Source organism: Peromyscus eremicus, chromosome 2 (genome assembly GCF_949786415.1).
Source record: "Peromyscus eremicus chromosome 2, PerEre_H2_v1, whole genome shotgun sequence".
Classification (NCBI taxonomy): Eukaryota; Metazoa; Chordata; class Mammalia; order Rodentia; family Cricetidae; genus Peromyscus; species Peromyscus eremicus.
This window is the reverse complement of record NC_081417.1, coordinates 154,440,476-154,584,654: the sequence shown is the minus strand read 5'-3', so window position 1 is coordinate 154,584,654 and position 144,179 is coordinate 154,440,476. Positions and strand designations below refer to the sequence as shown.

Below are 144,179 nucleotides of genomic sequence, written 5' to 3'. Positions count from 1 at the left end.
TAAGAAAAAGCCAAGGTGTTATGAAAAGTGGTCCTTATACATGGCTACCTGGCACTAGTTAAACGTATTTTAACCTTGGTCCCTAGTTTCATTCTGTTTATTATATAGACAACTTTGATCTCAAAACTGAAATGATAAAACAGAATGTGTGTGGTGGATTGAGTGAAAATGGCCCCCTATAGGCACATAGGGAGTGGCGGTATTAGGGGGTGTGGCCTTTTTAGAGAAGTATGTCACCGGGGGTGGGACTTTGAGGTTTCAGATGCTCAAGCCAGGCCCAGTGTCTCTCTCTCTTCCTTCTCCCTGCAGATCCAGATGTAGAACTCTCAGCTACCTCTCCAGCACCCAGTCTGCCTGCATGCTACTATGTTTCCTCCCATGACAATAATGGACCAAACTTCTGAACTGTAAGTCAGCCCAATGAAATGTTTTCCTCTAGAAGAGTAGTTGTGCCCAAGCACTGAGGGACTCTGTGAATTCAAGACCAGCCTGGTCTAGAGTTCCAGAACAGCCAGGGCTACACAGAGAAACCCTGTCTCAAAACAAAACAAAAAACCAAAATAACCAGAGATAGTTGTCATGTCTTGGTGTCTCTTCACAGCAATGGGACTTTGACTAAGACAAAGAGTATGTGTGACAGGGCTTGCAGAAATGAAATATTCTAAAGACACTTGTGTCTCCCAATCTTACAACTTGAATATCAGACTACTGAAGCAATGGACCCCAGAGAAATGGGAATTTTCCTAGGAATCTCATGCTGGGAAAAAGAAAAGATGCCAGCCAGAGAGGGAACATGTCTCCTGAAAAGAGATCTCACGCAGTTCTAAGAACCCGTCAGACCATTTAGCAAAGACTTTTAAAAAGATTTAGTTTAATTTTTTATTTATGTGTATGTGTGTATATCTGTATGAGTATATTTCACGTATGTGTGGTGCCTGTAGGGGCCAGAAGAAGGTGCCAGATCTCCCGGAGCTGAAGTTATAGGTAACTGTGAGCCACCTGGTGGGTGCTGGGAATTGAATCCCACTTAAGAGAGCAGCAAGTGTTCTTACCCACCAAGCCATCTCTTCAGCCCAAGAAAACAAAGGCTTTTAATATTTGCCTACCATTATTCCATAGCATGTAAGTATCAAGTTAGTGTATGTTTGGATTATAATATTCCAAACAAGCTTATCTATCTCATTAATAACAAAATTTGCTTTGTTTTTAACGAATGGTAAAATGATGTGTATACAAAAGAATTGTGTTAAAATAACTTTCTTGGGGGCTGGAGAGATAGGTCACCATTTAAGAGCACTTGCTGTTCTTGCAGAGGACCCAGGCTTTGTTCCCAGCGACCACATGGCAGCTCACAACCATCTGTAAATCCAGTTCCAGGTACTCTGATAAACCTTCTGATAAACCTCCTCACATGTGGTACACACACAAATACATGCAGGCAAACCATTCATACATGTGAAGTATAATCATAAAATTTTTAAATAAATGAAACAAGTTTTTTTTTACAATTATTTATCAGGAAATATTTGATTTGTATGCTATTTTGGACTATGCACCCTGGTCACATAAAAAATTATTCAGGTATAAAGAAGCCACAAGTGTGCCGGGTGGTGGTGGCGCACGCCTTTAATCCCAGCACTTGGGAGGCAGAGGCAGGGGGATCTCTGTGAGTTCGAGGCCAGTCTGGGCTACCAAGCGAGTTCCAGGAAAGGCACAAAGCTACACAGAGAAACCCTGTCTCGAAAAACCAAAACCAAAACCAAAAAAAGAAGCCACAAGTGCAAATTCTTTAGAATATCTGAAGGATGGAGAGAGAGAGAGAGAGAGAGAGAGAGAGAGAGAGAGAGAGAGAGAGAGAGAGAGAGAGAGAGAGAAACAAGACTGGAAATAAAGCAGGGCTGTCACAGCAGGAGCCACCATCATAAGATAAGATGAATGACTCTGACAATGACTTGAATAGAATGGACAAATCCTTCAGGAGAAAATTAGCTGGCAAAATCAATTTGAGAAGAGACAGAATAACTGACAATTTCTGCCACTATCAAAGAAACCGAATTGGTAATAAAAATAAAATATATCCAGGCTCCATTGATTTTACTGGAGATTGTCATCAAATATTCTCTTTCACACACACTGTCACAGAAAATGACGACCATCCAGCTGTTTCCTGGAGGCATAACCTTGATCTGTAGCCAAAGAAATTAGAAAGAAAGAAAATTCTGGGCTGATGACGTGGTTGACCAGGTAGAGTGCTTGCCTAACTGCACTAATTCTAGATTAGATTCCCAGAACCCAGACTGGGAATAGTGGCGCACACTTGTAATTTCAGCATTAGGAGATGGAAGCAGCATGATCAGAAGTTCAAGATCATCCTTGGCTGTAGTGAGTTAAAGGCCAGCTTGAGCATAACACCTTGACTAAAAATATATAAGAGAGAAGAGAGGGAAGGAGGGAGAGAAGGAAGGAGAGAGGGAGGGAAGGACAGGGAAATGAAATGAAAGGAAGGGAAGGGAGGAGAGAGGAGATGAGAGGGGAGGGGAGGGGAGGGGAGGAGAGGAGAGGAGAAACAACCAGCCAATCTCATTTGGGAACATGAAGGCAAAAATCCTAAAAAAACAAACAAACAAACAAACAAAAAATCCAAATTCAATGTCACATAAAATGGATATAATATGATAGTCACACTATATTTATACTAGGGATACAAAAGTTGGTTTATGATTTTTAACGATTCATTAACACCATCCACAGCATTAAGAAATTAAATGAGAGGGGCAATGTGGTGGTGTATGCCTTTAATCTTAGCACTTGTGAGTCAGAGACAGGTGGAACTCTGTGAGTTCAAGGCCAACCTGATCTACAGATCGAGTTCCAGGACAGCCAGTGCTACAAACTGAGACCCTGTCTCAGAAAAACAAACCAAACAAAAATAACATAAAAATCAGAAAGAAAGGAAGAAAAGTTAAGATGGTTCAATGGATAAGGGTGCTTGCTGCCAAGGCTGACGACCTGAGTTCAATTCCCAGAATTCACACGATGGAAGGAAAGAATCAACTCCCACAAGTTGTCCTCTGACCTCCACACACACATCAAGCACACATGTGTGTACACAGTCAATCATTCAATAAATAAATGAAAAAAACATAAATTAAGTGAAAGGCTTCATTATTTAGTTCAATAGCTGCAGAAAAGTATTTGCTAAAGCACCATGCATTTATGATAAACCTCAGAAAACAGATAAACAACATCCCAGCAAATCCATCAAAGGCAAAGGTACTTCCTTTGCACTTAGTAGCAAAATAAAGACAGCTACTGCCATCACTGTTGAGCATCGTAAGAGAGCCCAGGAGAATACTGTGAGGTATGGAAACAGGACGGGAGAGTGAATTAGGAAAACTGAATCTGCAACGGAACAAGAGAAGAAGGTTCTAGGGGCTGGAGAGACAGCCGAGAGGGTAGGAGCACTCACTGCTCTTCCAGAGGATCCTGGTTTGATTCCCAGCACCCACAAGACTGCTCACAACCATCTGTAATTTGTTTCAGAATGTTTGTTTAACTATGCAAAGATGTGTTGCATTTGTTTAGTTATGTATAGATGTGTTGCTGTTGTACTTTGCCTGCCTAAGGCAACTGATCTGTCTAAGAAAAAGCTGAACAGCCAATAACAAGGGAGGAGGTATGGGCGGAACTTTCAGGCAGAGAGAGTAAGTAGGAGGAGGAATTTAGGCTCTGAGAAAAAAGAAAAGAAGCTGACAGAGAGATACCAGGGGCCATCTAGCAGACACAGTAGAAGCAGGAAAATAGAACATACAGAATGAAGAAAGATAAAAAGCCTTGAGGCAAAATGTAGATGAAGAGAACAGGTTAAATTAAGTTAAAAAGAGCTAGTGGTACAAGCCTAAGCTAAGGCCAATCATTTATTGATAAGTCTCCAAAGAAAATTCCAACTCCAATAACTCCCATCCCATGATCAGGCACTCTTTTCTGGCCACTGTGGGCACTGCACACACACAATGCATATACACACATGCAGGTAAAATACATACATCAAATAAAATGAAATAAATCTATTTTAAAAAAGAAGAACCGTGTTTTTTGAGTTGAGGATATACTAATAAATTCATAGGAAAACATACATGCTACAATTCAGCACATGCAGATGTTAGGATGTAAAATGGTCAAACAGTTCTGGCCAACTAGCTCCGTTGCTTTGTTTGGGGGGAGGCTTTCACAGCACAAATATGGAAACTGGTGTTTTTATCTGTATACATATTTTTTTGGGGCATTGAGGCAGGGTTTCTTTGTGTATCGGCCCTAGCTATCCTGGAACTAGCTCTGTAGATCAGGCTGGCCTCAAATTCACATAGATCCACCTGCTTCTGCCTCCCAAGTGCTGGGATTGAAGGCATGCACCACCATGCCCAGCTTTATCTTTATCTTTAAAATTTCTAGACAAATATAAAATCTTTGGAAGGAGTCAAGGAAACTATAAAAATAAACTATGCGCCAGGAATGGACGTGCTGATGAAGTCAGAAAATCCTAGCGTTGGAGAGACTCAAGAAGTCATCTCATTCAAACAGAAATCACCAATGTTAATGTACATCAGCTCTGACGTAACAAACACTCCCAGAAGGAAGGACAGAAGGTGATGCCCCTGTAGTGAACAGTGGACTAGACATAAGGGCATTTCATCAAACACAGGGAACAGCCAACTTCGGGTGACTGGTCATGGTTAGTGTAGTGTCCCTGTGTGCTTGCTACATGGAAGCCTAGCACCAGCTAGTGGCAAAAAGTAATGAGGGCATCATTTGCCAGGAGGAAAAGAAGAAAGAAAAAAACAAAATAAAACAAACAAACAAAAAAAACACCAAAAAACAAGAGAAGGCACTTGGCACAAGGGAATCTTAGATTTCTCAACCTCTTTTCAGGCATGGAATTTTTGCCCACAAGTCTAAGTACACACATCTTTGTTTAAAACATTGAAGGAGAGATGTGAAATGGCTCAGTGGGTAAAGGTGCTTGCTGCCAAGCCTGGTGACCCGAGTTCTAATCCCTGGGACTCACATAATGGAAGGGAAGAATGGACTCTTGGAAGCTGTCCTCTGAGTCCCACATGCATCCTTATTATGCTGAAGGATGTTAGCAGCTAAAGAGCCAGCCAGCAGCTCTGACGGTTTTCCGAATCCTGGGAGGATGTCTGGTTAGGGGTGGGGCCAGTAGAGAAAGGAATATAGAAACTTTTTAAAGATTCTTTTATTTTAGGGGCTGGAGAGGTGGTTCAGTCATTAAGAGCACTCACTATTCTTTCAGAGGTCCAAGGTTCAGTTCCCAACACCCACATGGTAATTCACAACCATCTGTAACTCCAGTTCTAGGGAATTCAACACCCTCTTCTGAACTAGCACGCAGGCAAAACACTAATGTGCATAAAATATAAATAATTTTATTTATTTATTTATTTATTTATTTATTTATTTATTTATTTATTTGGGTTTTTTGAGACAGGGTTTCTCTGTGTAGCCCCAACTGTCCTGGAACTAGCTCTGTAGACTAGGCTGGCCTTGAACTCACAAAGATCCACCTGCCTCTGCCTCCCAAGTCGTGGGACTAAGGGCATGAGCCACCACACCCAGCTTAATTTTTAATTTTAAATTATGTATGTGCATGTATGTACAGTGCCCATAGAGGCCAGAAGAAGTCATCCAGTCCATGGGTGCTGGAATTACAGGAAGTTGTGAACAACCCAGTGTGGGGGTGGTGGGAAGCCAACCGGGATCCTCTGCAAAAGCTGTATGTTCTTTTAATCACTGGACCATCTCTCTAGCTCTGGAAAAACTTTGTATTGGATGTGTACAGCCTTCAAGGAGGGTGTGTATGTATAGGAATGTCTTGATATTCCACCCTCTTTAGCCTGAAGAATTCCCCACCTGGCTCTCCCTGCCTCCCCGCCCAGCCCCCAACGCCCCGTCCTACCCCAGGTCTTTCATCTGTAGCTCCCCCAAACCTGCCCCCTACCCATAACCCATGCTAAATCCTATCAGGAAATTGCACCACCTTTCAGCCTTTTCTCAATTCTTCCTTGCATCTAAAGCACCAGCCCCGTGCTTCCCTCTCAAAATACCTGGTCTCTGCACACAGTGCCATAGCCGAGTAATAAACCCAGACGGACCAGCTCATCCCTACTTGTCCTGGAATCGTCTGACTTTAGTACTAAAAGTCGCTGTCCCAGGTAATCCTTCAGCTCTCCGCAGACGGACAGATATCTCACCTCTTTAAAGGCAACCTCCGTATCCTCTCTCCCGTCACCTTAACTCTAACACACGTCAGCATCTTAAAAAAAACACACACCAAAAAACCAAATTAACTGTAATTATCCCACGTGACCACGAGGGGGCTCAATCTTCTACATAGACAGCATGGCTCTTAGAAAGGAACAGAATGTTCCAGATTAGCAACGATCAAGTTAAAAAAAAAAAAAAAAAAAAAAAAAAAAGGCTGTCAGTGACTGTTTATGCCTAGAAGGAGGAAGAAAGGCAGAGGGTGTAGGGGGAGAAGAGGGGGAGAGGTGATTAAATGAATGTTATTTCTGCTGCTAAAACCCGAAAACAAAACAAGGCAGTGCTGACACTGGCCGTCCTTTCTGGGATCCATCACATCCTACCCAGTTGGTGACCTTATTCTTGGTCCTCACAGAGACCTTATGAAGTGAGACCACTGGTACGGAGCCCGAGGTCACAAAACGTGTCAGACTTGGAAGGTCCAGAACTTTCCGCAAGTTTTAAAGGGCTATATGCTGCTGACCAGTAAGGGAAATGGATTGGAACCAACAGTGCATAAATAAAAGAGAATTTGGGGGAGTCCTCAATGGAGAGGAGGGGCGTAAAGATATCACCAAGAGAAGGCAGGTGAGGCCGGGAAGAATCGCCCGCTGGGACTGACCTCACGTGTTCCAGATTCCAAGTCACCTGCCTTAGTAACTTTTCTACTGCTGTGACAAAATACCTACCGTGACCAAGGCGACAGATGACTTACGAAAGAAAGCATTTAGCAGGGTGTGGTGCCTCAGGCCTTTCATTCCAGCACTTGGGAGGCAGAGGCAGGTGGACCTTTGTGACTTTGAGGCCAGCTTTGCTTACACAATGAATTCCAGATCGGACAGGAAAAAAAAAAAAAGGGTGGACACATGCCCCTACCCCTAACCCAGAAGCTGTCTCCAATTGATAACCACTCACAAATGAGAAACTGGTTTTCTCCAAGGGAGTCTCCCTGGGGAAACAAACTACTCCTAAGGACAGGCCTCCTGCCCAGCAGTGGACCGCAACAGACAGCAAACTCCACAGTGTTTTTGGAGGCATCTTGTCTCATAATGTCGTATCAGGGCTTTAAAATTTTTTTCACTTTTATCTTATTTATGTATTTATTTTGTTTGTTTTCACACTACTGTTTTTACATATATATGGGCTCTTTCCCTTCTATATGTTTGTTTTGTCCTTGTTTGTTTGTTTTTTAATCTTGTTTTGTTTTTACCCCTTAGATGCCTGTTCGTTTTGTTTTGTTTTTCTTTTTTCTTTTTTCTTTTTTTTGTTTGTTTGTTTGTTTTGAGACAGGGTTTCTCTGTGTAGTAGTTTTGGTGCTTGTCCTGGAGCTCGCTCTGTAGACCAGGCTGGCCTCGAACTCACAGAGGTCCACCTGGGCTCTGCCTCCCGAGTGCTGGGATTAAAGGTGTGTGCCACCACCTCCCCAGCCACCTGTATCTAATGAGACAAAAAGGGGTGGATCCAGATGGGTAGGAAGGTGGGGAGGAACTGGGAGGAGTACAGAATAGGGGAGACCATAATCAGAATATATGGTATGAAAAATAACCTAATTTTAATAAAAGAAAAGAAGTTAAAAATAGAAAGGAAAAGAAAAGCAAAGAAGGAAAGAAAGCATTTAATGTGGGGCTCATAGTTGCAGAGGACAGTGGAGTCCATGACCATCATGGCAGGGAGTAGTAGTGGAGAGCTTACATGTTAAGAGAACAACCACTAGGCAGAGAGAGAAAGACAGACAGAGACAGAGATAGAGAGACAGACAGAGACTAACAGAAAGGCTTGGGTTTTTGAAAGCTCAAAGCATGTGCACGTCCCCGTCCCCCGTCCCCGTCCCCCGTCCCCCCCCCCCCCCCCCCCCCCCCCCCCCCCGCCCCAGTATCCTACCTCCTCCAACAAGGCCATGCCCTGTAATCTTTCCCAAACAATTCCACTAACTGGGGACCAGGCACTCAAATATCCGAGACTATGGGAGCCATTCTCATTCAAACCACTACACTACCTGTCACGGCCATGGGTCAAAAGAAGCAGACAGAGCCAACCCAGCCTAGATGGAGGGCTGAAATATCCAGAGGGTCCACAGGAAGAGCCTATCTGCTCACCATTAAGACACAGAAAAGGAAGTTGTAAAAGGTTGTCTGTTACCTGAGGTCAGGGTGAAAAGTGTCAGGAAGGCAAAGGTGGGGTGTCTCTTGGAAACTAAGCCTTTAGTTCAGTTAGATTTAGGTTCTTTTGCTTTTTTTTTTTTGTTTGTTTTTGTTTTTGTTTTTGGAGACAGCATTTCTCTGTGTAGCTTTCCGCCTTTCCTGGGACTCACTTGGTAGCCCAGGCTGGCCTCAAACTCACAGAGATCCTCCTGACTCTGCCTCCCAAGTGCTGGGATTAAAGGCGTGCGCCACCACCGCCCGGCTTGCTTTTTTTCATACTCATAAATTTATATTTTTTTAAAAAGCGGGTTTTACTTACTCTTACCTCTTCCTCCTTTTAAAAGAAAAACCTACAATAGGTTTTACTGTGACATGGAGTTGATTCTTTCCCAATTTCTACCTTCTTGACATCCATAGTCTGAGAGAGATGCTGAGCTGACAGGAGGATGAATCGGCTTCACAATTACAGCATTATGACTGTACATTAGTTGACTGTCTCTGTCCTAACTTACTTGCCCACCGTGGTTAGAACGAGGTTACCTTTTGTTTTTGGGGGTTTTTTTTTTTTGCATTGCAAATCCTCCTTTTCCTACCCTCCAGGTATATTTTTATCCAAGGCAGCATTCTCCTAATTCAAGGCTTGAAAACAGAAGGTCATTTGATGTCAAAAAGATGAGCACTTTCCAGCTGTGAGGCATGTTGTAGCCTAAAAAAAAAAGGAAAATGTCCTCTTTCTGATGAATCTTCTCTCCAGGAAGCAAAAAAGAAAACAATTTTCCTTGACTGACAGCCCTTTTCCAGCACTGTTGAGAATGCCAGGAGATGCCGTTTCTCAAATCCTGGTTAAGTAGGATGGCACGTTTGTTCTTTCGCTGTCAATATTGATGTGTAATTTGGTTTCCCATCTTTGAAAAACCCTCATGCATACTCTCCAAACTTAATACAGATAGTCTCCGTTCCTTTCTTATGTCCTGATTCATTTCTTCATGACGCTGCTTCATGGAGGTTCACAGGGTGCATGCAGAAGCTAAGTTCAAGATGGCAGCAATGATGAGCACCCCCCAAAAAAAACGCTCCTAAAGTAGACAAAGAGCCAAAGTGGACTGGAGAGATGGCTGTCCGTAAAGCGATTGCTACATAAGCTTAAGGGCATAAGTTCAATTCCCCAGAGCCTTCATGAAAAGCTGGGTGATGCAGCCTCCACCTGTAATCCTTGGGTAGGGGAGGCAGAGACAGGAAGGCCCTTGGGGCTTTCTGGCCAGACAGTCTGGTTGAATTGGCAAGCTCCAAACTAATGAGAAACTCTGCCTTAAAAAAAAAAAAAAAAAAAAAAAAAAAAAAAAAAAAAAAAAGGCTTGAGTGATTGAGAAACACACTTGAACTAAACCTCTGGCCTCCACAAAAACATACATGTGTTTGCATGTATATAAACACATGCCAAAAAAAAACCCCAGTATATTTGCAAAAGTGATGACTTCATTGTTTCCCTGTCCAATTGCGGGGCTTTCGCTTTGGACTAGGTCTTTTGGAAAATGACCTGCAGATACTGATGTTCAGAACACGTGTTATTATACAGAGTTGGGGTGATGTGGGTCCACAGTGGAAAGTAAGAGAAAAACCACAGAAGGAAGCCCCGGGCAATGTGCTCACACTAGCTACATTGGGTGGGGGTGGGGCTTTGATGGGGCTTAGTATAGAGGCATGTCTCCATATTAATATCTACATATTTTAAATTTTGTCACAATTCTTTGTGACTTAAATGAAATAAAAGCATTTTAAAATTAAGAAGAGTCATTGTTTGTTTGTGTGAACAGTATAATACCGTCCCTTCTCTTTTAAGAAGGTATCTACTGGACAGATTGAGAACAGAAATCTGGTTCCAAATTCAATGATATGTTTGTTTTGAGATAGGTTTTGGCTATTGTGGTGTCCTGAGAATGGACTGCATAGGCTCAGGTGTTCGAATGCTTGGTCCCAAGTTAGTGGAACTGTTTGGGAAGGATTAGGAGGTGTGACCTTGTTGGAGGAAGTGTGAGCTTGTTGGAAGACATGTGTGACTAAAGGGGAGGGGTGGGGTGGCTTTAAGGTTTCCAAAACCCACACCAGCTCAGTGTCTCTCTTTTTCTGCCAGTTGCAAGAAGAACAGGATATAAAGCTCTCAGCTACTTCACCATGTGGTCTATTTCCTGTCTGCTTCCTGCCGTGATGATCATGAACTAAGCCTCTAAAACTGTCAGCAAGCCCCTAGTTAAATGCTTTCTTTTATAAGGGTTGCAGTGGTTATGGTGCCTCGTGACAGTAATCGAACAGTAACTAAGGTAGCTGTGTCCCATGTTGGCCTGGAACTCTAATTTTTCTTTTCATTATGTGTGTGGGTGTTTTGCCTCCATAAATGTATGTGTATCATGTGCGTGCCTGGTGCCATAAGGGGCCAGAAGAGGGCGTCATCTCTTGGAACTGAAGTTACAAATGGTTGTAAGTCACACTGTGGGTGCTGGGAACTGAAACTATGACCTCTGCCAGCTCTTAACCACTGAGCAACCTCTCCAGCCCTAGCCTGGAGTCATAATCCTATACCTCAGCCTCTGAGTACGAGGATGGCACTCTACCCAGCTTCTAACTGTGGCTTGTTTGTTTGTTGTTTGTTTTTTAATTTGCTGCTATATTGACCAGTGTTTTGTACTTCAAGTGATAAACCTTAACGAGCTTAATTTGGGGGGCAAGTAAATGTCCATGCGTGTGTGTGTGTGTGTGTGTGTGTGTGTGTGTGTGTGTGTGTGTGTATGTATGTGTATGATGTATGTGTATAAATATATGTGTGTATGTATGATGCATATGTATGTGTATAAACATATATACATTTGTATGTGCATGTATAAAAGGTATGATGACACATGCATTCAATCCAAGCACTCTGGAGGTAGAGGCAGGTGGATCTCTGTGAGTTCCAGGCCAGGCTGGTCTACTGAGTGAGTTACAGGGCAGCTAGGGCTATATAGTGAGACCCTGCCACACATATATACACACAAAAACCAAACGAACAAGAAAAAAATGAAAAAGGTAGGAGAGAGACAGAGGAAGACACCTCACATTGACATCTGGTGTCCACATCTGCACACATGAGTGCAAGCACCTGCACCCCGCCACACACCACTCAGCTACTTCATGTAATAACCTAGACATTCCTAATTCACACCCTATGTCAGCAAGATTGGTGGCGGCAGGGCAGGCGTAGTGGTGGACGCCTTCAATCCCAGCACTTGGGAGGCAGGAGGATCTGTTTGAGTCTGCAGCCAGGCTGGTCTACATAGTGAGCTCCAGCGCAGTCAGAGTTACATAGTGAGACCCTGTCTCTCAAACACACAAACAGCACAGCATCAAGAGTTCAAGGCCAAGCTGGGCAATTTGGGGGAGAGACAGAGGGAGCCAACTCCCCTTCAACTTCAGCATTTAAAACCACGTGACTCCATCCCTGACTCTGCCTTGGCATGGAAGCCCATGGGGCACAATGCTGGTCCCATGCAAGGGGCCCCTGCTGGGTTCTCAGCAGCACAGGCGAGTGTACACATTATCACCACACCCTAAGACCGTCTTCATTTTCCTTTGGGTCTCCCTCGAAACACATGGCTTTTCGCTCAGGACGCTTTGGGGTGCCTGGTGTCTGGTGTTTTTTGGGCTCTGCCTTTGTTATTAAACTCTAATTTTATTGCATTTGAGTTGAGGAACAAGGTCTGCGTGGCTATGATCCTGCACCTTTGGAATTTACTGAGACTTATTTTATGACCCAATTCATGGTTTAATTTTAAAGAATTTTTTCCACATGTTCTCAAAAATGTGCAAGAAAGATGATGAACTCTGTTTTTTGTTAGCATTCTCTCTCTCTTTCCCCTCTCTCTCAATACACACACATACATAATGCATATACACATTATAATAGACTATATATAAATGTGCATGCATATGTTTGTGGCCACATATTCATGTTTATTAAATTATTTAATAAGTTTATTAATTACATTGTTGAAATCTTTGTTACCTAGTTTTCTGGGTTTTGTTTTTAAAAATGTATTTATTGTTTTTATTTTAAGTGTATGGGTATTTTGCCTGCACGTATGTTTGTATGCTGTGTGTGTGCCTGGAGCCTTGGGAAGTCAGAGGCGGCCATTAGATTCCCAAGAACTGGAGTTACAGATTGTTGTGAGCTGCCATGTGGGTGCTGGGAATTGAAGCCAGGTTCTCCGGAAGAGCAACCAGTGTGCTTAACCACTGAGCCTTCTCTCCTGCCCCATTCCCGGGGTGTTCTCTCTCCAACATACCCTTCTTTATTTTGAGACTCTCTAAGCACGTCTCTTGATTCCTGAGGAGGCCTTAGAGTCCACCACAGAGGCGGTTATCTGTGCCTGGAGAGGAGGCAGGAGACCCAGGCACAGCGCAGGTAGGAGGGACCAGAGGCAGCCCAGACTCCCAGTATATTCCAATCAGTCCCCAAGTCCCGCGAGGATTTGCCGTACCTTTAGAAGGCAGTGGTCCGGGATTTTCAAAGCAAAATGAGTGACAATAGTGGCACAAGGCCACCAGGGAAAAAGAAGCAGGAGCAGAGAGGCTGGTCTCCCTCCTGCAGCCTGGCTCTCCACAGTGGCATCCAGTTCCTTCTTAGGATGGCTCGTGACTATTCCCACGTTCCCCTTGTGCCTCCCCAGAGGACATCTACCTTTGCGGCTGTGGTTTTATTTATGGAAAGCCCTCCTCCCTCTTCTTCTCTCTTCCTCTCTCCCACCTGCCTCTCCTTGTCTGTCTTTCTTCCCCACTATCCTGTCTCCCTCTCCCCTCTCCTCCCTTTGTGCTAAGGATGAACCCCAGCCATGTGCCAGGCCATGTCCATGCTGGACTAGTTCTCTATCACTGAGCTACATGTCATCCCCCTTTCATTGATTTTTATTTCATTTTATTTGTGTGTGTGTGGTGTGTATATATATGTAGACGTGCACACCTCTCTGTGCATCTGCAGAGGCTACAATCAATGAGCTCCATCCAAGGACCATGGTTACAGAAGCATGCTGTGCACAGTGTTTACATGAGAGCTGGGGATCTGAACTCAGACGCCCATGTATTTTGTTGACAGAGCCATCTCCCAGTATTTTTTGGGGAAAGGAAAATAAATGTGTGCTGACTTTGGCAGAAATATCCAGCCGTCCTTCAGCCCCCAACCCCCTTCTCATGTCTCTCTTTCCTCAGTCACCGGTTGCCCTCCACTGAGGGTGGGTGTGTTTTCTCACTTGTTTGACATGCTCCCATAGAAGACTTCAGTCACTGGTATTGTCTTGGCATTTTTTAAAATCTAAGGTATAATCCACCTTATAATGCCCTAAAACCGCTCCTTCTAAGTACGCAATTCAGCCATGTTCTGCTTAATTACAAAGTCTCAGCCATTGCCCAAGTGGGGAACATTTGTATCCACCCCAAGAGAAACCCCATCTACAGATGTTCTCGTTCTGTGCCCCCAGCCAAGGCAGCCACAAACCCCCTTTGTGCACCTGTATATCTGTTTTGCTGATTACCAATGTTTCATCACACAATCTGGGGCCTGGCTTCCCTCACCAAGGACAGTGTCTTCAAGCCTCATTCTCAATGAAGTTCTTATGGAAGTTCCACCTGTTTTAGTCCATTTGTATGAACACAGCATGTGAGTTGTTTGCATTTGGGGCTCATAAATGATGCTGCCTTGGATTTGAGCATGGATGTCTATATGGACATGTTTTCTCAGTACTCTTGCATGTGTATCTAGGCACGGACTGCTGGGCCATGTGATAACTATGCATGACTCTTCCAGGATTTGTCAAGCAGTTGTCCAAGCTGCTGCTCCACTTCACATCCCTGTCAGTAGCATATAAACAACCCAGTCATCTCAAGGCCTGGCCGACATTTGTCATTGTTGCCTACTGATAGCAGCCTCCCCAGTTGGTGTGAAGTGGTGTCTCGTGGTGGTTTTGCTCTGCATTTCCCCCAAAACGATTCTGAATAGTCAGGATCTTTTTATGTGCTTACTGGTTATTTGTATGTCTTTTTGGGGAAAATGTATATTCAAGTATTTTCCCTTAAAAACAACAACAACAAACAACAATAACAAGAAACGGGGCTGGAGAGATGGCTCAGTGGTTAAGACCGACCATTTATTGCTCTTGCAGAGGACCTGGGTTCAATTCCTAGCACCCATGTGGTAACTCACAACCTTCCATAACTTCAGTTACAGAGGATCTGACACCCTCTTCTGACCTCCATGGCATGTATGTGGTACACATGCATGTATTGCAGGGAAAACACCCACATATATAAAATATAAAATTAAAAAAATGACAAATTAAAATTTATAAAAGGCAATTTTTCTTTGTATTATTGAATTGTGAAAGTTCTTCACATAATCTGGATAGGAGATGCTTATCAGAGATGCAGTTTAAATTTTCTTTTTAGATTTATTATTTTGTGTATACGAGTATTTTTTTGTTTTTGTTTTTCGAGACAGGGTTTCTCTGTGTAGCTTTGCACCTTTCCTGGAACTCACTCTATAGCCCAGGCTGGCCTCGAACTCACAGAGATCCGCCTGGCTCTGCCTCTCGAGTGCTGGGATTAAAGGTGTGCGCCACCACCGCCCGGCGTATATGAGTATTTTGTTGAATGCGTGTATGTGCACCACATATGTGCTAGTGCCTGTGGAGGTCAGAAGAGGGCACCGTGTCCTCTGGAACTGAAGTTACGGATGGTTGTGAGCTGCCATGTAAATGCTGCAAACTGAGCCTGGGTTCTCTGGAAGAGCAGCCAGAGCTCTTAAGTGCTGAGCAATCTCTCCTGCCCCATAGAGACACAGTTTATAAATATTTCTGTCATTGGACAGCCTTGTACTTTCTTGATGGTTTATTTGTTACTGGGTTTTTACCTTGATAAGATCCAAGTCATTTTTTCCCCCTAACTGCTTCTGAGCTTATCACATTGGAAAGTCCCTGCCTACCCAAGGTCATAAGAACTTATTCCTGTGACTTGTATTATCCTTGTACTCCCTAGTGACTGAATGTCAAGGTTGATGACTCTAGAATGCCTTGACCTCCAGGTGAGATAAACTATGACTTCAAACACGAACTGTAAATCCCAGTCACGTGAGGGCCCAGGTCTGTCACCTCCCATGTACTCTCCCATCCCCTGCACGGTGCTCAGTAAATCTATGATGACTGAATAAACAAGTCTGGACAGGATAAACTTCATGTTGACACATCACTCATTTAGTGACATGAAATCTTTTTTCCTACACAATTCTGGCACGTTCATCTAATGAACAACTCAGTAAAGAGAAATGAAGAGGACCAGTGAGAAGGCTCAATGGATAAAGTAGCCTGCCACCAAGCCTGATGACCTGAGTTCAGTCCCTGGAACCCATAGCTGAAGGATAGGACACTCACTGTGTAGCCCAGACTGGCCTTGTATTTATAACAATTCTCCTGCCTTAACCTCCTTAGCACTGGGACTTTATAGGCGTGCACCATCATGACACCTCGTCAGAATAGTGACTTTTATGTACAATAGCACACACATTTCTTATTAAGTACATTTTCCTATTTCAGGCTGTTTTATATGTTTGTATCATGTAATTTCTATAATATAATCATATGCATATGTTTATATATTCTATATTTCATACAGTATTGAGTCTGGGGTTTGTTAATTAGAAAAAAATTCCCCTTTTAGCTACAAATATCCAAATTTCATAGTGATGTTAGAGAATAAGTATCAAGTTATGGAAAGGTGTGCTTTTTATTTGTTTTGTATGCTGTGTGTAATGGAAGATGACTTGCATATTTTCTTTTTTGCTTAAATAGTTGTTATTGCCAAAAAGTTTCATAAAAAGAGTGTTTATAATTTGGGAAATTTGGATTGTTTTGTTTTGTTTTGTTTTAAAGATGGAGATCTGTTATGTGGCCCAGGCTGGACTTGAAATCATGGTCTTCCTGCTTCTGTTTCCAGAGTGCTGGAGTTACAGGTGTACACTGCAGTTAGAACATTTATAATTTTAGAAAATGTTGATTTAATTTTATTTTATATTCATGAGTGTTTGCCTGAATTATGTATATGCACCACATGAAAGCAGTGCCTGCAGTGGCCAGTAGAGGGCGTCCGATCCCCTGGAGCAGGCTGTGAACCTGGGTCCTTTCCAAGGGGAGCAAAAGATCTAACCTGCTGGCCCATCTCTCTAGTCCATACTATTTATTGTTCTAAGAGCATTTCTCATAATCTAAGAGATCAACTACTTGTATTTCAAAATACCTCTCATCAATTATGGCTGGTTTTAATGCTGAGTTGTGAAATTGCCCTGGAGAAATGTGTATAAATGCAACCAGAACCATAAATTTTTAGAACTAGAGGGAGCCTTAGTGGCTTAGTTTAACTCCTTTATTTTACAGATGTAATATAAAGCCGACCCAGGGATATTAGGCATCACCACTAAGGCTGTACACATGCCTAAACCACCAACACTCAAAAACAAAGAACAAAGCACCCAAGTTTGTGACAGTTAAAATCAATATTTTGCAAAGAGAAGCAGGAGTCCATTTTACACTTAAGCACTGTTTGTGAATCTCACACAAAAGAGGACTTTCCTGACAAATGTTTGTTTGCCCTCCTGTGAGGACAGGCGTGATACTTCATCACAGTCAATTATAAGAAGCTGTTGAGGATCTGTGACTTGTGATGACAACCCCATGTGACTAAAAACCCAGTCCGTAAGCATGCCTGTTGTTAATGTGAATCATGTCAGAAGAAGTGGAGCTGGAGCCTCATGGCCGAGGGCAGCTGCTTCCTCTCCTTTGCTCTGGCTGCTGGAAAGCAGTCTGCACCCTGGTTGGCTAAGGGATGCTAATGAGTTGTCAGTCTTGCCTGTAATTGTTTTGACAGCTGCTCCTGGAGAAGAACACGTAGAGGGTGTTCGGTGCATCTGGCTTTTGCTGGGCCGTGTCTGCCATGCCATTTTTTTTTGCGTGAGACACCCCTGGATAGGGGCTGTCCCTCTCCAGTCCTAGTGAAGCTTTATTGAGTGGATATTTTTAGATCCAGTCTCCACAGTGCTGGGCTGTGAAGCTTCAGTCTTCTTGTTGTTGAGAGGCACATTTGGCATGCTACCTCTTTGGGTTTGCTCAGCACAATCCTTACAGATCTTTGAACAGACAACTATTTCACGTAAATGTACTCAGCCTTAAAAATAACCAAAGGACACAATTTAGATAAACAAAATGGCAACACTGTCATGTGACCAACTCATTTATGTTTTTGTTTTGTTTTGTTTTTGCAACAAGGGCCTAACAGTAGCCCTGGCTGACTCAGAATTGGCTGTGTAGACTAGGCTGGCTTCCAGACTCACAGAGATCCACCTGCCTCTGCTTCCTGAATGCTGGGATGACAGATGTGCACCTCCCCAACACACACACACACACACACACTATTTATCCTTGCTTGTCCATTTGATGTGGTTGGGAAGCCTATAAAGCACAGTTCTGGGAGTGTGGGAGGGTAGTTCCAGAGGACCCACCGCAATAGGCTGGGGCTAGGCTTGGATAGAATAAAAGAAGGAGGGGAAGGTCTGCGATGTGGTGTTCTTCCTCTCAGCTGGACACCATGAGGTGAACTGCTTTGTTGGACACTCCTTGTCATGATGGATTGAAACCTCTGAAACTGGCAGGAGACAGAATCAGTCTCGACTTCTCTGCATTGCATTGGTTCTTTTGTCGAGGATAAGGAAAAACACCATTAGAATCATTCCAGGGACTCAAGTCACACCACAAGGAGATACCACCTCACGCCAGGTAGTAAGGCCCTGTAAGAAAACACAACACCGGAACAGATAGAAAAATGAGCGGTGCTGAGGATATAGGGAAACTAGACCATCTGTATAGCATCAGCGGCAACCCCAGAAAGAGTGCAGCAGCCCCTCAAAAACTTAATAGAATTAGCACACGATCCAGCAATTCCTCTTCTGTATATAGACCCCAAAGAATTCGGAGCAGGGGCTGGAGAGATGGCTCAGTGGTTAAGAGCACTGGCTGACTTTCCAGAGCATCCAGGTTCAGTTCCTAGCACCCACATGGCAGCTCACAACCACCTATTACTCATTTCAGGCTATCCAATGCCCTGTTCTGTCCTCCAAGGGCACTGCATACACATGGTGCACTTTCACACATGCAGTCAAAACACTCACACACATAAAAATTAAAAGCAATCTTAAAGAGAACATATTTTAAAAATTGAAAACAGAATGTGGAAGAGTTTTATATACATGTTGGTAACAGGATTATTTTTAACAGTTAAAAAGTTTGTAGCCAGAGAGAAACGGAAGAACAAGATACAGTATGTGCATACACTAGAATATTATTCAGCTTTCAAAATGAAAGAGGGCTAGCAAGATGGCTCAGTGCATAAAGTCCCCCAAGACTGATGACCTGAGACTGATCCTAGAGCCCACAAGGTAGAAGGAGAAAATCAACTCTCGCAAGTTGTCCTTTGATCTCCACATATGCCATGGCATGCGTGCACTCACACACATACACACAGCATATAAATAAATGTAAAAAATTTAAATGCAAGACATTTTGACACATGCTGCTGTGGTGATATTTTTATTGTGCTGAAATGTGATTTTATTTGTATGTTAATAAATAAAGTTTGCCTGGAGATCAGAGGTCATTAGCGAGCCAGGAATAGAAGTCAGGTGGTGGTAGCCCACGCCCTTAATCCGATCACATGGCGGGCAGAGTCTCCGTGTGGTCAAGGACAGCCAAGCGTGGTGACCTGAGTCTTTAATCCCAGTACCAGCCATAGAGACCAGGAAGTCTGTATAGACAGGCAGTGACGAGGAAGTCATGTGGCTGGGCTTAGAGCCAATGAGAGGGCAGAATGAACAGGAAAGCAATAAAACACAAGACACACAGGAAGAAGGTCTCCCCCCCTTCCCCCCCCCAGTGGGGGGAGCCATGGTGTCGAGGTTGTCAGTTAAGGCAGTTGTGGCTCTTGCTCTGATCTCTTGGCTTTAACTCTGTATTTGGCTCTGTGTTTCCTATTTAATAAGACAGTTTAGAATTTCATCTACATGCTGCAACATGGATGAAGCTTGGAGATATACAGTAGCAGATATTAAATAATCTCCAAAAGATAGATGCTTGGAGATACCTAGAACGCTCGGACTCACAGAGGCAGAAAGCAGAATTGTAGTTGCCATGGACTGGCAGAGGGAACAGGGAACTGTCCCTTCATGAGTGCTGGGCAGCAGTTTTATAAGATAAAAACACTTCTGGAGTTGGATGGCTATAAGTGTTAAACATCAAGTGTCCTGAATGTCACTGGATTGCCCACTTAAAAATGCCTTAGATAGTAAATTTTTTTTTAATTTAGTTTTTTGAGACAGTGTTTCTCTGTGTAGCTTTGCGCCTTACATTAAATGTATTTTGCCACATTTTTGGATTTTACTTTTTTGTTGTTGTTGTTGTTGTTGTCCAAGACAAGATTTTTATACATAACAGCCCTGGATGTCCTGGAACTCACTCTGTTGACCAAGCTGGCCTCAAACTCACAGAGATCCACCTGCCTCCGCCTCCCAAGTGCTGGGATTAAAGGCATGCGCCCCCACTGCCCAGTGGATTTTACAATTTTTAAAATTGTAATGTCTTCATTCATTCAGATCCTTTCATACACACGTACTACGTATTTTGATCATATTTACCCCCTACTCCTTCCTCCAACTCCTCCCAGGTATACCCCATGCCTCCTTCAAACTTCGTGTCCCTTAAAAGAACCCACAGATTTCAATTTATGCCACCCATATACTCGTGTGTGAGGCCATCCACTGGAGGGTGGTTGACCTACTAGGGGCCATACCTCTAAAGAAAACTGACTCTCCTTCTCCCAGAAGCCATCAACTGTCAATAACTCCTTAGCTATGGTGGGAGCTCTTGCGCCTCTTGCCTCTCCATGCTGGAATGCTGATTGGCTTGATTTTGTACAGGCAGTTGCTCTGAGTTCATGAGCACAGTAAGTCCTGTCAAGGTTGGAAGACATTGTTTCACTCCAGTCCTTCTCGATCTCTAGCTCTAAACAATATTATCCTCTTCCACAATGGTCCCTGAGCCTTGAGGGGAGAGGGAGTGATATAGATGTCCCATTTGTGATTGTGTACTCCAATGACACCTTTCTCCATACTTTAACTAGTTAACTGCTGTCCACTGCACAAAGAGTCTTCTCTAATGAGGTCTGAGAGCTGTACTAATCTATGGGTATAAAGATATGAATTTAGAGGGCAGTTTGATAATATGTTCATTTAGCAAAATAGTTGAAGTAGTGTCACCCCTGAGCCCTAATATCTCCCTAGCCATGGGTTCTTGGCCACATTTACAGTAGTAGACATGTGTTCCCATCTATGGATTAGGCCTAAAGCCAACTAAAGAGTGATTGGTTACCCCCATTAGATTTAGACCACCATTGCACCCATGGGCAGTCATTATTGTAGCACAGAGAATTCTCAGCTAGGTAAGAATGTTGATTCCTCTCCCACTTGGAGGCTGTATAGCACTCTCTAACACTGTGAAATCTATCTAGAATCAAGGAAGCTTCTTGGTCAGTATCATCTAGATTCCTCCGTGTCCTGTGACGAAAGTATGTGATGTCTTTAGCAATAGAGTTTTACCATTAAGTGCCTGTGGGCAACCAAGAGTAAGAGCAATAGCCTATATTGTTTGGGAGGTCTCCAGGACACCTCGACTAACAGTTTAAGGAGAGGTGTCCCACACCTGGCCCAGGGCTTTTGATTTAGCAATCTGTGGCTTCTGAGAAGAGTATCATCCTTTGTGTAGGGTAATTCAATTAAACTCACTTCTATCTATCTATCTATCTATCTATCTATCTATCTATCTATCTATCTATCTATCTATCTTTTAAAAAATCCTTGCTTTCTCTATGCCTTTGTCCAAACACCCTTAGTATTGGTTATCTGTATCCTAACCCCCTCCTCTTCTTACTCTTCAGTCCTCTCCTCACTTTCTCCTTTATATACCATAAAAAAAGAAAATAGTCTCACTATGTTGCCCAGGCTGGCCTTGAACTCTGGGTTCAAATCATCCTCTCAGCCTCTTTAGTAGCTGAGATTACAGTCAAGCACCACCATGCCAGGTTCAGATCACTTTTTTTTTCCTTGCTGGAGATGAAACCAACGCTTCATGCATGCTAATCAATACTATACCACTGAACCACACCCTTAGCTCCTGCGACGATTTTCACAAAAGCTCATTGTCCTCTTACATACAAGATTAGCTTATTCTAGAATATTTAATGTATAAATGTTTGTACAGTGTGTACACTAACATGCTTGCGATAGTGACATTTCACGAAGGGTGACAACAAAAATCAACTTCCTCAAGGGTTCAACTGAACATATGATTTGGGGATGAGTCTATCGTGACAGCGAGGCATAGCAGCAACAGCAGGCACAGGAAGCTGTGAGCTCACAGTCTCAAGCCCAAGCAGGAAGCAGAGAGAGTAGAACTAGACACGGCGCACGGCTTTTTAACCTCAAAGCCTTTTCTCACTGACATACTTCCTCCAGCAAAAACGCACCTTCTAAACCTCCTCAGACAGTGCTACTAATTGGGGACAAAGTTTTCAAGTGCCTGAGACCATGGAGAACATTTCTTATTCAAACTGCCACAGGAATGGATTAAGGAAAGAAAAATCTGAAAGAGCTCTTGGAATGGGAAAAATAATAGAAAACGGACAATACTCTCTTTTTCTATGAGCCTGGGTTCCATATTCTAGTCAAGAAGAAACATATCTCCAGGTGAGGCTGGAAAATCAAACGTGGAGTTATCTAGTACAGCTCTGTGAACAGTTGTGGTATTTGCAGCCAGATATTCCTTTGATATGGAAGATATTTCCCTGTACCAAGTAGAATGTTTAGCAGCCTGCCTGGCCAGGAACGACTAAAGGCCAGGCCTACTCTCTAGTCAGTGATGATACTGCTGCTGCTGCCCTTGCAAAATGGCCCCTGGAGGTAAAAATGTCTTCTCCAGCTTCACAATTAGAGTTAGTCACAGCTGGCTTACAGAGGCCAGTGCCAATGCTTACAAGCCCAGCTCTGGTATTTCAGCCCTGACAGGTACTGCCCTGCCTATGACGCCTGTATGGTTGCTTCATATTGTTGAAACAACCTTTTCGACAAAGGAATGCAATGCGCTCTTATCATGCATGCAAAAGAATTCATATTTCTGTTGGTAGTTCAAGAATCTTATGAAGAAATCAAAGTTTCAATCCCTTGGGCAGGATACAGAAGGGAAGGAACATGAATTGAAGGCATATTCTTCCCAATGTGGAGGACAGAATCTAGGGTCTGCCTCCAGCTAAACCAGTACTCTACTACTGAACTGCATCCCAGCCTTGGCTGTGGCTAATATTTCTATTTTAGAGATCATATTTAAATGACAAAACAGAGCATTATATTTATTATTCAACAGTATCTATGAGGAAAACGCCTGTCCGTCACTGAAACACACTGGAGATGATATAGGATTGTTTCTCTCTCATGGGGCTTAAGATGCCTTTGATGTATAAGACACACACATTCAGGAATCGCACTGCAGTAGGCAGTACAATGTAGTTGCAGATGCAGGTTGTAATGAGACCCATAGAAAGAGGTAACGACACATGTGGGCTCTGCTTCAGGGTTGGAGAACGCCTTCCAACATTCGTGTACTCTGTGACCTCAGAATGTGACCTTTCAATAGCATCTTTGAAGATGCAGTTTGTTGAGACCATCCTGGTCTAGGGTGAGTCTCAAATACAGTGACTGGTATTCTTTCAAAGAGGCCTTGTGAAGGCAGAGGCTGCTGGAGTGAAAATGGTCTACAAGCTGGGGGAATACAGAGACAAACCCAGAATTCGAAGAGTCGAGTCGTGCAACAAGTTATCCCTCTGAGCCCTCAGAATCAACCAATCCTACCCTGCAGACTGCTGAGAATACCTGTGTTGTTTTAACCCTTCGGCCTTGTGACATCGTGTTTTCTACAAAAGCCACATAACTAAGGAAGCTTTCATCCAGAAGCTGGCTTCTAAAGAAAGACAAACTATGGATACAGAGTAGAAAGGGTAGCTGGGTGATGGTGGCCAACAACTTGAATCCCAGCATGCAGGAAGGAGGCAGAGGCAGATAGATCTCTGTGAGTTCAAGGCCAGCCTAGTCTACAGAGTCAGTTCCAGGACAGGCTCCAAAGCTACACAAAGAAACCCTGTCTCAAAAAAACAAAAACAAAAAAAACGAAAGGAAGAAAGGAAGAAAGAAAGGAAAGAAAAAGAAAGGAAGAAAGAAAGAAAAAGAAAGAAAGAAGGAAGGGAGGCAGGGAGGAAGGAAGGAAGGAAGGAAGGAAGGAAGGAAGGAAGGAAGGAAGGAAGAGAAGGTGATGGGAGACTCAGCCAAATAGCAAGAAAGCAACCCTGCATTTCCAGAGCACGGGGCTCTAGAGACAGCATCTTTGCAGAAGTCGTGCCCCTGTGTAGAGATGGTTTATGCTGAGGATGTGTGAGAAATGACTAGTAGTCTATAGAGGATGGTTCATCCTGTCTGCAGTTACCCCCCCCAAAAGGCAGAGAGTGCGGCTTCTAACCCAAGGAAGAAAACTCACCTCCCAGTGTGGCCTGTGGGTTTCTGCACCTGATTTATCTTCTGTTCCCTCCTACACTGCTGCCGCTTCCTGCTGAAAAACATTTCACTTTGTCTTTGTTGTCGGTGGATATGTTTTATTCATGCCATCGTGGTGGTTTGTTAGTGAATTAATTCTGCCTTCGAGGACGGCGGAGATGGAACCTTCCCTTTGTGTTCTTGGGAACACACCACGTAGGCTTTTGAGCTCAGCACACTGGAGCTTCTGAGAAAGGAGCGAATACGGCTTCTTAGGGGCAGCTGTGTGGGAAAGGCTGGACCTCTTAACTCATTCATTAGCATGTTTGGCTCAAAGAATGCACAGGAAAGTGAAGAATCTGTCATTTGTGTCTCATTTGGGATGGAATAAAGTTATCTTTGCTGGAATTGTTATTTTATCATTTTGAAGTTGCTCTTTTTTCTCTTTTTAAAATGCTATTTTAAAAATGTATTTATTTGGGCTGGAGAGATGGCTCAGAGGTTAAGGGCACCGACTGCTCTTCCAGAGGTTCTGAATTCAATTCCCAGCAACCACATGGTGACTCACAGCCATCTGTAATGAGATCTGGCACCCTCTTCTGTATACATAATAAATAAATAAATCTTTAAAAAATGTATTTATTTTATTATTTTATGTGTTTGGGTGTTTTTCCTGCATGTATGTCTGTGTATCACATGAATGCCTGGTGCCTGAAAAGGCCAGAAGAGGGCATCAGATCCCCCGCCTCCTCCCCGGACTGAGTTATTGTGAGGGATCATGTGGGTGCTGGGAATTGAACCTTGCTCTCTGAAAGAAAAGCCAGTGCTCTAAACTGCTGAGCCATCTCTCTAGCCCTCTTTCCTTTCTTTTCTAAAAAGTGTTGTTTATTTTTGGGGGAGGGGGACTGCCTGTGGGGTTGGGTGTGGTGGCACATGCTTATAATTCCAGGAGGCAGAGGTCATCTCCAGACACTAAGTAAGGTTGAGGCCAGCCTGGGAAATAGAGACTATCTCAAACAAAACAAAACAAAACACCTGTGGCAGGCAGGAGCCAAGGCTCAGTGGATAAAGTGCTCACCATGTAAGAGGGAGGATGAGAGTTTGGATCCCCAGCATGCATGTAAGTGGTGGGTGAGTGTGGCAGCTCACCAAAAATCCAGCTCTCTGGAGGCTGAGACAGGGGATCCCAAGGCTACCTGCTAACTAACTATATACTAGCTGAATTCATGAGCTTCCAGCTCAGTGAGAGACTGTGCCTTAGTAAATAAAGTGAGAGCAATCAAGAAAAATGCCTGGTGTCAGTCTCGGGCCTCCACATGCACATATGTGCACTCACACGTGCAAACACACATACACACATATACATGTAAAAGGACACGGCCAGAGCAAGGTTTGCAGTTCTAAGCTCTGCCTGCACTGTAAACTGCTTTTCTTTCTAAATCCAGTCCTCTAGCCTTGATTCTACATTCTTGCAGAGCTGACGCAGGGTTTTGGTCCCCAGCACCCTGGAGCACCTTGATTACCGGAAGCAGCGTGAGCAGTAGACACATCTTAGACTTTGGCACCACACAGACCCTTGCCTCTGTCTCTGGCTTTACCACCGGATGTCTGTCAACAATGAATCTCAGCTTCGGCTTCTTCTGTCAACTGCAGCAGTAATTGCTGTGGCCAGGCTGAAGACAAGAAGGGGGAGGTGCTCAGTACAGGTGACTTCCAGCCCCTGCTTTCAGTTCAACTTTACCGCAGGCAGCAGCAGCTGCACTGTGAGGCTGCAGCAGTTTTCTTATGAGACAGTGTAGCTCCAAGGGTTTGTCAGATGACGAGATGTGTATTTTGTCCCCAGGATGTCTAATGTCTAGTTTTGAACTTCATTTTTTTCTTTCTGAGACAGGGTGTCTCTGTGTAGCCCTGGTTGTCCTGGAACTCACTTTGTAGACCAGGCTGGCCTCGAACTCAGAGATCTGCCTGCCTCTGCCTCCCGAGTGCTGGGATTAAAGGTGTGCACCACCACCGCCTGGCTAACTTCATTCATGTTTATCCAAGAACAATCAAGAAAATAAGCTTCACATCTTTTGGATGCTTGTGTGATTAAGATGTTACTCCTTGCTTAGGTAAATGATGTGAAGAAGGATGGGCGATCAGAAGGGCAAAGTGACCAAACCAGGGAGATACTACTTCCTGTTGGAAAATAATTGGTCTTCATACGAAAAGAGATTTTGTTTTGTTTCCATTTTGTTGTTTTTTAAGGTGAACAGTGCATTATCTGAATAAACAAGGTTATAAGGCAGTTTCCTCGAATCTTGAGGCCACACGTTTGATCTTTCCAAAGCTGTTTTCGCCTGACAGTTCAGGGAAAAAATTCAGGATGGTCATAGTCTTTGTACGCAGATACTGTTTTATACTCTGCTATACTAGGAATTAAACCTAAGACCTTGCACTTGCTAGGCAGGGCCACACAATTGCCTAGTCTGTCCTTGTACTTTCTCAGGAGCCTAAGAAGTACTTGAACTCATCATTTTCCTGCTTCAGCTGCCCAAATAGATATGATTGCAGGCTTATGTCATCAGGCCTAGCTCTCTTTATGCACACACATACCTGCTCTTCCCTTTACCTACTCTAAGTCATGATTCTCTTGAATGTAATGACAGCTAATAACTGTGGTTGGATTGGCCAGCATGACAACATTTACACTAGAATTTACGCATGAGAGCATATATGTTTATCATAGTTGCCCACAGTGACTACTGGTTTTGTCTTGTGTGTGTGTGTGTGTGTGTGTGTGTCTATGCACATGTACGTGCACCAAGGACGAGGTGGTTGCTTCCTGTGGAGCTGAACTGTCCAAGTTAACTTTGTCTCACTTCTCAGATTTATTTATTTATGTATTTTATGTGTATGGGTACTTTGTTTTCATGTACATCTACACATGAGAAGACAGCATCAGACAGTTGTGAGCTGCCATGTAGGTGCTGGGAATTGAACTCAGGACATTTGGAAGAGCAGTGAGTGCTCTTAACCACTGAGCCATCTCTTCAACCCCCTTGGTCTCATTTCATAACTGGGCAATTTCTTTATCCATGTTAGTCTTAGTTCCCACAGCTGTGCATGAGCTCACCACACATGGCTATGACGAGCGTGAGATAATCCATGCACAATAACAGAACCTAGCAGTGAACACTGTTGTCGTCATTCATGGAGTCTTAAGTCCACTCACATTGTCACTGACATTGTAGTTCAAATTCTTTGATCTCAGCTATAAACATTTTAATCTTTTTTCGGGGCAATTCTGTAGATATTGCTGTGGTTCTAATTACAACCACATGCTTTTTAAAAAATATACATTGTCTGGGCTAACATATATCTGCTTTAATCCATTCATGTTGAGAGCCAGGGAGATGTCATTTTGCCCCTATAAAAATGATCTATTTTGTGTTTAGACATTGCCCTGGGTTTTGAGATGTTGCACTGAGTGAAGAGTGTGCCCTGAACAGCATTGCCATGTTAATGCATAATGTGCAGAACTGCCCAGAGCTGGGCCAGGTGACTGGTTGCAGCATAGAGTTTCATTCATGTTGCAGATTTTGATAATGAGTGCATTTTATACTTCTGTCGTCTAATAAACAGACCATGAGTTGTGATGAAAGTGTCTCAATTCCTTCCCTCATTCATTAGCAACACATTTCACCATTTCAAAGAGGAAAACAATGGTACTGAGTATATCACACAGGAAATCATCACCAGTGAAATTATGTTGTATTCTTGATAGCCTTTGTCATTTTGGATTAAACAGATAAAATATAAAGCATATTATTCAGTGTGAAAAGTATCACAGGTTAAAGAACTGAAACATGTCCAAACAAAATATGCAGATCAAAAGTGCATGATGGCTGGTTAGAGGTGGGATTTAGAAATACCTAAGATACACTCAGTGTGGTAGGTTAAATAATCATTCCTTAATATTAGACTACACCTAAATCCCTGGAATTTTCAAGCATCACCTTGTGCAGAACTTCTGTGCATATGACTAAGTAATAAAGAGATTAATTGTGGTTTATCTGGGGATCCTCAGTGCAAGTGTATGTAGTTCTTTTAAGAAAGAACAGAGGGAAATTTGACTACCTACAAAGGAGAAAGTGGTGTGAAGCTAGAGCAGAGAGTGTGAAGATGCTGGCCTTGAAGAGCTGGTGGCATGGTCACAAGCCAGGGAATGTTGGCAGTCACCAGAAGCTGGAAGAAGGAAACAGTCTCCTCTAGAGGCCTCAGAGGAAGTATGGTCCTGCTGACACTTTAGCTTTGGCTGCCGATACTGATTTTGGATTCCAGCCTCTACATTTTAAGAGATTAAATTTCTGTTGTTTTAAGACCTCAGATCTGAAACAGTAGCCTCAGGGGGAAAATACGTTGTCATCTTAGACTAAAGACAGGAAGGACAGCCACTCACTTCTTTGTCAGCCTTCTTTTGGAATGATACTCCCTGGTTTAACCATGTCACTTTTGACTTATAGGCCCCATTTTCCTTTTCATTTTATCAGATGTCAGTGGCATATAAGTTTTCTCTCTTGCTTTTCTTTTTTTTTCTTTTTTTTTTTTATGTGTATGGGTGTGTATGTCTGTGGGCCACATGTCTGCCTTGTTCCTGAAGAGACATTGGATCCCCTGGGACTGGAGTTACAGACAGCAGCTGTGAGCTGCCATGTGGGTGCTGAGAATCAAACCTGGGTCTTTTTTTTTTTTTTTTTAAAGATTTATTTTTTATGTATGCCTGCACACCAGAAGAGGGCAGCAGATCTCATTACAGATGGTTGTGAGCCAACTTGTGGTTGCTGGGAATTGAACTCAGGACCTTCGGAAAAGCATCCAGTGCTCTTAACCTCTGAGCCATCTCTCCAGTCTAGGTTTTCCTTTTAAAATGATGACTTGTGTGGCAGGTTGGTGGTAGATAAGATGGCAGTCTCCCTTTTGCTCCCACAGACATCTCAGATGATTTTGATGCATGTATTAAGTTGTAAGGCATTCATCAAATAAAGAGTGCAGAAGTCCAATGGTGGCCTGTATCATAATTATATATATTCTAGTAACATGCTTACCTGTATCGTTGAGATCTATGAACTTTTCCTTGAATAGTGAGAGAAATAAGCAAACACTTGATGTTTTATTTCCTTTTTCCATGGGCTCTATGGTGACCCAGTCATTTTTAAGACTTTGACATTGGACATTCTCTTCAGCTGTCAACAACACTGATGAAACGTTCAGCATATCACCCATCCTTTACAGTAAGAGCATCTCAAGATCTGTGTTGATTGACATAGTTTCTAAACTCCAAGTACATTTCATGAACTTGTCTGTGTTGTGGGATATCTACACACTGTGTGAAGATATATTTGCTGTGTCTGGTGTAAAAAAAAGCTGAATGGCCAAATAGCTAGGCAGGAAGAGGTCAGGCAGGACTTCCAGAGACAGAGAGGACTCTGAGAAAAGAAAGGCAGCGTTGCCAGCCAGACATGGAGAGGAAACAGGAGGTGCAAGATGAAAGAGAGGTAACACCACGTGGCAAGATGTAGATTAATATAAATGAGTTAATTTAAGTTATAAGAGTGAGTTGAGCTAAGCCTAAGCTAAAAGCCGAGCTTTCATAATTAGTAAGAAGTCTCCGAGAATGACCTACTACATGTCTGGTCTTTCCAAAGTTTTAGAGACACATTTGGACATAATATATTATCTATTCTTCAGACTAGATCCTTTCACAGAGAACTAATATGGTCCACTACATTTAGATCCCTCCTTTCTTCTCAGAACATAGTTTTACTTCGAAGTATTCATGGATTTAGGTACCGTCTAGATGTGACAACTGTAACTTTCATCTCTGGCTGCATCTCCACAACTTCAGATTGATAGGCAGCTGTGTTCCTGTCAGACATCTTTTCTGGGGGTGTCCAGAAGTGGTCTCTAGTTCGACCCAGTCCATCTCCATCACACACTACTACAGTCCAGACATCTATTTGCTGACTTGTCTGTAAACATTGACTTAGTTCCCAAGGGCAAGGTGAAGGCCATGTTAGGTGTCAAAGCTCCCTGGCACCGACCTAGGCCCGTGGCTGGCAAATGCTCCCTGGTAAGGGATGAACACAGCTACACAGTTGCACCTGCTTTGCTGGAGTTTCACTTTAGTGCACGTGGTTGCCCTGGTCCTTTGCACACAACCTAAGTGGTCTATTTGCCCGACGGAGGTATAATGGCCTTCACAGTGGACTCTTTCTTCTGATCTTGTTTTGCTTGAGGCACGGTCTCACGGTGTGGTCCTGGCTGTCCTGGAATTCACTATGCACATCAGCCCGGCCTCAAAACCCCAGAGGTCTGCCTGCTTCTGCCTCATGAGTTTTGGGATTAAAGCGTGCGCCACCATGCCCAGCAGCCCCGATCATTCGAAGGGTGGTGGGTTCTCTGAGGAGCTACGAATCCCTCAGCCCTAACTCTGCAGTGGTCAGGCCGGCCCAGCAATGGCGACGCGGGCTTCTCTCCGAGGTGAACCGGTGACTGACAGCAAGGCCAACACAGTCCGTCAGGGTCACGCCGCGTAGTCGTGTCGGGGGGCCCAAGGGGTCGCGGGCCACAAGCTGTGCAACGGGCCGGTGTCGGGCGCCCTGCCGACGTCACTTCCGGCCGGAGCCAAGATGGCAGCGGCGCGGCCGCGGACGCCGGAGCGACGGCGGCGGCGGCGTCTCTGGGCTCGCTGAGGGGCTGGCACGTCGCTCTGTGGTGAGGAGCGGCGCAGCCTGGGCGGGCGGGCAGGCCGAGCTCGGGGCGGAGGGACACCGCTCGGTGTCGGTGAGGAGCGTGGCCGCCGCGGCGGGGGCGGCCGGGCCGGGCGCTGAGGGGACCGCGGGGCGGGTTGACGCGCCCCCTCCGGGCTTCCTCCGAACCGCTGGGGACCGGTGGCAAAAGCTGACCGAGGCTCCCGCCCTGCGGCGCTCCGGTCCCTGCGGCCAAGTTGGGGGTCCGCTTTGTGGCGGGCGCGGCGGACTCGGGGTGCGTGGCCGCGGGCTTGGCCGGGTCCGCACGTGGGCCCCGGGCGGTCCCCATCAGCGGGGCTGCGCTCCTCTCTGCTGCTCTTTTGTGTCCCGGCTGAGTGTCGGAGCGCAGTCTGCATCCCCGACTTGGTTCTGGGTCGCGAGTCTTTTGTGTTTCCCCGGGTAGTTTCTGTGTGCTGTAAACCTGGCCATGGTCTCCCTGAATGTTCCCGTCGACCCCCTGGTGCGTATGTGCGTGTGTCACAGGTGTGCACTAACATACACAGGACTGATTTGGGTTAGTCAAAAGATCGGTCTTCCCTGTCTCTGAGGATGACAAGTGAGACCCGAAATTCACCTAACGGGTCAGTGATCTTCCACGATCCACGCGTGAAGCACCAGCCCACGACCTGGTACCTTTGGATCGGGCCTCGAGCAGTGGGAACAATCCCACAGATAACCGGGAAGCCCCGTTGTCCCTTACTACGCAGTTGGAATTTGCACCTGGAGAAATGGGGTTCTTCCCACCCCCACCCCACCCCCCATGTTTCATATATTGAGGATTTGGGTGTATTTGACCTGTGGACTTCCTTTTGCTGAATCGCAGGGCCTTGCCCTTAGGACCCTTTAATCAAACGCTGGAATGTTTGTCTCTAAAACAAAATGTCCCCAGGACATGACTGAAATGTATCTCAAAGTTTTTGTTTACTTCGGGATTATTGTTTAAAGTAACATTTTACAGCAAAGGGAACCTACCAGTGGTTCTTTTCACCTACAATAGCGCAGACTACAGTTTCATCAGTCCTGCCTATGATGGTATTAAAAAAGGGGTTTAGGAAGTTTGCATCCATATATTAAGGAGGAACTGAGTCATTATTATGTTGTTTTCTTTTCTGTAGTGTTCTGTTTTTGAGATCGAATGCCACTTTCCAGGCTTTCTTACAAACACTTGGTAAAAAAATCTTTTCCATGTGAAATTTCAACTTAGCTTTGAAGACCTTTATAGATCATTTTATAAGCCCCTTTTATTTCAAGCCATGGGAATAGAGCTGTAAATCCATTGTTGGAAGCAACACCCAGTTGCATTTGGTATTATTTCAGGGCCTTTTTTTTTTTTTTTTTTTTTTTTTTGCATTAAAGCCGTTGATGCATTTAGGAAAGTTCTTAGACCCAGGGATATAACGATAATCCTCAATGAATGTTTGCTATTTGTTGATGGAAGAGTTGACTTCATTTAGGTTTGATTTTTATTTTCTACACAGTGCTCAAGATAATAAGGTGCAACTTTGTAATAATGTATTAGCTCTGTAAGCACAAAACAGCAAAATAGTCTCACTGTAAGACAGTGGGGAAACAGAAAAGCACAAAGAAGGAATAGAAACCAGCCATAACCTTCCGCCTCCACAGATAGCCATTGTTAACATTGTAGCAGATTGTCACCAGTCCCTCATGGTGTGCCTGCTTGTGTTTCTTTATGCACACATATTTATTCACAGAAACACTCACTTCTGTATTGTATTTTATACAGAATTGATATGTTGTGTGTATTGATGTAGCTTGTCTTCCATTATGCTGTTGTAAGTGCATATCTATGGCGTTAACTGTTCTTCAATTGGATGTTTAATGGCTGTCTGATATGTGGATGGGCTGTCATTTATCAACCAATTCCACATTGATCTGTAAGGCTTCTAAAGCCTGACGTTTTCTTTTCATTAAAATTTGTCTTTTCTCTATGATGAACTTTAAAATTTTGTAGTTACTTAAGATGTAAAAACTGGAAAATATGTGTTTTAGCACCTGTCTATACGTTTTTTGTTTTCAGCTATCTTTCTAAGAAGTAACAGTCCATTTCAACTGTTTTCTCCGTGGCATCTGTGTAGCTCACATGCATATGCACACGGTTTCTTTTGATGATTATTTTACATTTGCTCTTTATTTATTCATGGGACTATTTCTTCAGAATGCTAATATCTTTTCAAGTTTAGATCTGACTTAGAAACCTTTCAGGGTTTGTTAAATCATAGTTTCCGGGTGGAAAGCACCTTGGATTATTTTCTATTTTCATGTCTTCTGCTTAACTCCCTGTTAGTTTTAATGCACATACAAGGGGGACAAAACCCAATAGCAAATCTGCAGCCTTCACCAGATAACTCCATAGTGGAAAGTGAAAGCGTATGTGGACGTTGAAGAGGGTATGTCAAACTTGCATGCAGAGAGCATCCACAGGGAATTCTGGATGCAGGGGGAAAGTACCTGCTGAGCATGACTTCTGCTCCTGCACACTTGTGTTTAGTGCTTCATAACTGGTGTGCTGTCCACCAGCAATTACAGTGCCTGGTGTCATATCTGGTGCTTGCCTTTTGAAGTTAGAAATTTTTAGTTAGACCTATAAAAAATGGTTTTCATAGAGCAGGCCAGGGAAAGCTACAGAGTCTGTTAGTAGGACTGGCATATTTAGTTCCAGCAAAACATTGTTTTTCAGCTACTGCTGTTGACATTTGTACTGAATTAGTCTTTGTTGGGGGAGTCCCTCTTGTCCATGGTGAAATGCTTAGCAGCTTCCCCACCCCACAAAGTGGCAGTGGTTCCTTGCTCAGTTGTTACAAGCCTTTACCAGGTGTTTATTGGGGGAACAAAATTGCATGATTCTCATTAAATGAAAGTTTCTTTGCTGGGTGATTGAATCACAGAAGCAGTTATGGCTTCTCAAAGAACTCTAAGAATAGATGTTATGGTTTATACCTTGAAGAAGGGAATGGGCTTCCTATCCAAATTCCTTTCAGCATTTGCTTTTGTGAATACAGAGTAACTCACTTTCTGCAGTTGAACATTGGCATCGCTTTGTGGCAAGAGATGTGTGTGTGTGTGAGATAGCCTGGAGATTATGAAGTTTTCGTGACATGGGATCAGCATTCCCAGTATGCAGATTAAATTATTATGAAATTTAAATAAATTTGCATAGAGTTGATGGATGTTGAATAATTTAAGCATTTGGTCTGTCATGCTGAATTGCACAGAAATAACTCTTGAAGCAACTCCTTAAAGACTGAAGATTGATGATGAAAGCCAAACTACTTTTTTCTAAAAATCTCCTTTTTTTTTCCTCCTTAAAAACAAAAAACAAACAAAAAAACCCAACTAGTTTGGAGTTATGCTCAGCAACTTGTCCTAAGGAAAGAATTTACTTTTGCAATGCTTACCTGACTTCAGTAAATTACATTTTAATGGTAGGTAATTGATCATGGGAAAATTGTCATTAATGGCACCTTCCGCTGAGAGAGAAATATGTCTCCCAAGTCTTATTCTTAATCATTCTAAGTAAAGATTGTATTGCTTGTGGTTCTTTTTTACTTAGTTAGTTTTGGTTGTGAAATTATATTTAGTCAGAATGCACCATTAAATAAAACATATGAAAAAAAATCTACCATTGGAGCCATATTTGCAAATGAGTGCTTTTTCTGAATTATAGGAATATCTGAATAATTCCAGTACAGTGGATGCATGTATCATTTATATATTTTTTCTTAAAGGGAATGTTTTTCCTTCTCTACTCCACCCTCTTGAAGCATGAGTTAGAGTCATAGTATATAGTAAACCCAGTTACTACAATGATAAATGCTTATTTTTTTTTGTTAATTATACTATGCAAGTAGTAGTTATTCTTGGAATCTTGGTTCATGTCATACCTATACTGTGTTCTCATTTCTAGCCCATTGGAATGTGCAATAAGAAAGTTTGACTGAATCTATATATTCCAGGTATTTTGGTGAGAATTTTGTAGCCCTTGCAATAAACCACATGTTAGGTTTTGCTTTGAAAGAACTGAATTACTTCTTGGCACAGCTTGTCTGAAATATGTAAAGCTAAGTGGAAATGTTAGCTTGATTACTGTGGGCAGCCCATCTGGAAATTGGTAAAACCTACATATTTTATATGTACTTACATGTAGGTTTTCTAAGACTTCATTAAAGTCTCATGGGAAATTAATTTAAATGATGGTTTCAAAATTTGAACAGAATTGTGAGATTCCCCAAACCTGTATATTTCCTAAGACTGTATGCGGACAATATATATTAAGCATATTTTGGAGACTATAAAAATGACATTCAAATTGATTCTCTGAGGTTTAAAGACTTTGCCATAATTCAGCAAGTCTTGCCTTTAAGATACACTTGCAAATAGAACCTCTGAAAAGGAAGGCTCTTGGAGGTAAATTTAGGTGCTCAGTTGTAAAGCCTTTTTCCCCACGATAGAAGACATGGAGATAATAGTGTGTGCATATAGCTCTGTTGTTTAGCAGAGCCCTACCTCAGTGCACAGAATGACAGGATCACAGGACCCCACAGCTGTGTATGTGGTGGTGGTATATGTGAGGGGATATAGGTAGCATCTCTTCTTTCCTCTTAGTGTTTGCAAAGTGGGGACAAATAATGCTTTTTCCTTTCACTGGGGTATTTTGAGCTGAATAGGTAAAGAATATGCAAGTAGGGCCAGCAAGATGGCTTAGCATGTTAAGGCTTTCCAGGACCCAGTAGTAGAAAGGAGGGTGGGTACCCATGGGTTATCCTTTGACCTGTGATGCCTTCACACACACACACACACACACACACACACACACACACACACACACACACACACAAAATGTGATTTAAGAAAGTTTTAAAAGATGCAAGCAGTTTAATGTTTTTGAAAAACTAACATTTTTCTTAGCTATTTCCAGTGCAGTAGGTCTTGAGAGATAATGGGCGGTTGTTGAGAGAATTGTCCTTAGGTTTTTTGACCCCTCTCTCCCCCCAGACATAGAACAGGAGGTGACTACTCCACAGAGTCAAACCCTGCATCTTCTCCCTATGGACATATTTTCCCTCTGGACAGTCCCCTTTCTTGGGGCACCCCAGTGAGACTAAAAATATCTGCATCTCTGTCTCTGTCCTCCATGCCAGTCTGCGTGGAGACCAGTTTTCCCCTTTGACTGATGTAGCTTTCTTTGGGAAGGTCTGCCCTCTTCTGAGCATCAGAGGCCAACATGGAGTTCCCCACTTTCCACTTCCTTCCCATCTCTCTTCCTGACAGCTCTGTTTTTAAATGTCTTCCATAGCCCTCCCTGTTAGTCACCTTCCACATTTTTGATTATTTCCATCTCTTCTTGCTTCCTGTTAGGTTGGTCACCATGTTCTGCTTGTTCTTCCACTGTGGTGTGGATGCTTTTTTTGTATCTTTCCAGTTATCTTGTGTGGTTCAGGCTCTAATTGCTTATTAGCTTTGGGCTCCTCGCTTAATTTTCCTTAAATGTTGGGCTTTGTTTATGGTGTATCCTCAGTCAGAAAGACTTTGTTGCTCCCCCCAGGTGGATAAGACCTTCGTAACAGACTGTCCTGAGATCATCTGTCCTCCTGCAGGTGATGTGGGCTCTGCTTTTTAGCAGTCCCACTTCTGACTTATCCTATAGGCAGACAGACCTCCAGAGCTTGGGGGCAGGCTGAGAGGGCAACAGTGTCTGGGGAGCCCTACCATGCTTGTCCATTCTTTTGTCACCTTGACTCAAGCTAGGGACATCTGGGAAGAGGGAACCTCAATTGAGAAAGTGCCTCCACCAGACTGTCCTGTGGGCATGTCTGTAGGACATTTTCTTGACTATTAATTGATATGGGAGGGCCCAGTCCACTGTGGACAGTGCCAGCCCTGGGAAGGTGGTCCTAGATGGTATAAGAAAGGAGGCTGAGCAAGTAGCTTGCCTCCATGATCTCTGTTTAAGTTCCTATCCTGACTTCTCTCAGCGATGGACTATGAATGTAAGATAGAATGAATCTTTTTGTCCCCAAGTTGCTTTTGGTCAGCAGCAGAAAGCAAACTAGACACCTACCACAAGGTCAAGTTCAGATTTAACCTGGAACCCAAAGCCCCCTGGAACTGGCCTCATCTGTTTTGTTTTTTCTTTCTGTACCTTTGCATGGAGGGCACTATTGTACTAACCATACAGCTATCATACCTGTATCAAGAGACTTCTTTTCATGTTTTTATCATAAACTCCTAGACACTTGCTTTTATGTTGAATTGAGAACTATAGCCAGGCGAGCACTGGGGTGGGGGTAGCGGGCAGAGGAAGGTGGATCTCTGTGAGTGGGAGGCCAGCCTGGTAAGTTATTTTGAGAAATGTATCTATCTTAAAACAACAACAACAACAGCAAAAACAACTACTATGTATGCAAGACTTTCTAAAACTGTAGTGTAGTGTATATACTTTGTAGACAGTAGGTATTGATACTGTTTTTAAGGGGTCTTGAGAACAGTTGTTACACATTTAGAGTGTAAACCTCAAACCTCAGATTATACAAGTTAATGTTCACCCTAACTAAAAAAATCCCCCACTGAAGTGGTAGGTGAATCTTGTGATGTTCATGTGGCTAGCACCTTTACCAAAAACAGTGTCAGCAGTGACAGTGGCTGGTGTACGTCATAGTTCTCGTCTGCTCACTTATAGTGTCAGGAAGCCCACAGTGCATGTGAGTTATGAACAGGATTAGTTTTCCTGCTTTTCCCAGTGTGGAGGAAAAACCTTGAGAGCTGCAAGCAGCCTCTGAAGCATGAGCAGATGAAACCTTTGGGAGTCTTAGAGTAAAAATTTGCGTTTGGGTGACATGCTCACCATGTCCATGTTGCTGTAGCTTTCTTTGCTTTTTGGAAACTCGTAGCAGGAGTCCTGAATATCTATTTTTCAAAGTTTAACTACAAAAGTAGTGCTGTGTTGGGAACTCTGGTGGGAAAAGGTCACTCAAAGCAATTGGCTAAGACTTCATAGGATAACTGTGGAGTGGACAGTCATATCCCTCCTCATTTTAGACATTCTTCAGGATGCTTGTCTTTGGAGGTTAGTGAAGAATTGATTTTACTTCCTTTCCTAATAATGGCAAGTTTTTATACAACTAACAAAATATCACAAAAGTATCTTTTAATTAAAACTGCTTTATGTTGGTGCTGTTTTGCAGAATGTGCAGTTAGCAGTGGGTTGCAGTGCTTTGCCTGGGACTCCTTATAACCTTGAATTTGTAGTGGCTCCCAGGCAGAGCACAGGGTTTGAGCAGAAAGCCCAGGTGCTCTTGCCCCATCCCCACCTCTCTTGCTGATCTTTACATCTGCATTTTTTGGCAATTAGTCTTTAAACTAAGGAAAAATTTAATTCAAGGATCTTTTGATGGGATAGGATTATTTCATCCAGGAAAATTGACAGTGATCTTTTTGTTCTTGGTACAGTGAAGGGGAATAACTACTGCTACAATGAGAGATATGAAAACATATATTGTAGAGAACTTGAGATTCGCGATGGCATAAATTCAGAGTTTTCACGTTCAGTGAAATATGTCATAGGTATATGATGAAGGGAATAGGGAGAGTATTAATAGACGTCTTTAAAATCAGTCAGGGAGATGATAATCTACAATGACCAACATTTATTTCTAAGCTTAGCTCTATTAATGGGTGCTAGAAGCTTTTTCCCCCCTCTTTGCAGTGCTGGGGCTTGGACCCATTATTTCATACATGCTAGGCAAGTACTCTTCCACTGATCTACATCCCCAACTTGGGAGTAATATTTTGTGAAGAATTTCCCATTAATTGTTGTTTTTTTAATCTTTATTATTTTTCTTTATTACTTGTTCTTTTTTCCTACCCAATTTTCTTTTCTTTTTTGTTTTTATTTTATTTTATTTTTTTTGTTTTTACATCCCAACCAGAATTCCCTCTGCTCCTCCGAGAACCCTCCCATCCATCCTCTCTTCCTCTGTTTCTCTTCAGGTACTGGTGGGCCTCACATGCCTATCAGCCAGCCATGGAATATCAAGTTGCAGTGAGACTAGTCACCTCCTATTAAGGCTGAATGAGACAGTCTGGTAGGAGGAATGGGTTTCAAAAGCAGACAATAGAGTAAGAGACAGCCCCTGCTCCCACTTAGGAGTCTCACAAGGAGACCAAGTTACATAATTGTAGCATATATTCAGAGGGCTAGGTCAGACCCATGCAGACTCACTGGTTGTCAGTTCAGTCTCTATGAGCCCCTGTGAGCCCAGGTTAGTTGGTGCTGAGGGTTTTCTTGTGGTGCCCTTGACCCCACTGGCTCCTACAGTCCTTCCTCCCCCTCTTCTGCAGGATTCCTCAAGTTCCACCTAATACTTGGCTGTGGGTCTCTGCTTCTGTTTCCACCAGTTGCTGAGTGAAACCTCTCTGATGACAGTTGAGCTAGACACCAATCTATGAGTGTAGGAGAATATCATTAGGAATCATTTCATTGATTTTTTTTTTTTTTTGCCGGTCATGTTTGGTTTTATCCTGGCCTGCAGGGGTGAGCTCCCTCTCAAGGTATGGGTCTTCAGCTGGGCCAGTCACTAGGTCACTCCCACAATTTCTGCACCATCTTTACCACAGCACATCGTGTAGGCAGGCCATTAATTGCATTTATTTATTTATTTATTTATTTATTTATTTATTTATTTATTTATTGGTTTGTTTGTTTGTTTATTTATTGGTTTGTTTATTTGTGTGTGTGTGTGCGCGCGCGCGCGCGCGCGCGCGCGCGCACGAGCATGTGCATGTTTGTGCTCATGAGTGCATGCAAGTGGGCACAGACGGAAGTGAGAGGACGACTTTGGTGTTGATCTTTACCTTTTACTTTGTCTGAGGTAGGATCTCTTGTTCACTGCTCTGTATGTCAGGTTAGCTGGTTGGTGAGCTTCTAGGGACCCAGTCCCCATCTCTGTGCAGGGATTACAGATGTGCATGCTGTTGTGCCCAGCTTTTAAATGGGTTCTAGGAATTCAAACTCAGGTCCTCACATTTGCATGACAAGTAAGTATTTTACTTACTGAGCCATTTCCTCAGCCCACTTTATATTTTGAGAGATGGTCTCTCACCTGAAGGAGCTTGCTGATTGACTAGGCTGGCTGCCCAGCAAGTACCCAGGTTCCTCCTGTTTCAGCACTGTATTATAAGTATGTGTGCTGTGGCACCTGGCTTTTTTACAAGCGGGCTAGGAATTGAACTGAGGTCCCCAAACTTACTCAGCAAGCACTTTATCAGTTGAATTTTTATTCAGCCCCTTTTGTTTTAAAGCAATGGTTTTCAACCTTCCTAATGCTGCCACCTTTTAATTCAGCTCCTCATGTTGTGGTGACCCCCAACCATAAAATTATTTTCGTTGCTACTTCATAACTGTAATTTTGCTACTGTTATGAATTGTAAATATTTGTGCTTTTGGATGGTCTTAGGTGACCCCTGTGAAAGGGTCATTCAACCCCCACTGGTTGAGAACCACTGTTGTAAAGTAAAAAATTTCATTTGGTTGGAAAACCCCTGGGTGCCTGAAGTCTAAGTGTAGATTGATATTACTTTCCTAGGATATCAACTGGTCTCTTACTTGACATTTTAATATTATGGTGTTTAATTGCTTAAGGCCCTCTAGAGCCAAGGGCTGTTGACCTCAGAGCTCTGTAACTTACAATCAGCCCCATTTTCTCATTTGTGTCTGTAGCTCTGGGAACAGAAGGCCTGGGTTTTTAGTCTGCTGCATGGAAACAGTGTTGTCAGCACCTGTATCAACCCACTAAGCCCCCATTTCCTCCTTTATGTTTGGGTCACAGAACACTCTGTGCTGTGCACATTCAGGGATCTAGGCCCTGGGGCCGTTATGTTGGTGTTCTGGGCCATGTGATGGAAATCAGTGTGATGAAGTGGGAGAACTCTTCAGGGTTCTCTGTTAACAGCCTGGTCACTGTGCCTCTTCACATGCTCTGGAGGCTGAGCAAGTGATTTGCTGGTGTCTCTGATCTACTCTATCACCTCTGTCCTTGGTATGGGGTGGAAGTCATTCTGGGGGGTGAGAGACAGGTTTCAGCAGAGGCCACACCCAGTGAGTCAGCTTTTGCTCAGTCTTCCTTCTCGAGTCCGCTTTCATGATCTACACACAAACACTCAAGTCTCCCTGTTCTTAAAGTGGTACACATTTCAGTACAGTTCTTACTGCAGTTTATGTAACCTGGTAATACTGCCTGCATTTTCTTCTTTGTTTTGGCAATGCTCTACAGCTTAGCACATGCTATGTAAACATGCCACCAACAAGCCACTCATAATTTGTATCTTCAAGGAAAGATTGGGGCTTTGTTATTTTTGGATGGAACTAGGTGATTTGTGAAATCATATTATTTTGGGAAAGGAAAATGGATGTGTTTTTCTCTGAGCAGGTGTAGTGTGAGCAGTGCCTGTTTCGATTATGACCTACTCCTGCCACCCTCCTGGTAGGGATCCTGACAATTCTGATAGTGTTTGTAAATTGATAAAATCTGGTTTTGAGACGTTAGCATGGTTTTAATATATTCATTTTTAAGTTTCTGGGTTGTGGGAGTCTTTTGGTCAGAGTAAGCCCCAGTTAGTAAATCTGCTAAGCTAAAGGCCCCATCTCCATATTGTTTGCTACTATGATGCTTATTTGCCAAAAGAGCTACTTTGTAGTGATTAGACTATTTATTATATAGATTTGTGAGACTCCTTTCACAAAGTGCTCTTTTCAGACCTTTCTCTTGTCCTACCTTGTCTGTGTTTACTGCACTTCTGGCCCAGCTCTAACAGTGTGCTGGTTCCTTGCACCTTGTCTGTCTGTATTGCATTTTGGTCTAACACTAGCATAGCAAGCTAGTGTTTTATTCTTTGTCTAAGAGCTTCTGGAGTCTCACAACTCAAGTAATCGCTACTAATTCTTGATGTTACTTACAATGTGGGGAAAATTAGGCCGGTGAGATGGCTCAGCAAGTAAGAGCATTTGCCACCAAACTGGGTGACTGAACTTTGGTCCCTGGAAGTTTCTGGAAGAAAGAATCAACTGACTCCTGAAGGTTGTCCTCTGACCCCTCCGTGCACACAGTGGCAAGCAGACACATGCAATGATGAATATAAGTTAAAAGTAACAGCCCTGAAGTTACAATATTTTTTCAAATAAGAACAGAAGATCTAAATTATCCTAAAAATAACTAAGATGAGTGATTTGTGTGTGAATGTATTAAGTATTTTCATCATTCTTCCTTTCTCCTAGACTTAAATTGATATTTAAAAAAAAATGATTGCTTTTCCTAAAGCTGTGTAAAGTGCATAAGTTGTAGCTGTGCACAGAGACAGCATAACCAGTGTCATTTGTGTTTGCTTTGTGCTAGTGTGCTTGCCCTTAGATAGATTCTGCTTTCTTTCAGAGGATGGTGAGTGGTGACGGGTCTGTGAACACCCAGGGTCAGGAGTGTCACTTATCTCTACATTTTCAGGTCTCTGGAGCATGTTACCAGTTGTTCAGATTGTTTTGATACTGTGAGCGACCAGTAACTTTTTGTTTGTTTAGGTTTTTGTTACTGACCCTCAATACTCAAGTCACCTTTATATTAACAAGTTAGTATTGGTAAGGATGATTTGTTCCATAATTTGAAAGCAGTATCTTTGAAAAGTACAGCTGAATGTGTCCAAGTTCATAGTCTTTGCCTAGCATGCCAGAAGCCCTGCGTTTATCCCTAGCACTCTATAAACTAGACATGGCAGCACACTATAATCCTAACACTCAGAAGGCAGAGTAGGAAGATCAGATTAAAAAAAAAAATAGTGTCTCTTATAGCCCAAGCCACACACTACTAAAAAAAAAGTTGCTGGAGAGATGGTTTGGTGATCAGGGTCACTTGTTGCTTTTTCAGAGGACCCAGATTTGGCTGGCTCCCAACACCCATGTGGTGGCTCACAACCATTCCCTAACTCCAACTTTAAGGGATTTGACATTCTTTTCTGATCTCTGTGGGCACCAGGTACCTACATTATGTGTGTGTGTGTGTGTGTGTGTGTGTGTGTGTGTACGTGTATATATCTAAATATATATGTTTATAATACACATATACACACATATGTACACATTCAGACTGAACACCCATGTACATAAAACAAAATGAATCTAAAAAGAAAATAAGTATATGTATGTGATTGTAATTTTAGAAATATAAGGTGGAGCTGAAGCTCGTACCTTTTCAGTGATCCATGCTATTTGTAAGTAACTGATGATTGACATTCACAGGCTCAAGCTTATGCATCTGTCTACTGTACCCTTTCTACCTATTTTCAGTATCTATTGGTAAGTAGAAAATTAGAAGCACTGAAGTTTTTAGTATTAAAAAAGAGTTTGCGGGGCTGGAAAGATAGCGCAGCAGTTAAGCACACTTGTTCTTGCAAAGGACTGGAGTCTGGTTCCCAGCACCCATATTACAAGTCACAACCAACTTGTAACTCCATTTGCGGGATATCCAGCGTCTGTTTCTAACCTCTGTGGGCACCAGACATTCATGTAGTATACATACATGTAGACAAAACATCTTCACATATAAAATAAATCTTAATAAAATTTTAAAAAAGCATTTGAGATAGGGTTTCTCTGTGTAATAGCCCTGACTGTCCTGGAACTCGCTCTGTAGACTAGGCTGGCCTCGAACTCACAGAAATCCGCCAGCCTCTGGTCCCAGCACTTTGCCTCCTGAGTGCTGGGACTAAAGGCGTGGGCCACCACTGCCTGGCACTGGAATGGTTTTGATGATTTGTGTGAGAAGATTCTTCTCTCCCTCTGCACTGATAGGATCCATTGTGGATATCTTGTGGATAAACTTTGGCTTTGAGATGCCATACATTTGCTAAGTGGGAATGCAGAAGTGTTGCTGTCCCAGTCAGTGCTGAGGTCAAAGTACTGTGAAGGCTTTGGGGTTTTTAAGCAGTGTTTCGAGTTTGTCATTACTATAGATAGCACATGTGGTCTATTACAGACCCTTGTTCTCAGCCCCTGAGCTTGTGTTTGGGAAGGTATATAGGTTTTTTCAGTTGTGAAAATGATTGCAGTACTGCTGGCCTTGATGGGCCAGGGCAGTGCTAATGCTCATAATGAAAGACAGTTGCTGTTGAGTTCAGTACACAGTGATACTTGTAGAGAGACTGCCCCAAGTCTCCCTTTTGGTGGTGTTATAGTTTTGCTAGGTTGTTCAAGCTTGTCTTGAACTTCTAAATTCAAGAGTGATCCTTCTACCTGGTTTCCTGAGTAACTAGTGTGACAAGCACACACTACCATACGTGGTTTACTTTAGCGTACTTTAGAGAGAATTTAACCTAGAAAAGCAGGAAGGCTGGGGAGATGCATCAGTGGATAAAGCACTCTCTGCAAAAGTGTAAGGACTGGAGTTCGGATTCCCAGCACTCGTGTACAAATAATGGCTCCTCTGTCTATAATTTCACCATTCAGGAGGTGGAGTGACATCCCAGGGCAAGCCAGCTACCTAGACTAGCTGAATTGACAAGTTCTGGGCCCAGTGAGAGATCCCGACTAAGTGGAGAGCCATTGAAGAAGGTATCTGATGTCAACCTATTGGCCTCTACATACACGTGCACACAAGTTTACAGACACTTGCACACTGGTGTGCCCCTCACATGTGAATATGTGTGTACATACCCTCATACATACTACATACATACATATACTAAAAAATCAGCTGAGAAGTCTGTTGGGCTTGTAATAGTAATGATACTGTGCAATATTTTTTAAAAGGTACACTTACGTTATTTTTGCATTTACGTATGGGTGATGCATGCCTCTCTCTCTCTCTCTCTCTCTCTCTCTCTCTCTCTCTCTCTCTCTCTCTCTCTCTCTGTGTGTGTGTGTGTGTGTGTGTGTGTGTAAGTAAGTCAAGACAACTGTGGGGGATTGGTTCTTTCTGTTCACGTGTGTTCTGGGGATTTAACTGAGGCTATCAGGTTTGGTGGCAAGTGCCTGGGTTATGAAGTTTTAGGTATGTAACTTACAATTTTGGGAATTGAGAGAGAGAGAGGAAAAAAAAATAATGTGTTTTTTTAGCAGTTAGGAATAGAAGTGATAGAGAAGAGGGTCCCTTGAATATAGATATGTAGTGAACTTTTAAAAGAAGGTGTTGCCAGGCAGCAGTGGCGCACACCTTTAATCCCAGCACTCAGGAGGCAGAGCCAGGCGAATCTCTGTGAGTTCAAGGCCAGCCTGGTCTACAGAGAGATCCAGGACAGGCACCAAAACTATACAGAGAAACCTTGTCTCGAAAAACCAAAATAAATAAATAAATAGATAAATAAATAAATAAAAGAAGGTGTTAAGATCTTTATATTCTCCAACAGGAAATAATGAGTGGGTTTTGTTTGGACAAGGAGGGAAGTCTTAGATTATGCTTCATCATGTAACAATTTGAGTCACATAGTAGGGTTTTTTTTTTAGTAGAAAAAGTTGCCATTTATTAAGCTAATGCATCAAAGAATGAAATGTTTTAAGTAGTGTACTGTTTTATCTGTCCAGTGTCACACAGCAGATAACTCTGTTGTTTGAATTGTGCCTGTGAGCTAGCAACTACAATGGATGAGGAAAAGGAAAGAAGAATGTGAAATAAAGAGGGAAAACCAACTGCAGAGCAGATGGAAGGAGCGGGTAGCCCCCTAGGAAGCAGCCGCCACACCCCTCATCCCCTTCCACCCCCTTGTTCTGGGAGGATGGGGCTCAGGTTTCATGCCGACTTGTTCTTTCTTTCATAGTTCATCTCTAATCTGGTAGCTGAAGTTAGAGGCTCTGTTTGCACTTTTATCCAGGATCCAGTCACTTCTTTCTCGTTTTCCACCATGTCAAACCAGTACTATCCTTTGCCTCTGACACTGCGGTCTGCAAGCTGCTCTCCTTGGTGCCCAAGCACCCACATCTGCCGCCTGTAGATTTTCAGCTCAGATTCTGGCTTCCTCGGGGCTCTTCCTCTTCCTTCTTCTGCCTTCTCAGGTCACAGCTCTTCTCCCTGTCCCTAGAGCAGCTTGTTGGGTTGGCAGGTGTAGAGACAGGAGATGGTGCTCTTCTTCTTGACAAACCTCTCCTTGCTTTTCTGTATAGCACTTTTTCTACAGTTCAGGTATTTTCTGTATTTGCTCATTGTGGGCCTCTTCCCGAGAGGGCAAGGATCTTCCCCGTGTGTAGGTGCTCAGGTGGAGGAGCAGCAGGCAGGTGTAACACGAAATCTGATTTGGTCTTTTAATAAAAAACTTGGAACCAGATATTGGGGTAAATGCTGAAAGATCAGAGAGACAAAGGACAAGCCACTGCCACGTCTCACTTCACCAGCTCTACGATGTGTAAGATGTCACACAGGACTAGAGGAGCTGATAGTAGCCAGTAAACATTGTATGGGGGGCAGGTATGCCTGTCTAAGAGACCATTAGTAACTTTTCAGACTTTAGAACCACCTTCAGACAGGATAGCAGATTAAGTCTCAGGCAATAGGGTGAATTGTGTTTACTGTATTACATGTATCCTGGGGGAAGGTCATATTGAACATCTGTGGAAAGATGCTCAGTGTTAAACTTTAAAGCAGTGATTCTCAACCCGTGGGTTGCGACTCCTTTGGGAGTTGAACAACCCCTTCATGGGGGTAGCCTAAGATCTTCAGAAAACACAGATACTTACATTGTGATTCATAACAGTAGCAGAATTACCATTATGAAGTAGCATGAAAATAATGTTATGGTCGGGGGTCACCACAACATGAGGAACTGTATTAAAGGGTCATAACATTAGGAAGGTTGAGAACCACTTTGAAGGAACTGACTCCATGGGTTGTCCTTCAGTTACCTTGACATTTTATCTGTTGAATATACTAAGAGTTTATATTGGCTTGGCCAGAACTGACTGACCTGTGTAACAAGATGGAATGCTGTGGAGTACATTCCTTGGGCACAATACACATAAAAATAAATTCAGATGAGCAGGGCCATATTTAAATATAATACCTTGTTGTTAAAGGTCATCAGGTGAGTAGGGTCCAGCAGCTCAAGGAAAGAACAGAAAGTCAACTGTTCTCTAAGCACTGTTGCCTCTGATGTGGCAGGCTTGTATTCTTCAATCTAAAATGTGTGTCATTACATCACAAGCCTGTTGTGTTATTGACAATCACCATATAGGTGGTGTCTTGTGGACTAAAGATGTGCATGAAAAAATAAGAGAATTATACTTCCTGGTGCATGTGTATGTGTGCTTACTGGAGACATTTACAATGTTACAGTGGAGGGTCTACCAAAAGTGGTATGTTTCACATATATGAATGATATAAACTGACTCGAGGCATACATTGTATCTTTATATATTTTTAATCACTAGTTAATTAATTTTTTTGGGGATACTATCTAAAGTAGCTCAGAGTAACCTGATTTTTCCTGCTTCCACTTTTCAAGTGCTGGGATTAGTTATGAGCCACCATACCAACATGGGCATACATAGAAAAGACCATCTGCATAGACATTTTCAAGATAGCAGTGTTACATAGATCAGGCTGGCCTTGAATTCCAAATCCTCCTGTCTCCACCTAAGTGCTGGAATTACAGTATGACACCACACTGGGCTAGTAGATTATTATTTAGAAATGAATACAGTCACACACTACTTAAGGGTGTGATCTAACAATGTATCATTGAGCAGTTTTATTTTTGAGTGTCATAAAGGTACTGGTATGACATTGCTGAGACCAGTGCTAAACCTGAGGCAATACAACAGTCTCACGGGATCCTCATTGTGTATGTGGACAGTTGTTGACTGCACTATTGTTATGAGTTATGTGACTGTATGCCATATGTATTTACAAGAAGAAATTTTGTTGTCATCTTACTATGCCGTGACTATGTCAAACAATACTTTAGAGAGGCATAATTGTAGTTCTTTCCAGACCTCTTTTAAAAGCTTTGCATGGTACTGCCTGCTTTTTATTCTTCCCTTTGAAGAGAATTTCATGTGGCCCTTTTTAGTCAGTCCACCTTTCTGCTTGAAAAACAGAGTAATGGAGTCTAATTGTGTTTGCATGCAGCAAATACTGAAAGCAAAAGAAGGATGCCTGGGTTGCACACCACTTACACCTCTAGGCTTTGTGCTTCTGACTATTAACAAAGCCCATTTATTTCTCCAGGAGTGATGCAATTCTTAACCCAAAATATGATGTCATTCTGCTGGTTCTGCTTGGTTTATAGAGTACAGTGAAGCCCTAGTAGGGTTTAGTGAGAAATATATTTATTATGATAATGAATCTGAGAAGTTAGTTGTCAGTATGGACTGAGGTTGACTGGCAGGGGTTGCTTTATGAATAGCCCTTGGAGTATATTCTGTTGTTCATATGCAGTTTTAAATCACTGTAAATTTGTAGGCAGGTGCATATTACAATTGTCTGTTTTTCTTTTTAGGGCTCATGTAATCAAAGAAGTTTCTTTGTTGTGTGTATCTTTACAGAACACAACAGGAATTGAAAATGCATCAGGTGAGTTTAAACATAAAATTTATACAAATTCATGACCTAGATGTTAGGCCAGCTATTGATTTTAAAACATAGCAACACGCACATACCCTCATTCCTTCCTCTTGGATGTTTGTGTTGGTTTCCTTACCCCATTATCCGCCGTTGCTCTCATAGTGTGTGTGTGTGTGTGGCGGGGCATGTGCATTGCTTGCTGTGGTTTGCTGCTGTTGCTTTGCCTCCTGAGGGAGACGAACTCTTAGGAACTTTAGCTCCAGATTTCCCTTTTTAACCTCTCTTCTGCCACATTCAGCGTGAGGGGTTTATGTTTCTTTGTTTGGTACATATTAAGCTTTTATTTTCTGAACTTCCTATTTTTCAATTTTCCAAGATTGAAAGTCATTTTTAGAGACCACAACTGATCAAACAGGAACTTTCAAGTATTTTGTCCATGAAAGTCCTTCGTATAAAATACAGAAGGCAGATACTGAAATGTAAGATGTTTTTCTCTTGCAGGAGGGTGTATGATTACTGGGAGATTAAACTATTTTGCTATGGATATTTCCATAACCTCAAGGGTGTTCTGATAAGTAATATTAGCTATGTGATTTTAATGCATTCTAGAGTAATATTCTTATTTTTGTCTCATTCTCACAGTTATAGACATTTATGGATGCTAGAAATAGTCTCCTAAAAATTTTTGTAAGCGCACCTTTAATCCCAGTACTTGGGAGGTAAAGGCAGATGGATCTCTGTGAGTTTGAAGCTAGCCTGGTTTACATATCAAGTTCCAGGAAAGCCAGAACTACAGAATAGAGAGACCCTGTCTCAAAAAAAAAAAAAAAAAAAAAAAAAAAAAAAAGAAAGAAAGAAAGATTGATTTATGGATGTCAGAAACATTCTCTTAAAATATTTTATAAGCAACTTTTAAAAGAGATGAAACACAAAAATGTAAAGTATGTAAATTTCTTTTATACTTCATAGCTTAAACTCTATGGACTTGAAAACATTTTGTATCTTATCAATTGAAACTTTAGATATCTTTTTGTCATTTCCAGGTGTTTCTAATTAGAAACCACAAGTATAATTTTGTGAGGTGATGAGATTTAATACATTCTGTCCTGTGTTACATTGAGAGAGGTGAAATTGTTGGAGTGGATCTTTTTGATTTCTTTTCATTGCTTTCATTATCAGAAATAAGCTTATTTTAATATAGAGGACTATACCTCATAAACATGAATCTGGCGAGCACATGGACACATGGTCTCTATTATAGTAATAGTTGAAGATTTACTGACATGCTTTTGAAGGCAGATTATATTCGAAATGGTGAGGGGATAGGGAAAAAGCAGAATGGATTTTCAGTCATCATACATCAGAGGTATATTTATGTATGCATTTCATTTTTTCTCTTATTTTAAGATTGATTCTTAATGTGAACCTGGTCACTCAAAGGCAGTGGCTTTTCTGTAGTCTGGGACTTGTTAGAGGAGTCAGTCTGGGCTAGAGTGATGGTGACTTTCTGAAGTGAATTTGAGTGTGGACTGTTCTTGCTGTGTTTTGTGTTCATTTATTATCTGAGAAGCCGACAGTTAGGCTTAGGCTTAATTGTGCATTGCTTTTCATTCCCTACTGAATTATTAAGATTTCAAGTGTTCTTGGACCTTATTATTGTTATTTTCTGATACTTTACACTTTGCTTTAATGTCCCAATTGTGTCGAACCAAGAGTGTGTATACTATTCCAAAAGAGTTGTAGCAATAACCATTTCACTTTTTGGTTCTTTAGCAATCTCATGTTACTTTTGACAAGTTTTAACATTAGATCTGTACAGGGCTTCCTTTGATGCCAAGTACCAGGTATCAGGACGAAAGTATCCGTGTGTGTTCTAATGGCTAGCATGTTTTTTATTTGTGTAATTTAAATGGGCTGGCAGTGAGGAAAGTTTTATTTGGATTATAAAAACCTTCCACTTTTCCTGACTAAAACTTTTAGCGTTTTCAGTTAAATTTCTTTATTATGCTGAAATATTAAGTTAATCAATATTTTCCAATATTGTTATTATAATAAAAATAAGAATATTATTCAGAATAGTTTATGGCTTTTATTCTTGTATTTATCACTCTCATTGTCAGCCAGATTGTACTAAAATTTTCCAAATAACTGCACAACAAAATTCAGGTGGAAAAAAGTTTGAACTTGAACAAGACTGACTTATAATTAAAATCCTAAAGTTACTTTATGATTGTTTGGAATTTTCCCTCTAGGAAATGATTAGCATCTTTCTGTTGTATTTCAGCAGTCAAAACTTCTCATAATGGCTGTGATCGCAGAGGCATTAGCACAGACTCACTTTTCTCCCATGAATGAGCCATTTGAGGCACAGGGATGATCTGGTTATGGTCATGGTGCTTGTGAGAATTCTTTAGGAGGAGCAGTAGAGTTCAGTATGTGCCCATACTGTACACACCACCTGTCACATTCTGTTGTCTTGGTGTGTTCCAAGTCCCTCCTAGAGAGGCAGTTTGCTAGACTCTCTCTCTGAAGCCATATCTGGGGCTCCACATGCCCCAGAACATTAGTTCTTTATCTTTCTTCCTCATCCCTGTTACTCATTTAGTACTTACTCTTGCCATCTCTTTGATCTTGAGAGGGAGTACAGCTTGCTGTGCAGGTGAGTCCTTGTTCCTCCTCACAGTCATGCCTGGCTGGCAGGCAGGGTCATGTTTGCCCTCCTTTTTTATTCTCTCTATATTTTTGGATCATAGCTGTCCTTTCTTTCCTCACCAGCATTCTACACTAACCCTGTACAGTTGCTCCTGGACTTTCAATATGGTTATATCCTACTAAACTCATTGTAAAGCCTAAGAAATTACAAGTTTTTTTCTTTTGTATTTCAGACTGTTCTAAATTGGAGATCATCTGTGATGTTCTCCTGGTTCCTAGGTTATTTAGTGACATAATGCAAATAGGCTCAAAGTAGTCTAAGTTAGATATGTTTTGGAGTTTAATTCCATTTTGTATCTGTTGAATTCTTAGCACACTTGCCAAGTACTCTGTTAAGAATGTATGTACCTGGGCCTGGCGGTGGTGGCTCATGCCTTTAATCCCAGCACTTGGGAGGCAGAGCCAGGCAGATCTCTGTGAGTTCAAGGCTAGCCTGGTCTACAGAGCGAGATCCAGGACAGGCACCAAAACTACACAGAGAAACCCTGTCTCAAAAACAAACAAACAAACAAACAAAAAAGAATGTATGTGCCTAATTAAAAAAAAAAAAAAAAGAATGTATGTGCCAGGCATGGTGGCACATGCCTTTAATCCCAACTCTCGGGAGGCAGAGGCAGGTGGATATCTGTGGGTTTGGGACCAGCCTGGTCTACAAAGAGAGTTCCAGGACATCCAGGGCTGACACACAGAGAAACACTGTCTTAAAAATGAAACAACAGTACTGGGGAGGCAGAGCCAGGAGAATCTCTGTGATTTCTAGGCCAGCCTGGGCTACCAAGTGAGTTCCAGGAAAGGTGCAAAGCTACACAGAGAAACCCTGTCTCGAACCCCCCCCCCCAAAAAAAAAAGAAAGAAACAAAAGCAAAACAAAACAACTCCCCCCAAAAAAACCAAAACCCAAATCAAAAGCAAACAAACAGAATGTATAAATATTCTCCTGTTAATACCGTATTTGTAAAACACCCTATGAAGTGCAGGCATTAGAATTCCCATTTTATGACTGAAGATATTGAGGCCCAGAGAGATGGCCATTCCAGAGGAAGAAAAAGAGCTTTGCAGTCAGCAGCCTGTCAGATGTAAAGCCTGCTACTGAGCAGCCAGAGAGTACACTGGGCTATGCAGAGGTAGCAAACAGTTCCCCAACTCAGTGGCTTAACACAGCACTAACTTACTTCCTTGTCTTTGCTACATACTGTTGTTGGTTGTTTTTTGGCTTTTTGGGGGGCCTGCTACCCAGCTTTCAAATAAATCACACACGGTGGCTTATTCTTCTAAATGTCCAGCCTTAGCTTGGCTTATTTCTTGCCAACTTTCCTTAACTTAAATTATCCCATCGTTTTGCCTCTGGGCTTTTCCCGTTCTCTTACTTCTGTAAATCTTACTCTTACTCTGTGGCTTGCTGTGTAGCTAGGTGGCTGGCCCCTCCAGCCCTCCTCTGGCTACTACTCTCTTTTCTCCCAGATTTCTCCTTCTATATATCCTCTCTGCTTGCTAGCCCTGCCTATCCTTTCTCCTGCCTCACGATTGGCCATTCAATTCTTTATTAGATCATCATGTGTTTTAGACAGGCAAAGTAACACAATTTCTTAAGAGTTAAACAAATGCAACATAAACAAAAGCAACACACCTTAAAATAATCTTCTACAACAACATACCCTGTGTAGATTAATATGGTGCTGTGCTGCTATAGACACAAGTACAAGGGTCAGTGGAGGCTTGGTCTTAATATGTGACATTGATTGGCCACACTGTTTGGCAAATATCATTTAAATTAGTGTGGTGGTGGGGGGTGTATCTGCAGCAGAGAAAAATTAGTATTTAAAAATAGCTATGAGGATTTACTGTGACTACCTTTATTACTAATTTACTGAGTTACACAGTCCCCCTCATTCTTTGCATAGCTCAAATTATTATTAATATTTGCAATATAGTGACTATATTGGCACTAAAGTGACTATAGTCACAGCATCACCCTGTGCTAAACAGTGACCTATGCACGTTACTGCTGTTAACCAGTAGTAGGGCAGTTTAGCTTTCTGTGCTAGTTTTAGAGACCAGTAAAAGAACAAAGAAGCTGTGACCACTCAGTTTCACACATCCAGCTCTGAGCACTGTTCTAAGCCATCTGCAGCTCCCTTATCTCGACCGACCGACCGACCGTCCTAGGTGTTTATTTTTTCCCATGCACAGAACACCTCCTAGTATGTTGTGGACACTGCAGTGAGCCAAGCAGTGCAGCCTGTATGCTTGGAGAGGCAGGCAAGGCCGTTTCCAGTGGATAGTGAAAGCACTGTGAAGGCAATCAATGCAGCAAGTGCTAATGAGGAAGCATGGCGGTGGAGTTAGTGGAAGCTCACTGGGTTTCACAGAAGGCTCATCTCAGAGGTCATCTTAGAACCAAGATGGGACACAGCCAGAATTGAAGTGCACACTGATCTAGGAAAAGAAAACAACAGGCAGAGTAACCCACATTCGATCCTTAGGGGAGGGACTGAGCTTGGTTTAAGAAGATTGGTGCCATCAGAGACTCCAGTACAGGGTGACACTGGTGTGAGAGTCAGTGCTGTGGGAAGGCATTTGGATTTTATTGAAAGTGCTGTCCGATTTGCTCTAGAGCCAACGATGTATGGGAGGGATGTGGTAACAAGCCTGTTCAGTTTTGTGACCTGCAACATATTGGAGCACAGTTCTTCAGTTGGACAATTTAAGGGACCTGCCAGCTTTTGGGAAGAGACTACTTTTTTTTTTTTTTTTTTTTTTTTTGTACTGTAGATTTGATTTGACTGCTGTTTTTTTTCCAAGGTTTTGTATAAGAATTTTCTGTTTTGTGTGTCTGTCTGTAAACTGTTACTACAATCAGTTGTTCCTTAATCAAATGCAATTAAATGCTGTTTTAGTATCTTGAAGCTTGATTGATTCTTTTTCCCATTGATTGTCCTAGTATTAGCTTGGAGTACCCTCCTCAGCTCCCCCTCCCCCCACCCCCATTTTAAAGAGACAGATTCTGGCTATGTAGATTGGGCTGGCTTCAAAGCTCAGTTGTTTGAAAGTATAAACAGGCAAGAATTGTTTGAATATTGGATACCCTAAGATTAAATCTTAGGTGTGTTTTGTTTGTAACAAGTGCTGTGGTGATAATTATTAGCCTATTGCAACAGTGATGTATAGCTTTGCATGAAGGATTCTTCTTTTACAGTTTTTTTTCTTTATTTTTATGTGTATGAGTGTTTGCCTGCATGTATGCATGTGATACACATGCTTGCCTGATGACCATGGAAACCAGAAGAGGGCATCAGATCATCTAAACTGGAGTTCTAGGTCCTCTGCAAGAGCAGCAACTTCTTTTAACCACTGAGCTGCTTCTCCAGCTCCAAAATACTTTTTTTTTAAAAACAGATTTTTTTGTTTGTTTTGTTTTTATTTTTGTTTTTTGAGACAGGGTTTCTTTGTGTAGCCTTGGCTGTCCTAGAACTCACTCTGTATGCCAGGATGACCTCAAACTCACAGAGATCCACTTGCCTCTGCCTCCTGAGTGCTGGGATTAAAGGCATGCACCACAACCACTTGGCTCCAAAGTATTCTTAATGTTAGACCCTGCTGAGTAGAATCCCCCGTAACCCACTGCTCTCTTTCAGTATCTGGATCAGATTCTTTAAGTGTTTTGGTGGGTTAAACCTGGTGTGATAATTTGTAGTTATTTTCTGGGTAAAGTGTGTAAGTGGAATTACTACATTCTTGTGAAAGGCCAATAAAATTTGCTCATTCGTTTGTTTGTGTGTGTGTGTGTGTGTGTTACATATTTTTGGTTTATTGAGACAAAAAGTCTCTCTACATAGCCCTGCTTGTCCTGGAACTCACTGTATAGACCAGGACAGCCTCGAACTCACAGAGATCCCCTGCCTCTGCCTCCCAAGTGGTAAGATTAAAGATGTGTACCACCATGCCCAATCCTTATTCTTTTATTTTTAAAAGCCAGAACCATTAGTCCATATTGCTCATGTAAAATGTGGATGGCACCTTCTGTACTAGCCACCATTTCAGCAGAGTTATTTTACCAATGGCGGCTATCAGCTGGCAGAGTGTGTGGAGAGAGGGACTGTGGTGAGGGAGGAGAGGCTGGTTCTGAGTCCACATGGAACCATAGCAAAGAGGGATGAGGTCAGTTTCATGGACCTTGTAAAAGACTAGAGGGGATTTTGCCTGACGGATGGGAGGGTTTTGAGTAGAGAAATGATTGAATTGGGTTAATAAATAAATCTTAATTAAAACAATGTACTTTATATTCTATTATATTGGTATTCCTGTCCTTTAAGTCTGATATTCTAAAGGTTCATTTTGGTTTAGTGATGATTTAAAGATTAATATGTATTTAGGATCATAAATTATGAGGTCAGCTAGATTTTTATGTCTTTGCATGTAAATTAACTTTTCTATCTGTAAATATACAGTATTTAAAACTTTAGTTTCATACACTTAAAAATACTTACTCTATTTATGTATGTGTGCATGTGTCTGTCTGAAGGTGCCCGTGGAGGCACTGCATTCCTTAGAACTGGAGCTCCAGGCACTCTTGAGCCTCCTGACGGGGATGCTGGGATCCAGACTCTGTCCTTGAGATTTACCAGCAAGTGCTCTTGACCGCTGGACCAGCTCTCAACCCTGCTTAGTGTTTTCTTGCAAGGAGGTGTTTAATAAACACACTTGGTTTTCCTTTACTGTGGACATTGCATTTATTCCAGTTGTTGTATTTTTAAAGTTTGATACTGTTTTGTACTTTAAAGTGTTTTCCCATCATTTCCATTCTTGTTGAAATTTAGGGCTGCTGGAGTTGTAGTACTCAGTAGTACTGTTTTTCTGCTGCGATGTTTATTAAGCTCTTTGTTGTTGTTTGCCTTAGGTTTCCACTGTGGTTGTATGTTGTTACTACTTTCCTGTTTTCTCAGTATCTCATTAACATTTTTCCTCAAATATTTGTCTCTGAGCTTAAATTTTAAATTGTTTGATATTAAAGGAGACTCCTAGGCCATTTTTTTCTAGATTTTTTTCCTTAAGTGTGATTTGTGTGCAGCATAATGTACCCATTTGACACACATCTGCACACATGGAGTTATGGCAATTCCCTGGCTCCAGGATACTTCTGTTTCTCAGGACTTCTCTTGCCGATTAGTCCTTCACCCTAGCTAGCGGTTCCTGATCAGCTCTGTGTCTCCATGGAGTGGTTTGTCCTGTTCTCGAGTGTCATAGACATGCAGTCATACAGAGCATGTTCTGTATTTATCTTCTGATGGTTTTGCAGTCTGTCCAGGTTGTTGTCTGTCTTGCAACTTCATTTCCTTTGCAGAATTCTTTTGATACCATCTGAGTATTTAGCTGAGTCTGTCCATAGATCTGATTCTACCAGGTGGTTAGTTCTGTGGTGGCTTCTCATTTTCATTTTCGTTATCTTCTTCCCTCTTTTTCCTAACACTAAAAATAGTCTGTCTTAGCATATACTAATTATGTAGCAAAGAAATGTTTATAATTATAAATACAAATTTAAATCCTCAGACTTAAAAAGACTTCCATAGGTACTCCTAGTTGTTATGATTTAGATCTAAATAAATGTCTAGTTTAAGAAATTTATATTCTAATGATGGTACTTAAATCTCATGTTAAATCCTGTAATCTGCTAGATAGCAGTTTTTTTAACAGCAATTTTTATAAAACATGGATATGTTTTGTTTTGTTTTTTTTTTTTGTTTTTTGTTTTTTCGAGACAGGGTTTCTCTGTGTAGCTTTGCGCCTTTCCTGGAACTCGCTTTGTAGACCAGGCTGGCCTCAAACTCACAGAGATCCACCTACCTCTGCCTCCCAAGTGCTAGGATTAAAGGCGTGCGCCACCACCGCCCGGCTGTTTTTTTTTTTTTTTTTTTTAAATGAAACTGTTAGATTATCTGAAAATTGAAAAAAAAAAACAAACCAAAAACAACCCAACAACAACTTGGGTTGTGTTTCTTTATGTAACTGGAAAGCTTTGCTTTTTTGTGTTGTTTGGACATGGATGATGTGGTAGACAAGCATTAGAGCAGTTTTACTGTACCTCATCGTGTGGTCTCTGGTCATTACCCATGTTCAACTCTGAAAGCCACTCCCTCTGTAGCCTGACTGATTTCTTGGCTTTAGCTTGCTACCTGATGGGTAAGGGTAGACCTGTGGTTACAGTCGCTGGTAAATGGATTAGTAAAAGGAATCCTCCAGGCTGTAGCCTGGGAAGTGGGAACACTGTGTAAATTATGTCTGCTACTTCAGCCAGCAGCTACGTGCTGGTTCTGCCTTCTAGTGCTTTTGTTGTTGTTAGTTTAAAATCTTCATTTATCATTACTGTTGTGTGTGAGTGTATAATGTGTCCTGGCGGTGGGGGGGGCACACATATGCCACAGACTGTCAGAGGTCAACTTTGAGGAGTCTATTATCTCTTTCTACTGTGGATTCTGGGATTTGAACTCAAGGCATCATGCTTCCATGGTAAGTGCTTTTCCCTGCTGAATTGTCTTGCTGGCCCTCTAATGCCTTCTAATTCCTCTTATTGCCAACTTGAGCTCAGACTTTTGCTTGTCCCATTACAGCAACCTCATGGCTTGTGATGCTGAGAGCTTTTCCATAGACCTTGAGTCCTGTGTGTCTATGACATGAAACTGATGGAAACTCAGAAGGAGCGGCCATAGTGGGTTGTTTCTCCTCATGAATAAGCTGGGATTCAAACTGAACTTGAAAAGATGGAGAAGACATGCTTGGTTGGAAGAATGGAGGCCTAGGAGTAGTAGCAGCATAAAAGCCTGCCTTAAGAGAGACTCCCTGATCTAGAGGAGGAAGAACACAGAAGCTATGCCTGGTGTTTGTCAGGGGCCAGGGCAAGATGGGAACCTTTTTATTTTCCCCAAAAGAATTGTGGGATTTTTGTTTGTTTGTTTTTTTCTTTTTTGTCTTTAAAACATTCAGTAGACCAAATAAACCCACCTTACAGTCTGTCTGTAGCCTCTGTTTGCTGGCCTTGATGGAAATAGTTTAAAACATGGCAATTTAGACCTTGGCTTTGGGGGATGGGGCAGGACCTTGAATTTGTATGAGGTAGGGGTGTGTGTGTGTGTGTGTGTGTGTGTGTGTTTAACCGGGAGGGGGGGCGGTTAGATATGTAATTAGCGATCAAACCTAGGGCCTTGCCCATTCTAGACATGAGCCTTAACACTGAACCACATCCTCAACTCTGTTTATGACTCTTGCTGTTGTTAATTTTGATGGGAATACCTGCATGTCTCTGTAGCACGAATCTTAAAAGGTCTTAATATAAACAAACCCAGAGCCAGATATTGGGGTGAATGCTGGAAGATCAGAGAAGCAGAACAAGCCAGCTTCCTCACTTCGCCAGTTCCTCAGATGATCCTGTTTCCTCAGACTGGAAGCTTCTGAGTCCTCATCCAGAATGAATCTCAGCTGACTGTTGCTCAAAAGCCTAAAAGCTTAACCAGCTAAAACCTTCTAGTTTCTGGTCTTCATGCCTTATATATCTTTCTGCTTTCTGCCATCACTCCCTGGGATTAAAGGCTCACTTCTTGGGATTAAAGGCGTGTGCCACTATGCCTGGCTGTTTCCAATGTGGCCTTGAACTCACAGAGATCCAGAGGGATTTCTGCCTCTGGAATGCTAGGATTAAAGGTGTGAGTGCCACCATTTTCTAGCCTCTGTATCTAGTGGCTGTTCTGTTCTTTGACCCCAGATAAGTTTATTAGGGTGCACAATATTTTGGGGAACACAATACCACCACATGTCTCACATCAGCCTGTGGGCTACAGACAGGTCATACCTGCCCTACCTCATTGGCTCACTGAGCATTTGCTGCTATGCATGTGTGGGCCAAGTGGAGAGGGCCTTGCCATTTCAGGCTTCAGGGCAACAGAGGTCGTGCAGTTGATGAGAGCATCAGCTACAGTAGACTTCAAAGCTACAGGCATCCTGTTTGTGGCCCACATTCCTTACTGGAATTCCTTCCCACTTTGCTGACAAAAGCTCATGGGTCCCTCTGCCTCTGCTGTGGCTTCTAACACAAGGATCCATTTCTCCCTTGTGTTTGCTTCGCTCTGGGATAATGGCGTCTTGAGTTCTCTGCTTCCCATGAAGACTGGTCTGCACTTGCAGGGATCCATGTACTATATCCCTTTGTGCCTCAGACCTTGACTTACTTAGACCTTCTGTTGCTGTGAAGAGACACCATGAACATGGAAACCCTAAAGGAAAACATTTAGTTGAGGTGGTGGTTTACAGTTCAGAGGTTTAGTCCATTATCATCATGGTGGGACATGGCAGTGTGCAGGCAGACATGGTGCTGGAGAAGGAGCTGAGAGTCCTACATCTTGTAGGCAACAGAAAGAGGTCTGTGACACTGAACAAAGCTTAAACAAAAGAGACTTCAAAGCCTGCCCCCACAGTGACACACTTCCTTCAACAAGGCCACACCTCCCAATAGTGCCACTCTCTATGAACTTATGGGGGCCAGTTGTATTCAGACTTTCATAGACCTCTTGGGCGCTGAAGCTGGAGTTTTGCTTATTTGTTCATAACTCCCTCTTCTTTGTGTCTCCTATCCTGGGCTAGAAACCAGCCACAGCTATGCATGCATTGAACCTGCTCTTGATTGAATACACCAGCCAGTAAGGGCTTACTAAATGCCAGCCACAGGAAGTCTTGTAGGGGAGGAAAGTGGAGACTTGAAGAGGCCTCGCTGATCCTGGTGAAGTTCACAGGCCAACAGTAAAAATGCAAACTGGTACCTTTAGGTGCTAGTCCTAGTGTGGTGTGGGGCTTCTTTCCTCGGCTTGAGGGGGAACTCTATTCTGTTGCTTTCTTGTGCCTCCTGGGCTGGCTGCAGCAGTGATGGCAGATCACTGTGCTTAGGACTCTGAAGTACTGCAGTGCATCCTAGATTGTTCTAGTTTGTTCTCTCAGAGGTTAGCAACATCACCTTGGAATGCTGCATCATCCCATGGCTTCTTCCTCAGCTTCTCCAGTGGTAGCATTCACATAGCTCTAGGGAAGTATCAAAACTTTGATTGGTTTGGTATAATTTTAGACTACAGCGTCTAGTCACAAATCAGAAAAGTTTAAGAAATTAAGCATTCCCACATTTTGTCAGAATGATTTTGTCACGTTCACAGCCTCTAGGAAATTTCACTCTCCACAGTGTATGCTAAAAATGACAGATGTTTTCTTGGTGTTATTATAATAGTAGGTCTGACTTTGTGAATCCCAGAAAGGTTGGAGCAATAGAGACCATCTGGGTTTTATCTGACTGCAATATCACACTGTGTAGTGTGGAGAGTGACTCTTCAGGACTGCCCTGTGGCCCCACCCTAGCCTGACTGGCTTGGATCACCTAGTTCTGCCACACAGTGGCTATGACTATGGGAAGCTTTCACTTTCCTCTGTAAAATATGGGTCATAAAAGTACCTTTTGGATCTTCCTGGAGTGGTGTCTAATCTCTTCCAAACACTGTTGAGTTCGCTGTGACTGTGTGGTTGTTATGATGATTAAATGAAGAAACATTCATAAAGCACTGAGCACACATTTGCCCAGAGGGAAGAGTGATTAATCTTATCCTCCCTCAGGTCCCCATCCATCTAGCATGAGAAAGACATCTAGGGTCAAGGGACAGATGGCAGGAGAAAGCATGTGTTTCTTCACAGTTTCCAGTAAGGTCAGACATGGAACATCACATCTTTAAGGTTTCTTGTGTTAGGCAGTGGGAACAGAGGTTCCCCAATGAGTGAGCTTCATGAGAAGGAGGCCTTGATTGGCACTATTAACCATTGTTTCCTTGATACTCAGCACAGTGCCAGCATGGAACAGACACTCAGAAAGTATTTGTTAATGATTGAATGAAGAAGGGGGAACTGTGGCCATCAGTTGGGGATGAGGGAGGATGATTGGCTCTCTTTGCTTTGAGATAGTAGAAAGTTGAGGGCATCAAATCAACAAAAATCAATGAATTAGTTAAGACTACGTAACTCACTAACTTACCACACTAAATTTCATGCTTACTTGTGGGGCGTTTATCCACCAACCCCACAATTCCCCAGAGTTTTCTTGAGTGAGAGCAGCAGGAAATATTAGATAGAAGGATTTATATTGCGGAGATAAACAGATAGAAAATAAAGGATAGCCTCGAGAGGGCCTGGAACCTTTTCCAATGGCCCTGACTGTCTCTGCCCCAGGGTATTTATAGAGACACCAAGGAGTGGAGCAAAAGACCTCCCCCCAGCACAGCCAAGTGCAGACCATTTCAGACACCTGCACTCAGACAAGTGGCCCTAATCATCCTCTATGCGGACCTGCTGGGTAAAGCCACGAGGAACCTGAAAACGGGCTCCCACACTTACTGTCCTAGATTTGTGCATTGGCATGTTTGGAGTGAGTCCCTACCATAGGAAAACAGGGAAATCCCGTAACTTCTTCAGTCTGGAGCACTGAGGTCTCCTTAAAAACCTAAAGCAGGCATGTGCCTTTATTCAGCGGCAGCAAGGATAGACACTTTGGGCTCATACTGTGGAGGAGCCTGAGAGTCTAAAGAAGCAGTGGGTTGCTTGCTGAGCACAGCTTCTGCTGTGTTCAGTTGCTTCCTTTGCCTTTTGTTCCATGTTGGTGGCTGTTGTTCTCTAGGCTTCACCTCTGGCTGTCCCTGCCTTAGCTCTGGCTGCCTCTTCTTGTACTTGTTTGTTTTAACTCTTTGGCTTTTGGGGGGGCCTGCCACCCAGCTCCCAAATAAATCACACATGGAGGCTTATCCTTAGTTACAAATGTCCAGCTTTAGCTTGGCTTGTTTCTTGCCAGCTTTTCTTAAATTATCCAATCTACCTTTTGCCTCTGAGCTTTTTTCTTTTCTTACCTTCTGTATATTTTACTTTCACGCTTACTCTGTGGCTGGTGGCTGGCCCCTATAGCATCCTTCTCTCCTTGTTCTTGCTCCTTCTTGAATTTTTTTCCTCCTAGATTTCTCCTTCTATTTATTCTCCCTGCCTGCTAGCCCTGCCTGTCCTTTCTCCTGCCTCCCTGTTGGCCATTCAGCTCTTTATTAGCCCACCAGGTGTTTCAGACAGACAAAGTAACACAGCTGCACAGAGTTAAACAAATGCAACATAAACAAAAGTAGCACACCTTGGGGTTGGGGCTTTAGCTCAGTGGTAGAATGCTTGCCTAGCAAGTGCAAGGCCCTGGGTTCGGTCCTCAGCTCCGAGGTTAAAAAAAAAAAAAAGTAACACACCTTAAAGTAATATTCTACAATAGCCACTTTTATCTCCTCTGTCCTGAACACACTGGCCCTTTTTTTGCCTAATTGCTCTCTGAGTTCACCAGGGTTCTTCCTAGTCATGATTTGGTCCCTACTATTGCCTTTTGCATTTTGTCACACCTGAAGCCTAGCACGTTTTCTCTGAAGTGGCACCTCTATTCCCATCCCATCACTGCTTGATTTTGATTCTGAGCATTGGGAATTGTTTGCATTTAATTTTGATGTTCCTTACCACAGAGATGCATTGTTGGAGTAAATGTGATGTGTAAATGTCTGGACTCCAGTAGGGACTCAGAAATATATCAGTGCACTAGTACTGAGTAGATATTTATTGTAGTTTCTTTTAGATTAAGACCAAAATGAGAAACAGTTGTGATTGTTTCATGTAAGAACCAAGGCCAGCCAGTTCGGAGTATGAAAATGTATCTGGTACTGTCATAGTAAATGTAGAAAAGAGCCCAGCTTATGAATGCTGTAGGGGAGAGAATTAAAGAAAACTTCCTTTGTTCCAAAGATTTATTTCTAAATTGCTTGTTTCTAAAATTGCATTTTCTAATAAAAAGGATTTTTGTGTAGTCAGTCAGTGTCCAGGGTTTCTGCACCTCTAGACTTTACAAAGTTCAGGTTGAAAATATTTGGAAGGCAAACTTGTTTCTGCATTTAACATGTAGAGGATTCTCTCTTTCCCGTGTTCCCTAAATAATAAGGTTTAACATCAATTTACATAGTGCTTAACCCATACTTGGTGGGTTTAAAGTACATGAGAAGATGTGTGCAGGGCATATATACATTCTGTGCCGTTTATGTAAAGAACTTGAGCATTTTTGGATTTTGTTACTACAGATGTGTGGGTGCAAGTGGGATCAGCCCCAAGGAGTATCTATCATACATAAATTCAAGACATTACTACACACATGGAAAAATGTGTCCTGAGAGATGACTCTGCTAGTTCAAGTCTGTCCCTCTTAAGAAGGTCAGGGTGATGGTGGTGGAGAGGTGGCTCAGTAGTTAACAGCTGCTCTTGGGGAGGATCTGGGTCCACTTTCTAGCACCCACATGACAACTCACAACTTTTTGTAACTCTAGTTCCAAGGGATTTGGAATCTTCTTCTGGCCTCTGGGCACAAAGCACACATCAGGTACATGTGTATACATGCAGGCAAACATACACACACAATATATTCTTTTAAAGATGTTACATTAGTTATCTTAACAAAGAATCAGATACTTGTTCACCTATGTAAATGCAAACAATATTTCAAGTCTCCAGCATTGGGAATGAGAGAAACACCATCTGTATCTACTGTAGTCTCACAGGGATGCACAGTCAGCACAGTAAGTGTTATGCTACACAATCAGCATGGTATATAAGCAGTTAGGAAAAATTGCCTAGAAACGTATTACAAGAAAAAACAAGGGAAGTGGCGATGGAGCCTGCCTTCTACTTCTCAAGCCACTGCTTTTCTGAGAAAGTGCTGAGCAGTTTGCAGCCACGGAGATGTTCCAGCAGTTAGGCCTTGGAAGGGGGAAGCCATGGCTGACAGGCTCTAGAGAGTTTTGCTGTGAACTTAGTTGAGTCTTATTTTCATTGAAGAAAACTACAGGACAGCAAAGAGAGCTTCTCCTAGAAAGATGAGCCCACATTAAAAATCTCATCCTCGTAATCCCAATACTTCAGGGACTGAGGCAGGAAGATCTTGAGATTGAGACCAGCCAGTTTGAGTGGAGGCTGCTTAGCAAGACCAAAACCAAAGCAAGACATAAGACACACCCAGGTAACAGGTTGACCCCAAACAGGCTTAACCCCAGGCAGCTCTGCTGAAGCCCTTTATATTCACAGGCATTTCAGGAGTTTTAGTACATGTCTCCATTGAAGGGACATATTTCCTGTGGAAGACCATGTCTGCCTTGGGCAATACCTCTTGCTGCTATTCCAGGAGTCTGGAAATTGTGCAGCAGAGCATCTTAGATGATTCCAGTGAGTCTTAATGGGAACCCACAGTAACTATTTGGGTTTCAAAGTTAGACCAGGGTTCAGAGTCATCTGTGAGCAACTTAGGCCACTTCCCTAAGCCTCAGTTTCCTTGGTGTGTGTGTGTGTGTGTGTGTGTGTGTGTGTGTGTGTGTGTGTACATAGGCACGTGTGTGAAGGGGCTACCTCTTGGGGAGGATAGGTGGGCCACAGCTAGAAAAGGAAAAAGGCTCTCATTGGTTATTCTAAGTGGCCAGATACACTCATAATTCTGGCTAGTATTTATCGGTGTTATTGGCACCATAGAAAAATCACAGTATAGGATACTGTCAGGTCAGTATTTTTCTTCCTTTGACAGAAAGCTTATTCATAATACCCAGCTTATAGATTAAAACATTTTAAAATGGGAATACCATATGTGGAAGTGAAAAATGCCTGCTAAGTTTATTCATATTTTTAGCTAATTAGAGGTACAGGAGGCTGTTTTCTGGGGCAATTTGAAACTTCCATTTTTAGAAACTGTTGGATGATTTGTTGAAAAGGATGTCAGTCAGAGCAGAACAAAGTATTTGTGCTTCTGAAGCAAGCACACTAGTAGTTTGGCCTTGCTCCAGAGGCGACACGCCTGTAACTATCCTCTTGGGCTTGCTGACTCCAAGCAGGCCAGAGAGTAGTCCATGATGACTGCAATTGATTTTTATTAAACAGCCACAGCCTGGTTTTGTTTTGTTTGTTTGTTTGTTTGTTTTTTTCCAAATTGAAACTCCAGGAGTTTTGAGTTTGGATGACTTTTTTCTGGGCAGAGGGGCTTGGTAATCTTTTTAGTTTTCTATGCAGCAAGCTATTCTAAAAGCTTGTTCTCCTCATTGACACCAGTCCCCTTATTCTTTACATAAACATCTAATACTAATCTTATTTCTTAAGATTCTGATGAATTCCAGCTTAAATTTTGAGAATTAATTGTATAGCATTCTTTATTTCCTGTCAACTCTGAGATATCATGCCTTTGCTGTCTAGTGACCTAGTACATAGTGATCAGCTATTGCTTCTTGGAAAGCCCCACTTGAAGTGAGGGTTAACAGTAAACTGTCATCTCTGTGGAATGTCCAAGCTGCTCAGGTTGCTGGAGGGATTCAGGAGTGGGGCAGCACCTGATAGGTGAAATGGCCCTCGTGGAGCGTGCCAAAATTATTCTTTTAAGGTTGTGGTGTACTGCTGGTAGCCTTTGATTTAGAAACAGGCATAAGGTGTACTTTGCTGCCCGATTCTGTTAGAAGTTAAAGAGCAGTGTAGTGCTAAGGACTTACATATTTGAAACTGGATATAGGTGGCTGGAGCAAAATAGATCCTGGTTTACAAGTTGCTGGTGTTTTATTAGGAGTCTCAGTAAGTGGCACAGCAACTCCAGAGCTGCTGAACAACCTGTCCCAGTCTGCTTTGCATGCTCCAGTTTCAGATAGGTTTCATTATTTGATTATTGGATGAGAAACTAAAAAGCAGTACAAAACAAAACAAAAACAACACTACTGGTTTTCTTCCTTTTCCTATGATCCTTCTACTGTTTGTCTTACAGAACACTGAGTCTGTGGCTGCCACTGAGACTCTGGCTGGGGTACCTGAACATGTGCTTCGAGGACTTCCAGAGGAAGTGAGGCTTTTACCATCTGCAGTTGACAAGACCCGGATTGGTGAGTATGCTCATCACAGGAGGCAGGCAGCAAAGAGTAGGCTGCTTCCTTTGGGAGCAGTGATCATGTTAGGTAAGCATTATGTAAAATAAGGAAAGGTTGGCCCTCACTTAAATTATGTGGTGTATATGTACTTTCCACATAAGAATCCAGGATGGACATGGGTTATAAAAGAAGACTAGCAGGGTGGTGGTGGCGGCGGACGCCTTTAATCTCAGCACTGGGAGGCAGAGGCAAGCAGATCTCTGTGAGTTCAAGGCCAGCCTGGTCTACAGAGCGAGTTCCTGAAACAGCCAGGGTTAAACAGAGAAACCCTGTCTCAAAAAAAAGGGGGCAGGGGAAGGAAACTACCCCCCCCCCCCAAACACACAGTGAACTTGCATATTCTGTCCTTGGTTGTGTGTCCCAGTGTGTCCTCCTCTGCATCCCTGTGAGCCTTGTTACGCAGAGTGGATGGTTTCCTCTGATTTCGCTGTGCCTTGAGTGTGATTATGTTATCACTTTATATCTGTCCCTGTTACTGATAGTGAGTCTGCTCTACCCATTGTTTTGCCATTTCAGATACTTAGGACCCTTAGGGTATCTGAGTGAACAACATAAGCTGGCTAGAATTCTTGTTGACTACACAAGCTTGTATGTATGTGAAATTTGTTTTTGTGATGTAAGTTTTAGATAGAAAGCTAAGAGTAAGTTGTCACACTCCTGTAAGAGCACACTCTTGAATAGATCATGCTCATGCCCTCCCTTTTGCCTTCTAGATGCTCTTCTGATGCTCAGTGAGTATGTGTGACTCTGACAAGCACTTTTTCTAATTCTCATGGAAATTTGCTTAGTGAGCATTGGCGTTTTTATATTATCTTGTTTGAACAAAAGTGGTTGTCTCACTGTTCAGCCAACTGGTTGTTTCACAGATACAGTTCCAAGCTGTCTTTGGTGGGAGTGGAGTGGATACGTATTAGCCACACATGACGGGGCCAGCCTCCACCTCTTGTCTTCTACATGAAGGATCCTGTCCAGAATATGTGATTCCCTTGACTCCTGGGCTTTTGCCATTCCATTGACTGTGCCTTTATCCTATCTGGGTGCTTCATGATAGGTGAATAAGAGACAGAAATAATCCTAAGGGATGCTGTGGATGAGCATGTATGTTGACTGTTTGACACTCTGGAAGGCAAGCTGTCCCATGAGCTATGTTTCACGAAGCTAATGAGAGAGGAAAGAATTTTCCACTCTAATTAGGCAAATCAACTTTGAAAGTATTTATTAATAAAAACCAAGTCCTAACCATTATAAAAACAACTTATGTTTAGTAGGGACTGTTTGAAATCTGTAGATAGACAATGAAGAGTTTAAGTTATTTGTAGTTTTTTTCCATTTGTATTTTGTTTCTTGTGGGGGACCAGCCCCCACACTTACTTACCCCAGAAACTCTTGAGGAATGAGGGATAAGAGATTTAGTTAGAAATGGTGGTGAGGAGGGAAACTGAGAGAAAACACAGGATAGAGAAAACGGGTGGGCCTGGATCCTTATCCACCAGCCCAGAACTTTATTCCAAAGGTCTATTTGTAACAGTGCCAAGGGGTGGAGCAAAAGACCTCCCCCTTGCTAGTTAGACCCTTACAAACACCTGGTACCCAGGCCCGTGGTCCAATCAACCTCCCATACAGTCCTGCTGGGAACAGCCACTAGGAAACCTAGTGGGCTCCAACAGTTTCTTATGTTAATTTTCAAGTTTTGTGATTGTATTATATATGGTCTATTTTACATATAAAAGTTAATAAAAACTTTTAAAACGTATTAAACATTGCAGATTCTTTACAGACTATTTAGAAAATACTGAGGGACTACAGAAGAAAACTCAGAATCCCTTGGAGGACATTATTTGGGTTGATTGAATTTACTCACAGTTACTTGGCTGTTGGGCAACCTTGCTTTTTAATTGTTTTGTAAAACTGAATGACATTAATGCTTTCAATATTTAAAATAACCACATTACATTATAAAAATATTGGTTTTGTTTTTCTAGGTGTCTGGGCCACTAAACCAATTTTAAAAGGGAAAAAGTTTGGGCCATTTGTTGGTGATAAGAAGAAAAGATCTCAGGTTAGGAATAATGTATACATGTGGGAGGTAAGAGAGTTTCAAATATTTTAAAGAAACCACTACCTATTTTGAAGTTAAATATTTTAATATGTTCTTTAAAAATCAAATATTTTTGTTAATGAGAATATTAATTTTTCTGGATGACTGTTGTTTGCATATGTGTGTGTAGTTTGAAGCTGCTAGGATGTTCTTGATTGTAAATGTCACATCTATTTTTTTATTCCTTGTCCAGGGCATTTTGCCTTGCACCTAAGACCTTGACTTCCTGTGTGGTAGCCTGTCATTTTACAAATGACACAGATAGACACCACAAAATATACTTCAAAGGCTGCCAAGAACAGTATTAGATTCCTTTCTGCATGTTAGAAAGTAGTTTCGTCCCTGAAATATTTTAAACATATATAGAATGTAACACATTTACATTGAAATTTTAATGATATATTTATTTTTATTTCATGTGCATTGGTGTTTGCCTGCAAGTTTAAGGGTGTCAGATACCCTGGAAATGGAGCTACACACAGTTGTGAGCTGCCATGTGGGTGCTGGGAATTGAACCCAGGTCCTCTGGAAGAGCAGCTGGTGCTCTTAACTACTGAGCCATCTGTCCAGCCCTGAAGTTTTAATTTTGCAAAAGGTTTTCATTCTATTTCATATTTTTTTCAACAGCCCTGGAGGACAAAGCAGGGCAGTGGCAGCCTTTTATAGAAGCTTCCAGAAAAGGAAGAACTGCCCTTGCTCTGCAGGCCCAGGCCTGAGTAGGGAAGGCGTAGTCAGAGCCATGTCTCTTAGGATCAATAGGACAGTTTTACATGTTCTCCTAGATTGCCTTGGCCAGGTCCTGCTTCTACACTAGCTTCCTGACTTACCTAACCTATGGGCTGTGAAGCATTCGGTTTAAAAAGTAGGCTGAAAATATTTCATTAGGATGCTTGTGACTACATGTGTTGATGATGTTCTTGGGTTTTGCATGGGATTCTGCAGGTCAGTGCCTGGGGAAGCACCTCAGGGAATGACTCCTTTACAAGTTCCATTTTGAATGAGAAGGAATCACATCTGTTTCATACCTGTTGACATATAAAAGCCTGACAGTAAAATGTATGGGCACCCCCCCCCCCAAGCTCAGGGCATAGGGTGGGAGCTCTTAAGACTGAAAGGTTATAGTTTGATATGACAGTTTCATCATTTTGTGTTTGTTTCTTATGAGTCTGTTGTCTGTGATAGTGTCTGACAGTGAACCCTGGGGGCTTTAGGAAACAAGGATTTACCAAAAGAATCAGGACTGTTTGGAGGTGAAAGAGTTTTGTAATTGTAGAAAAACTGTCTGGTCACAGAAAGTCTTCATTACTATAGTACTGTGTCATTAAAAATGTATGCCTGTACAAATATTGCTCTCAAATAAAGCACATTCTTAATTTGAAAAGTTTTTCAAAAGAAGCTAACAGGCATGTTTGACCTTGTTAGCATTAATCATAGTGAGGAATATCAGGGGTCACATGCTTACTCAACATACTGTATGTACAGTGCCGAGTAGAATAAACGCCATTACTGCTAAAGTGAAGTCAGTGGTACCTTCTATTCAGTGTAACAGTTTGATGTTGGACATGGCTCTATAAACCACCACTCATGTCTTATGGGAGTTATCATCTACATTGAAATTCACACCTAGTAGGGCTTGAGAGTCACTTGCTGGTTATGATTTGCAACCATGAGATACTAGGGACCCATTTTCCTCTACACATGCAACATCCTAGTTCTAATAGTTTAAGATTTTTTACATACACATGCTTCAGTTTGTAACTCATTATGAAAGTACCACTTCTTTTTAGTCAGGTTCGAGTTTATCATCTTGTTCTTGTGAAGATTGACTTTTCCTTGTAAGGAAGAAAAGTTTAGGCTCAGATTGCTGTTAATAAACAGATTTTCTGGAATTAACTGAATAAGAATTATGCTAATAATCCTTTAAAAGTAGCTTCTTTTATTTTACTTGTATTGCTTTGAAACAGAGCCTTGCTTGCAGGTTAGCCTCAAACCCAGTTCCTCCTGCATTAACCTCCTGAGTGCTGGTAAGACAGGCATGGACCACTATTCCCAGTGTTAGGTTCAGAAAGGAATTGATTGGAAAGTGGCAATAGTTTCTGTCTTAATTTGTTTTGTGCTGCTCTGATAAAGTTCCACAGCCAGGATAGAGTACAAAAACTTACTGTGAAGGCCAAGAAGGCCATCGAAGAGCTATACATATCTGGTGAGGGGATTCTTGATCTAGTATAACATGCTGGAAAGCATTACAGATCAAGACAGAGCCAGAGATGGAAGCTGTGGCCTCAAACCCTTTTAGGACCTGTATTCATCCTTTCACAGAGCCAGAGCTGCCCCAGTCTGGACATCCCATTAAGGCCCGTGTCTCTATACAGTACGTGCATTTGGGAGCCATCCCTACTCTGACTAAAGAATCCTACTCTGCATACCCACAGATTTTCCAACCACCAACATTTCCCTTAGAGTGAGACATTTGTTATTATTACTAAACCTGCATCCAAAGGCTGTTATCACCTAACAATCATAGTTTGTGTTAGCTTATTCTTGGTATATATTCTTTTTTTTTTTTTTTTTTTTTTTTTGCTTTTCGAGACAGGGTTTCTCTGTGTAGCTTTGTGCCTTTCCTGGAACTCACTTGGTAGCCCAGGCTGGCCTCGAACTCACAGAGATCCGCCTGGCTCTGCCTCCCGAGTGCTGGGATTAAAGGCATGTGCCACCACCGCCCGGCCTTGGTATATATTCTAATAAGTATTTAAAAAATGTTTTATTCTGAAATGGTCTGTATAGCCTGACTGCCCTGAAACTTGCTAGATTAACCAGGCTGGATTTGAATGTATAAAGATCTTCCTGCTACTGCTCCTTCAGTTCTGGGATTAAAGACATGTGTCACCCAACTCAGCATATAACTTTTAAAATTTTAAACAAGGCCAACTAGATGCGTCATTGGGTGAAGTTGCTGCCATCAAGCCTGATGACGTGAATTCCATCACTGAACTCACATGGTGGCAGGAGAAAACTGACTTCTTAAAGTGTCCTCTGACTTTACATGCATACACACACAAATAAATGTAATTAAAACAAAACAACAACAAAAAACTATACATTTACCACAAACTATGATAGTATGGACAGTACAGAAAAAGCTTACCAAAAATTAAAATTCACTTAAACTCCCAACACCCAGGCATCTCTATGAACACTTTTAACTACATTTAAAATTTACTAAATTTATAAGGAGTTATTTTGGTCAGAGTCTCATGTAGTGCAGCTGTCTTTTCTCTGCCTAATGCCTCTGCTCTCCTTGTCTCTCACACTAGTGCCTGTTCCTGCACCTTGTATAGGAATGTAATATGCTTGTTTCCTACCAATGTGTCAGGGACTTGTCTGCCAAGTACTTGGCGCATGCCATTTTTTCTGTGGCTGCTCATAATTTTGTTTGCATGCCATCCATGATTTACCTTCTTTTGGACATTTAAATAGCTGTAATCTTTTGCTGAGTATGTACAGTTCTTCAAAGTATAAACTCACTATACATGCAATATGCTGACTTGTCTGATATTTTCCTTAAGATACATTCCTAGAAGTGTAAATGTTAAATCAAAAGTTATGTAAACTTCTGTAGGTTTTGGTCAGTTTTGCCCCAAAGCCCTTAGAAAGATTGTGATGATTTGTATAACCAGCAAGAGTATGCTTTTTTTTTCTAGGCCTTTGAAACCCAGTATTGTTATCTTTTTAACTGCCTTAAAAAACTCTGTTCTTTTAAGGGAGCAGCAATCACTGCTTCTGTTTGTGGTTTGATCATCTCGGCAATAAATTTGAGTCTAGAGGACAGAGGGGAGAAGTAGAAGAGCCTCTGCATAGTGCAAAGATTTTCATACAGTTGTTTAAAGGAGCAGACCCCCCTCCCCGCTTTTTAATAAGTTAGCAGCATTGTGAGTAAAATAAATGTTAGTGTGTGAGTTTGATAGTGCTTGCTGTGTCCTTGTAATTGGATGTCATTTGAAGCAATGGCAGCCTGTTCCAGTGTCCTTTCTTGTAATTGGATGTCACTTGGAAGCTGCCAGCAGATTCTGCAGAGCCTGTTTTCAGAAAAGGCTAGTCATGTTCACTGCTGTTCTCTAGCTGTAGAATGCTGTTAGGGCAGCTGTAGGAAAGGTTGTCTTTAGATCTAGCCTGCACTCTGTATCTTAAAGCTTGAAGACTAAGAAGCATCTTTATAGTTTTAAACTTTGTGGCACATGAAGATGTTACGAAGTCGAAGTTTCAGTTCATGAGGAAACACAACCACGTTCATGGGTCTCCTGTCTGTGGAGTTGAACAGTGGCAACAGGCTGTAAGACCTGTAAGGCCAAAAATACTTTTAAAAAAAGTATGGATGTGCCGGGCGGTGGTGGGGCACACCTTTAATCCCAGCACTCGGGAGGCAGAGGCAGGTGGATCTCTATGAGTTCGAGGCCAGCCTGGGCTACAGAGTGAGTTCCAGGAAAGGTGCAAAGCTATACAGAGAAACCTTGTCTTGAAAAAAACAAAAAAACAAAACAAAAAACAAAAAAAGTATGAGTGTCTTTGTAACATGTGTGTGCAGTGTTTGCAGAGGCCAGAGAGGATGTCAGATCTTCTGGAAAAGGAGTTACAGCCACTATGTGGGTGCTAGGCATTGAACCTGGGTCCTCTAGAAGAGCAGTTGGTGTTCTTTATGGTGCCATCTTTCCTGTCCTCCCAAATACTTTCACTTTACTCTTTATAGAAAGTTTCCTGTGTCTTGGCTATGAGGGGAGGAAGCCAGAGGAGTGTATATGAAACTGTCTAGTGTTTCAAGTTTACTGTGAATGGGTTATAGCAGTGTGCAAAACTTGGTATTCCAACTGGAGAAATGGTTGTCATAGTAACAGCAGAGCCAATCATCTGCTGTTTTAGGAGTTTCAAGATAGATGAGGGTGTTGAAGTATGTAGGATTAAATCTTTTCAAACAGGTTAACTATTATGTAGTCAAGCCTTTTCTGTGTGTTTTTCAGCATTGATCATGGCATAGAAACGTGTTCTATAAACTCCTGACCTTGTTGCATGAAAGTCATTGGTCTGGAGTATAAGACTCATATAGATAATGAGTCTGGATTCTCAGGAGCTTGCTTGAAGCCCTCAAGCTGTTACATCTGGAGTCAGAACCAAATTAAGCATCTAGGTTGCTGTCAGTACTCTTTCTATAGCAAAAGCCATAGACAGCATTTTGTGGTGTAGACCCTTTGTTAACAAAGACAGTTTATCTGAAGTACAGAAAGGTTTGTTTTGGCTCACAGTTCTATCTGTGACCATCCAAAATTGAGTGGTCCTGCAGCTTGGGCCTCTGGTGACAGTGGCATATCCCCGCTGTAGCACATGTAGAAGCCAAAATTTTCTATATCAGACTGAAGCAGAAACAGAGGGCTGGGCAGGGTCCCACAGTCCCTTCTGAGAGCATGGTGCCAATGGCCTAAGGACCTTCCACCAGGCCCCACATCTCAAAGGTCCATTACTTCTCAGTAGCATCCTGTAGAGGACTGTACACCCAGACCACAGCACCCTCCTGCATGTCTGCGCAGAAAGCATAGAACTGCACACCAGGAAAAGTTGGATGGCACTTCTAGGAGTTTATGGAATTCTTACCCATGGTCATGGGTAGAAATTCTGATTTAAGAACAAGAATAAACTATTTTGCTTACCTACTAGAATTTGGTTAGGGACTTGCTGGAAAGCAGTTTATATTTTTTAGAGCATCTGTTGTTGGAAGATTTCCCACAAACATTTATATAGTTATAGATCTGAGACCTACTCCCAGTAATTTCAAAAGAGGGTCATAAGCATGCTCAAGAGATGGACAGTGGCTGGGCTTTGAGGGCCTAAGAAGCCAAGCTCTTCACATTTTACATTTGTATTTTAGAATTTCCAGTACAAAAAGCCCACATCTAGGAATTGTCCTCTGACAAGTGGGCCTTTTCTGTTAAGATGTGCAAGCACCGGTTAGACCTTATTTCTCTAGTGTAGAATGTTTAGAACATGTTAGAAGCCCTTGAACTTCTAGAGTAATCTGAGGAGTGGAGTAGTGTAGCTTGAGTTTTCCTGCCTGGCCCACAGTCAGGGCAAATCTCTCTCACCCGCCAGTCCCACAGCCGCTCAGACCCGACCAAGTAAACACAGAGACTTATATTGCTTACAAACTGTATGGCCGTGGCAGGCTTCTTGCTAACTGTTCTTACAGCTTAAATTAATCCATTTCTATTAATCTATACCTTGCCACATGGCTCGTGGCTTACCGGCATCTTCACGTGCTGTTTGTCATCATGGCGGCTGGCAGTGTCTCTCTGACTCAGCCTTCCACTTCCCAGCTTTATTCTCCTCCTTGTCCCGCCTACACTTCCTGCCTAGCCAACGGCCAATCAGTGTTTTATTTATTTATTTATCTATCTATCTATCTATCTATCTATCTATCTATCTATCTATCTACTTATTTATATTAATATAAAAGAGTAATGATGATACCTTTTGTCTGTAGCTCCCAGAAAGTTACTTCTGCAGGGCAGCAGTCTGCTTGTCCATAATGAGACCTGCAGGCATCCAGCTCTGGTAACTAAAGTACAACTAGGGGCTGAACATGTCACAAAGATGGGATATTTTTATGAGTAGTATTAGTAAAATCCTTTAAGACTTGTGAAGATATATTTATTACCTTTTCATACCAAAGTGAGATTACCTTTCTCTTTTCTGTCTTCATAACTTTGTAGGTTCAATGATATTTATAAAATTAGTTGCTAGAGATGATTCTAACTCAGTGATATTATTTGAGCCTAAACAGTGAAGAAAAACATTTGATCTTGTAGAGGATAAAAACATGTTAAAAATTGTAGCTGTGAGTAAGTGTAGAACAGTTTAGATCAATGGTTCTCAGCCTTCCTATTTCTGCCACCCTTTAATACAGTTCCTCATGTTGTGGTGATCCCCAACCATAAAATTATTTCATTGATACTTCATAATTGTAATTTTGCTACTGTGATGAATCATAATTTCTTTGTTTTTTGATGGTCTTAGGCAACCCCTGTGAAAGGGTCATTTGACCCCCCATAGGGGTCTTGACCCACAGGTTGAGAATTGCTGGTTTAGATCATCATGCTGAAGTTTAACAACAAATCCTCTGAGAAGATACAGAGGTATGGAAAGGAGTCTCCCACAGTGTAGGCAGGCTGGGGCTGCTGATGTGGGAACCTGGTTTCCAGGAGAGGTTCTGTCTTTGTTGTGAAGTGTTAGAAACACTCAGTACCTACACTGTAGGGAAATCTAGATAATAGCCCAGGGACGCGGTTTTGTCACTGTAGGCTGTAATGTTAGAGAGCTGGTTTAATCAAGTATAGTACTCAACTTGATATGAGAGTTGACCTAGCATGAGATTTCTTCATTGCCTTGTTTCAGTTCCAGTCAGTGATGTCTGTGGTAATTTGCTGTTTGATTTTGTTACTGGGTTAGGATGTTGTAGGTGAACAGTTGAGAGTTTGAATGATGCTATGCTTCAGAAAGTTAATGAGAGTTTTGTTTTAAACTTCCAAAGTTAACCAATATGCTTACAGAATAATAAGTAAATAATTAAGGGAAGATATAATGTGGCTTGTTCTTTGCAAATTCTTTTTTTTAAATGGCATAGAGATGTGACTTTGAGTGTGTCACATTCCAATGGGCATGAGTACTGCATTTGAATTTAGATGATTTTAAAACTATTTTAATCAAATGACTGGATTAAATAGAATTAAAATTAAGTTACAGGACATTTATGCTGTGCTTGAAGAAGAATTAGCACCCAGTCTGTTCAGTGAGAAACAGGAATGGCTTCCACAACCCTAACCTAGAGGAGTCAGGAGGAGGAAGAAAGCTGTGTCCTTTCGTTTAGTGCTGCTAGAGGGGACACCTGGGGCAGCCCTCTGGATAAGCACTTTACCATGAGTTACACCCTAGCCAGCAGAAGAAGGATTATAAAGAGGGATCTTAGTTAAGGCTCTCCCTCCCTGCTCCCTGTCTCTTAACTGTTTCATTTGGCTGTAAGGGAGAAATGAGAAGATCAAGGTTGAGTCCTGCCTGTATTTTTAGTGGCTTGGTTATTGTACTAAAATTGCCCATCTGCTGTTTCTTCATTTGTAAAAGGGACTTAATAACATTTCATAGGGACTGGACAGATGGTTCAGTGGTTAAGAGCATATATTGCTGTTGCAGAGGACTTAGACCCTGTTCCGTTAACTCCAGCTCCAGGGGACCTGACATTTTCTAGCTTCTTTGGGCACCAGCACTCATGTGCAGACCCACACCTTCCTCATAAACACAAACACATAACACATATATAAAAAATTTTAAATATCAAAGACATAATATTTATAGATTATTCTGTAGACCCTTACAAAGATTGAACAAAAATAATTTGTAGGCCACCCAGCCTACCCAGAGTTGGCACACAGTGCTTCTCTTCAGTCCTCCTCTCTAGTTGAATGATGAGGGCTGGAAGTCAGCTTGTTCTGGCACCCCAGCTTGGTAGAGGGGGCTGCTTTATGGATTGCATCAGGATAAAGACTTTGATTCAGGTGAGCCTTTGGAATCAGGTGAGCCAACTATTTCTTGGTCATTATGGAGATGTGGAAATAGACTTCTTCAGTGTCTCTGTTGGGTTTGATCTAGGGAAGGAGGGTCGCCTGCCTTGTGACTGAAGTGATCCTAGTTGGTGGTCACTGGCTTTTCACTACTCTTGTCTGATGATGGGTGGCACTGTTGTAGCTTAGCAAATAGCAGTTAAGCAAAATTTTATTACATTATTAGAGATATTTGTGTCAGTCACTGAATTTAATGTGATTAGAAACAGATGTTTGACTAGCAAACATGGGAATTGTATCAAATCATATTCTCATCTTAGTTCCCCACTAACAAACTAAAGCTCAATAAAAATAAGAACACTACACATTTTTTTTTAAATTTTTATGTTTTTTAAGACAGGGTGTGGTGATAATTGTGTTCCCCCAAAATATTGTGCACCCTAATAAACTTATCTGGAGTCAGAGAACAGAACAGCCACTAGATACAGAGGCCAGAAAATGGTGGCACTCACACCTTTAATCCTAGCATTCTGAAGGCAGAGATCCATCCAGATCTCTGTGAGTTCAAAGCCACACTGGAAACAGCTAGGCATGGTGACTTACGCCTTTAATCCCAGGAAGTGATGGCAGAAAGCAGAAAGGTATATAAGGCGTGAGGACCAGGAACTAGAGCTGGTTAAGCTTTTAGGCTTTTAGCAGCAGTTCATCTGAGATTCATTCTGGATGAGGACTCAGAGGCTTCCAGTCTGAGGAAACAGGATCAGCTGAGGAATTGGCAAGGTGAGGTAGCTGTGGCTTGTTCTGTTTCTCTGATCTTCCAGCATTCACCCCAATACCTGGCTCCAGGGTTGTTGTTATTAATAAGACCTTTTAAGATTCATGCTACAGGGGGCTGGAGAGATGGCTCAGAGGTTAAGAGCACTGACTTCTCTTCCAGAGGTCCTGAGTTCAATTCCCAGCAACCACATGGTGGCTCACAGCCATCTGTAATGAGATCTGGTGCCCTCTTCTGGCCTGCAGTCATACATGCTGTATACATAGTAAATAAATAAGTCTTTAAAAAAAAAAAAAAAAAGATTCATGCTATAGGGTTTATGTAGACCAGGTTGGCTGACAATTCACAGATATCTGCTTGCTTTCGCATTCCAAATACTGGGATTAAAGGTGTGTGCCACCAAACTCAGCTTTTTTTTTTTTTTAAGTGTAACAAAGTTGTGGTTTCCTTTAGCATCCAGCAGACCTTGGTACTTCATGCAGATGTAGACCTTCTTTATTTCCTCTACCCCGACCCTGGTGTAAATGACACACTAGCGGAGGAAAGGCAGAAAGTTTAGATAAGCCAAAGAAAAGAATACTGAATAATCCCATTTTCTCAGAGAAAACCATTAATGACATTTTCTTATGTTTAGTTTTAGATTATTTTCTCTTCATATATTCTTATGTTTAGGCTAAAAATAAATAGTTCATTCTTGCAATAAGTGGCTTCGTTCACTCAGCAATGTATTTGTATATGTATGGGTACACTATAGAGTGAGACCTTCTCTCAGAAAACAAAACAAAAAAAGCAAACAAAATCCTCCCTTCCCGCAACAAATACACCCTTCTCAAATCCTCTCTGTTGTATTCATCTTTTTCTATTGAACTTTTTCCTTTATGAACACCATTGTGCCTTAGAAGATGCCTTATTTCCATTGAGATACAATGAGGTATGTGTAAATAAAGAACTCACTCAACTAGAACCCTTTTTTTTTGGTAAAGGTTTATATTGACTCAAGATCCAGGAAGTTCCAGCAGAGCCTGAGTTGTTATTAAAGCAGATGGATAGTCAAGCTGCCACCTTCACCATCTATTTGGTGGGTTTTCCTGGTGCTGCTGCTGTCTCTGCAGTTGTATTGATACCTGGTGATACTGCCAGTGTGTTGGTAGTGATCCAGTAGGACCCCAATGTCTACTGATATACTTAAAAAAGAAAGAAAGAAAGAAAAAAAGACTATCTCTGAGCCTGGGGGCAAAAGGACTAAGAATACCTGTGTGAGTTAGTGGACTAACCAGCAGATTGGCAATGTTCATGGATCACTGACTTCACTTTCCATATTTGATTGTGCCGACAAGTGGGACAGTCATAGCTCTTAAACATTGGAAAGCAGCTTTTGTTGTTTTGTGTATTGTGTTTAACAATTTTTTGACTGCCTCTTCATAACATACCATTTGAGAGGTGCTCTGTTTTGAAGAGGAAAGAGAGTGTGTGTGTGTGTGTGTGTGTGTGTGTGTGTGTGTCTACCCTTAGAAGAGCTGAAGGAGGCTGAGGTGCTGGTGGGAAGAGAAGAGCCTGTTATCTTACCTAGGGTGATCAGGTAGTCAGGGAAACAGCCACATAATGGAGGTCAAACAGGCCTGGGCTTAAGACTGTCTTTCCTCCAGTCAAGTGCTTTAGAAAGGAAGGCTGTTCCACCTTCAAGCCCTGATTTCCACATGTGGAAGAGGAAAATAGTAAATGAGGTCTGACACAGAGTGGGAGGCTTATGTAGTGTCCGTGTCTTGGAAGGTGAGAGTCAGACTTAGAGCCCAGGCTCAGGGGCCCAGGTTTGATCAGGAAGTCAGCACCCCAGCCATCAGCTGAGAGCAGGAGCTTTGATCTGAGGGAACGTCACCCAACTAAAGGTGATTAATGTGGTGGGAGAGGAAAAAAAGGAATGAGTGGAAGGAGTCAAGGTGTGTGTGGGAAAGAGAGGCACACCCAGAATCCTTTCTTTCTTCCTAAAAAGAATGACTAGTTGTAGTTCTAGTTCAGTGTCTACTCAGGTGTTTTGCAGAATAAACGTGTATATGAGCTCATATAAACTCCAAACTCCTTGCAGAGTCGATAAAGGCATGACTGGCTAAGTGTTTATTGGCAGCATCGCAGGGGAGGAGCAAGCATGGATGACCAGGGAAGCTTCCTAAGAGAGTAGATCCTGTGTCCTGGGTTTTCTGCAGCATCCCAGAACTTCACTAACATGTTCGCTGGACCTTACTTCTGACACATGTGCTGGGTGGTGTAGGTGTTAAGGGACAGTGAGGTTTATAAAACCATTGTGGTTTGTCACTCACATGGTGATTCACAATGTGTGCTCATTTGTGAAGTTCGTAAATCATGCTAGAAAGACGACTTCGGAACTGTGTAGCCAAGCAGTACAGGCCTGGACTGGACTGGCAAAATACTTAGAAGGGCATTTTGCTAAGTCACATTTGAGAACATGTAGTTTAAACCTGTTTTCATGTACAGGAAACATTTGTAGATCAAGCATATGAACTTCAATTTCTTATATTTGGGGGAGAAAACAAGCCTAAAGAATGAATACGATTTTACAGCTTCTGTTTCCTGCCTGTATTTTTCTGTATTGTTTCTTTATCTTGCTTCTCTGAAATGCTGTATGTAGAGTGCTTGTGTATAGTGAAGACAGCTGTTTGGAAAGTTGAAGATGACACTATTTTTAGGCATCCCTGTCCTAATACAAGCTGCTTCTTCTCCGTTCACAGGTGTACTACCCAAATCTGGGGTGGATGTGCATTGATGCCACTGACCCGGAGAAGGGCAACTGGTTGCGCTATGTGAACTGGGCCTGCTCAGGTGAAGAGCAGAATTTATTTCCACTGGAAATCAACAGAGCCATTTACTATAAAACCTTAAAGGTAACAGTGTTGCTGTTAGTCTACTCCTGGCTACTCGGTGTGCATTCTCTAAATGCAGTCTAGTTGTGACTGACAAGAACAACTTCACAGACCTGGAATGGATTGTGTTTGAAGTGGTTCATCCATGCACCCAAGGCTCTGTGTTAAATACATGGTTGCTGAGGCCTTGCATGTGTCAGGGAGCTAGAGCAGGAAGATTGTGTTGAGTAATTACAGACTGCATCTTTCTTGATACTGTTGATTATCTATGGCAGCTGCTCCCCTCCTCTGGCACAGATGCACTGAAACTGTCTGGCAGGTTTATCCCACTGTGAGTAGCTATCAGTACCCTGGTGGTGCGTGTTAACAGAAAGCACACTCATAGTGTTCAGTGTGCATGAAGCTTTGGATTAGCGTTCCCTTTCCTTCGCTTATATTCAGGATAGAATTTGGGATATATTTCTTCCTCCTGCCAAATACATCTTGGGGACATTAGTTGCGGAGATTAAGAAGACAGCCATGCTCAGAGCTGTTGATGAGGCACTCACTGCACTCAGGATCTTACTGCTAGGATGCTTTTCATGGTAGCATGTTTTGGTGGTGAGTAGAGTTCTGTCTCCCTCTCTTGCTTTCACAGGTCATGTTTCTGTAGCAGACAGAGCTACATTCCATGCATGGAATGTTCTAGAATGGAATCTTGGGGTTAGAAAGAAAGATGGTGGTTGCTTCTTTTGGAAAAATACCTCTGTCCAAATTGCTGTAACAAACAAATAGCTCTTCATTCATTTGGTTCCATTATATGTCACAGACTGGCGGACAAGTCTATAGAGTTGTTTTTTTTTTTTTTTTTAAATCTTTATAGAGTTGAAAACTATTGAGCATTTCAGGCAGTGTCCTGAGTTAGGTGTGGTAGCATGTGACTGTTAATTTTCCTCCATTGTATTTTCCTGGCATTGCCACATAACTGGACTGCATGTGACTTGTTTATAGCTAATCCTGGCTTCCAGGTCCTGCAGGATTTGGAGATTTCTGGGTTTTTTTTTCATTTTCATACTTAGGCTGTCCAAAACTTTGTTTTTCATTTCTTTCTGCTGGATTGTAGTCACAGGCTGTTCTAGTAGCTCTGTTGCTTGGTTCCAAATGCCACTTAGGATTCATTCTGTTTCTCAAATACATCTCAAGCAGGAGACACATCTGGTTCTGTTGGCAGGGTGGAATCCTGTGGGGACAGTGGCTGTGACACAGGCAGTGTCAAGTCAAGATGGGGGCAGCTGTGTGGGGAGACAGGATGGAGGTAACTATAGGTCGAGTGTTCCTTAGTTGGACTGTTTAGTTCCAGTGTTTTGTATTTTGAACATCTACATACACTTAGTTCTTGGGGATCTACACATCTAAATACAGGATCCACTTATGTCTCAGATACATCTGAGATAAGCAGACAGACAGACAGGGGCACTATTGATCCTGCTTTTGATTGTGGTGGTCAAGTCACCACTCAACAGTTTTAAATTTTGGAGCCTTTCGGGTTTCAGATTTTTGTATTGGGAGTAGATGTTTAACCTGTAAAACTAATTCATACAGTTGCTATAAACAGTAGACGAGCCAATATGTAGTGGATCAGTGTAGAGGATTAATACCTACTCCAAGTGTGAATTAATGAGTACACTGGCAGGGCATAAGTTCTGATCTCTGCATACCTACAGTCCTGACCTCTGGTAGTTGTTCAGGTATGCTTGCAGCCTTTTGGGTCCCTCAAGAGTGATCACCTGTTTTCTCCAGGATTCAGCATTCTCTGAGGCAGGCTTTTTTTTTTTTTTTTTTTTCCCCCAGAGCTGAGGACCGAACCCAGGGCCTTGCGCTTGCTAGGCAAGTGCTCTACCACTGAGCTAAATCCCCAACCCCCAACCCCTAAGGCAGGCTTTGTAAATGAATTGCATGGGAATTTGTTGTAAGAAATCTTGAAAATGCTAAGGAGTACAGAAAAAAATTAAAAATATTATTTTTCTCTTTTGTAAGAGAGTGTCTGTTAGTATGTAGCTCCATAGTATAGTAATATCTCAGTCACTGACAGTGTTGAAAGCCGTTCAGTACCGAACAAACCAGGCTTCCCTTCAATAATTCATGTCTATCAATGTTTAAGTTACTTTTTTTATTTGATTTGCAGTACACAGATTCTTGTGTACTGCAATAAAGAATAACTTGAACAGACATGAGTGCCCTTCCGTATAAGGAGTTTGTACGATTCCCACCCTCTCCATCTGTTGGTGTTAGGGGGTCAAACACAGGGCACAGAGTTTCAGCCCTAGCCCTGTGCAGATGTCTAACTCATGTCATCGTGAAGTACAACTAGTTCTGCTGATGCCCGCAGAGCAGTGAAAAGGAAACAGGAGCTAGACCAGGCACTCTTGTTCTTAGAGGCCTGAGTGTCTCATGGTGGCTTCTAGCCTGCCTGTGTTCTGATGATGCTCTTGACTGAAGATCATGCATGGTGAGCATCCGTTTGTCATCAGTCTTTCCCCTTTACTTTAAAAATTTGCTTTTATTTTCTATTTTTTAGAATCCTAATCATTTCAAATAGTGTTTAATACCATTTCATAAGTGTATGGCATAAAAGAGAAATGAACTAAAATTTACATGCTCTACAAACAGTTTAATTTTGAAAAGCAAACAAAACAGATTAGCTTATCAGAGTGCCAAAAGGTATTTGTGATGCTGTTTTTTTTTTTTTTTATAGCTCATTAATAGATTGTTAAATTAGGGTTTTTGGTTAAGTTTACCTGATGCAAGAAAGGATATGAGATATTGAGATATTGGTTCAAAAACAATAAAGTGGCAGATTTTAGCTATTTTTGGAGGAACAAAGTAAACAGGCTGGTTCTTTTATACAACTTGAGTATTTGAAATAGTGGGAATTCTGTATAGATAGTGAAGCAAAATCATGCTATCTAAACTAGGAGCTTGTGGCAGTAAGGGACCATTTTATTTTTAAACTGACATCACTGATGGAATTTCCTCTTTAACACAAAAACAGGGGCTGAGTGGTACACACACCTTTAATGCCAGTGCTTGGGAGGTAGAAGCAGGTCGATCTCTGAGTTCAAAGCCAGCCTGGTCTACCTAGAGAGTTCCAAGCCAGCCCATGCTACATAGTGAGACCCTGTCTCAAAAAAGCCAAACAAACAACGAACAAAAACCACAGGACCGAACTCTTACATAGCCACAGTACACTGGCGCATCAGGAAGCCAGCATCTGGGCAGTAAGTATTGTATTAGCCGATCTGTCCACTCAGCCAAGATTGTATCTGTTGTTGCAGTCATGTCCTTGTAGGAAAAGAATTCTGGCTCTCATTTGTCTCCTAGGCTTGGTGTATTAGTCAGAGTCCTCTAGAGTCATAGAACTTAGGGAAAGAATCAATCTGTCTGTCTGTCTATCTGTATCTATTTCTGAATTTATTGGAATGACTTACAGGCTGCAGTCTAACAATGGCTAGCTGTGAATGGAAAGCCCAAGAATCTAGTAGTTACTCAGTCCACAAGGCTCATGTCTGTGCTGGAGTCCCAAAGTAGGCTCTAATGCAGTGAAGGAATGGATGGGCTGACAAGGGCTAGCAGGCAGAAGGTGTGTCTCAGATTAGAGGTGTGTCTCAGATTAGAGATGTGTCTTCCCACCTCAAGATCTGGATTAAAGGAGTGTGTCATCCTGCCTCAAGATCCTGATCAAAAGCAAAAGCTTATGTCTTCTAGCCTCAAGATCCAGATCAAAGGCATGTTATCTTCCTGCCTCAAGATCCGGATTAAAAGTGTGCCCTCCATATCTGGATTGTAGTTCATTCCAGATAGTCAAGTTGACAACCAAGAGTAGCCATCACATTTGGGCAGTACTTTGGTCTTTGATAACATTTTAGTGCTGAGGAGAAGCAATTTGGGCTTCTGATTAGATCTCACTTAGGCCTTCTGGACATCCCAGAAGTGATCTGTTCTCTGTGCATAGTCTCAGGAGACAGGTGCTGTCCATCTGACTCATTATAAAGACAGTTCCTCCCTTTGTGATTGAGCTGTTTGTGGGGTGAGAATTTTCTTCTTCTTCTTTTTTTTTTTTAAAGATTTATTTATTTATTATGTATACAGTGTTCTGCCTGCAAGTATCCCTGCAGGCCCAAAGAGGGAACCAGATTTCATTACAGATGGTTTTCAGCCACCATGTGGTTGCTGGGAATTGAACTCAGGACCTTTGGAAGAACAGCCAGTGCTCTTAACCTCTGAGCCATCTCTCCAGCCCTGTGGGGTGAGAATTTTGACCAGAGGCAAATGTTCTGGTACTTCTCAGACTTTGACCTATTACCCTTATGTCCACTGGGGAGTCTTGTCTGGATCAATCTGTGTTGATGATTGTGATACAGATTATTATAATTCCCTCATTCCCACTGGTTCTACTTTAAGAACATTCCCATTTATTTGTCTTCCTTCGATCATCTGTGTCAGCATGTGGGTTTAGATGGGCTTTTACTAGAACTTTCTGAACAGATACATCCCCAAGAGTGAATGAAGCTATAAGCCACCTCCCCAGTTCTGTTTAGGACTCACTTTTTTTTTTTTTTTTTTTTTTTTTTTTGGTTTTTAGAGACAGGGTTTCTCTGTGTAGCTTTGTGCCTCTCCTGGAACTCACTCTGTAGCCCAGGCTGGCCTCGAACTCACAGAGATCCGCCTGGCTCTGCCTCTCCAGTGCTGGGATTAAAGGCGTGCGCCACCACTGCCCGGCAGGACTCACTTTTCTACTCCAAATGTTTCTTCAGGATGTTTCAGGTGTAGTTGTATGGTGGTGTCAGGAGCGACTGAAAAATTTAATGTTTTAAGAGCATAATGCCTGGGAGGTATTCTTAGGCATTTCTGTAACTAGAAATTGTGATGTATACTCTTGATATGTTTTCACAGGCCTGAGCTGATTGGTGATTGCTTTGAGGAGGTTAGGTCTGAGCTAAGCCCTTCTGTAATTATGAATAGCGGGTGCGTGCATGGATAAAGGTGCAGAGTGTGCCGGGTGGTGGTGGCGCACGCCTTTAATCCCAGCACTCGGGAGGCAGAGCCAGGCGGATCTCTGTGAGTTCGAAGCCAGTTTGGGCTACCAAGTGAGTTCCAGGAAAGGTGCAAAGCTACACAGAGAAACCCTGTCTCGGGGTGGGGGGGGGGGGGGGAGGTGCAGAGCGTTTCTGCTTAACTTGTGCTTGGATTTAGAAACTATGCTGCTAACTCCTTCCCATGCCATTTGCTTCTTAATGGCCCTTTAAATTTCTCATCCACTTGAATTTCATGGGCAAAATGGTCCCATGTTTTATTTTCTCTCTTGCGTGGGTGGCATGAGGTTTGGAGCTAGCTGTAAGAATCTGGTGATGGAGGCTGAGCACTAGTCCCAGATCAGCTGGGTACACGCACTCCTGCGATCCTCTGTGACAAGCTGCCAGGTCCTCTGCTTGCCCTGAGTGTCCTGCCTTGGCCCTGCCAGGCAATGAGTTTTCTGCTAGCCCGGGCCGCGGCTCCTCCTCCTGTCCGGGCGCGCGCCCCAGGGCCCGCCTCCTCCCTGCGCGCTCCCTGGCCGCGCCTCCTCTCCGTGCGCGCCCACGGCGGCGGCGGCGCCCTCCCGACAGCTGTTTGCGGTCGGCGAGCCGCTGCTGCCCGTCGCCGTGCTGCGCCGCCCCCGTCAACAACCGCCTCTCTGATTGGTTCACACCTTGTCTCGTCTCTTCTGTAGCCAATCGCGCCTGGCGAGGAGCTCCTGGTCTGGTACAATGGGGAAGACAACCCCGAGATAGCAGCTGCGATTGAGGAAGAGCGAGCCAGCGCCCGGAGCAAGCGGAGCTCTCCGAAGAGCCGCAGAGGTAGGAATCGCCGCCGCCGCTGGGCCCGGGCCGCACCCGCGCGGGCGTACGGATTGAAGGCCGGGCGTCGCCCCTGGCGTCGCCGTGACCTTTTCCGGGCTCGGCCCGCGGTCCCCGCCCGGCCCGCTGCTGAATCACGGCGATCTCGGCGCTCTCGGGCTGTTTGGGAACTTGCGCCGGAGCGCCCGCGCGGCGGGAAGTGCGCGTGCGGCCGCCGAGTGCGGGCCCGGCCCTGCTCCCGGAATCGGGCCGGCCGCGCCGCGAGGGAGGGCCGCCCGCGCCTTCCGGCTCCGCTGACAGCCCAGGACCCGGCAGAGGAGGGAGACGGGAAGGGAGAGCCGGACCTGGGAGAGACAAAGATGGGGTGCACCGGGGGCCGAGGGCGGTGGGCTGCCGCACAGGATATGTTGGGCTTTGTGGAAGTTAAGGAGGCTTGCTGTGCCCTCAATTTTTACAGTTCTGTGATAAACGATGTTTTGAACAGAAGGTAGAATGTAGTCACACTTATAAAAGGGAGAGGATAATTTGTGGGTAGGAAAATAGTTTGGATAGCTATATCATATTTCCAGCTGGCATGCAGATACGTCGCTGGAATATTTTTACGAAAAACTTTAACGCGAATTTGGGAATCTCTTACTGAGCCTAGTTTGAAAACAGGCCAAGACACGATACAGTCGTTTTTATTAAAACAAGAACATTGGGTTTTTTTTTTTTTTTTGGTTTAGTTTTTAGTTTTTTGCTCTTCTCTTAGATCTTAGTAAATTTTTGTAATCCTCACAAGCCCGTTCTTTTCCCAGAACATTGCAAAGTATGTTGTGGGAGGGAGGCTATAAATAAAAGCATAAACGTGGTTTTGGAAAACTTTCAAGCAATATTTGATGAGCTCATTGTGACTTTTCAATTTCATATTCTTTGTGTTTCACGGGAAAGTGAAATGGGCTCACCTAAGGATGGCTGGTGGGCTACTTGTTGACTACATTTTTCTGTTTATTGACGGAGATTTACTTGCTCCTTTACGTCATTAAATACTTTGATTCTGGGTCAGATGACAAAAGTCTAGAAAATTCCAGCCTTCCCCCAAGTGTTTTAACTGTGTATTGAGATTTCTTTGGGCTAAGGCTTAACATTTTGTTTCCACTCCATTATTTGACTGGTTTCTATACTTATGTACATTTTGTTTGTAAGCAGAATTCATGTTACCAGCCTTCCTAGATAAACTACGACTTGTGGAGTCCAAAAATTAGGCGTCCTGGGGACTTTCTTCCTGTGCCACTAAACTTAATCCTGACATTTAATCAGATCTGTAACTTGATGGCGTTCTCACTTTGCTTCGTGGTGAACTTTGGTGTGTGTTTAGAACCTGTTTCATTACTCTTTTTCTTTAGTTACTCCTTACTGTTCAATGTGGAGGAAAACCCTGGAATTAATCTTACTGTTTTTATTAGTGATACACAGACTTACACATTTCATGACTAGCTTGCTGGTTTTTAGATTGTTTGGTAAACCATATTTCTTACTGCCCCATTATTATTTTGATAAAGAGTCTGGATGGCAGACAGCTCACTGAGTCCTTGAGCTTTAATTAAAAGACTTGCATGAAGCTCATGCTTAGAACATGTAGCCATTCTGCTTTGGGCAGCTTCCTTCAGAAGAGAGTTTAGTGAATCAAACTTTCTTAGCTATGCTCTGAAGTCTGACTTAACAGCTTGTAAGGCCTGAAGGCAGAACTTCTTATTGTTAACTCAGGATGACTTTAGGCATTTCAATAATAGCTTCTTTGGCAGTGGTGTCAGAGAGAATCAGAATAAATTGATTCAGAGGCAGTGTTGATTATTTGTTGGGGACATACAGCTGACTGGTAGATTGACATTGGGCATAACCTCGTACTGTTGAGACAAAGGACTGGATTCTTCACAGTTCTGGACCCCAGCTCCTTTGCATGACAGCTGCTATGCCCACATCTGTGTGTTGCATGAGGAACCTTTTAGAACTCATCAGATTGTTGGTGGATCGTAAGGACTGTTGAGTGTATTGGGTAATGAAAAGCCCTGGTTCCCATGTCTGACAAACTGGCACCCTCTCTCTTCTTTTCCCTCTTTCTGACACTAATGTCTGTTAAGCCTTGCCATATGCTGGACTTCCCGGGCAGTTGTGCCATTCCTTGGTGAACAGAACGGCAGCAGTCATTCCCCTAGCCTGAAACCTAGACCTGGGGAGAGAGGGTAGGTGCATCAGTAAGGCCGGGATCAGCGCTTGGGTGGCCGGCAGGTAGTGGCCCTCATTAAACACTCAAACAATGTATAAAGAAAGAACAGTACATAATCCTTTGAGAAGACAGTTCATATTGTCCCTGAACAAGGAGCTTGCAATTTTCCCATGGTCACAGATGTGCAGGGACTAGGTATTTTTACTAGAATTTTTAAAGTTCTCAGCTCTGTGTTTCTGCTGAATCACATACATGTATGAGCAGCCTCTGTAAGGTTGAATGTCAGAAATGCCTCGGATGGAACAGATTAAATAAAGCTTTCAGGTAGAAAGTGGGAGGGTTAGTGTTGGCTGTCTCCAGCTGTTTGCTATGAACTGTATAATCTATAATGTAGTAGAGAAAAGGCCATGTTTAGAATTTTTACCACTTTCTTGATTTCTGTCCCCTATTTATAACTGAGAAATGAAACTGAGTTTGCTAGCCATAAATCATGAGTGTTGGTGAATCTTTCTCTGCTTGTTAGTGGCACTGGAGGTGAAACCTAGGGTCTCTAGTGTTAATGAGCAAGCGCTGTGCCACCGCACTAAACCCAGTTCTGGTAATGCTTTTCTGAAACTGACTGCAGTAGCAGTGTGTGCAGAGAGCCCTACCTGAAGGAGTGTGGTGGTACTGTGTTCCCCAAAATATTGTGCATCCTAATAAACTTATCTGGGGTCAGAGACAGAACAGCCACTAGGTACAAAGGCTAGAAAATGGTGGCACTCACACCTTTAATCCTAGCATTCCAGAGGCAGAAATCCCTCTGGGTCTCTGTGAGTTCAAGGCCACATTGGAAACAGCCAGGCATGGTGACACATGCCTTTAATCCCAGAGAGCGAGCCTTTAATCCCAGGGAGTGGTGGCAGAAAGGCAAGATATATAAGGCATGAAGACCAAGAACTAGAAGCATTTGGCTGGTTAAGTTTTTAGGCTTTTGTGCAGCACAGTTTAGCTGAGATCCGTTTGGATGAGGACTGAGAGGCTTCCAGTCTGAGGAAACAGGATCAGCTGAGAAGTTGGTGAGGTGAGGAAGCTGTGGTTTGTTCTGCTTCTCTGATCTTCCAGCATTCACCCCAATACCTCCTCCAGGTTTGATTTTATCAATAAGACCATTTAAGATTCCTGCTACAAAGGAGCAACAGTAGCATTACACAGATGGGCTTGGTGGAAGGGATGGGAAACATGAGACACCTAGGTCTGCCAGGTGTGGGACCATGGGCAGTCTTGACACTGCTCAGAGGAACACTTTGCCAGCTTTAAAATGGGGGCTTGGGAAGCCACTTGAGCTTTAGTAATTTAATTTCTTGTCACTGTGAGGAACAAGGGAGTTAACAAAAGGAGGGGTGTTTTCTGAAGCTTGAAGACACTTAGAAACTACAAGTACCAATCCTAGTATGGGTTTCTTGTTGAGGATGTACTGCATTTTTGACTCCTTCAGCCAGTGGATGTTTATGACCACCAAAGAGAAGCTCTGTATACGCCCTGGATTCTTCCCCGTTATCCTCACTAGGCTCAGCCTCAGTCTCCCATTCACCCTTATTAGAGGCCCCTCTAACCCACTGACCTCACTGTTCCAGCAGGTTAGCAGAGAAGAGTTATTTATAGAAGTCCCTTGGATGGGACCTGAAAGCTGGATGGTAAAGAAGACTAAGTCTGTAGCCCATAACTGGCTGACCAGGATATGTTCCTTAAGGTCAGGAGATTCGGTCATTCATTTGATAACATCATCTAGTTATCTTTCAACTACCACATGACATTTACATTATGGTCAGTATTCAGAAGGAAATGGCTTCATCCTGTCTCCGCATAGAATTGTTCAAATGAAAACTCTTGGTATAATGAAGAACACTCAAGTGTTTTGAAATCAAGCATATTTGACATTCTTCCCCAAAGGTGCCGAACAGCTCAGATTAGGTTAGGTTAGCAAAGCTGAAAAGTTCCACACGCAGAGAACTCAGTTCAGGGAGGGGTGTGAATAGATGAGAGAAGGTTCCTGCTCTCAGAGGGACTTTAGAGTAATGGACTATTGGCTGTTGATGAGCAAGGCTTAGTAACATCAGTGTTGGTGAGAAGTGGGTGGGGTGTGGCACAACTGTTGTCAGGGTCTTCCTGCACATGTGTCGTAAGTGACATGAAGCTCTGGGGACTGAGGGCTCTAGGTAGAGGAGCTGCATATGGTCTAGGGAGCTTGGCTTACATAGAGGCCCATTCGAGAATTGAGGAACTCAGCTCGGTACATGGCTGTATTGGCCTCTTTCCTGCCAGGCACCATGTATGGTTTGGTTGCGGAGATTCAGGAGATGGCTAGACACCAGCTCTGTGAAGTTCCTAGTCTCCATGATTGCAACCAAGTGCAAGCTAAACTAGGTGTCTGTACTTGATGTGGGTCAGCAGTGAGGTTCCCCAATCATCATGGGAAGGATCTTGAGAAAGAGCAAGGCGTGAGTTTTCCCTGTGAAGGATATGGGGTCACAGGAAACTGTTAGGCATGTAGGAAATGTACAGAAGGAAGGGTCTGATGATGGTACTCTGCCTCCTGAACAGAGACTTGTAGACTTCTGAGCACCCTACCAGAGTTCCCTCTAACCCAGCATTTGTGGAGCGGTTTGTCCTAGCTCCAGATGAACAGTGGGCACTTCTCAGGCAAGAGTCAGGGACTTGTTTGAGATTACTCTGCTGATGGATATCAACTTGAGCAGGGGCTGGGGGTGAGGTGGGAAGGTGTCTATGCTTTTGTAAAGCAGCAATAAAAGGATTTGAAGTTAGCATTCACAAGTACATGTTATAAAAGCAGAAAACAGGTGGGCTTCCATGGAGTGATCTCTTGGTCCCTTCTAGCAATTGGCAGCTCTGTTTCAGATTCCTTTGCTGGACCAGCTGAGTGACAGAGGCCTGGTTATGGTACCTGAGGATGATGGTTGATAGGCCCTAAACCTCCTGGTGCCTTGTAGGCAGTTCTTAATTAATGTTCATAGACTTAACTGGGCCCTCACCTGTTTACCGGTGTGGAGCAGGACTTGTGGGGGCCAGAGGCAGGGTTCCTGTGCTCATGGCTTCAGGCTTGTCATGCTGGGTCCAGTGGGCTATCTTGTGTATGGTTGTATGGTGGGTCGTAACATCTGTGTCTTCTGAAGCCCTGGCTGCCGTGCATCTGAGAGATGCCTTTGCTGAGCATTGCATGTCTTGCCCACCTTTGCTGCTGTGGGCTGTGTTTAAATGCTCAGTATGGTTTCAGTTAAGCTTTTTCATCAGGAGGGAGAAAACTTCTGTTACTTTTTCTAATTCTACTTGTGCCATCACTGAGATACTCCAGATTTAGGCTAAACATTGAAAAATGTTTGTTTCTGTGCCTTTGATTCTTCGTTATATGTAACCTTGTTTACAATTGTGTGGGTTAACTAGACTTTTCTAAACTGTTCTTCACAAGTGTATTTTCTCTGTTTATGTGCATGTGTCTATGCACACACGCACATACATGCCAGGAGGTGCAGTAGGGGTGGAGGTCAGCACTTTGTAGAGGAGCCAGTTCTCTACTTCAGTGAGGGTTCTGGGAATTGAACTCAGGTTGTCAGGCTTGAGAGCAAGGGTATTTACCTGCTGAGCCATCTTGCTCTCTAGCCCAGAATCTTAATATATGAAAAACTATTTGAGACATCTGATTGAGTGTATTAGGAGCTGTGCCATGTGCTATGATTTGTCTATAGGTAAATTGTAAGGTTTAATTATTTATAATTGCATTTTCTAGAAGGTAAAATAATAAGGCCTTTATAATGAATTCAAATTAGTTTAGTTTTTTTTATCTGATTATAACTTGAATGTTAAAACACAATCTGAACACTAGGTTCTTTACTTAAATAACTGATTTTTAAGTTGGTTTTAAAGCTAGCTGTGCTTCTCTATCCCAGGCAGTTTCTCATTCCAGTTCACAGATGGTGTTTAGATATGGGAACTCAATGTTCCCAAGCATGGCAGAAAGGAGGGTGTGGTTTTATAATTGAAGTTGCCTCTAAGGAAAGCAGGAGCCAGGTGTAGTAGTATATGCCCTTAATCCTAGCACTTGGGAGGCCGAGACTGGTGATGGATCTCTTGAGTTCGAGGCCAGCCTAATCTAAAGAGAGTTTCAGGACATAGAGAGACCCTGTCTCAATAAACATACAAACAAATAAAGAAAAATAAAAAAAGTGGGAATTGGCTGGGTGGGAAGAGAGCACACTTTGGGAGTTAGCCATCAATAGGCACTCTTTGAGTGAAGACTTCAGAGCTGAAAGCTAGCAATTCAGGTAAACTGGCCTGGTGCATGTGTAGCCCATGCTGCCAGAAACAGGTTCACAGTTTGGATTTTATTAACATTAATAGTGTAGGGGAATTTATAGTACAGAAGCAAGAGCCATATGAAAATGTTTGTGCTTTCTCTAAGTGAAAAAGATAATACTGAAAGCAGCTGTTCCTTTTTGTTGTTCTGACCAAACCAGTTTGATGCTTTGCAAACCTTCCCTGCTGAATTAATTAATTAGGTGAGTTTTGATACAGACATATGTCAGGATTTGACACTTATTTCCATATCATGCCATGTGATGCATCACTTGTACTACTGCCGACAGTGACAACAGTTACGATTGTTTCCTAGCACTGTGCTTGGTATTGCATATGCACTATTACCAATAACCCTGCAAAAAGGATCTTTATTCTCACCAAAGAAACTGCTGCTCCTGTGCCCACATTTGTGCTGTTAGTGGCTCTGTCTTGCCTAAGCCCAATTTTCACCCACAGTGTTTCTGAATAGGAAAGGCTTACAGTGAACATCGATGTGCTATTAGCTTTGCCGATTAGCCAGGGTGAATTGGGCTACTTTTTCTCTGTATAAAACTAGATGTGAAGACAGTGCTTGACTTAACATCTTTGGTGTAGAAAGCAAAGTTAGAATGAAAGCTGATGGCAGAGTTTATCTCAGCTCTGAGGTTATGAGTCAAACTAGATTCATACATTCTTTTCAAGACAGGGTTTCTTTGTGTAGCTTTGTGCCTTTCCTGGAACTTGCACTGTAGCCCAGGCTGGGCTTGAAATCACAGAGATCCACCTGGCTCTGCCTCCCGAGTGTTGGGATTAAAGGTGTGCACCACCACCGCCCGGCTAGATTCATTCTTTTGAGTGTCCTAAATTAAACAGTTTAAAGACTACTTCTAGATTACTTCTATCGGCATATTTGCCAGGGTGGGATTTTTGAATATTTTGTATTATCTTGACATCAGTCATGAAACCACAAGAGCAGAGTAAGAACCTGCTGTCCTTCTCACTTCCTTGCTTCTTGGATAGAGTTTGCAGAGGGGCCCAGCCTGGGACCCTCATTTTTGTCTTACTGTTACTGATGGATTCAAGGAAGAATTGTGTTTAGTTTCCTCTTCTGCAGCACTCTTGAGGTCTTGCCACTGTTCCACTGATCATGTGTCCTTGAAAGTTTGCTTAGGTTGAAGATTAAGGATCATGAACATGCTTTAATATACAGTGGACAATTAAATGTAGAAACTGATTTAGTGCAGTTCTGATTTGTGTTGTGGCTGTAGTAGAAGGAAGTGATGCTTGCTAGTTTCCTTCCCTGTCTTAGGGTGAGGTAAGTGTTCTGGTTTTTGTTTGTTTTGTTTGAATGTTTATTTGTGAGGGATAGCCTCTTGTATTTCACTTTGCCTGCTTGGAACAAGTGTGAGCTATTTTGAAGTGGCACCTTCAGAGGTCTGGCTTGCTGATGCAGCCGTTCCTGACTCATTCTGTAGGAACAGCAGAAAAGGGGACTTAGTAGGAAGAGTTGCTCCAACCTGTCCTGGGCATGACCCCCTCCCCCCTTTCCATTCCTTCTTTTTCTTTTCTCTTTCCATGCCTTCTCTCTTCTGGACTTCTCATGTAGTCCAGACTGGATTTTAAACTTCTGATCTGCCTCCACCTCCTAAGTGCTGGGATGGGATTATAGGCATGTGCTATTAGACCTGGATGAAGTGCAGTGGTAATTGAATTGTCTTAAGGAGCGCTGAAGTTCATTTCATCATTATGTTTATCCTACAGTAGGTTCTACTTGTTTGTTTGTTGTTGGTTTTGTTGTTGTTGTTGTTTTGTGTGTGTGTGTTTGTCTTTTGAGACAGAGTTTCTCTGTGTAGCTTTGGGGCCTGTCTACTCACTCTGTAGACCAGGCTGGCCTAGAACTCACAGAGATCCACCTGCCTCTGCTTCCCGAGTGCTGGGATTAAAGGCGTGCCCACCAGTGCCCAGCTGATTCTATTTGTTTTTGAAGATGATCTCCCTGTGTGGTTTATGCTGGCTTTGAGCTCCAGATCCTTCTGCCACTGTCTACCAATTGTTGTGATCCCAGTGTGTACCACTGTCCAGTAATTAAAAATTAAATTCATGTGTCTGTGCATAATGTTTTGTTTGTTTGGAGCACTGGAGCTTGGACTCAGATCAGGCCTAGACACCCTGATATACTTTACCAAACCACTGAGCTACTGCATCATCATGGCCTGTCATACAGTAGAGTCTATTTTTTTCCAACTTTAATTTGAAATACAATGTGATAAATGTGAATTTGGGAGCTTTGGCTGAGAATATTCAGTTCTCCTTGTAGAGTCAGGTAGCTAATACCTGACCCTGTGGCAAATATGCCTGATGGGCAGGGTGCAGAGCTAGCTTAGTAATATTTGCATTCAGTTTCCAAACACCTTAAACATTTCCTTTCTGTTCTTTTCTCCAGAAGTTCTGAGGAAGTGATTTTTACTTACAGTGTCAAGAAGCAGTGCATATGTTCAGCCCTAGGAGAACATGAGTAGGAGACTAGAGAACTCTGGGTGCTCTGAAGCACTGATTATAGCTGTTAGTTATTTCCAAATCTGGTTTTCATTTGGAAATTTCAAAAGATCTTTTGGCTCACTGTGTATCCCATACTGGCCTTGAACTTGAAATCCTCTTCCGTCTCCCATCCCCTACAGTACAGGGGTTTAAGGTGTGTAATGCCATTTTTGGCTTCAAAGGATTTCTTGATAGAAATTTTAATAATCAGCTGATGAATGGATAGTTATCTTATATGTTATATACTCAGAGCGTACTACAACATTTGTTTTGAATGTACAGGAATTACTTTCAGAGGCAAGACATTTATGATAAAACAATGATATTGTGTGAGTGTGGTATATAAAAATTCTCCGGTTTCTGAAATGAGATGGAGTCTTTGCTTACATGATACTTTGGACATTTTCAAGCTTGTATTACTAGTTTTATGGTGTTGGCTTGACCAAGACTAGTTTCACATTTAATGAACGAGCTCCATGTTAAGCAGAGGATTGTCTCTGCTTTGGTTAAAAGGGAAATCTTTCCTCCTGTGTTTATAATCTCACCTCTTGGGCTGCAGTCTTTTGTAGGTTTCTTAACATCACATGCCACAAAAAATGAAGGCAAACTGGTTTGTTTGCCTGCATTTAGATCTAAGAACAGTATTAAAAGCATTGTTTGAAGTTATAGTTGAGAATGGACAACAATTCAATTTCTGGGCCTTTTGTTATTTTTACTGTTTGCCTTCTCAGGTTTTTTCATTTTCTTGCCAGTTTGAGGTGTTAGAAAATGCCTTTCTGGGCCTGCTAGCTGTTTATATTTTTAATCTGGGATTACCAGAGCCTCTTTCTCTCTGGGGTAGAGTGACTGCTGGCTAAAAGCTGAAGTCCAAAGTCTAGGAGAAAAATGAGGGTTTCACTCTGCTCCTGCTCCTTGAAGGGTCTTTTGTTGTTAATGCTGACAGGGGCAGGGGGCAGTGTGGAGACTGTCCATGAATGAGTAGGTTTGTATTGTCGGTGGCCCTGGTGGTCAGTCAGTCTTGTGATTTCTCTAATATGGGACAACTTTTTGGCCTGTTTCCACAGACTAGATTATGCACTTCACAGTGATATCCACACCTGGACCACAAAAAGGAGGATCAGGTTGTCATTAGCTACAGTTGCTTGGCTTTTTTTTTTTTTTTTTTTTTTTTTTTTTTTTTTTTTTTTTTTTTAAGGATCCCAAATTCCATATGTACTCATCATTAGGAATTTTACCAGCAGCTACATGAACTATCCCAGGAAATATCTTTTCCTTGTTAGTTGAGTTATAAGACTGATGATAAGATGGAGTTTAAATGTAAAACTTGAGTATCTATTTACAGTTACAATTGCATCAAAACAGTAAATTGAGGAATTGAAGATTAATGTAAACTATTCTGTATGCTAAGGTAGTAAATTAATAGTTGTAGTAGAGTGTAGATAATATTAGATCATATGTAGTTTACTCTGTTTCTAGTTAAGCTTTGGGGAAACAAAGTCCTATACATCTCATGAGTAATTGTCAAAAGTACATGAAATTGTCCCTCTTTCAATATCTGTCTTAAAGAATGACATGATCTTTTTTTGTTGCTGTTTTTTATCCTAAGCCAAGATATTGCATTGTACCCACAGGATTCACTGTTAATTACTTCCTTGTTGAGTACAAATCAATTAATGCTTTGCAAAGGGATAACTTTTTAAAATTGAGTCCAAAATGTGTGTGTGTGTGTGTGTGTGTGTGTGTGTGTGTGTGTGTGTGTGTTAGGTGGAGAGGGGAAGGGAAAGTTGCAGACTTACACCTCAAGTGTTAAATGTGTGAAGCTTGGACTGTTTTGCAGCGAGTGAGAATAGTATACCTAGACTTGAAATCCAGGCCAGATTGATTTCTTGCTTTAGTATCAATGTTGCTTTCCATGTTTTTGCCTTTAGTTTATGCTTCTGTAAAATGGGGTAAAATGAACTGGCTGTGATAGTTCACGCCACCTGAACCAGTCTAGGCTACAAAGTGAGAGCCCTTGTCAAAACAGCAACAATAAAGATGAGGATGAGCCCTTCCTTGCTGGTTGCTATGCATCTTTGGTTTATTCCATAGTAATGGAGGTACTAGCACAATTCATTCTGTGGGGACTGTTAGTCCTTGGGCTTACCAGTAAAAATCTAAGAAGTCAACTTTCAACATTTTCTAGATTTAGAAATCTTTGTGTGTTTGCTTTGGAGATGCAGAGTTAAAAAGATTTAATTAGGCAAGCGTTACTAGCTGTCTTGTGGCCTGGAAGAGTCTCCAGACTGCCTCCAAAGCTGCCTTGCTGCACTTGTTCCTGAAACTCACTCACCTGGGCTGATGGAGCTGATCAGATGATCTGTGGCATTTGATGTGTTGCACATACCTGCTCTTCACTGGCTTGTTGGAATGGAGGCTTGTCATCTTTCTTTGTCCCACGCTGTATAGTTCATACCACTCCTGGATGCTGTGTGTTTTAACCAGATTTTATGTGTTTGACATTTTGGATGAAGTTTAGATACATTTCCCCAGAAATCATTAGTCATGAAAGTAACTGTGGAAACATTTCAGATTTCTTCATGCTCTTTATGGGGTGAAGTTAGAAAAAAAGCAAGAGTGTAAAGAACCACTTTCTTAGAAGTTACTAATGAAGTTGGGTTTGAGGGGCGCAAATGGATTTGACAGTTCTGAGAAGTTAGAGAATAAATACACAGTGCTTGCGTGTACTTAAAACCTGACTCCAGTAAGAGGAGGCCGAGACCTTAGTGCGGACTACAAAATGTGATTATGCCCAATATGACTAACTTCACAGAGGGGCCTTAGGTTTTACAAGGGGTTCAAGATATCCTTCACTAAAGATTAAAAACCACTAGTGTGTATATGTTTAATTAAAACATCAACAAAACAGCTTAGGTTGAGGGCCAGAGAGGCATCTCAGCAGGAAAAAGTGCTGACGACTTTAGTTCCATCCCTGGAACCACATGGTGAAAAGAGCACCAGCTCCAGAAAGCTGTCCTCTAACTTCCACACACACACTGTGTACACGCATGCATGCATGCACACACTAAAATAAATGTAAAACGGATGTTCAGATTTGGAAAAAACAAACAAACAACAGATTAAAGATTTGTTAACAGTAACAAAGTCCATAAGTGTAGACTGTACTTGAATCTAATACTTGTAAAGATAGAATGTACTTGTAGCTCATATTGGTAATGCATTGGCATGCATTGATGGAGCATTAATGAGTAATGGGATTCTTTTTCTCTCCTGCTGCATTAGACTCGTACATGCCATAATTATATCAGGTTAGGTTCATGTAAAACTAATGAACAAAACAAATGGCTGATGGAGAAATTTGCTAGAGAATGCATAAGAAGAAACAGAGGCTGTCAACCAACTAAGTGTGGGGAATTTCATGTTTTGTTGAGTGGAATCTGCTGTGAGTACCTTTTACAGATGGTTCTGTTCACAGGGTCTGCCAGGCGACACTGAGAGGCTTCCTCTGTATGCTTGATCTTGCTTGCCCCTCGGTGTCAGTGTCGGCTTGTTAGACCACCAACATGTACCCAGGTGGTTCTCATTTGTTTGCAACAGGGTTATTTCTTATTTCTCAGATCATGGCCCAGGGCTGTGGTGCAGTACTTTCATGTAGGTTTGGGGTTTCTTTTGCTGAAGACCTATTTGATTTAGTGTGCTCCCTTGATTTATGTTAGTTCTTTGAAGAGGAGATGTATGACCTTACACATGAGGCAGATCTCCTGGGAACAGGTGAGATGAGGGACTGGGTTGAGAATGAGAGAGACCTTTTTCCTCAGCTGTGAGCACTGGCCTTGGAGGCCCCCATGCTCTGAACCTGATTCTGACAAGCCTTCATCTTAGTCTTACTCCTGTTCTTGGGAATAGCACTCTTTTACCCTCCTAAATTGGCAGAATAAGAAACATCTATTGACGAAGAGGTGGGATAATCCCTGAAGAGCAGTGCTGAGTTATGGTGTAGTGTTTACTCAGTGCTTGAGCCTGTTGGGAATCAGGGGTCTGCTGGAGGTGGGTAGCTGTGGGTGCTGCTGTGACTTGGAGCTACTTACCTTGCCTAATCTGGTCTGGACTCTCGGCCCTTTTCATCAGCCTCTACTTCCTTCCCTTCCCTCCTGTGTCTGTCCTTCTCCCTCCAGCCAACCCTTCCCCTTTTCCTTCTCAATGAAATACAAATACTTTTGAACAACTTTTCTACACATTTGGCTTTTTGTTATCAGTAAGTCTTTTTGCGGAGGACTCTAACTTCCTTCATGGAAGATCTCTCAATAGTAATATATCTGTATTTTCTGTCTGTCTGTGTGTGTGTGTGTGTGTGTGTGTGTGTGTGTGTGTGTGTGTGTGTGGCTTCTAATAGTGTCCTGTAGCTCAGAGCACCCAAGAAAACCATAAAAATAAATGCCTCTCTACCATTGCATTAGAACCTTTATGCAGTGAAGAAAAAGCAGAGAAAAGGTCTTTTAAACTTACAAAGAACAAGCTTGTGCTGATTTCCTGGTGCATCTGAGAACAGATGGGTTATTAAATGAATGAGAACATCTCTGGTTTTAGGTGGAGACCTATAGGAAAAGTTTGGAACTGAGTTTCAGTGTATTCTATAATCTAAAAATAGTTAGGAGGAAAGTGTCCAATGCTTTGTCTTGCTGAGGTTGCAGGACTGCATAGCAGTGCTGAGATGAGCGTGGCCAAGATTCCTGTTGGAGCAGTGATGTGCCGTTCTTTAGTTATGATAGGGTACCGTGCAGGCACGAGGGCAGCTTGATGAGAGCAAACATGCCAGAGATAGGATTGGGTCGGTGAGCAGTAATGCTGTTGTATTATTGCAGTTGGACTAGAACAAAGTGCCTTCCTTACTCCATAGTAGGGCCATGAGATGAAGTGGTTTTGTGTTTCTGTAAGGGATCCTGTGTCTGTAGCCCTCTAGCTAAATGTAGCAGATCCACTTGCCTACTTGGAGAGTTTTAGAAAATGCAAATAAAACTAAAGGCTAGTTAACATTACTCTCACCAAAGCTGACTGCCAAGATCAGGACCCTCTTTAATATCAATAAGCCTCAACATGATCGTTTTAATGTGGATATTTTATTTAAATAATGATGGGTATAATAACTAAAGAACAGTGAAACAACAGGGAATATAGAGTGTGTATGTCTGTATGAAAGGAGGAAACAGTTGTTTGAAGTTCTGTTACATACAAGAAGCTACAGGTTACACACCTGAGGGTCAATGAGGTGATTTGAAGACTTAAGCAATTCTGGCTGTTTAGTGCTATATTATACTTTGAGTTCCATTTAAATCTCTGTAGCTGTCTTGTGGACTTAATATTTCTGAGGATAGCAGTTTTTATTCCGAGCAGTTTTGTTCTATATACAAGTAGGAGGGAGAAAACAGATAATTTGTTCAAAATGGAAAGTAGAGATTTTTGCCAAAGGGTGAAAAATGGTGTATGTTAATCTTACTCACAGAAGTGTTAATTTTATCTCATTAATTTTGCTTTTGTGTGCATTTCATTTTTGAAAGTCACCCATTCATGAATTTTTCGGTCGTAGAGAACACAGGTAGAGAAAATAGACCTTTCTCTACAACTACATCACCAGGTGCCACCTTCCAGTGTCTTAATGTGTGTATCCTGAGGTCACTTAACATTTACATTTATGATTACTGTAGACTTTTTTGTCATAAGGTCTGAACACATTCTATTTCTGTCATAAATGCCAAGAATGAATTTTAAGTGTCGTATTTTGTCTGTTATGTCTAAATTTATTTCTAAAATATTTTAAAGTAAATTTGTAGTTAATTCATCAAAAGACAGTATTGTAAAATTTAGCATGAGCTCTAAGAGGCCTTTTACCAATTATGGAGAATACAGCCTTCCCTGGTGGTTTGGGGTTTCAGGTGCCTGGAATGCACCACTACAGTGGGGCTGTCAGTGCTCTTTGTCTGCTGTGGGAACAGACTCAGACTTAAACCCTGAATGTTTCACTTTGGAACTGGAGCTACAGATGGCTGTGAGTCACCTGGTGGGTGCTGGGAATTGAACCCTGCTCCTCTAGAAGAGCAGCCAGTGCTCATCTCTCCAGCCTCAAGTTCTTTGCTTTTTAATTGACCAGTTGCTTTCCATATGTTTTTAGATTGGGCATCCATTTTCACTCATAAAGGCTTTTTGAAAAACTAGGAGAGGAAACCTCTAATTAAGTTATAAGGTAGAACAGGCTAGCAACTTAGCTTAGATTTCAAAGATATTTTAATTAGCCTCTAAAATATTTTTTCTTATACCATAGGACTTTAAAGATTCTAAAGAGAAAGGAAAGGAAACTTGATGTTTTCTTAATTTAAATTTGCTGGTTTGTTTGGGGAGCTCTTTCTCGAAATTGGAATTCAAAGCCACTGTATAAATTGTTTTTTTTTCCCCTATTTTTAGAAAAATTAAAAGCAAAGATAAGATTGTTGCTGTGTCCATCAGCCTGTGTGGAAGTGGGGTAGCCTGAAGTGCCACCCAGGCTCTGCAGCAGCCCCCTGGTAGGAGCAGGGTCTCATCAGGAGTTTACACAGCAGAACTGAGGCTCCTGGAGGGTTTCTTCCCGTTGTTCTGTTGGAATCAAGTTCAGAGTCCTGTTTAATACACAGAGCAACTTAAAACCGTGAAGGTTGTATTTTTATTATTTGCCTCAGTGTTGACAGACAGCTCTTTTTAAACTTAGCTGTAGAAAGAAGGTGTGATTGTGCCAAAGTAACTTAGCAATGTTTTACTCTCAGGGAAATTTTGGAGTTATTTTAAGGGAAAAATCTGAGAAATGTGTAGCATGTTACTTTCATTTCTATGAAATGGAAAACGGCCCAGACTCTTATCATTGTCAAGACTGACAGGACCTCTTCCCTGGTGACTACTTGTCTTGGCCACTTTTGACCTTGTTACCAGGGCCAGAGTGTGATGCTTGGTGACCTTTCCAGCAGCCCTTCTGGGCACAGTGTCTCAGACAGTGGTCTCCATCAGTCCTGCCATCTCAGTTTCCTGATTCTCCCTTGAGTAGCTTTTGGTGGCCTACAGGCACACAGCTCCTGCAGTGGCTGGGATTCTTGGTGGAGAGAGAACTTAGCTTCGAGTGTTCCCATATGCACTGGAGAGCACTGAACCACCTCCAGTGGTTGGTACTTTGTCTCCTCCTGCCTCTACTGCCTCACATAACTCTGGCTCTTTGAGGTGTCAACACCGCCATTACCTCTTTATTCTTTGACCTCATTAACACAATCAAAAGGGGCTTTAGCTTTTAAAAATCTTACTGGAGCATGTACTTTGTGTTTTCTCCCAGTTAAACCTTTTATCTGGTTTTTGGAACCTAAGCTTGTATCTCAGCCGTATCCTGAGTGCTCATCAGTCTATAGCTGGCTTTTCCTTACAAAAATGTGGGAAAAAAAGTATAATGAACTTAAGTGCTGTACTGAATCACTCACACTTTGCCTGAGATATAGAAGGAGTCATTATGTCTTATTTTTAAGAGTGAAATTAGGACTTGGAAATGTCATTGACAGGCCTCCTGGAACACAGAGGGTGAAGGAGAGAATTGGTGGGAGTTGAAGTTCCAGATTGAGTACTGACTTGTGATGTGACTTGTGATGTGTTGGGACTTGAGGCAGTCCATATAATAATGTAAAGTTTAGAGCTGGGCAGTCTTCCGAGTTCTCCTGTTCCAGGGTGTTATAGTGGTTCTCATCTTTTTGCTACAAGCAGCTCAGCTTCTCCCATGCCCATCTCCCATGGTGTGTTCACTGAGCCTTTGTTCCCCTCATCCTAGCTCTGGGTGTTTGTTGGAGTCTTTCTGCAGCCTGTTGTGAAAGCAGTGTTCCAGTCTTCAGATTTCCTCAGGGGCAGAAGAAAGAAGGACAGAAGGGGCAGGGGAGTGGGGTGGAGATTCTGGATGGTAATGCTGAGACCGGGAAGAGGAATCCTAAGGATGGAAGATCGTGTTACCCTACTATCTTCAGAAGGAGAACACAAGACAAATGAAACTGAAGAAATGCTGAACTTGAAAGTATGATGTCAGTGATAACCATGGGAAATGGATTTTGTTGGAGTGGTAGGGACAGAAGTTGCTGAGAGGCTGGGCTGGCTGAATGGTAAGGACTAGAGGCAGCAGACAGCCCAGTTTGATGGCCTCTCTTGATACTGTTCAGGGCCGCTCAGACCTTCAGTGACCTTTCATGGCAAAGTGTAGAGTCTCACGGGCAGTCCTGACTGTCTAAATTAGAGTCACTGTGTATCCGAGGATGGTGTGAAAGATCCATGGGCCTGGCTTCTGTGCTGCCTTAATTCTGTTGATACTGAAGACATGGCTAGCTCCCCAGTGAGGAGGCAGCACACAGGGAGAGTTCCATGTAGCTCTAAATTTAGTTCACGTAAATCACTATATGCACGAACTTGACTGTTGTGCTGAATTTTTAATGTTGCTTGATTAGACCTGGAATTTTCTTTGCTGCCTGAACATTTTTAAGTGAAACATTATTCTGTAGAGTTTCTTGTTGTTTGTCTAGTTTATTTGACTAGTAGAACATAGTCCAGATCTGGGTTAAATTATTCATGTGCTGCCTTAAGCAATTTTGATTTTGTAACTCCCACTCTGGGTACGAGCAGTGTAAGGCTGTCTGTTGTCTAAGAAAGCAGCCATTACAGCTGCTGAGTGTCTTTATATGGCAGCTGTTTGACTAGAAAGGCCTGTTTCCTTGGTGAATCATGTTTGTTGAGAGCAGAGTTCTGTATGGTTGACTGATACTTTGTGACGTAAGGTAAAATGAAAATGAAAGAGTGCTTCCTTCCACCTTGACTGCTGTCCTTATGCTGAGTGTGTAGGAGCTTCTTCATCTTTCAGGCTAGCAATGGAGTGTGCTGACTGAGCCCTCCCTGAGCTTAGCAGGTGGCAGCCAGAGAAAGAGCACTTTGAGTAGTGCTGTTGTCACTGATTCTGGCTCCTGAATCTAATCCCGTCTCTGATCTGTGGGGGTCTCTATGAAATTGGAGGCATGGGTTGGTACTGTGAAGTCTAGAGGAATGGCCCATAGTGGTGTGGCATGGTGTCATATAACATAGGCATGGTAAGGGCCTGACAGTAAGCCTAATACATTGATCCTAACTGCAGCAACTAAGGACATAGGAATGGCTTTTTGCGGGGGTGGTGGTATATGAGAGCCTTGACATAGTAGATAATTGCTCTTTGCCTTCTTTTCTTCGTCTTTATGTGCACATTCCTTCCCCTCAACACATCAGGTGTTGTCCCTCATGCTATTCTTGTGGTCATTTCCATTTCGCTTTCCTCATGTTTCATTCCTGTATCTTTCTTGTCTAGACCAAGTGGAGCAGCCAGCTGGCAGTAGCGCCATGTAGGACCCTGCAGAACCCCTGGTAAGTGCACTTGTGTACTTGCCAGCCACCCAGTGGTTCCTCTTGCTTCAAAGATAGAAGCTACAAGTCGTCTCTTCCCTTGAGGAAAGTTCTGATAGGTTATTTCGTTTTCTCTTGTAATCTCTTCTAACGTAACAGACAGAAACCAAATACCTGGAAAGAACTTTCCTGATTAAGGAAATGTGGAAGGTCCCCATCTGTCCAACAGTATTGGTGTTGTATTGACACATAAGTGGGAGCAGAATTTAATTTGTTTTCTGTCATAGATGTACTTGTTCCTCAGGGGTCCGAGCCTTCAGTTTCTCCTACAAAATTGCACTCTAATGGGACAGGCATGTAGCTTTTTTGGTAGCCCCTTCATCTCTAGTCAGAGGGCCTCAGGAGAAGTCTCTTGATAAATGATTCTGATTGAGAAAGTTTAGATATATCAGTCTTAGCTCCATGAACAAATAATAGTCTTACTAGATTCTTGTTGCCACATAATCCATTGTTGTTCACTAAGTTACCTTGGTGGTATCATTTCTTCATCTATAGAATTGTTATATTAGTGTTATTCTAAGAACTTACCATAATTTTTAATAAATATATAGGCCACAGATTCCTGTACGTCTGTTGTGACCTCAAATCTAATACATTGGTATAGTCCAGTGCTCTGACATTTGAGATCTCCTCACAGAGAACAAGGGAGATTTCACTGTGTTCTGAGATTTAGGTTGTCACATTGGAAAAGGGGGCATTGTTGCTGGATCTTGTGGGTAGAGCGCCTCTGCCCACTACATGATGCAGTGAAATATATTGTGGTGAATCAGCAGCCTTCACAACAGAATTGTGGGACTGGGAGTGTCATTTGTGCTGTGCTTGAGAAGCCAGGTTAACTGTTCTGTTTGTGCCTGTGGTGTGCTCTTGTTCATCCTCTGAAGAAGATACAGGAGGTGCTCATCCTGATGTGGTCTGTGCTCACAATGGATTGCATTTCCATGGCTGTGGCTTTACAGTAAATACCTGGGGACTAGAAAACAAACTAATTTGCTGATGAGGAGCCCAGAAAGGGACATATGGTGTGAACTAGCTGTTGTGGTGGTGTTTTGTTTTGTTTTTTAAGGCAAGGAATACAATGTAAATAGTGTTTATCTTTCACATACTTAAGCAGCTACATTTGGAGTATATCACACTGCATGTTTCATTATAATGGAATATTTAATGTTTTGTTTCCATTTGCCTGGTATGCTTCATGTTGCTACTTGGGCATGGTACAGCACTTGGATTGTAGAAAACCTTTGAATTGCCTTGGCAAGGTATCATGGTCAACAGATTGACACCTGTTTTTCTAGAAACTCTTACAGTATGCCTTTATTTCTAATGTATCTGAAGATTATTGCAGAGGCCATGTTTAGATTACTGTTCTCTATTTGAAGACCTGTAGACAGTTAAGTAAAGGGTCCTACTTCTCGGCCTGCTTGAGGACATGGGGGTAGTACTGACGGTGCTTAGAAAAACATGTGGTTTTGATTTAGGAACCACATCTCTGTATCTAACTTTTGAGTGCAGAGTCTGGAGGTTTTGCTGCTGGCCTTGTGATGCTGGAGCAGTTCCACCGCACCATAGCGTCAGATTGTCATGTGTGTGTGTGCGTGTGCGTGTGCGGCATGCATTTTGTGTGTAGTTACTAATCTCATTCAGACTGAACATCATACACAGGAAGGACATAGACACTGAAGGTGAGGGACTGTTGAAAGGGAAGAGGATCCAGATTCTGTTCCACACAGATCCTTCAAGAGTCTTTGTCAGCAGTTAACAGGGTTAGATTAAACAGTGTAAAGTCAATACAGGGGAGTCCAAAGAGCCTCCCTCACTCTGTGGAAGGTGCCTGTGTGTTTCCTAGACTAGCACTGTAAGGGCGAGACAGGGGAGTCTTGAGGGGCCTCCTTCTGTGGAAGGTGCCTGTGTGTCTGACTCTTGTGGTGCTGATAGTATGATTCTTCACCTGGAGATGGAATCAACCAACCATTGCCATGATCCTCTGCCCTTTGACTTCTAGCCAGACCAGAGTGGAGGTGCTTCTGATCATGTGTGTGCTCGTGTTCCAAGCCTCTTTAACTGCAGGGGGAAAAGAACATGTGGGCATAGTGTCAGGAGTTTCTAACCATATAGTTGTAAGAACAACCCCTCTGCCCCCCAAATTAAAAAGACAAAAACTAGGCCTGGAGAGATGGCTCCAAAAAAGATAAAAACTAAGCGTGTTTTCTTATTGGCTAAAGATTTGGGCACTTAAAATGATATTTTAGGATTTTCCTTTTAAAGACTAACAAATTAAATGACTTGTTTTGCGTAGTTTGTTTTCTTGTTATAGCTGTTAAAATTTTATCAAACTCTTTTTAGTTAGTATTTTGTATTACAGTTGATTTCTGTACTTTTGATCTAATGATCTTTTCAGTTGTGCCATTTTGAGTTTTTGGCATTAGTTTTCATCAGTTGTCTTTATTCTTCCTATGATTGTCTGAGACTATCAGAATGTGGTTTCTCTGTTCCGGAGTGATGAGTGGTTTCTTGTCTTTTGTTTTTTTTTCTTTTTGAGACAGGGTTTCTCTGTGTAGTTTTGGAGCCTGTCCTGGATCTCTCTGTAGACCAGGCTGGCCTGGAACTCACAGAGATCCACCTGGCTCTGCCTCCCGAGTGCTGGGATTAAAGGTGTGCGCCACCACCGCCCGGCTCTTGTCTGTCTTTAGCTGAGGTGGACATAAAGGTGGTAGAAGGCTTGTTTAGGAAAAGCAGGGAAACATGGGTTTTTTGGGATGAGGTAGGGAGGGATGGGAAGGGGAGGGGTGGGGAGGGGAGGGGAAGGGAAGGGAGAGGAGGGGTTGAGAGGGGCAGGGTGGGCAGGAGAACAGTGCCAGAAGAGAAGGGAGTGTTTGGTAAGGGACTTGAGACTCACCTGGATCTGATGACCAGTTTGGGGTCAGTCCTTCAGGACTGGACCTGCAGTGTACTCTGCTGTGCTCCTTTGGGGATTCAGTTCATTGCTGTAGCTTCTCAGGAGATGTCATGTTTGAATCTAACCTTCTATGGTTTGGGATCATTTGAAATGCACTTAATATTTATTTCCTGAACTTTGTGCGCCTCTCCCCATGTTATTACTTAAACAAGGGCTATGCTGGCTGATGGAGTTGTTCATGATCACTCTGCATTTGATGTTGAGCCATATTTATCCTTCATAATGCAGGGCAATGCAATGTCTACTGCTGTGTGTGTGTGTGTGTGTGTGTGTGTGTGTGTGTGTGTGTGTGTGTGGTTTTTTGAGACAGGCTTTCTCTGTGTAGCTTTGCTCCTTTCCTGGAACTCACTTGGTAGCCCAGGCTGGCCTCGGAACTCAGAGAGATCCGCCTGCCTCTGCCTCCCAAGTGCTGGGATTAAAGGCGTGTGCCACCACCGCCGGCCTGCAATGTCTACTTCTAAAGTAGAAGTTGCAGTTAGGGATTATCCTAGCTTAACCAATAGGTTATCTTAATAAAAAGGTTCTAAGTTATACTTTATTGTTTCTCTCTAATATGCCTTTGCCTATATTATATGATTTCAAACTTTGGTGATTCTAAAATTTCTTTTGTATCATTATTTTTGTTGTTGTGTTCGAGACACGGACAGGGTTTTTCTGTGTAGCCCCGCTGTCCTGGAACTTGCTCTGTAGACCAGGCTGGCCTTGAAATCAGAGATCTGCCTGCCTCTGCCTCCCAACTACTGGGATTAAAGGTGTGCCCCACCACCGCTGCCGCCGCCCGGCCTGTTACTAACTTTTTGAGAATACATTGTGCATTAATTGAATAGCTGTTGCAGCTGTGACACTGAAGACTAAGCATCTAAAAGTGTAGGACTTAGGAATTTCTGTTTTCTCTGACAGATTTGATGGTATTTACAGTCAGTCATCCATTCCTTTCTTTAGAAATCCAAAATGATAAAATTGCCTACAAATGCAGTTTACTTTGCTTCGGTTAATAATTGTCTCTGAGATCAGAGTGATGTGAATGAATGAGTAAATAAATACATGCTGTGTTTCAGGAAAGAAGAAATCCCAAGAGAATAAAAACAAAGGCATCAGACCCCAGGCCACACAGCTGAAGGCAAGTGAGCCCGACCCCACCTTTGCAAACATGAGAGGCTCTGCAGAAGGTAAGTGATGAGATCTGGTGATCTAGGTATGTGTTTTTACTTCATCCAGTCTTTTGTCTTCTGGCTTGCTCACATGAGAAGTGGTCAAGAACTAGAGAGGGCTCAAATAGCAAGAAAGGCGCCTTGAGTTTAGTATAGAAACTGAACTTTCCACACCCCGCCTCTTCCATATTTGGGACTCTTATGTGTCTTTTCAGTTTGATACAGGCAAATTCACATAGAGACAGGAGCTTGCCCAAGAGTTGTTCATTGTGACACAGACAAGCAGATTTCAGAATACAGGCTGTGACTCGTGCAAGAAACATTTGTGTGTGGGGAGGGGGAGGGGGGTGGGACTATCAATATCTTGAATGCCTTTTATGGTCACTTATTTGCCCTGTTGGTGATGACAACACTCAAAAGAATCACAATTTTTATGCCCTTTTGTGACTCAGGAAAGGATGGGTTCATTGTGTACATGGCCTTCAGGGTGATCGAAGGAATCAGGTAGGAGGTCAGTGTGATTTTTAAACAGAAGGAATTAACTGGAAGGAGGGGAGCTTCCCTCCATCCCTAAACCTCCCTTTGTGCTTTACACAGTGGGGGAAGTGAGATGAGTTCAATATAACGTTTGCCTCCTGAGAGCAAACTTTGCTAAGACATTTGTTTGAACAATACAAAAATTGCTAAACAATTTTTATTTAAAAGTAGAGTTTGAAAATGTAAGAGGTCCCTTTAGTAAGTCAAGAGTTACTGTTCCCTGCTGAACCATTAAACCATGAAAGAGACACTTGATGCTGAGGCCCAGTGTTTGGTACTGCTGGTCAGTCTGAGGGTCACTCTGCCTAGTATAGCTGCTGACCCAGGTCTTCCAGCCCTTATGTTTGAAAGCCCAAGAAGACAGAAAGCATTAGGAATGTTGAGAACCACTGCTTTAGATAGTGTCAAACCAGATTGATCATCAATTGTAGACACTTTTAAAAACTAAGGAAACCACAGATTATCACAGAAAACAAATTCTAGAAAGACCTTTTTAAGCCATGGAAATAGATTCCTGTTGTCCCATGTTGACTTTGGTCCAGTGTTCTGGGTGCTTGTTAAAAATATCTGAGAGCTCATTTAAAATGTGTTACTAACATTATTGATGGCTCTTCCGGCTTGTTGAGAGCACACGGAAAATAGGAAATGTGTCTAAGGGAGAGAAGACTGATTTCTATTTAGAAACAGGAGCCTATTGCTAAGGAGGTAGCAGTAGATGGGAGAAGTAGGACCTCTGTTTCTAGGAAATAGCAAGAGGGCTGATGCCTCCGTGGTTAAGTAACTTTTGTTCTTACCTTTGTATTTGCAGAGCTTGTAGCATTTGGGCGCCCTTTAGCATTTCCTCTTGCCAGTGGTCCCTGTCTGTGGACAGCCTGTTGTATCCCGACAGTTGGGCTGCTCTTTCCTGCCTTTGTCTCATAGCCTGTTGTCCAACAGCACCATTTCCGACTTGGTCTCAGCATTCAGGAAAGTCTTTTTCTCAGTTTCTTCATCCATCCCATAGTTCAGTATCCCAGATGATTCTGCATCCAGATGCTTTCTGTCCCTCATTTTGATTGCCCTCTGTTGCTCTTCCCTCTCCGTCCTTGATCCTTATGAACTTGGGGCTTAGCCTGCATAGCATACTTCACACCACGTATGGCCATTAGTTTATTATAGGATAGTTGCTTGCTTGCTGTGTGTGGCTTCTGCCAGAGGAAAACTTGTACTTGGTAATGATTTTATACTGCTATAAACTTGAGATGTGTGTAGGAGGTAGGGCTAAGGGTCCTGACAGTCTGGTGTGAGTCATGCTGTCTATTGTGCGTGCTCCATGGGGATCTGTCAGGAAACTTGAAGAGTTGGCCAGTTTACTTGGTGTAGAGAAATTGTAGTTCTGCCTCTTTTGCAGAGTTTTCTGAATTCTGAGGGTGACTATGGGAGAAGGGGTTGAATTCAATAGCATAGCAGTTCGTCCTTCTTATTGGGCAGGTGACATTGTGGACCACCCTACCAGCATTCATCCTGCATCTTCCTCTTAGCTCTGATCTGGAAGAGTCTTCTGTTCTCTTCCATCCACAAGTCCTATATTTATAGAGAACCTTGAAAGAGCTCCTAACATTCCTTCTTTTCCCTTCCCTTTGAGAATTTGTCCTCACTGTTCTGCTGTGGCTGTTGTCTTGGTCACCAGACCTCCCTGTTGGCAAATGGAGCATACCCCAGTTTTAGTCCTTTATTTACCCAGCATCCTGCAGCTCTGGACTGAGCAGACCACTCCTTCTTTGTGACTTGTTTCTTGACCTAAAGGCCGTTCCTCACTCTCAGTCCTAGTTTGTGTTCTTTTGCCATGATAAAACAATGACCAAAAAGCACCTTAGGGGAAGAAACAATTGATTTGGCTTATGGGTTATGGCCCATTAATGAGGGAAGCCGAGGCAGGAACTGAAGCAGAGACCATGGAGGAACACTGCTTATTAGATTGCTTCAAGGCTCAAATTCAGCTACATTGTTTTATTCAACCTGGGATTACATGCCCAGGGCTTGCCCTGCCCACAGTAGACTGGACCCTCCAACATCAACCATCAATCAAGAAAATGCCCCACAGACATGCCTATAGGCTAATATACTGGAGGCACTTCCCCAGTTGATGTTCCTTTTTCCTAGGTAGGTCAAGCTCACAGAGATATTAGCCATAACACCCTCTCAGTGTCTGGGATATAGTCCTTCCTTGCCTGTCCACTTTCTAGGTAGTCTGAAGTTCATTGCTCATTAACCTCTCTCCCCTGACGACTTGGGTATAGGCAGGTGCCCAGCCTCTGTGTTGACCTCAAGATTCTTATGAAATTCTACTTAATATCTTCAGTGGGACAACTATATTACCATACCCTAAACTTTAGTTCATCCTAAGTAAACTCATAATTTCTCTCTGTCACACGTCTACACGTGTACGTAGATATCCCTGCTCTTCCTGTAGTCACTGTGGGTTGGTAAGCCGGATTATTGCAGTTTTCTGCAGTCTTCTGGCTTCTCAGTACAGCCAGTTAATAAGCACATTTTGTCAGCTTCATTTCCCAAATACAAGTACCCAGGCTCTGATTACTTCCACCCCCTTCCCCATCCTACTACCTGCATGTCACCGTCCTGCACCTCTCCTAGAGCAATGAGCTCTTCTTACCACCTCCCTCCCTTACCCACCTAGGTTTTCCATTTTTCTTCCAGTGAGCAACCTGATTGATTCTCTTTAAAGTGGAGCCATATAACTTCTCTGTTAGAACCACCTCCCTGTTGACTCAGGGTAATGGCTAGCTTCTCATGGTATCTAGGTCCTGGGTTACCTCTAATCTCATCTCCTGGCCTTTTCCCAACCCTCTCTTACAGCCTTTCCAATCTTGAACCTGCTTAGTGCCGTCTTGACTTAGAACTCATGTATTTGCTGCTTTCTCTGCCCAGTGCATTCTGTCCACCAGGCGATTGCGTGGCTTATTTTCTTTATGTCTCTGCTCAACTGTGGCTTCATTAGCAAGCCCTCCTCTGGACTGTCTACTTTAGGTGGGAATAAGCATATAGTGTCACAAGTAATTGGAGATTGCTGTTTTCTTCAGTGAAGTGCTCCTGATTCATAACAATTAGATTAGGCTTCTAAGCGATAGAAAGTTTCTTTGACTTGAAGAACTGATTATATCAGAATGAGTTCTGGTTTCATCCTTTAGGTACACCTATCAAGAACCTAATCTGATAGGTTCAGGAAGTCCTTTGAATCATGAGAAATTGGAATTTACAACTAGTCTCCTTACAGTTAATACTGACTATTCCAACACCATTGTAGGCACTACGGTTTTTGTAAACAAAAAGCTCAGTATCCTGTGGATCTGCTTGTCCTGAAGTGTCTGGAGTGTTCCCCAGTGCTAAGCAGTCCCTTTCATTTGTTAAGTCAGTGGAAGGTATTTGCACCAGCTACCTCTATAAATGGAGTGTTTTGCTCATATATCTTACTGTCTTCTGGCAGTGAAGTCATAGGAGTTGATCACACGTAGCCAGTGTGTCCTTACCTCTGTGCTTCTGCTCCTCTGTGCCCCTAGGTCCTAAGGAAGAGGACAAGAGGCCTTTGGCTTCTGCACCTGAGCAGCCAGCCCTTCTTCCTGAGGTGATCAGCCAGGATGCAGTTCCACAGGTGGCCATCCCTCTCCCTGCCTGTGAGCCACAGCCAGAGCCAGATGGGAAACAAGAAGTCACTGACTGTGAGACCAATGATCTGGAGGAAGAGGAAGAGGAGGAAGAGGATGAAGAGGAGGAGTTGGAAGAGGAGGAGGAGTTGGAAGAAGATGGGGAGGAAGAAGCTGACATGCTGAATGAAAGCTCTGTGAAAGAGCCAGAAATACGATGTGAAGAAAAGCCAGAGGATTTATTAGAAGAACCACAGAGCATTTCAAATGAAACTTCTGAAGACTCTCCAGACATGGCCCCTCTTCTCCACATCTCTAGAAATAGAGAGGAGGCCAACGGTGATGCGTTTGAAACATTTATGTTTCCATGTCAGCATTGTGAAAGAAAATTTGCAACCAAGCAGGGCCTTGAACGTCACATGCATATCCACATGTCTACAATCAATCATGCTTTCAAGTGCAAGTACTGTGGGAAAGCGTTTGGCACACAGATTAACAGAAGACGGCATGAACGTCGCCATGAAGCGGGGTTAAAGAGGAGACCCAGCATGACACTACAGCCCTCAGAGGACCTAGATGATGGCAAGGGGGAGAATGTCACTTCTAAAAATGAGTCAAGTCCACCTCAACTTGGACAAGACTGTCTGATATTGAACTCAGAGAAAGCCTCCCAGGAAATAATAAATTCATCTTTCGTGGAAGAGAATGGCGAAGTTAAAGAACTTCATCCCTGCAAATACTGCAAAAAGGTATTTGGAACTCACACCAATATGAGACGACATCAGCGCCGGGTTCATGAACGCCATCTGATTCCCAAAGGTGTCCGTCGAAAAGGAGGACTCCTGGAAGAGCCACAGCCACCAGCAGAGCAGGCCCCACCTTCCCAGAATGTCTATGTACCAAGCACAGAGCCAGAGGAGGAAGGGGAAGCTGACGATGTCTACATCATGGACATTTCAAGCAACATCTCTGAAAACCTAAATTACTATATTGATGGTAAGATTCAGACCAACAACAGCACTAGTAATTGTGATGTGATTGAGATGGAGTCTAATTCTGCACACTTATATGGCATAGATTGTCTGCTTGCCCCAGTAACAGTGGAAATTACTCAAAATATAAAGAGCACCCAGGTCTCTGTAACAACAGATGATCTTCCCAGAGAGTCTCCCAGTAGCACAAATTGTGAGTCCAAGAAACGGAGAACTGCCAGTCCACCTGTACTCCCCAAAATTAAAGCTGAAGCAGATTCTGACTCCACAGCGCCCTCATGTTCCTTAAGTTTGCCTCTGAGCATGTCCACAACAGAGGTAGTGTCTTTCCATAAAGAGAAGGGTGTCTATTTATCTTCAAAGCTCAAGCAGCTTCTTCAGACTCAGGACAAACTGACTCCTCCTGCAGGAATTTCAGCAGCTGAGATTCCAAAGTTAGGTCCTGTGTGCGTTTCCGCTCCTGCGTCTATGTTACCAGTGACCTCTAGTAGGTTTAAGAGGCGCACCAGCTCTCCACCCAGTTCTCCACAGCACAGCCCTGCCCTTCGAGACTTTGGGAAACCAAGCGATGGGAAAGCAGCATGGACAGATACAGTTCTGACTTCCAAGAAACCCAAATTAGAAAATCGTAGTGACTCACCAGCATGGAGTTTGTCTGGGAGAGATGAGAGAGAAACTGGAAGTCCTCCTTGCTTTGATGAATACAAAATAACAAAAGAATGGGCAGCCAATTCTACTTTCAGCAGTGTGTGCAACCAACAGCCATTGGATTTATCCAGCGGGGTCAAACAGAAGTCTGAGGGCACAGGCAAGACTCCAGTCCCATGGGAATCTGTATTGGATCTCAGTGTGCATAAAAAGCCTTGTGATACTGAAGGCAAGGAATTCAAAGAGAACCATTCAGCACAGCCAGGCTGTGGTGCTGCAAAGAAGAAGAAACCAACCACCTGCATGCTACAAAAGGTTCTTCTCAATGAGTATAATGGTGTTAGCTTACCTACAGAAACCACACCAGAGGTGACCAGAAGCCCAAGTCCTTGTAAATCCCTAGATACACAGCCAGATCCTGAACTTGGTCCTGATTTGAGTTCCTCAGCCCACACTGTTGAGTCCCCACCAGAAGTTGTTGGTCCTTCATCCCCCTCTCTACAGACAGCCTCCCTGTCTTCCGGTCAGCTGCCTCCTCTCTTGATCCCCACAGAGCCTTCTTCCCCTCCCCCGTGCCCTCCTGTGTTGACGGTTGCCACTCCACCACCTCCCCTCCTTCCAACTGTCCCTCTCCCCACTCCCTCTTCAGATGCGTCTCCTCAGCAGTGCCCCTCTCCATTCTCACAGGCCACTGCCCAGTCTCCTCTCCCAGTACTCTCCCCGACAGTGTCCCCTTCACCCTCGCCCATTCCTCCTGTGGAGCCCCTCATGTCTGCTGCGTCCCCTGGTCCTCCGACACTTTCCTCCTCCTCCTCCTCCTCCCCCTCTTCCTTCTCTTCCTCTTCATGCTCCTCCACATCCCCCTCACCTCCTCCTCTCTCAGCAGTGTCCTCTGTGCTTTCCTCTGGTGACAACCTGGAAGCATCTCTCCCTGCAATAACTTTCAAACAGGAGGAGTCAGAGAGTGAAGGTCTGAAACCCAAGGAAGAGGCCCCACCTGCAGGTGGACAGAGTGTTGTCCAAGAAACCTTCAGCAAAAACTTTGTTTGCAATGTCTGTGAATCACCTTTTCTTTCCATTAAAGATCTAACCAAACATTTATCTGTTCATGCTGAAGAATGGCCCTTCAAATGTGAGTTTTGTGTGCAGCTTTTTAAGGGTAAGACTGACCTGTCAGAGCATCGATTTCTGCTTCACGGAGTTGGGAATATCTTTGTGTGCTCTGTGTGTAAGAAAGAGTTTGCCTTCTTGTGCAATTTACAGCAGCACCAGCGAGATCTCCACCCAGATGAGGTGTGCACACATCACGAGTTTGAAAGTGGGACCCTGAGGCCCCAGAACTTCACAGACCCCAGCAAGGCCCATGTGGAGCATATGCAGAGTTTGCCAGATGAGCCTTTGGAAACTTCTAGAGAGGAGGAGTTAAATGATTCCTCTGAAGAGCTTTACACGACCATCAAAATAATGGCTTCTGGAATAAAGACGAAAGATCCAGATGTCCGACTTGGTCTCAATCAGCACTACCCGAGCTTTAAACCACCTCCATTTCAATACCACCATCGAAACCCCATGGGTATTGGCGTAACGGCCACAAACTTCACTACCCACAATATTCCACAGACTTTCACTACTGCCATTCGCTGCACGAAGTGTGGAAAGGGTGTTGATAATATGCCTGAGCTGCATAAACATATCTTGGCATGTGCATCTGCAAGTGACAAGAAGAGGTACACCCCTAAGAAGAACCCAGTGCCCCTGAAACAAACTGTGCAACCCAAAAACGGAGTGGTGGTTTTAGACAACTCTGGAAAAAACGCCTTCAGACGGATGGGGCAGCCCAAGAGACTGAGCTTCAATGTTGAACTCAGCAAAGTGTCTCCCAATAAGCTCAAGCTAAGTGCACTGAAGAAGAAAAATCAGCTGGTCCAGAAAGCGATCCTTCAGAAGAACAGATCTGCAAAGCAGAAGACAGACCTGAAGGACACTTCTGAGGTATCCTCGCACATTTGCCCTTACTGTGACAGGGAGTTCACATACATCGGCAGCCTGAATAAGCACGCCGCTTTCAGCTGTCCTAAAAAACCCCTTTCTCCTTCCAAAAGAAAAGTTTCCCATTCATCTAAGAAAGGTGGCCACGCATCACCTGCCAGCAGTGACAGAAACAGCAGCAGCAATCCCCGGAGACGGACCGCAGACACGGAGATTAAGATGCAGAGCACGCAGGCGCCCTTAGGCAAGACCAGAGCTCGGAGCTCAGGCCCTGCCCAAGCCTCACTGCCCTCCTCATCCTTCAGATCCAGACAGAATGTCAAGTTTGCAGCTTCAGTCAAATCCAAAAAAGCAAGCTCTTCATCCTTGAGGAACTCCAGTCCTATAAGAATGGCCAAAATTACTCATGTTGAGAGCAAAAAATCCAAGGCTGTTGCCAAGAGTCATTGTGCTCAGCTCTCAAGCAAATCGTCCCGAAACCTGCATGTGAGAGTGCAGAAGAGCAAAGCTGTTGTACAAAGCAAGACTGCTCTGGCCAGTAAGAAAAGAACAGACCGCTTCATAGTGAAGTCTAGAGAGCGGAGTGGGGGCCCTATCACCAGAAGCCTTCAGCTGGCAGCTGCTGCAGACCTGAGTGAAAGCAGGAGAGAGGACAGCAGTGCCAGGCATGAGCTGAAGGACTTGAGGTAAGCCCTGAGCTCGGGGAGGTGAGGACCGCCAGGAGAGCTGTAGCCAGCCTGGAGCATGGTTTTGTTTCCCCCTCCTATAAAATGTTGACGTGAGCTTTTTAGCAAAGTGGCAGTTGCATAATTTGTAGCATACCCTTGCTGCTTTGGCTGCTGTACAGATGAATAAATACATTTTATTTCAGACTTAGTACTCACAAAGTGGTACCATTTCTTTAATTTCTGGATGGAGCTTGAACCCATTTCCCCATGTGAAAAGATGAGGTTCTCTTAATTTACATCTTGAGCAATGTTTCAGTGCCACTCATGTTGGTTCCTGGTCCTACATTCCTTAGGGTGAAGTGGGTCACAAGTCCATTAGCAACCACAGTGCACTCTTTTATAGTAGTTTGTGACTTAAGCATACTTACTAATGTCTAAGACTATGTTTATTATTAATGCTTCCATTTGCTAGTGTTTGAATTTTAAAAATTTACCATGTTGCTTAAAAATAAAATACCATATATCTTAAAAATGCCTTATATTCCCCCTCCAGCCCTCTGCTTACAGCCATAGTGTGATCAGCAGTCAAGGTTCCAATGGGCAAGAAGAGTGGAATAGGCACTGAGATTGCAGGGAGGCAGGGCCCTGTGGCCCTGAGGCTCAGTGCCTTCCCCGTAACATTAGATTTCATTTCATCTAAGTTGACCTTACTGCCTTATTCCATGTTCTCCTCACATTACAAACAGTTCTCAGGGACAGACAGGATGATGTTTTATGGCCCTAGTTCAATCTGTTACATTGACTTCTCAGGCTGAGTTAATATACACTTGGAATTCCCAAATAATGTTCCCATGTCCCTAGTCAGTGGCCATCAGAAGGCATCTCTGCAAATACTTGGACACCTTGTATGCAGCCTGCTTTGATTCTGGACTGTCATGGCTATAATTCTGGGTGTTGGAAACAAACAGAATGAGGGACAGCTGTGGAGTGACTTGTTTTGGAGAAGACCTAAGCATACAAAGATTCCAGTGTCACTGTATGACGATCAGGTAGAGTTCTTGGTGCTAGTGTGCCTTGAAGCATAGCAAAAGAAAGCTCTAGATAATGGGCACCAACAAAGGCTGATTTCAACGATTTACTGTAGCACTGAATGATTGGAATTTTTTAAAGGTACTTCAAAATGTGCTGATTGTTAGTTGCTATAGATCTGGTCATCTTTGGCCATACCGGTGCATAGGTGGCATCGTGGAGTTGGTTGTGGTGATAGAAAGCACTGTTTTCAGTCATCAGCGCTCCCTGCTTGTTACTGGCCTCTCTTCTAGAGAGTTCTACACCAATGGAACATTACTGAACCATCATTTTTGTGGGTTACCATGCAGAACACCTCCAGGTGGTTGATGCTTTAGAATCTACTCTGTTCTAGTATTTTCTAAACAAATTTCCTTTCTTACTGGATCCTGTTTAGACTTTTCAAGGGTAAATGTATGAAAACATAAGAGCTGAGTGTGCATGTATAAGTTCACTTGTTTCACTCTTACCTGGTGTTGTAAAGACTCCTTAAGGCTAAAGTGCCCCAAAATATATTTCTCATCTTTGCTCCAGTAAATTTAAACTATTTTGGTAGTTAACAGAGTTACATTGCTGGAGTTAAAGGTGGTCTGAAAAGAATCACTTAAAGGAACGGATAACGAAAACATGAGCAGTGTGCTCAGTAATAGACAGTGCAGTAGATGTCCCGGTGGCTAGTCCTTTTCCTCTGTGAGTCATCGCCCCTGCGTTGTAGACAGATCTGCAGGATGCTGGGCATCAACCATTGGGGCTACAACCTCATGAGCTGTTTTGGACAATTAAAAACCATATGTCCAATGGAACATGATGTTTGACTGTCTAGACATAAGACTGGGCATTTGTGCAGAGTATGTTTTGGTTATTAGTATCCCATCGCAAATGTAGACAACAGTAGGAGTCTTGGCTGCTAACATATGTACACCAGGTGTTCTCTAACTCAGGGCCGATACAGGCTAGACTGAGCTCATTCTTAGTGCTTGTGTGTTGTATACTGACAAGAGAGGAACGTTTACTGACAATGGTCCTCTGCCCCAAGCTCCCGTGCTGCAGGGATTTGCTTTCCTCAGCTCTGCAGAACTTGCAACTCATTCCTTCTTGCTTGTTGTTGATTGCAGCAAACCATGATTATTTGAAAGCCATCGTAGGGTTCTGCAATTTTTCAAGGACATGACTGCCACTAGCCACATGCATGTAACCAGAACACAGCATTGAGCACAGGACTCCACAGATTATCAGCTGGCCACTGCCTGGAGCACCAGTTGATATGCCATTCTGGGGGTAAAAGGCCATGTGCTCCAAATGCTTTTCTCACAACAAAACCACACACACACACACACACACACACAAGCAGGTGACCCTTGTCCTGAGTGTGTAGCACAGTTTACCTGGGCCTTCTTGCTCCTGCTTTTGGATATGTTGCTGAGGATTCCTTGCCAGAGAGGAAATCAGATTCTTACCATGTTCTTCCCTGTAATCCAAAGGGCCGCTCTATCCAAGCAACATTTTCCACAACACCCCCACCCCCATGTCCAGAAGTTAGAAAGCTAGAAAAGAAGCAACTTCAGGACAGGTTCTCCACCACCAGCACCAAGTGCTGAGTTAACAAAGTACCCCTCTCCGCTGACAGCCCCACCCACCATGGGTGAGAAACAGCCCTGTGTCTTTTGGAGCCGGTGTGGAGTTTCTAAAACTCTAAGAGTCATGTATGTGTTTCTGTCTTAGTGACATTTGTCTTATAGTCATTTCACTTTTTTTTTCTTTAACATAGTCAGTTCATATAAGGTTGTGTTATGTTGTCATCTGTCTTCAGTTTTCTTATTTTCTAGGAACTTCCTGTAGAAAAGCCCCCACCCCCACAAAACAAACCTTAACTGACTAAAAGGTATTGCATTCTCAACTTAGGGTAAGCACTACGGCAAAGGACGTGAACTCTACCCAGCTTGCAAGAACATACAGCTGCTTGCCAGCAGGCTTCTTGCCCTGGTTAGAGTCAGGTTAGAGTCTCTTTGGTGTGTTCTCACATGTGTGCTGGGCTCTCGGGGAACTGAGATCCAAAGAGCAGGATGCCATAAGACGGGCTAGATGAACTGGCTCCCTCCACATCACTGGACTGGCAACTCAACTCTGAGTGTGGCCCTTGAGTCTGGCAGGGAGCAGACAAGGGAGTGATTGAACTGAACCTTGCAAAGCAAGTGCTCTTGTTTATCAGTGGTCCTTGTAGTTTCAGGAATAGCTGATTGGGTGCACTCACTTCAGAACGCTTGCTTACACACCAACCCTTGATGCCTTCCTTTCTTTTGCCTGTATTACACAGAGAGGCATTTAGCCTTTGACTCTACCCTTTGACTCTTAAGAATCACAAGCAGATTGCCAGTATAATACAGAGGAAGCCAGATTGGATATGGACTCCTTTTTATGGCTCTATCAGTGTCATGTTTGTTTATCCCAAGTGGATGTTATCCTCTCACTGCCTGGCACTAATTTATAGCTGTTGTGTTATGAGATGCTATGTAGCAGTGTATCAGAATATGGAAAGCATCCAGTCCTGTATAGCTGTCTGTATCAGCACACCAGGCCTTACACTTGAGTCTCAGTAGATTGAAAGCAGCAGACTGGCCTCTTCCTTCTGAAGTGGATCAGTACCACTTCTCCATGAGTCCTGACGCTTCCCCCAAATTCATGACTGAGTTGGTGGAAAATGGCTACATTTTATTCATGCTGTGTTTTGTACTCAACCTTAAAAGTAATCTACCTCTTAAAATTTGTAGTTTAATACTTGTTTGATGAATTTGTGCCACTTTAACCTTTCACTGTCATTCCCATTTTGTTACATTTCTGTTAAGGAGACTTGGTGTTGAAATACTGTATAAAGTATTTGTAGCAGTTTAAAAATAAAATATTTAAAATTATTTCAATTGTTTTGGGTGCTTCAATTGTATTATGTGATTTACATCTTATATTTCTGTTTGCATTGTTAACCTGGACAGTGTCTGCTGTACCGAAGTGTGCTGTTAGTTATTTTGTTGCTTCTTGTTGCAGAGTGCTATAAAGACTATTCTAATGGAAACATTAAAATTTATCATTTGACCTACAAAAGGGATTGGTCATTGATCTTAACCAATGTAGCCTTGACAGAGTTTATTACAGACATCCAAGAGTGATGTTTGCTATTTTGCCCTCTTAGAATGGATACATCCTCTGCTTGTTAGATGGCTAAGAAAGATTTTTTTCATGTTATTTAAAACACCTGATACCTAGAGGAGACTTGGATGACACACATTCTATATCATTGTAACCAATAAACACTTTGTAAACACTTGTGAAAGGACTGCATTTTGTCGGAAGGGGGAGCAGGCTACTTGGACCTTGTTTGGTGTGTAGTCTGTGTAGTCAGCCATTGACCGGGGACCTCTCTCTACCTGTGTCTGTGTGGCGTCAACTGGGTTTTGCTAATTGCAGTTGATTCCTCTTAAGAGGGTAGACACTTAGCTGGATCAAGATTGTGGATTATGAGAACAGTTCAAAGGACGGGGGGTGTTGTTACCTGAGGTCTCAACTGCATCTGAGCTGCCTGCAGTTTAGTTTCCAGATTGACTGCTTCCAGGCATGAATCAGAGAAGCTTGTGTTAAGTTTCTTCTAGGGGCTTTAATGTGTGTGTATAGGAGGCATTTCCTGTAGTCTGACACTCTGTCACTTCTCATCCCAGAGCCCACTATCTGGCCTTCCTCTAGGGAGGGAACTGCAGGCCTGACAACTTAAGTGTCCAGGTATTCATAAATCTACCTACCAGGTTCTAAGAAACCCAGTGAGAAGGAGGGGATGGTGATGGAAGTTGGAAATGCCTTCAGCAGTTGTTCTTCTAAATGCTGTACACAATTGCATGCAGATGCACCACAGTGCTCTGCCAGGAAGCCAGATCTTGGAGGTACTCTTAGAGGTACTCTGAGAAAGAGAAGCAGCATCCCTCCCACCCTGTCTGCTTAGGGTTCATTCATTGGACTGTTGTCCTTTCCTAGTGTTTGGTGGGTTAGCCTTGGGTGAGTGCTCTTTTCTGGATCTTAGTTTCCAGTGTGCAGAAAGCAAGGAGTGGACTGTTGCTGGACCTGCATGCTGGCCCACCCACACTGGTAAAGAACAGGGTGTGCTACTCCCATTCTCCATGGTGTCCCTGGCTCTGACAGAGGCACTGGAACCTCAGACACATTTGCCAAATGGGAGAGCTCCCAAGAAGCCATGCCATCCATGTCCATCTGGTAAAGCAGGAGCTGTTCCATTCCAGTTCCTCTTACCTTTTATGCCAAGTGAAATATTTGTTAAACATTAAAAAGCTAAACGACTAGAGCCTTCTGTCCCTTGTACTGTTTGGAGGCCCCTCACGTCATTTCCAGGGACGATCCCATTCTGGCTGTTGTAAGCTCCATTGTGACAAGTACTTCCTGGCAAGAATAGTTTCTAGAGTCTTTAACATGTGCCAGGCTCCATTCTAGATACTTTAATATATGTTAGCCAACAGAATGAACAAAAATCCTGGCCCCAGGAAGGTGCAGCGCTGCGTATCATTAATCAGGAGTCAGAGGCTAACATAGCCAGCCAGGGTTACATAGTGAGACCCAGTCCCAAAAAGCAAAGCAAAGCAAAAACTGCTGACCTCTGTGAGTCTGTGGTTTCCTAGCGATCTTTCCTCTGGTGTCATACTTCATATTTGGGGTGTTGTCCTCATGTCATCGTCCCCCAAGCTGATTGATGAGAAAGGTGCAACCAACTTGATGCTTGAGTGCTGATGACTGGGGAATGCAGATTTTCATACTTAGATCTAAATGCTTACTGCCATCCAAGTTCACTTTACGTGTGGTGTGCCTTTGGATATTGAGGTTCACTTGTACTCAATTGATGTCTATAAGAAACTTAGCCGGGCAGTGGTGGTGCACGCCTTTAATCCCAGCACCCGGGAGGCAGAGGCAGGTGGATCTCTGTGAGTTCCAGGCCAGCCTGGTCTACAGAGCGAGATCCAGGAGAGGCACCAAAACTACACAGAGAAACCCAGAAGAGAAAAAAGAAAAAAAAAAAAAAAACCAAAAACTTCATAGAGGGTAGTTTACTTTGAAAATGTGTTAGAGCACAAGTAGACTGAGAGGATTATGTGAATATACAGGCCACTTTGCAGGTGCCCTAAGGACTTGGCTGATGGCTAAGGAGAATGGTTTTGTCTGTTGGCTTTCCAGATCTGGCAGCCAGCCCCTAGCCTTCCCTCCCTGATACCAGCCTGAGATTGTCATTTGCCCATCTGGTCCCAGTGAACTTTCTGCTAGAGCACTGTTGTGTATTTGGAAGTGTGGGCAGGCCATTAAGAGAGAGCCACATCCTTTCTGGCCCAGGGTTTCTGCAGTTCACTAGAAGAGCCCTCTCAACTTAGACTATGAGCCCCAGGAGTGCTGGACAGTTTCTGCTTTAAATATTCTGGCTAATTTCAGCCCATGAACAAGAGTTTGAGTGTGCAGCTCCATCCCTAGAGGATCTGTGGGTTCTTGAGCCTTCTGTTTGCACACTTAATCCTCACGACCATCCTGCAGGACACTCTGCAGAAGTCCCTGAACCCTGAGCTCTGGACTTACAGACATACGCACTGGTGGCACAGGACTGGTGTGCGTGTAAATCCTAGGGGAGCAGGAGCAGCCACAGCATCCTCAGACCCTTTTAAGCTACTTCCTTTCTGTGCCTTGAGCCTTCCTGCCACAGACCTTGTTCCACACCAGGACCTTAAGTGGCCAGTGCTATGGAATACCAAATAACAGATCCAAATTGAGGGTAAAGATGACATCTGTGTTGCATTAAAATTCCAAATATAAAGCATCCAGTCTCACACAGGAGAAAATAGGACCAAACTGGGGTTTGTGAGTGGGTGTGATTAGGGAAGGCATGAATTGCTGCCAACTGTAGTCTTGAGGTTGTGCCTTAGGGCACTGCCTCACACCTGCTCTCTCATCACTTACCTGTTTTACCCCTCTTCACAGTGCCCTTTCCTCTTCAAGAATTGTTACGGTTGATCTCAGGAAAGTACCATCCTGGTACTTTCTCCTTTAAAGACTTGGGCATTAGTAAACGTAGAACACTTACGGCTGAGGGACTACCTTGGCTGGCAGTTCGGCCCCATCTCCCTCAGCCGGTCCCTCCTTTCAGACTAGGCTCAGAGGAACCTTCTGCTTCAGCAGTTGACAGCAACAGAAACTGAGTTCATGCATGTAAAATCAAGTTTGTTAGCATCATGCCCTTTGTGTTTAACAGTGATTCTTAAGAAGTCGGTTGGGGGACTGCCAGAAGACCATGGCCAACTGTGTATTAGCCCCCAAAGAAGGCCAGTCTAGGCTCCTCCAACCTCAGCAAACTGCCTTACATGCAAAATCAGATCTGCCTGTGGTATTAAAGATTATTTCAAGTTTGTCTTGTGTGTGAGAGTTTTGCCTGTGTTTATGTATGTACAGTGCATATGTTGTGAGCTGTCATGTGGCGGGAACTAAACCAGTGTTCTTCCTCCTGTATTTTAAGAGTGTTAGGACCTTAAGGGTCTCTGTAAGCTTCATTTACTTCTGATTAAACAAGAAAACTAGAGATAGGGGGTTGGTTAAGCTCCACATGACTGCATTAAATTACTTAATGCAATTCCAAAAGATCAGATTTAATTTTGAGCCACGAGGGTCTTGGAAATAGTTCTGTAATAGGATTTGCACACACTGTGGTTTCTGCCCCACTTGTGCTGGCTGGATGTCTTTTTTCAAGCCTTTGATGCAGAGTGATAGGAGATCCAGGCAGATGTTACAAGAAACATAAACATCTTATGGAAGACATTAGTGTTCAGCTACCAAACCAGAGCAGAAAGCCAGCCAAAGAAGCAGCTTCTCCAGGGATCCTGTGATAGGTGCTCCCTGAGATGGTGGATGGAGCAAGACGGTAATGTCATTTGGGGAGCCACAGAGTCTGGGACTGTGAAATGCAGGTTTATATTCTGAGTAGGAATCTATCAGTATTTAGACAGACATTTACTGTAAAGTTCTACTTTAATAATCTGTTGAGTCTTAGCATCAATATAAATGTAAATTTTAAACAGTACTCACTTCATAGCATCCTAGACTTTGAGGCACGTGTAGGTTAGCAAAAAGAATGTATGATGGCTTTTGGATGTTGTCACAGCAGTACATAAGGACATTTTCCATTTAAAGCAGATAAGTATTTTGATGAGATATATTTCAGTATTCCTTATTGGGATGAAGTTATTTAAGCCTTGTTGATTTAGTTTTTGTTGTAGTAGCATCCTCTTCCTCACTTTCTATAATGAGGCCCAGCCCTTGCCAGCCCAGATAGGATGCAGGAACATTTTCAGATAGCTTCTGTTTCCATGCGATGACTGGATGTGTTGAGTCCTACCCCTAGCTCCTGCTAATCGGAAAACATCCGTGTAGGCCATCAGGTGTCGGGCTGTATTCTGCATCTTGCTGTGGATCCGGAGAGTATTCCTGTGCACCAGGGCTTAACCCCTGGGATGCACCAATTCTGTTGAGGAACAAAAGTAACCACTGTTTCATGTATGGCATCTCTTCTGAGTGCATAGTGGGACCTCACTCTGAGGTCTCTCGGGACCTGAAGGAAGCACAGTTCTCATTACAGGTAACGGGAAGATGACGGTACTTGAATCCTGTCCCACACCGGTGTAAGGGGACGCCACACCTAGCAGTCTGACCTCCCAGCTGCTGTGCTAAGCTGCAGTGTGGAGCCACCTGGTTGTCTTGTATTAAAGTCACTTCATTTATATAACTGTGCCTGATGGCAGCTTGATACCTCTGTCACTGTCCAAAACTTGGTTTTGTTTCAGTGGAGTTGGAGGAACCAGCTAAATTACTATGATTCCCTTGGTTCTGTCAGTAATGAGCGCTTGCTGGCCTAGCCTGGATTGCCTGCTCTGTAGAACGAGGCCTCCATGCATGGGCTGTGAGTGTTGATGAAGGTGACCCAGGCTCCTAGGAAGGCCCAGTAGTGACTGTTAACACCCACCAAGGTCACATAACCTTGGGAGGTATCACCGAGCATCTGCCAGGTGACATTCAGGAACTGACTCCCTGTGAAATGGGTGGGACGTGCTTGAGCAGTCTTCATGGTGATGGTCACTGAGGGACTTTTGGAGGGAGGGGGCTGCTGAAGAAGCTTCTTGTGCTGCTTGTCCTCAGTGGTGTTGGGTTTGAACCCAGGCATGGTGATGAACCGCTCGCTGCGCAGAATGACTTCCATCACTATTGTGAACGAAACATTTACATTCTTTAAAGCGTCTTTTAAACTTAGAGATGGAGCCCGTTAGTGACACTGCCAGTCGGTGTCTCACTGTGGTGACATTCTGAGCTGTGTCTGACACCTGCTTAGGTCAGGGTAGTATTTTGCTGAGCATGAACGGTCTTGTTAACTTCAGCTTAAGAGACTACCGTTTTGTGACTATGTGCCGGGCCCCCGAGAAGTTTATATAAGGTTCCAAATATACTGAACCATAACCCCTGGGACTTTGAAATTAGCTTCCCAAGTGAGCCGTAACCAGACTAGAGTCCCTTCATCCTAAAAGGATATATATTACTCTTGTGTAATTTCCTCCCAGCTGTCATTCAGCACTCCGCTTGCTTTTACCATCTCTATTTGGTATAGAGTGTTGTTCAGTTCTCAGGTGCTTTCACATACATTTCCTCTCTTTATAACCCACTAGTGACAGGTAAGTTAGGGGCAGCTTCCAAGTCCAGGACTCTCCGAAAGTCAGAGCTGAGGTAGAACTGAGAGTTCTCTGGCTTGTCTGTCCTTTGAATTTTCCCGAGGAGGAAACAGGAACTTGAGTCATTACTTGGGCTGGCTTGATGCAGCATTCTCCCTTCCCATGCTTCCCCAGCACCTGCCGCAGCCCAAGCTCCTGCACAGACTCAGTACTTGTGGGATAAAGGAAGAAAAAGAAATGTTTAGGGCTGGTTAAAATGTGAGAGCTACTCCACTTCACAGGCCTCCTGATGAAAGTACCGAAGTTTGGGGTTAAAATGTGACTCTTGGAGCTGTTGAAATGATTACAATCTAGTGAGAGGCAGAGGCTCCTTTGTACAGCCATGCCATGACAGATCTGGCTGAAGGGATAGTGCCTCAGTATGCAGTCCTCGAGGGTAACCGTTCATGGTGTGGACTGGGAGGATGGCTCAGTGGCCAAAGTACTTGCTCTATAAGCACAAAGACCTGAGTTCAATCCCCAGAACCCACAGGGAGGCAGAGACAGGTGGATTCCCTAGGACTCAGTGGCCATCCAGTTTAACCTAACTGACAAGCTCCAGGCCGATGAGAATTACCTATTTCAGAGGACATGGACAACATCTCTAGGGCTGGCACTCAGATTTGTCCCCTGGCCTTCACATGCACCCATGTATGTACTTAGTCGTGTGCATGCATGAAAAAACATGACATCTGATCAGTAAACAACAGAGACTGTAGATGCTGTCAGAACAGCTTAACACCATTCGTTCATTCAGAGGCACTAGTAAGTTTGGCTTCTTTCTTTACAGCCCACTCTGGTGCTGTAGCACAGACCTGAGTCCTTACAGGCAAGTTTAGGCCTCAGCCAAGCCTCGGGAGTTGAGCTACCCACATAGGCTTGCAGAGTTTTCTATTATGTTGTTCTAGCATTGGGAGCTAAAAATTGGACCATCTCCCATTTTATCCTGACACTAGGTATCCACGGGCTCCCTTTTCAGTGCAGCCACCCAGAATGCATTGCAGGGGACCCCACTCCTCTTGTCTTGAGATTTTCACCCAGAACATGGAAGCCCCTTCTTGTTGATGTCTACATTGGCTGATTTCACAATGCTGTATGCACTTAGCAGGACTGTGTTTGGACTTGTTTCCAAAGCCTTAATCCACAGCCTAGTGTCACCTACCTTGGTGATTTCTCCATCGCACCTGTGAGTCAGAGCTGCTGTAATAAAGCAGCTGACAGAATCAAAGGGTAATGCTGCAGATGAAGGAAACAGGTCTCCTAAGTCACTGGGTATCACGTGTCCACTGTTGCCTAAGGAGTTGAAGCACAGGAGCTAGGAGAGTGGGAAGGTCCCAGAAAAACTCTGACCTTTTGCTATGACACCAGCTGTGGACAGAATGACAGTTGAGACTCATTTGCCTTTGGTGTCGTCCCAGCATACTGTAATCAACAGTTATAGCTCGATGCTTCTGTAAATCCTGAGCCCAGTGTTTGCTTCCCAGGAGTCATTAATGAAAGTAGCCTTGTTCATGAGAACAAGTGCAGTGACTGCTCAGCTGTGTCCCAGCACTGGGCAGGCAGGGGCTCCCTAACCAGCTGGCCAAGGCGAGATCTTGTCTTAAAAAACAAGGTAGACAGCACCAAACAAACAGCACCTAAGTGTACCCCTGTCTTTCACATACAAGTGAGCACACGTACAATTAAATCGTATGTTCTTCCTCTTCATCTCCTTGGAGAACATCCATCCATCTCCACCCCACCCCCCATGCAGTGTTTGATCCTTACTCACAGCTACATCCCATAGTGCCAATGGGGGAAACAAGTTAGGTCAGTAACGAGCTGCCTCCTATCCTTAGGAGTCTATACTGCTTCAATCCTGGTTTTTTTGGGCCAGGTGTCTGTGCTCCAGCAAGGTGCTTACCCTCTCTGAAAGGCTGGCATACCCATCTCACAGTTCTTGGTGAGGATTAAATTCCAACGAACAAGTCCCCATTAGCTAGGGCAGAAAAGGGGAAGGAAGTACGGGGGGGGGGGGGGGGGGGGAGTGTTGTTCATTCTATACCTGCCTCCACCTAGCTGCAAGCCTTTGGGCTTCACAAGTACTGAGTAGCGTCTAACTGGCCGAGTTGTCTGTCCCAACCAGGAGGAGCCTTTCTGGAAGGTCTCCACCCAGTGAGCTGGTAGAGCAGCTCAGGGTGGGACGAACGACCTGAAGCCACATCATCTCCAGTGTGTGGAGCAGGTTAAACTGTTGAGGTTGGCGCCAGACAGGGTGAGGGCTTTGAGGGAAGGCACACAAGCTGGAGGTGGAACTTGGCCCCCATCCCATAATATCCCTGCTCTTTGGCAGCTCCTTTCCCATTGACTAATGCCCATGCAGTCACATGGTAAGCGTGCCTTTCCAATGACAGTGTCAGCCCTGTGTCTAGGACACTCTGCTAGCCAGGAACATGGGCTTCTCTGCGGAGGCGGGAGCAGAAAGTCCTACATGAGCCACTCAGCTGTGTAAGATCAGCCTTGGGCTTGTTCTTGTGATGAACCATCTTCAACATTGGCATCTGACGCCAAGTTCTGGAGTCCTGGAGCCAACACTGATGCCACGTGAATCTTACGAGAACCTTTGTACCAACAACAGCAAATCCTGTGAAGGGTTGAGCCTTGCTTTGCCCCTGTGCTAACCTCATCTTTTAACATCTTTGGCTGAGCTCAGCTTTCAAAGACAGGTGCTAGTGATGTCTCACATCTCCAAAGGACTGTTACTGAAAAGTGTTTCCATGCGATGTCCCGGGAGACTGTCCTTCTCTAGATAATCCCACACTGGGAACCTAATTTTCTATCAGCCCTGGCACATATATTTATTTTCTTCTTGGCTTTCTTTGTAAATAGTGTGTTCTGACTTAATTGAAGGAGAAGGAGAGTCTGGAAGTTTCAGAGAGAGACGTGGAGAGGAGGAGGTTGGGGAGATCATTCTTATGTTGGCTCAGGCTTCTCTGCCTGAGCCTGACATGTCATAGGCAGTAGCAGGATTCCTGTAGAGATGATGTCCCTGAAACTAAAGGGCAGCATTAGGTGGAGTAGGGGGGTCTCTGGGAGAGGTCTGAAGCTGCAGATGTGTTCACATGTCCCATGTTCCGGAGAGGACTCTGGCAATGAGTGAAACCTGGGAAGCCAGCTCCTTGGAGAATTTGACTCTTGGGAGTGGGAACCTGCACATTGTGGGTGTGACTGCATAGAGAGCCTGCTGTGGATTTGTCCCTCCCAGGCCGGTGATGGCCCCGTGGGTAGGAAATGAACAGATACAGGCTGCCTTTTGGCTTCTTTGCAAATGGTGCATTTGGGCTCAGCTGGTAGGGAGAGTTCATCCAATCAAGACCATTACCTGACTCCCAAGCTTCCCTCTGTGTTCCTAGGGTTACATTCCATCCGCTTTTGCCCAGATGACTCCGAAGCCAATGACAGCCCCCTTCCCAAGAGCACAGCACACTGCACTGCTTTGACCAAGTTCCTTGCACTCTCTGGCTCAGTTTCTTGATCTGACCATGAACTAGGCTGGCCTCTTTTGTCCTAGCTGGAAGGGAGGCATCCATACGGGTTTCCCCACTGGCTGAGATCCTCAGGCTTGGCTGCCCTGTCAGCCTTCCTGTTAACTGGGTCAAGAGTTAGGAGCTTGCCACATACTGGATATTTCAAGTTCGGACCAAACAGGTTTGACCCAGAAGCCCCAACAAGGCAGCGCTTAATAGATGGATCTTTTAGGTGAGCAAGAGGTCCTTGCTGGGCCTGTTGGGAAGGAAGGGAAATTGTCAGTGGAGAGGTGGTCGTAACCCCTCTGCTCCTGTCCCCTCAGCCCTAAGAAGGGTGTGACCATCTTACAGTGTTAAAGGAGATACTAAATAAAGAGTTCACACTGTGCTTGCCAGATCCCCATGTCAACTGTAGCTTGCCCCAGCATCACAGGACCAGAGAGGTCTCGGGTGTCACAACCATCCAGGCCCAGCAGTTTTTTAATTTAAGTGTGTGTGTGTGTATGTGTGTGTATGTTTGCAGGTGTGCTCATTTCATGATGTATGTATGGGTCAGAGAAGGTAACTTTGCACTTGGTGAGCGTCCAGGTGAGTCTCCGGTCTCCTTCCTCCATCTCCCTGCAGGAGTGCCGGCATTACAGATGTTCATTACAGATGTTCGCCACTGCATCTGACTTTCAGGAATCAAACTCAGGGACTCAGGCTTTCATCACAAGTATTATTAACTTGCTGAGCCATCTGGCCACCAGTGTTTTTCTGCCCCAAGGACCACCTGCGTTTTCCTCCCCACGTCCGCACAGAGGCACTTTATTCACAGACAGTCTAGACACCAGCCCTAATCCAGATCAGAAAGCCTCACACCTACGTGTCCCCAGCCGCAGGTCCCCACATCTTCAGCATGTTTCCCCTCTGGTTTCCTTTAAAGCTTCTGGCCCAGGGCTATTGGGAATGAGCATCTCTGGGTCCCACCTGCCTCATGGTTACTGTGCTGCCAGACTGTGGACCCCATGTTGAGCAGAAGTATGGAGCTCACCAGCTCTCAGAGCCTGATCTCAAAATCCCAGTGCTGAGCTGGGGGCGGGGCGGGGTGGGGGGTGGGGGGTTGCAGGGAAGGCTTGGACAGGGCCATTTCAGAGCGGACCCAGCTTGCTCCTCCAGAGTCTGTGCAGCCTTTCTAGGGAAGAGGAGCCCCACCCTAAAGCACCATTCATCTCCACTACTGTGAGACCTCTATCAGGGGTGCACATCGGCTTGGGAGCACATGGTTCTGGATTCAAATCTTGATCACTTCCCTATAAACTTTGACAGCTGCTGCCTTCACCAAGCTGACCTCTTCTTCCCCCCATAAAGCAAGGTCATGGCAGCCCTGCCTTGCAGCGCAGGGGATTGAAAGAACTCCTTCAAGGACCTAAAATAGCACCCTTTCCCGCACCAGTGTTTAGCTCACGAATGTTGTCACACACTACCACCCCCTCTTGAAATACTCCTTTTGCAGGTGAGTCTCCTGTGGCATCTTTTGGAGGCCTCCAGAGTTAGGCCTGAGTGTGGGCCTGTCCTCCAGTTCTGTTGCTGGACTCCAGCCTGAGAGGCTTTATGTGAATGGGAGAGGCCCACAGTGCCAACTGACCAACATTCCTGGAAGTGGCTCCTTCGTTCAGTCCACGGGAATTCTCAGCGTCTCAAGCTTGTCTTCCCTCACCTTTGTCTTTCCCCGATACCTCTGGCATAATACAGAATATCCAATACTGATTCCCAATGAACTGTCACACAGGTATGGAGTTGGGTAAGGCATCTGATGTGAGACCCAGCATAGTCTGTGCATAAGAGAGATGTGAGCCAGGGGAAGGCCAGGCAGAAACCCAGCAGGCACCCTCATGCCTTGGCGAACATGCCTTGGCCTGGCTGTCCCTGGAGTCCCCTACCCATGTCAGCAGGATGGACACATCCTGCTCTGGAGCTAAGCTAGACTGCATGCTCTCTTCATACCCCTAGGTGCAGCCCTGACATTGCTAGAGGTCAGGCTTCCCTCTGCCATGACCTCAGTGTGTACAAACCTGCCGCTTCCCACAGCTCAGCCTCCAGTAGTCGGAAAAGGCCAGACCTCCACACTTCTTCCTAGCTGGTCTCCCCAGTTGTGTCCCTGGAAACCCACCGCTGTCACATCAGGGACAAGCAAGCGCTCGTCTCCCTCAGGGCCCACAAGATCCTCCCTTCTGCTCCTCTCCACCTCTCTGGTGTTTTAGACACGCCACACCTCAGGGCCTCTGCACATGCTGTTCCCACCTATAAGAGCCAAGTGTCTTCAAGATCCATATTGGGCAGCTCACACACAGCTATATCTGAAGCCTTCCTCTTCACTTTACAGCCCTCACCTGCCTCTGCACACTCTGGGGCTCCCTCCTTGGCCTCTTTTCTCTCCATAGTGATCACTCGATCATTAAGGCCTGAGGAGTCGTGTGTGTGTGTGTGTGTGTGTGTGTGTGTGTGTGTGTGTGTGTGTGTGTGTTTGCTTTGTGTGTATGTACAGTGTCCAGGGAGCCAGGCTTTGACACTGTGCTATGCTTCCGGTTCCCTGCTGTGCTGGACAGTGGTCTTTGTATGCACCAGGTCTGGGAATATGGCTTCAAGAAGTGCCTAGTGGACAGGTTTCAGTTGTGGGTGGGGCATCTGTGGTGGGGCACTGGGGATTGTTTTGGGGCCTGTCACATTCCTTTTCCTGCAAAGGCTACCTCAGTCTGGCCAGTGAAGGTGACAATATGTGCTGTTCTTTTGCTATGCCACTTAACAGAGTTTTTATTTGAAAATTGCTCAGTGATTTGGTGTCTTCTGCCTATTTTAAGTTGTTTATTTTTTAAAATGATTTATTGAGAGAATTATCCATCTTCTACTTATTTATTTTGGGATTGGGTCTCAGGTGGCCCAAGGTGGCCTCGAACTTCTTCTGTAGCTTAGGATGGCCTTGACCCGATCGTCTTGCCTCCCCTAGCAGAGTGCTAGGGTGACAGCGTGCACCACCACATCGCGTTTTGTGTGGTACTTCCATCAAGCCAGGCGAGCACCCTACCAATTGGGCCCCACCCCACACCCCGTTTGAGTTTTACTCTCTCTCTGTAGTTTCTGTTTTTGTTGTAGCTTTCCTTCACCTTGGTTCCAGCTCTCCCCTGTCCCTGAGAAGGCACCAGGGAGGAGAAGCCCAGGTGGTGTGACCTCACCTCCTCCCCAGCTCCCAAGGCTTGGTGCTGCTTAAGGCCCCCGCTGGGGCTCCATCACCTCATAGGAGGCACCCAGGACAAACAAGCACACCAAGTCCCTCAGGGCCCGTGTGTTGCTGACAGCCCGAGACTTGTCCTTAGCTCCTGGCTGCCCTCTCTGCCCCATGACCTCTTACCATCCTTCCTCTTCCCTCCCCCCTCGCTCCCGGACATACCATCTTACCTGGATTTCTCTCACACCGATTCCTGGGAGCTGAAAAGGAACGTGTTCCTTTGGGAGATCACAGTTCTGCAGTCCGTTGACTGGGGGGTGCTAGGGCCCAGGTCACCTTACCATGGCTACACCACTGAATTAAATGTCTCCCGGTTCCCCGGCAGCCATTAACCACCTATCTCCTAAGGAGGGGTTGGGTCCAGTTTTTAACCAGAAAACATTGGAGCAAAGGCCTAGAGAAGGGATGAGAGTCACATGACTGTCTGTGGGGAAGAGTGTCATGCAGGAGGGACAGCCAGGCAAAGTACACAGGAGATGTAAATGGTGCCTGAGGGGATGAATGCATCCTGCCTGCCATAAGTGAGTCTTCTTTTCCAAGCCTTGCCTAAGAGCCGGATGTGAGTAAAGAGCTTTGTGTGTGGCATCTGCACCATCCTGCCTGTCTATAAAGATTGGGGTGGGCTTGCATGGTGTATGAGGTCCCTGGACTTTGTTCCCAGAAGGCACCTTGCATATGCTGCAAGTGATGCACCCCTCTGTGTGTGTGTGTGTGTGTGTGTGTGTGTGTGTGTGTGTGTGTGTGTGTGTAGCACCGAGAAAGTCCCCCCCCCCCACACTCCCTATGCACCTTGGTTTTCAGGAAAGTCAATCACTTGAATGAAAATCGTAGGAATGTGACTGTTTCTCAGCTGTCCCCAAACAGCTGCTACCAAACCCTCTGCCCAGGTTAGCTGACTCACTGAGCCCTGAAGGGATCGAGGTAGGCTGTGAGGTCAGTAGGGCTGGGCCTGCTGACCCTACATATGAAAGAAGGTGAGCTTGTCCGAGAGTAGTGGGAGGGATAGGTGCAGTGAAGGGGTGTCACGATCCAGTGTGCGCTTTGGGGAGAAGATCACAGTTCTGCAGTCCATTGACTGGAGGGGAGCCAGTGTGGCCATGCAAAGCCCTGTGAGGAAGGCACATTGCAGGAGACCTGGGGAAAGGTGGTCCGTGGTGGTGACAGGGAGGAACGTGACCCAGATAGAGCCCAGCAGCAGCCGGGGAGGGGACCGGAAGACTCCCCCATGGGTCTGGCTTTCAGGATGTTAAGAGAGTACCAGTCGCCAAGAAAAAGAGACAAGGAATGTGTCACAAATTGAGGTCAGGATCTGAATTTAACGAGTTTCTCAGATGTCCAGGTAATGTCCCCCTCTGCATGGAAATGGTGCTTGATTGAGACTCAAGCTATAGCCAGGTGTGGCCTGGGCCTCGACACTGGGGTCATCTCTAGGAGGCTGTGGATGAGGTCACCTGGAGAGGATGTCAAGCTCAGAGGTGACAGGCTTGGAGTCAGAGCTAGTTCAGACCTCAGCTGCCCAAGCTTACCCCCAGAGTCATGGTGGTAACTACCTGCAGCTGGGCTCAAGAACTCCTAAGATCCATAGCTAGAGGACCAGCTCATTCCGGAGACACTAGTAGGCATTCAACCTCTCAGGATTGAGAAGGAGTCTGTCCAGTAGATGACTCTTACTCCAGTCCTCATAGGAGACATCAGGTGGTGACCTGGTGTCTACCACAGTCGGAGTGCAAGGCCTGGCATCTGTCACCCCAAGAATAAGCCCCTGTCCTTGAGTCATGCCTCCATTTTTTCATCTCTAAGATGAATATACAATCATTTGCTTTTCCTGACTCGTGGGACGGACAATCCAGAGAGAAAGAATATGGGATTTCCTAGGGGCCATGTGAATGTGGCTGAAATTGTCTTCCGTTTAGGCCAGACATGCCTGGGGTAATAACAGAGGGCCCTTCCTGTGTGCTGCTGAGAAACACCAGGGTGGATGTCCTGGGCTGGGGAGAAAGTGCGCCCCCTTGTGGAAATGGCTGTGGTTGCTGCTGCCTGGGAGGAGAGGGCCTCTAGGGAAGGAGGTAGGGCCTGCAGGATTTCGGTGTCTAGGGCCTGGTTTTAAATGTTTGACAGTATCCAAAAAAGGGCGGCAACAGGAGTGCCAAAGAGGAGCTGTCAAGGCTGCGTCTCAGAGGGAAGCTGAACGTGCAATGAGATGTTAACGGAAACACTCAGTTCTTCCTCTAGCCCAGGCTGCTAAACTGTGTTGCACAGGCAGACCCCAAACTCGTGTGATCCTCCTGCCCCCATGTGCTGGGGCTACAAGCATGAGCCACCAGGCCTGGCTCACTTGATCTCTTAAGTCACAGCCGTATGTACAGGAATAAACATAGTGTATACTGGGCTCAGTACTCTCTGTTGTTCTAGGTAGGCAGTGTGCACAGGGTGTCTTGGAGCAGATCCCTTGTGGCTCAGGGGTATTAGTCTACTGTATTAGGCTTTGGCTGTCTAGCTCTTTGCTTCCCTGGGCTTTGTGGGATGTTTCATAACTTCCTGAGCATTGCCCACCATATGCAGACAGCAGTCCCCCCTCTCCAGTTATGACAACCCAGATATCTCCAAACATTGCCAAAATCGTGTCCTGGTTGAACAGTACTGACTCCCACCCTCCTGTTGGCCAGCCCCAGGGAGGATCTTGTCCCCATCTCCTGCTCTCCCAGGCGCTGCTAGCTTCAAGCAAGTGGAGTAGAGAAGTGCTGGCCCCGCCCACTTCTGCCTCTGTACCTCACGAACCCACTCTCACCCAGTCCCTACTCGGCCATTGTTCTGTGCCCAGAGAGACAGTTGACGATGATCCTCAGGCTCTCTGCACCTCCATTTCCCCTTCTGTGAATTCAAGACAATAAGGGTTTGCCTCAGCAGCTTGTATGAAAAGGAAGGTAGCTGGTCTACATGAACCACCCAGTACAGTCCAGGCGTGAAGTGAGCACCCATAGCCATTCGTTCACTTTGAGACAGAGTCTCACTATATAGTATAATTCAGGCTAGCCCCAATTGCACCATCCTCCTGCCTCAGCTTCCTGGGTTGCTGGAGTTACAGGCACATCTAGCCATTCCTATGTGTGTTGTGCTAAGCCAACAGTGGAGCAGCCGCAGCTAAGAAGATGTGACCTTGGGCTCTTAGTGCTCAGGAGGAAGGTAGCTCCTGTAGTCCACAATAGTAGTTCAGTGTGCTGAGCGCTGCAGTGGGGAGACATGGGGGCGGGTTGCACTCACAGGAGGCCAGGTTTCCCAGAGAAGGTGGAAACCCAGCTGAACACAAGTTAACTAGGTGCAAGAAGAGGAGGATGAGTAATGGGTGGGAACCAAAAAATAGTTGTTCTTAAAAAAAAATGAATCCCATTGAATAGATGGCCATAAAACACAAAGCTCTACCATGTCAAAGAGGCCTGGGTTGGGGTTGGGGATTTAGCTCAGTGGTAGAGTGCTTGCCTGGCAAGCGCAAGGCCCTGGGTTTGGTCCTCAGCTCCGGGGGAAGAAAAAAGAAAAACAACAACAACAACAACAACAAAAACCCAAAGAGGCCTGGGCTTACATTTCCATTGGAAGTCCCATCACCCCTCCCCTGGCATGAAAGGAAGTGCCATCTTGCTTGGGCCAGGGAGATACAGGCAGCAAAGACTTCTGTGTACCTTCAGTGATGCCAGAGACGCAAAAATGGTTCCCGATGATGACCTGTGCTGTTCCTTTCCATACAGCTACAGTCTCCGCCTGGCGTCCCGATGCGCCTCATCAGCAGCCCCTTACATCACCAGACAATGCAGAAAGGTCAAGGCCGCAGCAGCAGCAGCTCAGTTCCAGGGACCCTTCTTCAAAGAGTAGGCACTTTGTCTGCTCCCTGACAGGTAGGAGGCAGGGGCACCCTGGCACCATCAGGGTGGCTCTTGGGTCTTGGGGATGGGGTCTGAGGTAGGTCTTGGGTGGGTGGGTGAGTGGGAGAGATGGCATGCCAAGGACCCTCCAGGCTGGCATGGGGCCCTCTGTAGGCATGAGTTTTGTGGCTTAGCGTATAGACTCTGGACCACCAGGGTTCAGTCCCCAGCTTTGCCATTCACTGGCTGTCAGTTTCTCCAAGTCTCCACTTCCACGTGTGCAAATGGGGACTTGCAGCCTCCAGAACGGTGAGGGACAAACGCTGTTGAAGTTGCCCGTTGGTGGTATTTTGCTATGTCATCCCAGACTCGGGCAATAAAATGCTTATTTTAAAATTGTGTAGCACAGCCATTCCAGCCATAAGATCATTGCAAATGAGCCTGCTCAAACTAGACCTGCCAATTCCTGGATTGTCGCCAGTATCTTCCTTCTTACTGTGTCCTCACTTGCTGGGGCCCTAATTATTTCCAAGCAGTCCTGATCCGTTACACTGAAGGGTCTGGTTATAACACAGGGCTTTCAGGGAGACGAGATTCATTGTAGAGCACTATTGGACATGGGTGCAGAAAGGTTTCTAAAGTCCATGGCATAGAATCTCAGCTCAGGAAGATACACGCAGGTCGGCCCCCTCCTTCTTCAAGAGAGAAACTGAGGGGGAGAACATGTATCAGAACTCTGGTCCTCGGACTTCCAGCATGGACAGTGGGCTGTAGGTGACAGCACCCAGTGAGGGAGAGCTGCCCACTGCAGGAGAGAAGGTCACTCTCTGAAGACCCACGCTCCCTGTGATCTCATGAAAAGCCGGTCCTCTCTGAGTCTCTGTTTCCTCCATGTTGCATGAGAGTCTGTGCTGTCTGCCTCAGGGGCTCTGTGTTGTGCATTAGCAGTGGACCCGAGGGACCAATGTGCATGTTCCCCCAAGAGAATATTGTAAAGCAGCAGATGAACAGAGCTACAGCCACATGGTCAGACAGACAGAAATACAGCCTGCTCATATACACAGAGTTACAGCTGCATGCCCAGAACTTCACAGACACGCTAAACTGAAGCACAAAGGCATAGATGCTAGTCAATTCAGTGTGTTTAAATTAAAAAAAAAAAAAAAAATGAGCTAGGCTTGGTGGTGGAGACCTATAATTCCAGACACCTGGGAAGCTGATGCAGGGGGATTTCTGAATTTGAAGCCTCCTTGGGTCACATTGTGAAATGGTCTCAAAGAGGGGATTGAGGATGTAACTTAGTGGTAGAGTGCTTGCCTAGAATGTGGGAGGTCCTGAGTTCAATTCTCAGCATCATGGGGAAGGAAGGGAGGGTAGTGAATCTTTCTCTGTCTCACCAGCCAGCTCCCAAATCATGACACAGACTTATTAATCATGAAACTGGACTGATCGCTTAGGCTGGTTTCTAACTAGCTCTTTTAACTTAAACTAACCCATACCTTTTCATCTATGTGCTGCCATGTGGCTCGAGGCTGTACCTCCCCTCCTGCATGTCTTGCTTGTTCTCCATCTCTCATGTCTCCACCCTTCGGCTTCCCAGCGTCCTCCTTGCCTGGAAATCCTGCCTAGCTATTGGCCATTCAGCTTTTTATTAAACCAATCAGAGTGACATATCTTTACACAGTGTAATCAAATATGTCACAACAAAGAAGGAAGGAAGGAAGGAAGGAAGGAAGGAAGGAAAGAAAGAAGGAAAGAAGGAAGGAAGGCAGACAGGCAAGGGCATAAAGTGATTAAAAACTAGGACGATGGCTTAGATCTAGGGGGAGATATCCTCAAATAGGGATGGCTCAGGGTGGGTTGGGGTCATAGTCTACATCTTTATCTAATGCTGAATATATGCTATGAAAATTGATCAAATGGGGCTTTTATATGTCTTTTATACTTTATTAAACTGCTTAATAGAATAATTAAACAGGCCGGGCGGTGGTGGCGCATGCCTTTAATCCCAGCACTCGGGAGGCAGAGCCAGGCGGATCTCTGTGAGTTCGAGGCCAGCCTGGGCTACCAAGTGAGTCCCAGGAAAGGCGCAAAGCTACACAGAGAAACCCTGTCTCGAAAAACCAAAAAAAAAAAAAAAAAAAAAAAAAAAGAATAATTAAACAGGAAAACATGAGCAGCCACAGAAGGCAGTGACTATGTGGCCATTGTTGTTATTTTCTCTTTGTTTCTCCCCAGCACCTGAAGTGACCTGGAATCAGTGAAGCCAAAGGGACCAGCATTCTGCCCTGCAGAGAGTACTGACCTCTCCCAGTTGTGAAAGCAAGAGAGAGAGCGAGCCAGAGAGCGAGAGCGAGAGCGAGAGAGCGAGAGAGAGAAAGAGAGAGAGAGAGAGAGAGAGAGAGAGAGAGAGAGAGAGAGAATGAGAATGAACGTGAACGTGTGCATGTGTGTGTGCTGGTGCATGCATGTGGTCTTCAAGCCAAGGTCCCAGCCTCGGGAGCAGGAAGGCAGTAGCCTTCGCATCATCCTCCAGCTGATCCTTGGACGTGGCCCAGAACCGTGCTCTGTGGTGCAGCCATCCTGCCCGGAGGGGCGTCTCCTTCTATGCAATTTTTTAAAGAGTTCCTTGACCCTGCTTTGTGCTTCTTGAGCTGTCGCTTGCCATCACTGGGGCTTCAGTCTGGCCCTGAGGGCTGGAGAGGGATCCTATCTAAGGATGACCTTTCAGAGGCCGAGCTCCCCTTCATGCCAGCCCCTCCCTCACCAACATTCTCCTCACACTGTCTCTGGGAATCAATAGCAAATAGCATATAGATCCATCAGGGCTGAGCCTGAACCTTGGCCCCAGCACTTGGAAACCCCCTTTCTCCATAAGCAACCAGAGCCTCCAGCTTTCAAATCATTTTCTCCTTTGGCGGTCCAGAGTCCACTGCTCTGAAGTCTCTGCAGGGAACCCTAGAGCCCGTGCATCCGGGAGGCAGACTCTGCGCCCGCCCAGCTGTTTTCAGACCTGCTTTCTTGTTTAGAGGAAGCAGTGGTTAGGGACTTTGAGGTGGAGGCGTGACTCTCCTGTGCCCTTCCTTGTCTCACTTGGTGGACCTCCTATACTCTTAGCATCTGGACGTTTCAAGTTAGCTGCGAAGGGAAGCAAAGAAAAAATTGTAAAAAGGGAAATGAAAAAAATATGGTCGGGTTAAAGAAAACAAAACAGGAGTGTGAATGGGTGATTTTCACCACCCGCTGACCCCTGCTCTGGTGGACAGTTGGAGTCTGGGAGAAACATGGGACTGAGCTCAGAGTTCGCACCTGGGTCACTGAGGTTCTTGGGTTTTGTGCCTTTGGGGCGGAGGATGCCTGAGACATTTTTGGTGCTGTTTCCTCAGCTCCGTTCTGGTCCCGACATGTCGAAGTGGGAGGACAGAACTTGGGAGAGTTGTCATACATGAAAGGGGTTTTCTTTTTCAGGGCTACTATGGTTGATCTTACAACTCTGTAAATATGTATGTAGACACTTTTAAAAGCACGTATTTATGGCCCCGACTGTAAATGCTCCATTTTTAAAGTTTTATAACGTGTGTTATTTAATTAATCAGTCGACTGGCTGCAGTAAGGGGACTGACTGGTCCAGGGAAAAGGGTCCCTAGAGACTCACATGGGCAGACAAACATCCATCATTGTCCAGTGTTACAGTTTTCCTGTCCACCCACCCAGCTAAACTCTGGTGTTCCCTTTTTTATTTCTTCAACTGGAATTTTTCCTTTTGCACACCCTGCAGTTAATCCTTGCAAGCATGGACTCGTGGCTGTTGCTAACCCCACAGACACAGTATGCCCCACAGCTGGTCACACGGACTCTATCTCAGCCTCTCCCAGCAGCCAGGAAAACTCACGAACCCAAAGCCTTGGCAAGCTGCTTTCAGTCAAACTTTGGAAAATGTTGCTGGGCTCTTGGGGGATTCTCTCTCTCTCTCTCTCTCTCTCTCTCTCTCTCTCTCTCTCTCTCTCTCTCTCTCCCTCCCTCCCTCCCTCCCTCCCTCCCTCTCTCTCCCCTCCCTCTCCCTCTCCCTCTCCCCCCGCCCCCCCCCCCGCCCCCCCCCCCTCCGTCTGCATGTGCAAATTGTGCTGGGTCACCTGTCAACACTTCCCAGATTGTCAGGAAAACAAGGAGAAAGTATTGTCAAGAGTGGTGTTTCCTGGTCAGTGGAGGTCTTCCAGCATGGTTCTAGGCCACGCAAGAAGACAGTTCTGTACCTGCCATGTGAAGAAAGTGAACAATAAACGTGCGGAGCGATCGTGAAACACAGGTGTGGGCATGGTCATTTTCCGTTTTCAGACTTGGTCTTCCATTGGTGGGTTCTGGGCTGGTGGAGCAAGGGCGGGGCAGACTCTGATTTAGGAACAGAAAAAATCAGAGGCTTACGAGGCCAGTGATGGGGACGGCCTCATGTTGAACAAGATTTCTCTACCTTCAAGTCACTTCCCATCCTGGCAGACTGTAAGTTAACGTATTCTGTTACGACTGGACAGCCTCTTGTGATTGCAATACCCTCCTCTTCCTCGTGTGTGTGTGTGTGTGTGTGTGTGTGTGTGTGTGTGTGTGTGTGAAAGAGAGAGAGAAGGAGAGAGAGAGAGAAGGAGGGAGGAGAGAGGGGCAGGGAGGAGGGGAGAGAGAGATTTGTGCAGGCCCACTGCACCCAGATGATGGTTCTAGATCCCCTGGAACTGGAGTTACATATGGTTGTGAACTGACATGTGGGTGCTGAGAATCGAACCTAGGTACTCTGCAAGAGCAACTCTTGCTCTTTTACCCTGAGCTATCTCTCCAGCCTCTCCAATATACTGTTTTAAGAGCATATTTTAAAATTTTTGTTTATTGAGATCTAATTTGTTCTGGATACAATAGACTTACATAAGTACACAAATCAGTGTTTTCTTTTGTGTTCAGGGCACATCTTCACTGATGCTCAAATACTACATGATAGGAGAAAGAGTCAAACATCCTATATTTTCACCTAAACACTCTAAAAAGCAGAAGTCGGGGATCTCCAGAAAAATGAGGCAAATAGATTTCCATATGTGTAAAAGGGAGGCATCATGATCTGCTGTCTGCAAGCTTGGGGTGGCCGAGAAGCTCTGCAGAGATGCCATTCTGAGTCCAAGGGCCTGAGAACCAGGGGTGCCCATGGGACCCAGGACAGGTGAGGAAGTGAGCTGCCTCAGCCCCCTCAGCAGGGTACTGTTCTGGTTTCCTTCTGTTGCTATGATAAAGCACGTGATTCAAAGCAAGTTGGCAGTATAGGGCTTATTTGGATTACACTTCCGGGTCACAAGCCATCACCGAGAGAAATCAGAGTGGGAACTATGAAGGAATGGTTCTGGCTGACTCACAGGCTCAGGCTTACGTAGCTTTCTTACACAGCTTAGGGAATGATGTGGCCCTCAATAGGTCAGGCCGTCCCACAGCTATTAATACAATACCTTGTGCACATGTCTGCAGACCAATCTCAGACACTGACTCACTTGAGACTCTTTAAGAATTTTTATGCTATGTCAGGTTGATAGTTCATGCTAAGACAGGCAGGGACTGGGCAGAGTTCCTCCTGATCACATTTATTCTATTCAGACCCCTCCATAGATTGGACAAGTCCAGACACACTGAGGATGTCCTCTGCAGCATGAATCTTAAAAGGTCTTATTAATAAAAACAAACCCAGAGCCAGATATTGGGGTAAATGCTGGAAGATCAGAGAAGCAGAACTAGCCACAGCCAACCTCACCTTGCCAATTCCTCAGCTGATCTGTTTCCTCAGACTGGAAGCCTCTCCGTCCTCATCTGAATGGATCTCAGCTGAGCTGCTGCTCAAAAGCCTTAAAGCTTAACCAGCTTACTTCCTGGTCCTCACGCCTTATATACCTTTCTTCTTCCTGCCATCACTTCCTGGGATTAAAGGCATGAGTCACCAAGCCTGGCTGTTTCCAGTGTGGCCTTGAACTCACAGAGATCCAGGCGGATCTCTGCCTCTGGAATGCTAGGATTAAAGGCGTGTGTGCAACCATTTTCTGGCCTCTATATCTAGTGGCTTTCTGTTCTCTGACCCCAGATAAGTTTATTAGGATGCACAATATTTTGG

At 43.8% G+C, this 144,179-nt stretch overlaps 1 protein-coding gene across 2 annotated transcripts; it reads left to right on the top strand.

Annotated features, from left to right (window-relative positions):
* Positions 1 to 30,811: 30,811 nt before the first annotated feature.
* Prdm2 (PR/SET domain 2) lies at positions 30,812 to 140,405 on the top strand. 2 transcript variants are annotated; one of them, XM_059255342.1, is made up of 10 exons: positions 30,812 to 30,906; positions 48,429 to 48,502; positions 66,069 to 66,183; positions 68,211 to 68,314; positions 80,443 to 80,595; positions 86,321 to 86,447; positions 109,003 to 109,113; positions 113,190 to 117,588; positions 137,933 to 138,079; positions 140,285 to 140,405. In XM_059255342.1, exons 2-9 carry the CDS (start codon positions 48,494 to 48,496, stop codon positions 138,054 to 138,056), a joined length of 5,142 nt encoding a protein of 1,713 aa, XP_059111325.1. In that variant the 5' UTR covers positions 30,812 to 30,906; positions 48,429 to 48,493; the 3' UTR covers positions 138,057 to 138,079; positions 140,285 to 140,405. The 2 variants fall into 2 exon arrangements, with proteins under 2 accessions (XP_059111325.1, XP_059111326.1); XM_059255343.1 differs by lacking the exons at positions 30,812 to 30,906; positions 48,429 to 48,502; positions 66,069 to 66,183; ... (1 more) ...; positions 80,443 to 80,595; positions 86,321 to 86,447 and adding an exon at positions 104,902 to 104,952.
* Positions 140,406 to 144,179: the final 3,774 nt, after the last annotated feature.

Excerpts from the sequence above, each read along its gene's own strand:
- Prdm2 (XM_059255342.1), top strand. Across the intron at positions 68,315-80,442 it reads ATAATGTATACATGTGGGAG|GTGTACTACCCAAATCTGGG; the intron begins GTAAGAGAGTTT and ends CTCCGTTCACAG. Across the intron at positions 80,596-86,320 it reads TTTACTATAAAACCTTAAAG|CCAATCGCGCCTGGCGAGGA; the intron begins GTAACAGTGTTG and ends TCTCTTCTGTAG.